Genomic DNA, 116,918 nt, shown 5'->3' with positions numbered 1-116,918 from the left:
ACTGGGAGCCATTTCCAGTCCTTCCCCCCTTCCCCCAAACTGGGGGTGTTCCCAGTACTGGGGTTGACCCCCCCAAACTGCTGGGACCCCATTTATTGCCCCCCCCAGCACTGGGGACCCCCCCTTTGGGCTGGGACCCCATTTATTGCCCCCCCCAGCACTGGGGACCCCCTCCCCACATTCCCAACCGCAGCCCCCGTCCCCAAGGCGGGGGGTCCAGCACTGGGGGGGGGGGCTGAAGGGGCATTTTTGGGGTGTTTTGGCCCCCCACGCGTGGTGGGAGGGGGGATTTTTGTGGATTTTTTTTTTGGGGGGGGGCTCCGGGGCATTGCGCCCCCCCTCCCCTCCATGGCAGGTAGTGCCAAACCCCCCCCCCCCCCACCCCCCCCAATTTGGGGCATCCGGGGGGGTTCCCTGAGCTGTGAGTGTGACCCCCAGTTCTCCCAGTGCCCCCCAAATCCCGGCTGTGCTGGGGGAGGGGAAGGAGGGGGGGGGGCCAGGCCGTGCCCCCCCCATGGCACAGCCCCCCCCCAGTGCAGAGCAGCCCCCCCAGCCCCACCCCCCAGTCTGTGTGCTCAGCCAGCACTGTGACCCCCCCGGCCCCCCCCGAGCACCAGACCGGGGCCCCCCACCCCAGGGACCACTTTCATATGAAGGAATTTTTTTTTTTTTTTTCTGGTGTGGTTTGGAATTTTTTTTTTTTTTTGGTGTTTGGTTTTATTTTTTCGTTGTTTTTTTTTTTTTGCCTGATTTTTTTTCCTCTTTTATAACAGAAAGGACCTCAAAGCTCCCCCACCCCTTACCCCCCTCAAGAGCCCCCAAAATGCCGCTGCACACCCGGACCCCCCTCCCCTGTACAGCCCCCCTCGTGTCCCCCCCAAAAAGTGGGGTGACCCCCCCATAGGCGTAGTTCTGTTCTGTGTAGGGACCCCCCCCTCATTTCTAAACCTCTAGATCCCCCCCCCCCCACCATTGCTTATCAAAACAAAATGGGGGAACACCCCCCCTCCCCCCGGAAAAAAGAACAAAAAAAAAAAAAAAAAAAAAATACAAAAAAAAAAAAAAAAAGAAAAAAAAAAAAGCCCTAAAATGACAAAAAAAAAAAAAAAATCCACGACCCCCCCAACACCCCCCCTTCCCCCCCGCATCAATAAATGTAATTTGATTTTTTTTCAGAAGGCGGCGATGTTTGGGTCTCACTGCGGGTGGGGGGGACCCCGAAACCACGCGAAGAGGAACGAGGTGAGGGGGGACCCCAAGAACCAAATAAAGGGACCCCAAAACCGGGTGAAGGAACTCCCAAAACCAAATGAGGGACCCCAAAACCGGCTGAGGTTCCGGGGACCCCAAATACCAGATGAGACCCCAAAAACCAAGTGAGAGACCCGAAAACCCAAGAGAAGAAACTCCAAAACCAAGTGAAAGACCCCAGAACCAAATGAGGGACCCCAAAACCAGGTGAGGGACCCCAAAACCATGTGAGATTCCAAGGAACCACCAGGGGGACCCCAAATACCAGATGAGACCCCAAAAAACAAGTGAAGGAGGCCAAAACCAGGTGAGGTTCCAGGGAGGACCCCACAGACCAGATGAGAGCCCAAAACCCAAATGAGGGACCCCAAAACCCAAGTGAAGAGACCCCAAAACCAGGTGAGGGACCCCAAAACCGGCTGAGGTTCCAAGGAGGACCCCAAAGACCAGATGAGACCCCAAAACCCAAGTGAAGAGACCCCAAAAACAGTCGGGGGTGTCACGCTGTGCTCGGGGTTTATTGGTGGGTACAAATTTCACAGTTTGGAGTCTCCCTCACCAATTGGGGTGGGGGTAAGAACCGCCCCCCCAAACCCACCCCCGTGCCCCCCACCCCCCTACAAAGTTTGGGGTCAGTCGGCGCCGTCGATGTGCAGGGGGACGCGGGGTGCCCGGGGGGCGCACGGGGGGTGCCCGTTGAGCTGGGTGGGCACCGGGGGGCTCTTCTTGGGCACCAGGGGACACGCGGCCCCCCCGGGACAGGAGCGCTTGGGGGGGCTCGGCCGCTGCATCTTGTGCTCCAGCAGCATGTGGTTCTGGGGGGGCAGCCCCAGGCAGGCCCTGCGGGCACACAGCGGCTCAGGGGGGCACCCCCGGCGGTCAGGGGGGCATCCCCGGGCATGGGGGGGTGGCACGGGGCACAGGAGGGGTGGGGGACACAGGGAGGGGATGGGGGCGTTGGGAACATGGAGAGTTAGGTGTGGGGGGCTTGGGGGTGTTCAGGGCATTGGGGGGAATGGGATTTCCAGGGGCTGTGGGGTTTGGGGTGGGTGTTCAGGCACTGGGGGGAACAGGGGTGTTTCAGGCACTGGGTGACACCAGAGAGCTTTGGTGACACCAGTGTGGCACCTCCAGGGGTTGGGCACTGGGAGCAGCTGGAATGGGAGCAGGAACCCCAGCGGTGCTCGGATCCGTGAGATTTGGCACCCAGTGGAGTTGGGAACCCCAAGGTTTGGGCACCACTGGCACTGGGAACCCCAAGGTTTGGTTACTGGGAGCCACTGCTGCTGGGTACTGGGATCCACTGGTTTTGGGCACCCCTCGGGCATCAGGGAGCCGCTGGGTGCTGGGACACCCCGGGCACTGGCACCTTGCTCCCCTTGGGCACCCCGTGAATGGGAAATGGGGACCCCCCCGAGCTGGGACCTTGGTGCTGGGCATCTCCAGGACCTCTGGGCACTGGGCCTGTCACCAGCACACACCGGGACCCACTGGTGCCACCGGGACCCACTGGTGCCACTGGGCACCCCAGACACTGAGCTCCAGCACCCCCTGGATCTGGACACCCCCCGGTGGGCACGGGGACCCCCTGGCACCCTGGGACCCCCTGCAAGCCTGTGGGTGCCCCTGCGGGCACGGGGCTGGCGGCACTCGGTGCCCCCGGGTACCTCAGGATGTTCTCGATGCAGCTGCGCTGGCGGAACAGAGCGTTGACCACGGGGGAGCCCTCGGGCACCAGCGGGGCCTTGCAGAGGAAGGCGAGGATGGACAGGACGCTGTGGAAGCCCTGGAACTCGGGGTCAGCCTCGGTGCAGAAGGAGATGCGCTGGCACAGCTCCGTCAGGATGGCCAGGTCCAGGATGATGGGGCTGGCCAGCAGCGAGTCCTGCGGGCAGCCAGGGCTCAGCAGCCACCGTGGCACTGAGGGGACACCCTGGGGACACCCCGGGGACACCCTGGGGACACCCGGCACGCACCTCGCAGGTGTTGTGGATGACGATGGTGTTGGTGCCGCCCATCATGATCTCGGACGTGTACTCATCCAGCGCCCGCTTGCTGTCCCCCACGTAGGGCACGTACTTGATCACCACCTGCCAAAGCCACGTCCCCGTCACCCCCACTGCCACCCCCGCGCGTGTGCGACCCCCCCAGGCCCCCCACTCACGCAGTGGTCAGGCTTGTCCTGGGGGCCGTAGAGGACGGGGTTGGCCTGGACCGTGTCGTCCACCACGTTGCTCTTGGAGATCTCCTTGGAGCGGAACTGCTGCGGCGCCGACAGGTTCTTCCCGTCGTTGTTGCCCAGGTGGTTGTAGCTCACAATGGACTTGGTCTGGGCAGAGGGCACGGGCAGGTCAGCCCCTGTCCCCTGCAGGTGGGGACAGACCCCCTTTGAGCCCCCACGTACCTTGAGGCCGGCGCCCACCAGGAAATCCACCAGCACCGACTTCAGCTTGGTCTGCCCCGACTTGAAGTCGTCGCCGCCGATGAAGACGCGGCGCTGGGCGGCCAATTCCACGGCGCCGGGCACGAAGGTGTTCTGGGGGGAGCCGTTGATGTAGGCACAGCCCTCCAGGATGCTGGCCACGGCGAACAGCGTGGACGGCGACACCTCCAGGCCTCGCTGCGGGGACACGGGGCGGGCTCAGCGGCGCCGTCACCCTCCCGAGGCTGTCACCTTCCCGAGGGTGTCACCCTCCCGAGAATGTCACCCTCCCGAGGCTGTCATCTTCCCGAGGGTGTCACCCTCCCGAGAATGTCACCCTCCTGAGGCTGTCACCCTCCCCCTGACCTCGATGGCCCTCAGCAGGTTGTCGGCGGTGTCGTTGAGCCCCGGCACGATGTCGCAGAACCTCTCCGTGTTGGCCGTCCACAGGACGATGACTTTGTCCACGCCGCTGCTCTCCTTGAAGTCTCGGATGTCCCTGCGGATCTGCTCCACCTGGGGCACGGCCGAGGCGGGGGTCAGCTCGGTGTCACCTCCCCCGTGTCCCCTGTCCCCTCCCTGCCCCGCCCGGCCCGACCTGCTGGGCCATGGGGCCGCGCAGGACGTTGTCCGCGCGCTCCTCCTGGTTGGCGGCGATGAACTCGGGGATGTAGATGGAGGGACGGGGCTTCATCTTCTCCATGTGCGGCCAGAGCTGCTCCTGCAGCGGCCACTCCAGCACCTCCGCCCGCCGCATGGCCTCGGCCAGGTTCAGCGAGGAGATGTCCCAGCCTGGGGGACACGGGGTGACCCAGGCGCTCGGGGCGCCCCGCGCCGCCGGGGGGGCCCCCCCGTGCCCCACCTACCGTCGAAGACGATGTCGTTGGGGTGCACCATGGGCAGCAGGTCCCGGAAGGGCACGTACACATCACCCGAGGGGCCGGTGCCCAGGCACACGGTGGAGGCTTGCAGCAGGGAGCCGTAGTAGTTGGCTGTCTGGGAGGGGACAGGCGGGGGTGAGGGGCTGGGGGCGTCAGAGGGGTCCCTGCACCCCCAGAGTGGGGACTGGGGCTGCAGAGCCCCTCTGCAGGGGCAGGGAGGGGATTGGGGTGCAGGACACCAGAGCAGCTGAGCTCGGTGCCCCCAGCCCTGTGGGATGACCCCAGAACCTCGCTGGGGTCCTTCTGGGGACACCCCAGGGACGTGGCCCTTGCAGGGGTCACACTGAGGACACCCATGCCACCGAGGTCACTCTGGGGACACCCCCTTAACTGGGGTCACACTGGGGACACACGTCTTGCAGGGACACTGCTGGGGACACCCACCTCGCTGGGATCAGGCTGGGGACACCCCCCTTGCTGGGGTAACTCTGGGGACACTCTGGTCACACTGGGGACACTCTTGAAGGTCACACTGGGGAACCCCACGGGTCATCTGGCAACGCTGCTGGAGTGACACTGAGGGAACCCCCTCACTGAGGTCACACTGGGGACACCCCCCTTGCTGGGGACACCCACCTTGCGGCCCGTCTTGGTCATCCAGGAGAGCCCCAGCCTGTTGGCCAGCACGGCCGCTGTCACCGTGGTGCCGTTGTTGCCCCCCCAGCCCACCAGCATCACCCCCAGGCGCGGCACCTGCCGGCCCGTGCGGAAGGTGAAGCGGGTGGAGCACGGCCGCACCTGGGGACAGAGAGAGGGCACAGCTGGGGACAGCAGGGACGAGTGGAGCCCCCCGGAGCCCCCCGGAGCCCCTGCCCACCTTGGTGACGCCGTTCTCCTTGCAGACGTGCACGGTGCTGTAGGTGTACTTGGCCTCGATGAAGTCCTTGCTGTAGGTGACGTCGGGGCTCTCCACGAGGAATGGCTCTGCCATTGTTCCTGGAGCTGCAATGGCAGGAAATGGGTGTCAGCACGCCGGGCCACCCCCCCGGCCCTCCCCGGGCCCTCCGCCCTGCTGGGACGTGGCTGTGCCGCCCGTGGGGACCTTGGCTCCCCGCCCGGCGGGGTGGTGGTGGCGCTGGGGCGGCCGCTGCGGCCCCTTCCCACCCGTGTCGGGGACAGGGGGGGTTTGGGGGGCACAGCCTCAGCCCAGGAGCTCACAGAGGGCACAGAGGGGGGCACGGTCCTGCTGGGGGCAGGCAGGGACTGTCCTGGTGTCCCCTCGCTGGGGGTGGCACAGCAGGACCAGGGATGCTCCCAGGGGACAGGGGTGTCCCCGCACGGCGGGGGGCACCGTGGGAATTGTGTCTTCCCTCGATCCCTGGGGGTCACAGAGGTCGCGTCCAGGTGACGTGGGGACAACTCCGCAGCCTGGGGTGGCGCACAGGGGACACGAGGGGTGTCCCTGCTCCCGAGGGTGTCAGAGCGTGCAGGGGACGTGGGGACAGAGGCTGTCCCAGCTCCCAGGCATGCAGAGAATTTGGTGACAGGGGCGGTCCCTACGCCCTGGGGTGACAGATGGGGCAGGGGACGTGGGGACCAGCGCTGTTCCCACTGCCTGAGCTGTCCCAGGGGACATCGCGACCGCCCAGGGGTGGCAAAGGGGACGCGGGGACAGAGGCTGTCCCAGCCGCCCGGGGTGGCACAGGGGACGTGGGAACCAGGGCTGTCCCCCTCCAGGGGAAAGGGCACTTGGGGACAGCGGTGTCCCAGCACCCGGGGGTGGCACAGGGGGACACCGCGCCGAGGGCACGGGGGGACACGGACCCGCAAACCCGAACCGCTCCGGGGCCAGTCCCGCCCCGCCGCGGGCACTCACCGGACCGGGCCGCGCCGGGCGCGCAGGAGCCGGAGCCGGTGTCTGAGTCTGTATCGGTGCCGGTGCCCGGTGCCCGGTGCCAGTGGTTGTGCCCGGTGCCCGTTGTCCGGTGGCGGTACCCTGTGCCCGGTGTTCGGTGCCCAGTGCCGACAGCCGGTGTCCGGTGTTCAGTGCCCGATGTTCGGTGCCCGGTGTCGGTGCCCGGTGTCCCGTGCCCGGTGTCCGGTGCTGCCCCGCGGGGACGATGCGATCGCGCTGCGGCCGCCCCGGCTCCCGCCGCTTAATCGGCTCCGCGGCCCCGCCCCGGCCCCGCCCCCGCCCGGCCCCGCCCCCCGCACGTGCCCACGGGCACCGGCAGCCCGGACCCCCGGACCCCCCGACCCCGGTCCCGGGGCACGTGCGGGGCTCCCCGGACCCCGCCGGCCGCTCGTACCGGGGCGCGGCGGGAGGTGCCGGCCGGGAGGGGGAAGCGGCCGCTGACCCGGGAAGGGGAAGTGTCGCCGGGGCCGGTCCCGGGCCGGGACCGGGGGTCCCGCCGCCGCCTTCCGGCCATTGACAGCCCCGGGCCGGCGGCTTCCTGCGCCCGGGACCCGCGGGCGCCTTCCCACGGCGCCGCTCCCACGGGGCTGCCAGCCCGGCACCGGCACCGGCACCAGCACCGGCACCGGCACCGGCACCGGCACCGCGCTGCCCGGGCAGGGGCACCCCGGCACCCCGCAGCCGCTGCTGCCCCCGGCGTGGGCACCCCAAAATCCACGGCTCCCTGGAGCCCCCGGCGTGGGCACCCCGGAGGTCACGGCACCCCAGAGCCCCTGTCACGGCACCCAAAAGTCCCGGCAGGCCGGAGCCCCGAGAGCCCGCGGGGCGGACTCGCCGCGGAGCCCCGTCCGCCGCCGGCGCCCACCCCGGCTCCCCGCGGGCGCTGCCGGGGGGCACGGAGCCCGTGTGGGGCCGCACCCCCGCGTGGGCCCGGGGAGCGCGGGGAGCGCCCGGGGCCGGGCAGAGAAAGGGGTCGTGGCCGCCCCCCCCGCTGGCGGCCCCCGGGGTCCCGCTGCCTTTCAATGGCCCGCCCCGCTTCAAAGGGGCCCCCGGAGCCGCAGCAACGCCCCGGCCCCTTCCCCACCCTCGCTCCCCGCAGACACGGCGAGGACAGCTCTGCCCTCCTCCGCCACCCACCCCGCTCCTCGGGGCTCGCTGCCATCGCCACCCAGCCTCCGGCACGCAGCGGGACGGGACCCACCGGGACCGACCCCGGAGGGCACCTGCGGCCGGGCGGCCGCGGGGAGAGGCGGCGGTGGAGGGCACGGCGGTGCCGGGGGGCCGCGTGCGGCCCCTTGGCCATGGAGGAACAATGATCCCTTGGTGCCGGGCTGGAGGACAAAACGAGCCCCGCGCTGGAATGCCAGTGCCTCAGCAAATTATTGAAACAAAAATAACATTTCTTTGTACAATAATCCTGGGGCGGGGAGGGTCCGGGCAGCGCTGCCAGGGGCCCAGAACTGGTATTTTTCCACTGCTTTCCTCTTTTTTTTTTTTTTCCCCTTATTTTTTTTTTTTTTTTCGCCCCCCTCCCATAACTCCCACCATTGTTCCTTCCCCCACTCCCTTCCCACTCCTCCCACGCTCGGCACCGCATGAGCGGGGCTCCCTTGTTCCCGCTCGCCCAACGCGTCCATGGGCCGGGAGCCCGGGCCGGCCGCCCAGCGCCTTCGCTCCCCAGCTGCCGGGGGCTGGCCGGGGGCCAGCGGAGCCGCAGCGGAGCCATAGCGACCGGCCCCGCTCCCGCAGCAATGGAGCCCACCCCCCGCTCCCTGCGGACCCCCCGCCCCAGCCCCGGGATGCGTTTCCAGGCCACGCAGCCCCCCCGGGGGCTCCCAAACTTCATTCTAAGCAGGTTCAGGGGCTGCTCCTGCGGCGGCCGGAGATGCTGCGAGTGCTGGACGGGCTCGGCTGGGGGGTCCTGCCTCTGTCCGCCCCCCATAACAGGTCGAGGCCGACCCCACCAACCCAGGGTTTGTGCCTCGCAGCAGCCTCAGAATTCCCTTGCCACGTTTTCCTTCCTCCACTGTTGGGTTTTTTCCCCTCGTGTAACACAATCCCAAGCCCTGGCCCTTCATTATATCCCTGCTGGCAGCTCCTCATCCTCCTCCCTCTCGCTGTGCCATCGCCCTCCCGGCGCTGCGTGCCCAAGGTCGGACCCACGCCTGCAAGGGGGGGGAGCAGGAGGTGATTTTGGGGGTCGTGCCCGGCGCTGGAGGTGCAGCAGCTGCTCTGGGAGAGGGACCAGCGCCATCGGACCGTGGCGAGGACAAATTATTCTAATGAGCTTCCTCCTGTAAACGAGCCACGAGCACTGAAAGGTGCCCAGGGAAAAAAACCACGGAGGAAAAATCCACAGGGGAAAAAAACCATGGGGAAAAAAAAACCAAACACGGGGAACAATCTCACAGTGCTGTCACCGGTTTCCAGCGCCCCTAAAACCTGGCCAGGGCCTTCCCACGCCTGCGTGACCCCAGATTAGGGGCAGTTTGTGCACGACTCGATGCAAAGTGACTTTTCCCAAGCGTGACCTGAGTTATCGGTGAATTATCAGAGCCCAGGGCTCCTCCCGAGCCTGCGGCCGGCCGGGTTTTGCCAGCCGGGAGGGCGCGGAGCGCGGGGATGCTCCCGGTGCGGCGCTCCCGGCTCCCGGCGGGGCCGATAAGGAGGCGGCGGCGGCGGCAGGAGCCCGGCTGGCTCTGGCACGGCGAACGCAGCCAGTAAATTTCCACTGGGGCAGCTCCGAGTTAATGAGCTCAATGCGTGACCCCGGGCAGCGCCGGAGCTGCCAGCGGTTGGGAGGAATTCCCCAGGAAAGCTGGGAGGGGACGGGGACCCTTCCTGTGCGAGCGTCCCCGCGGGGCAGAGCCGGCCTTGGAGCCGCTCAGCGCCCCCGGGGAGGCTCACAGAGGGTAAAAAGGGGGCCTGGGGCGCCGAGCTTGGCTCAGAAGCCACATCTGAAACTAAAACTGGAGGATTTGGGCATTTGCAAGAGCCTGGGCTCAGCTCTTGCTCCGTGGCCGAGTCCCGCCGGTGCCTCCTCGTGTCAGCTGCAAGGACAAGGACACCTTTTAACAAATAAACCAAGACTCTGTAAAACGTTCTTTGACCCCTGGATGATTGTCACCTTCTCCACAGCGTGCTGTTGCGGAGGGACAATCCCCAATCCAGCACTTAACCCAAGGGAACTCGTTATGGGCACAGGAATGCAGGGCCAGCAGCACCTGTGGCCTCCAGCCCCGAGTCTGCGCTGCTCGCTGTGCTCCAGGAGAGAGGCAGCACCAGCACAGCAGCAATTCCAAAGCCACTGCACTCCCGAGTAGTTTTATCCTTGGTTTCATTGTGCCTGCTCCATCCAGCCCCAGGGATGCTGCCGAGGGCAGGGCCAGAGCAACGCACGGGGACAGCAAGGCAAGGGACGCTCCTGACGCGGCCCAGGCGCCCTTTGCGTGCCGAGCTTTTTTGGGATGATTCAGCCAGGTGGGAGGAGGTGGGAGCTCCAGCAGGGTCCGTGCCAGGCTCTTCCCACCTCCTGCTCCAGCAGCACCGCGGGATGAGCCTCACTCGCGCCTCGCTGGATTCTGAGCATCCCTGAGCTCCAGGGCCCCTCCAGGCTGCCCCAGCAGCATCCAGAGCCTCCTCCAAAGCAGCTTTTCCTCCAAAAAGCCCCGAGGGTGCTGCAGTGGGAAGGCCGCAGCTGGTGCCAGGGCTGGAGGCTGAGCCCAGCACTGCGTTCCAAGGAGCTGCCCCGCTCCAGGCTCCTCTTCCCTCTCCTCTTTCTTACCTACTCCCTGCTCTGACACTTGAGCTCACTCAAGTGACCCGGTTCCTTCCCGTTTCCTGCTTCCAAGCTCCACGCCAGCCATTTATCACCTTTCCCTTTTGAGTTTCCTTGCAGGGAGAAGCACTGAAAAGAAATCCACAACCTTATTGTCTGCTTGTTTTCCAATACAGTGAATTTATTATATGTTGCAAAATCAGCATTCAGCTTTTTTAGTGTACAAAAAAAGGACACTAGCTCTTAAGAAAAAAGATTAGGAAAGCTGAAGACTATGCTGCCTTGAAATTGTAACATTTTGGCAAAGTGAAAAGCTCTTTTGTAAACTCCAACTCCATGGCTCAATATAGTTTTTATCCACAGTACAATATTACAAAGTAAAACACAGTATCAATAAGTTAAGATCATACTTAAATCACCTAGAACTGGTTTCTATTAACCCAAAAAGCACAAAATTTTGCCTAAGCTTCGTCTCTAAAAAGAAAAAAAAAAAAAAAAAAAAAAAGGCAGATTCGACTACAATTCTTTAACACAGTCCAAAAGAAAAGTGAAGCAGGAAGTTGGTGGATGCTAATTGGGTCTCACAGTTTGGATAATTAATTAAATATTTTCAGGGTTTTTTTTTTAATATTCAAATTTTTTAGAAGTTCCAGAATATACATGTAAATGTACACAATACATCTTTGTATACAACTCTGTTTGCAAAAATATCTTATAGCAGATGTATAAAGATTGAGATCCATCTCTATCCCCCCCTCCCCAAGCAACAACAACAACAACAACAAAAAAAAAAACCCCTCCTTTCAAAACACGAAGGATCGGGAGAAGTGTTTCCATGGAAGAATTTACTCATCCTGGGTTTGTAGCTGCTGCCTCTTCTGCCATCCCGAGTTCCGCCTCCTCTGCAGTCGGAACGAAGCCCCCCCCAAACCCCAGCACTGGGGAAATTCCCATTTTCCACCCCAAAATCCCGGTGCGGGGCAGGGCCGGCGGCGCTGGGCTGCGCAGTGACAATCCCAGAGCGGGCTTTGGGGCTTTGCTGAGGATTTGGGACGCGCCAGGGGCTCCTCATCCCCTCCCAGACCCCCAGGGCTGCCCCGGCCGGAATTCCCAGCTGGGATCCCCGGAGCTCCAAGGTTCCCAGACAAAGCTCCCGCCCTCAGAACTGCCAGCGTTTTCCAGGAGCACCCGAGGCAGGCGGTGCTGCCCTCCAGCTCGGATGTGGGGAGGGAGGGATGGGAGCATAGCATTCCTGACCCCCAGGCTCCCAGCAGGAACGGCCTGGGGGGCTCTGGGGTGCTCCCCCTGTGCTCCGTGGGCAGAGCAGCTCTTCCCACTCCCCTTCTCCAGGACCAGTGGAATTCTGGTGGCATTCCACGTCCCTCTGGCTGTCACCTCTCCCTTGGAGAAGGGGACGGCAAAGCCCTGCTGAGCGCTGGATGCACAGGGAGAGACCTCAGAATAAAGTGACAAAGCAAAAGCAGTGGCCCTGGCTGTGTGACAACAATGAAATTATAATATAATAATAACAATAATAATAATAATTAGCCCTGGCTGTGTGAAATTATAATATAATAATTAGTAATTTTATCTCCTATTTTTAATACAGCAGATGGACCCACGTTTCGTTTGGGGCAAGGAAAAAAAACAACGAAAAAACCAAACTCAAAATAACTCCTTGTTGTAAGAAGTGTTTCCCTCCTTAACTCTGCCATTCCTCTCCTTCAAAGGGTGAAAGGCTCTTCAGTGCCACCTCCAAGGGAAGGAGACTCCACAGGGAAGGAATCCTTTACTCTGAGATAAACGGAGGAAGCGGGGAGAAGTCAAATCCCACAGGCTGGCAGGATTAGAAAGGGGAGAGGGGAGAGAAAGAAAGGAACAGCAGAGTTAAAGGACACCTTTGTGCTTTTTGGAGTGTTTCTCACACCCTGGCCATACTCTGAAGCGTTCCCTTCAATCCAAAGTAAAGAATTAAATAAAAAAATCAGGAAGCAGGACTGCAGGGAGAAGCTGGCTGAGCTGAAGCACACCAGTGGAAGGGATCCGCGTGGGAAACCAGCACCTTGCTGCTCTCACAAGGATTTGCTGCTGCCTTGCAAAGACGCACACACACAGAGACACAAAAAAAAAAAAAATATCCCAGGAGAAAGCAGAGCACCCCCCACCCCCTCCTGTCATGGATCAAGGAATAAAGTCATTGCTCTGGGTGACTCCTGGGTCACTTTGAGTAATACTGCAAGGAAAAGGTCCCAAGCACTTGGCCTAAAAGGAAAAGGGAGGCACAGTTTTAGAAAAAAGATGCTTTTTTTCCTTTGATACAAAAATAGACCATAGTCTCATTAGCAATTAATAAAATTGGCTGCCTTGGTAGAAAATTAGAAAAGTCAAAGCCAGACAGGTCTCCATCTTCCCAGCACTGGTGGCTGGAGGTGAACTGGGCAGACTGGGCAGGAGGTTTGCAACCAAACGCACAAAGCGGAGAAAAAAAAGGGGGTTTGGGGGTTTGGTTTTTTTCCTTTTTTTGGGATCCACCTCTGCCCTGGCCAAGGTGCTGAGCCCCAGGGGACCCCCTGTGCTGCCACCACCCCTCCCCACGCCGAGGATGCCAATGACAAAGCAGGGCCAGACAAGCAGAGCTCAGGGAACGTGGTGTATTTCCGCGGAGCCGGGAGCACACAGCTCTCATTCCAAACAGTCCTAGCAGCAATTCCAGTTCCTCACCATTTGTAGGACAATTTGTAACCCACGTGGAGCTGGGCAATTACAACTTCATGCCAAACTTTTAATCCATGAAAACTACAGATTCTTAACCTTTGGGAGCTTCGGTCACTTTAGGCAAGTTTTCCCTTAAGTGTCAAACGCTGGCTTCAAATAAGCAGAATTTTTTTTGTCTGTTTTTCTTTTTTTTTTTTTTGTTTCTTTGTTTGTTTTTTGTTATCCATTTGTTACATTCCAACATTCAGAGAGGCTTAAAAACTCGGGAGGAGCGTGCTGGACGTGGACATGACAGATCTGGCATCTTAAAGTCATCCCCAAGTTCTTCAACCACGAGGAATTAATGCTCGTCTCTGAAAGGGATTTTGGGTGTACAAAAGGGAACGTAACGTCCAGGGTGACTGGATTTTGGTTTGCCCTACCCAGTCCAGGGGTGAGTGGCAGCTAAAACTGCTGCTGGTCATACTCTGCTATCAGTTTTTTGATGTGGGCCAGTTTGTTGTGGAGGTATTCGCAGCGGTTCTTCTCTTGGCTGTAGTTGGGGTTTGTCTGCAAGACAAAACAAAACAAAACAAAAAAAAAGGAAGTGCAGAGGTGGGGAAAGGTTCTGGACAAATCAAAGCTGAGCCTTGACAGCACAAAGCACAGATCATGGGATGGTTTGGGTTGGAGGGAATGCAAAGATCATCTCATCCCACCCAAACCCATCCAACACTCGCAGGGATCCAGGGGCAGCCACAGCTTCTCTGGGAATTCCATCCCATTCCCTCCCACTGAAGAATTTCCTCCTGATATCCCACCTAAACCTCCCCCCTTTCACCTTAAAACCATGGAAAGAAGCTTTTTTAGATCCCTCTTTAAAATAGTCCTGTTCTGACCAAACTCAGCCGAGAATAAATTCCCTTTTCAGCATTATCCAGCTCCAGGAGCCTCCTCACAGGGAAGGAGCACACCTGAGTTAGGCTCAGCCTCACTGGGCTTCCAACAATCCCCACCTGCCCTCTGCCCCCACCTCAGAGGCTCTGGGACAAAGATGAACTTCCAACATGCAGGGAATCTCTCCAAAGAGCTCCTAAATCCCTCAGGACAACAGCGCTCAGGACAATTATTCATTTATTTAAAAGAGAAAACCCCCAAATCCCCGCTGGTGTGTGGATGCTTCGCATAAAAATACTGAAATTTTATGTGCCCCAAACTCCAAAAATTCAAAGAGCCTGATCCCAGCTGGGACCCTGTGCCACGTGAAACACAAACTGTTCCTTCCCTGCAGAGATAAAGGCCCTGGGTGAACACACCCAGTGTGCCAGGGCCACGGCTCAGCGATCCCAGCATCCAGGGGCACTCCCAGCTCCCCCCAAACCCTTTCTGAGCTGCTTTTAGGGATGGGCTGGAGCTGAACAAAGATCTGCTGGAATTGCCTCAGAGCCTGGGTTTGCTCTTGGCAAGGGCCCATCTCTTTCAGTCACACCAGGGGCACCACCCACAAGCTTTCTGTGGCCAAGGACATTCCCTTACCTTTTTAATTTTCCGATATTCCTGTAAAATTTGATCGTGGATGGTCTAAAAAAAAAAAAAAAAAAGAGAGGAAAAAAAATAAATAGGGCATTATTTTCAGTTCTGCAGTAGGTATTTACTGATGGCTCGATGTACACAATTCCTCCAAATTCCAACCAAAATCTGCTCCCTCCATGGCTTCCCTGGGCAGATCCAAACCAGCTCTGATTCCATGGATATCCTGGAGCTGACACAGAAGGATGAAGCCCAACTCCTCACCTGTGACAAGCACCTGGATTCCAGGATAATTCACATTTCCAAAGCCCCAGCTGATCTTTTTTCCCCCCCCATACCAAGATCTAAAAACAATCCAGTGAGGGATTTTGCAAGGAGAAGGGCAGGAGGTTTGAGGGAGGAAGCTGTGCTTAGCACAATAGGTGCTCTGTAAAAATCTGTTTATTATCCTCGACGAGACTCACTTCTTCAAGCTAATGAATAGCTAAAACTCTTTAAAAATCACTCTGACAAGCCCAATAATGCTGCACTATTAAGATCAAAGATTGCAGAGGAACAGATGACCCCGTGCTAACTCCCCTTCCAGCCCTGATACGCTCCCATATGTGCAAATATGAGTTTTTCTGGCTGGGATACACTAATAGCTTCCAGCAGCTTTTGGCTAAGGACACCAATTGTCTCACTGAGGCCTTTCCTTGTCAACAAGTCCCATGATGTGGCTCCAGCCTGAAAAAGGAGCAGCACAGAGCTGGGTGAGGAGCGTTCCCCAAAGCTGTCAGCTGTGTGCACGTTCCCCAGCAGCTCCGGGGCTGCAATTCAGACACCGACCCAGCCCAAAGAGAGCAGGATCAGAGCCCTGCAGCTCTGCCACGTGCTCAGGGAGCTCTCTCGGCTCTCTCTTTACCTTGTACTCCTCAGAGCCCTGCAGAAGCTGCTTCAGCTTGGCGTCCAGCTGGGTGAACCGTCGGGTTATCCGCTCTATCCGGGCGTGCAAGTCCCGGTACTCGTTGTACTCCGCGTTGAAGTCGTTTTTGTAGCTCTGACGCTGCTCCGAGGAGGAAATGGCTGCGTATTTTCTGCAGGGGGAAAGGCTCTGGTCAATGGGTTTGGAAGGGGGGGACTGATTTGTGGGGGGATTGGTTTTGGAGGGGGGATTGGTTTTAGGGGATTCTCTCTGGGTTGTGGCAGTGCTGAGCACAGGGGGATGAGCCTGGAAACAAAATCGTGGATAACTGAGGATCACAGGATCACCTAAACGGGGTTTTGGGAAGGAAAGGGTTTTGAGGTCAATGGGTTTTGAGGAAGGGATTGGTTTTAGGGGGGAATTGGTTTAGGGGGGGTGTTGGTTTTAGGAGGGATTGGTTTTAGGGGATTCTCTCTGGGTTGTCGCAGCATCGAGCGCAGGGGGATGAGCCTGGAAACAAAATCGTGGATAACTGAGGATCACAACACCATCTAAACGGGGTTTTGTGAAGGAATGGGTTTTGAGGTCAATGGGTTTTGAGGAGGGGATTGGTTTTAGGGGGGGGAGATTGGTTTTAGGGGGGGAATTGGTTTTAGGGGATTCTCTCTGGGTTGTGGCAGTGCCGAGCATGGGGGGATGCATGAGCCAGGAAACAAAACCGTGGATAACTGAAGATCACAACACCAGCTAAATGGGGTTTTGGGAAGGAACTCTTCACTGTGAAGGGTCTGGGATGGAATTCCCAGAGAAGCTGTGGTTGTCTCATCCCTGAGCACCCTGGGATAGCAGAAGGTGTCTGTGCCTGCGCCAGGGTGGGACTGGATGGGCTTCAGCTCATTCCGGCCCAAACCATTCTGGGATTAAAGCTGGAAAAGCCCTCCAAGATCAAACCCCAGCACTGCCAAGGCCACCACTAAACCACGTCCCCAAATCCCTGCAGGGATGGTGATTCCCTGTCCCAGTGAAGAAATCCTCCCCAGTATCCCACCCCAACCTCCCCTGGTGCAGCTTGAGGCCGTTTCCTCTCATCCTGACTTGCACTGAAGTAGCAAATCATGGAGGCAACCACCGGGGATTGTTGCCTTGACCTCCTGTAAAAACAAACAATGTTTGCTCCCAAAACTTCCTATCTCTGCCAGATAGGGTGGAATGGGCACAGCCCAGCCTGGAGCAGCTGGGGGTGGAGGAGGACACTCAGATAGAGCTGCTACAGCTTCTCTGACTCCTGCTGGCCCGCAGAACACGGAGTTCTGCATCTGTGCCAGGCACTGGAACAGCAGGAATATGATGCTTCCAGTGTTAAGAGTCTTTAAAGGAACACAAAAAGCATTGAGCCCTGGTTGCAAAACGCTGGCAGGGCGATTATGTGGCAAGAGCATGACAAGAAACCACGGTGAGCAGCTTTATTCAGTATTTTTTTTTTCCACCAGCAACTCTATTTCCAGCACCTTCTAGAGACACCTGACGTGTCCTGAGCTGAGGTTGAACTGATGTGCCTTTGGGGGCCTTTTGGAAGTTATTTTGCCCAACAAAAAGCCATTAAAGCTGATTTTTACAGCCCTCTCTGAAGGTAAAACTCATCTTTTGGTAGGTGATGGCTCCAATTTGCCTCCCTGCTCTGGTTGCAGCAGGGCCAGCGTGGTGCCTGAACATGGAAAAGCTGATTTAGGCCTCAAATTAAGGGGAAACTTTCAGTGCTTCAACTTTTTATGTGCTCCAAACTTCTAGAACGGACTCCTTGCCAGGGGCTGGGATAAAGAACCATCCACACAGGATAAAGAAGCACCAAACAGCAGTGACAGGTCTTAGAATCTGAGAGGCTGGGCACAAACCAGTCAGATCACCCTGGGTGAGACCACAGAGCTCCCAGAGCTCAGAAACCTCTCCCAGTTTCTTTGGGGAAGAGCCCAAGGAGCTGCAAGATCCCATTCTGGGAGGGATCAGCACGTGGCTGAGAGAAAAAAACCCAGAATTTTTCCCCCAGCCACACAAATTCTTTGGAATAACCCTAAAAATGTCACCTTGAGGGGGTTGTTTGTATGGCTGATCCAGCACAACCACAGCAGAAAGCTTTATCTGCCCTAGAGCTTCCTCCTCCTCCTCCTCCTCCATCCCTTCCCTCCCAGCACAGCCAAACCAGCTCTGATGGAAACAACCCCCGAGGCTGGGACATGCACAGAGAATTTTTCCCACCCCCCCAGCTACAAGTTTTTTCCCCACCCCAAAGCTTTGTTTAGAACAGGTTTGAGTTTATGCAGATCCTGGGCTTCCTTCACAGGGATTTTTGGGCTTTGGTTGTTTAATTAACCTCGGGGGGATCTGATTAAAGAGTCAAGAAACAACTCAGATCCTAACCCAGGGGTTAGAGCCTCCCAGGAAAGAATATTTCAGTGCTTTATGGAGATGATCTTGGCTCTGAAGAGGGCAAGAATTAACAAACCAACCCAAATCCTTCCTTGCCCTGCCTTCCCCAGCAGATTTTTCCCTCTCCATGTTCCCAGCTGGGACGTGGAGATGTTTAATCCTCACAAACCCCTCTAAGGTATGAAATGTTTCTTGAAGTGCTTAAACAATTTATAGGAGATAACCTTGAACTCCTCAAGGAGGTAAAAACCAGCCTTGATATCAAGTTTAGTCTCAACTATTAATCTGCAGAGCTGGGTTTACTCTTTTCCTTACAAAGTTCTATCAAATAACACAAAAAGTCCAACAAAAATCCCCAGCACGTTGTGATTTCTTAGCTTGAAACATGACCCCAAAGTGATGAAGCAACTGATAAACATACTTACAATAAATAATCTGGCATGTCTGAAGTTGATGTTGGTACACTAGAATTAGTGCATGTTCCATTTAAACCTGAAAAAATAAAGATTTGTTTATAGGCGTTCTTAAACTTCAAAGCTCTCTGCAATTCAGCTTCAAACTCGTAAAACTTGCCTGAAACATACAGTTTATGGAATTCTAAAGGATTTCTGTTTTGCTTGGAACTGACAGAGGCAGAGGAGCCACAACAAGGTGGCTGAAAGTTCAAGGCTCCTCCAGTATTTGTCTGTCAGCAAAACAACACCAACATCAGCCTGTGCACCGAGCAGGGGAAAAAATCTGAATTTAACTGGTGGATAAACAGTGCCTGGAGTGGGGTAACACTGAGAGCAGCACTGGGAAGGAGGAAAACACAGCCCTGAGCCCAGAGAGCTGAGCTGGACAAGGTGAACCTTCTGTTCTGCTGCTTCTACACTTGAGAGATTCCTCTGGGCATCTCCAGGGTGAGATTCCTGAATTAATATCCCAGGGTCCTGCAGGGCACCACAGAGAGGATTTTAGGGCAAAACCCAGGCATTAAAGAATGTTCAGAAACTGAAGGAAGAACAGAATAAACCTAAAGCAGACTCATCCTGCACATCCACCAAACAGTGCAGGATAAATGGGAGGGGGGAAAGCAGCTGGACCCACCTTTGGAAAGGGACATTTTCCACAAATTGTGTGCTACGTTCCAAACCCTCAGCACACCCAGCTGCGCAACCTGAGTCAGCAGAACCCTGAATTTCCTCTGGATTTCCAGGGAGAAGCTTTCCTGAGCAGGATGGGAGAACGGCACAAAGCCAGGGTTTCTGAACCCATCCCAATCCCAAATTCCTGCTTTTCCCCCTCTCCTGACCACAGCCTGGACCATGCAGAGCAGGGCTTGAGGATGGTGCAAGGGAAGGGACACAGGAGGTTTATTTTGCCTGTGAGTGCCACCTACTGACTGAAAGGACCCCAGAAGTCCCTCCAGAGCCTCTGGAACAAAATCTGTGGGAGAAACTCCCACTTGTGGCAGGAGGTGTCCCTGCCCACGGCAGGTGGTGGAAGCAGAAGAGCTTTAAGGTCCTTCCAACCCAAACTTTTTGTGATTCTCTGCTTCCCTACAGCTCCAGGGGGAATGTGGGCAAGGAGCAGGATGAGGCTGGTGCTACCCACACAAGGAAAACATCCCAGCTCTGGCTGTCCAGGATCCAAGCAGGGCTGACCACATCCTGTTTATGATTGTTCCCAGCCCAGCTCGCGTTTGTCACCTCAAAACAGCAGCAGGAAAGAACCCCAGCTCCCAATAATTAACAAAAATCCAGGAATTAAACAGTAAAGAGAAGCAGAAAAGGTGGTGGAGGAGGCTCAGCTCACTCCTAGGAATTTGGGTACTTATAAGACAAAAAAGAGAGAATGTGTGAGTGTCTCTCCAGAGGCTCATGGGGAAGAGAAACAACACGGAAGAAACACAAAATTCACAGAAAAAACCCTGGGATTGGCACAAAAGTGGAAGAATTCTCAGTTCTGCAGTGCCACACACCCATCAGCCCCATGGACTGTCCCTAGCTGAGCCACCAAAGTGAATTTTGTCACTGCTGCAAAGCCTGTGGGGAAGGGGAGGGCTGGGACCAGCTCAATCCCAACACCCTGAGAAGCTCCCCCTTTCCAGGAATCCAGCAAACGAGTCTCCATTTCAAAACATTGTCCTTCTGGAGCCAAAACTGGAGGATTTTCATGCACCAAGGAGGAAGGGGAATGTAGAAAATAGTAACAGGGTGAAGGAAAATGCACAAAGGAATTTAACAGATATTCCCAGAGGCTGCAGGGAAAGTCCCAGTGCTCTGGGGAGCTGCAACAAACAGCAGAAAACATGGAAACGGCAGGAGAAGGAATGGATGGGATCAGCCAAGAAATATTCTCTGCTCTGACTTCTAAGAGTGCACGGACCTGACTTTGGAACAGCGGCCTGATGGAAAATGTTTTCACCCCACCTCAGTGGAGATTCACTGCTGTGTCAGTCCTTGGATAAATAAATCCCCAGCCCCAGTGGGATGTGAGGAAGCTTTTCCAGCCTGGAAGAGCTGGTTCTCCACTGCTTTAACAGCATTTATCACCAGGTTTATCTATCATTTCTTTTGTAGCCAATTTTAAAAGCTTTTGTGAGTAACTTTTCATTAAAAACCCAAACAACCGTCATCACAAGAGCCAACACAAGCGCTGCACTGCTCTTCCCACTGCTCCCAGCCTTTCATCCCCACAGATTATCCCAGCTTTTAATTTAACCAGGAGAAACATGACACGCTCTGAGGCAGCTCCAAACAGCACGGAAGGTTAAACAGGAAAAACCTGATAGCCTGTGTGTGGAGAGGAAGCACCTCTGGTGATTTGGAGGGAGGACAGCGCTGGCATTTGGGTCCCCAGAGCAGCTGGGGTGGCCCAGGATGTGCCCATTCCTGCAGGGAATCCTGGCACCACACCCAGCCACCAGCAAAGCACCTCTGGGCCCCCACTCACCTGGGACCTGCTCCTGGGCAACACTAACTAAATCAGCATTTTTTATTACTTCACAGTTCTGCTTCTCCTCTTTGCACTTCTCCTCGCTCTTCTTCTCCTTCCTCTCCTTCTCCTTGTCTTTGTGCTTTTTGGATTTTTTCTTGGATTTGACGTAGGAGCCGCAGTTGTGTTTGCTGCTCTGGGCACAGTCTGTGGGCAGGGGGTGACTCAGTCTCTCGGGAGGCTCCGTGCTGCTCTCACAGTCTCTGCCGTTGTGAGTCAGGTCGTTGCTGACATCCGAGAGGGGATCGTGGGGCCTGGGCAGCTCCAGGGCCGGCAGGGAGGAGCTGGAGCTCACGGGCTCCGGGGGCAGGGCAGGGGCAGGGAGGGCCAGGCTGTCCTTCCCGTTGGAGGAATTCAGCTTCCCGTTGAGAGTGGGTTGGGTTCTGTGAGCCAAATGGGAGATCCTGGGCTTTTTGTTGGCCAGGGGGTCGATGAACTCCACAGGTAAGGGTCGTTTCTGTCAGGGAGGGAGGGGGGAAGAAAAAGGAGAATTAAATCGCGTCCGAGGTGCAGGAGCGGAGCTGGGTGTTGCCGCTAGGTGGTGGTGCAATACAGGGGAGAAGGGAACATCCCCGGGAAAAGCAGCTGATCCACCCCAAGCTGCTTCCCAGAGCCCACGGTTCGGTGGGACAGCTTAAAGAATCCCAGCAGCAATTCCTGACCTCCCCTCTTATCCACACACAGCCCCAGCCCACTCTCACTGCAGCTTCTTTCAAAGCCAGCCCTCTGGAACCCAAACCCTGCCCCTGTCCCAGCCAATGAGAGTGGAAATATCCCTGGAAGTGTCCAAGGCCAGGCTGGACAGGGCTTGGAGCACCCTGGGACACTGGAAGGTGTCCCCTGCCCATGGCAGGGGTGGCACTGGATGATCCTTAAGCTCCCTTCCAACCCAAACAATTCTGGGATAAAAACATCTGTCCTGAGCACCCCAAAGTTCCAAAGCGAAGGAAAAACGTGCTCAGCCCTCTGGAGCAGGGAGGGATTCAGCAGTTCTGCATTTTACTGCCAGCTCTGTGGCCAAGAGCTTCACCCCCTCCTCTTGTCAAGAGCGAGGCATTGCCCGGAAGAGGGGAGGAAGTGCCAAGCGCTCAGTTCTCAGAATTTCAGGCAAAAGGGGACATCTAGAAAGCCACGTCACAGGGGCCAACGTGACCTGAGCAACCCTCTTCTGAGCAAGGCCAGAGAGGGAAGTGGTTCCCAGCTGTGCCCATAGCTTGGAGGCAGCTGCCTCCAGCCTGGCAAAGCCGCTCCGTGGAAGGAGCCACAGCAGCCCAGCCAGCCCTCACTGTGTGCCCACCTGGCAGCTCTGGGGCTGCACCAGCTCTGAGCCAGAGATTATTCCGTGCCCAGAGGAAAACAAGCGATAGCTCTGGGTATTTCTCTTGGATAATCCATTATTTTCTTTCTGTCTCAGGCAGGATGGCAACGCGTTTGCGAATGGAAATGTTGTTCCATGGCTGAGGTGCAGCTGCATGGCGGCTGGAGCAGCCCCCAGTTCCCTGTTTTTCACCTGGATTTTCCTCTCTCTTTGCTAACTCAGGGGTCTTGAGGACACTGCTCAGTGCCAGGAATTCTTTCCACCTGTCAGGGTAATTAAGGAAGAGCTGCTGGTTCTGCTGCTGAGCTCAAGGGGCAAGGACAGCACGTCCGACCGGCTTGGCAACATCACCTCCCCCAGGAGGGGACATCTCCATCTGCAGGGCTCTCAACAGGTGACACAGCTCAAAAATCTGCCAGATTGTACAGCCTTTTCTCTAAAAACAACTAATATCAGCTTCTCCAAAGTCATCCCTCCGGTTAGGAGGGTTCTATACATCCATTTTCTAGAATTACCAGACCAATCTTCTTCACCTTCATTCCACAGCTGAACCTTCCCAAAATATTCTGCATTCCAGCCCACCAAATCCCAATCCTCTGCTGGCACTGCACCCATTACAAACCATTTCTCTAAATAGAAACTACAGCCAGAGAGTATTAAAAAAGTGACAGCTCACAGTGCTGTGGTTTGCTGTCTGACACGGCAGAATCATGCTGGAAACATTTATATTCCACGCTGGATTGTCCCTGTTTCACCAGCCTTTCCTAAATCCAACCCAACCAACCACCCAGAGTTTCAGCTGGGTCATTCTGAGAGATCAAAACCTCACCCTAAAGACCTTTGAGTCTTTAAAATACAGACAGCCAGAGAAACAAAGATGATTTTTCAACCTTAAAAAGCGACACAAAACCAGGATCTTTCCGAGCTAACTTGAAGGTGATCGCTCTCCATTCACCAGGAACATGCCCACAGCAGAGCAGGAGAGGATCTGGAATCAGCTACCTGGCAAACAAGTTACACAGTCCTTGTTCTCAACCAGAGAGCTGCCTCTCTCTCAGCGCCAGAGAGCGCATAATTCCTTTACCTGTTAATATTCTTTGCCACTAATCCTCGGTGCGTCTGTCCAGACAAGCAGGCATTACACATTCCATTGGCAGGAGAAGAATAAATGCTCAACTTGTCTGGGCTGACCCACACTGGAAGAAGGGAAGGCAGAGCATTGGGAAGGCAGAACATTTCACAATGCCTGTGCTGGGAGATCCTGGGAGAAGTGGGGACAAGGCTCTGCCTGACACGCGTCAAACGTGGCTCCTGTGTGGTTTATGGTCATGGAAAAAGCAGGCAAAATGTTCTTTTCACAGCTCCCTGCTCTGGCATCTCTGAGGCAGGAGCAGCCCAACCTGCCCCTGGATCTGTCACAGCAATTAGGCTGCAAAAGGTCAAGGGTTTTAATAACTCAGCCACGTTTGGGAGCTGCTTATTACAGCTTCGTTCCACTCAATTATTAGTAATGAGGAAAACACAAGCTCCTTCTCCCAGGAACTCCAGCAGGGATGGAGGCACTGCAAAAGGAATTCAGCCCTTAAAACTAAACCTGAGCCTCATTGTCAGAGATCCTCCCCACAGGCCCTGGCTGAGCCACGTCCAGAGGAGAAACAGATGCTGAGCAAAGCCAGAATGAGACTCCGAGTTAATAAAAGAGAAATAAAACCCCAAGGACCTCCTGACCCGGCAGCAGGTGATTACAGGGTGCAGACAGGCACAGCTCAGCCTGCACCCAGAGCCAGCAGCCAAACCCATCAGGAGCGCCCAGGGGCTGCGAGGGGATCACCCACCTGGGGGGGAGAGCTGGAGCTGAGGGTGTCCTTTGGAGGGCTCAGGGAAGGAGCTTCTCCCTGGAAAGCGCCGCTGTTCTGGGGCTGGCACAGCTTCCTGCAAAACACAACCAGGGCTGCTCACACCCCTGCCACGGGGACACACGGCTCACCTTGGGCTCTGCTGGGGCTCCAGCTCGGCTTGGAGGGGCCAGAAAGGGAACCCTTCAGGCTCTGGTCTCTGACAAAACCCGGGGAGGAGAAATTACTATGGGAAAGTATCAATGACAAATTCTCCTTCTTGCTTTCCCATGGTTTTTGTGGCTCTTTGGCAATGGAAGGGACACCTTGGACATCTTAGACACATGTAAGGATTCCCTGTTGAATTTGGAATTCCTTTTTTAACAATTCCACCTTTTTTCTCTTGAACTGGTGACGTAAGAATTCAAACAAATTAATCCCAGCCTCGGAAACATAATTCACATGGAGACCAGTGAGAGTGGCACTGAATTTGAAGGTGCAAAGGATATCAGATATTATTCCTGCTGATTGAAATACAGCTCAGGGAGACATTAATTAAACAAACTTCTGCTGAGTGTTTGCTTTCTGAGACAACTCAGAAAGCAAAGCTCACTGAAGAGGGGCTGAAACTGAAGCTCAGACGTTGAGGAATAAACTCTCCCACTCATTAGCATCATTAAAACAACATTTTATGGCAACAGGAGCCCTTTCAGCAGCGAGCTCCCCTGGGTCCAGGAAAGGCAGCACTATAACAGGAACTGCTGAGGTATTATTGGTCCACCAGGATTTACATTTTGGGCTTCCCAATAATACTTTTAAGTTGCATCATGCAAAACAGAGCTACTCTGGGCTGGTATTTGTGGTATTGGACAAATAATAAAAAAAACCCTTTTGTAGCAGCAAAAAGTACAATTAGAATCACTTGAATTCACCTCCAGGCTGGGTCTCTGCTCCTCTGCAGATCTCAGAGTATTTTCCCAGCCCACCAGCTTTGACCAACAATTTTGACACCAGACTGCCCCTCAATCAATCATTCAAAAAAAAAAAAAACCCAAAAAGCAAACCACTCTTGCATCAAGTTGCAGCTGACAAACTGGAAAAAAAACCCCCCAGAATTCAGGGTTAAAGGTTTTAATAAAGCAGCTCTGCAGTCAGTTTGTCAGGAGCTGTGGAGCCTGAATAACCCCACTTCTAAATTCTCCCAAGAAACTGGAATCAGCATTAAAGCTCACTCATATCCTTCAAACATTGGGAAGATTTATCCCACAGATAACACCCAGCACTTGACAAGATCTGCCTTTTAACCTGAGCTTGAACCTTGGGCTGTGCTGCAGCAATATTTAGACATCTGCAGTGTCACCACCGTCCTGGCTTTGTTTAATTTTATTTTAAACAACCTCAGCAGCCACAGATCAACCCAAGGAAAGGACCTGGGGATTGTGAGCACGGGGACACTGATACTGCCCAAATAACCCAGCCAAAGTGGTTTTTGGGGGCTGCTTGAGCAAGCCTGTCACAGCTTCTAATTGTTTAATTGTGGATTTAAGGAGTCAGGAAAGCACTGAGGTCAGCAGAGGAAAGATTAAAGATTTCAGGGAATCCTGGAATGGTTTGGGATGGAAGGAGCTGAGAGCTCACCCAGCCCCAGGCTGGGACACCTCCCAGAGCCCAGGTCCCCAGGGGTGCCAGAGGGATGGAAAACACACAAAAATAGGGAAAAACGAGCTGGTTTAACCCAAGCCTAGCTAGACCCAGCTTTAGTGTCTGCAGATGTGTTAATTACTGCAGATGTGCTAATTACTGCAGCTGCTGAGGCCACTGGCCCTGAAACCCAGGAGGACTTGAACAATTGGCTGGTGATGCAAACCCTGCTGCCTCCTGTGCCCTTTTTCTGTTTTTCTCCTCTCTTCAACCCAACATGTTTTTTTTTCCCATTTTGGAGCCTCATTACCTGCACTGCCTGAGCAGGGCTTTGTTTGTACAGTTGAATACATCCTTTCCAAGCTCTATTTTTAGACCCCAGCCCAAGTAAATGCCACAATTCTAGAAAGAGCAGTAAACATGGCTTTTCTACAGGGAGAAATTCAACTTGGGTATTTTTTTTTTTTTTGAAAGCCATAAAGATTGCATGGCAGTTGTATTTTTCCTTTTAATTATAATTTTACATCAAGGCCATTTAAATGAGTTTTGATTTTCCTTGAGCACACCAAAGCACTTGGAGTGCAAGTTTTCTGTTGGTTTAAAAAGTCTCATCTCCAAGTCAATTGTGCTTTTTACATCATGGGAAGTGCCCAAACAGAGCATGCTGTGCTTCAGCTTAACCAAAAGTGCAATAAAACAAAGCACAAGTAAAAGCTCTGCCTGCATGACAAAATCTGAACCAAGGCACTGAAAAAATATCAACACTGAGAGCAGAATTCTGTGTAAAACTGGGAGATTTCTCTCCCTGCCAGCCAGAAGCTTCCAAGCTTGGAGGCTTCACCTAAGGAAAATATCTCCAGAGGGAAAAAAATGTCAGCAATAAGGATGAAGTGAGTCAGTTAAGGGCTGTTCCAGGAGGGAACAGAGATCACACTCCAAACAAGAGGATTTTAAAGGGATTTATCCCTACAGAACCACCTCTTGCTTTTCCACACATCCACGATTTCAACCCAAACTCAGATTTAGGGATGAAACACTTCACCCTGCACAGGAAGATGTGGAAAAAAGGAAGGAGAGTTTCAGAGGAGAGCTGAGCTGGAGACATTTAATCACCTCATCTCCATTTTAGACCAGCAGTATGAACTGCACCAGCTCTGCTCCCTGGCAGGTTTCCCCCAAGCTTTGCCTCTAACGATTTAAAGAGAGCCCAGGATGATGAGAAGAGTGGATCCACTTGGATATTCAACTTTAGCCACTCCTACAGGTCCCTGCGTGATGGACAGTTCAAAATTTTGTCAAAATAAGTCACACACTCAACTTACAGACCTTGGTCACCCTGACTTACAGGACCCTCCCTGGATGGTATCACAGAGAAGAAAATGGGTAATTACCTAACGAGGATCCTCTTCAACAATTGCTGATCTCCTTCTGAGTAGCCAGGCCAGTCCTTCTGCACTTCTTTGTATACACAATCTTTCAGTGTGAAAGTGCTGTCCTTGGCACTCAGATTTGCCACCTGGAACAGAAGGAATTTGGAAAACCATCACTAGGGTTTCATTTTCTCACTTCCTCGACCAAACAAGAGCTAAGATGAAGGCAAAATCTGAGCAGACTTAGCAGCTGTTAGTAGTGTCAGAGAACAAGGAGAGACTTTAATATTTCATTTCCTTATTATTAAGATTATTTAATCAAAGTGTGCCTTTCCTTTCGCCTTGTCACTGCAATAGTTCATAATGAGTTTCTAAAGCACATCCAGTTGAGTGGGAAATAAGTCATATCTAAAAGAGATTATTCAGCTTGGGGAGCCTGGAGCAGCACAACACCACTTGATGGAAACACCTGGAAATAAAGCCTTAATGGGAACAGGCAGTTCACTTATCACACCTGTCCCACAGCCAAAATGGGGCAGTTTCTGGCCAAAGAGGAACTCTGGGGGCCATAACTTGGTTAACTATTGCCAGGAGATAATTTCTCACTAATGAGCCAACAGAACAGGCCACAGAGAGCTGCTTTCTCAGGGAGCTGTGAGGAGAATGCCCTGGGACCACGTGGATTTTATGGAGAACTTCTCCAGGGCAAGAACAGAGCCTGGGATTTCCAGCTTGAAGCCAGCAGAGCACTGCAGGGAGCTCAGCACACTCGTGACATTTCATCCAAGCCTACCCCGTGGAGTTTCCCCACAAACCCTGCGTGGTGCCTGCACAGAGAGGAGAAGCTGCTGGAATGGGCAGAGCTGGGTTAGAATGGAAACAACTTGGGGAAGAGTTATCCCACTTGGATCAGTCTTTCCACAGCCTGACTGAAAATTTAACTTGTTGCTGAAAAATCCGGAGCTGGAACAAAGCAAAGAGCCCCAGTGAGAGTGAAAAACTCTCTGGGTGATCCATGGAATGGTCTGGTTCCATCAGATTCCAAGGGCAGGGACACCTCCCATTATCCCAGATTGCTCCAACCTGCCCTTGGACACTCCCAGGGATGGGGCAGCTTCTCTGGGCAACCTCAGCTTGCAGAGCACGGCGAGTTTGAAATGAAAATAAAGCCTTCAATGTGTTTGTGAAGAGGGATAAGGAGGCCCAGGTGCCAAATGCTGTGCCCACAGCCAGGCAAAGCAGCAGCTGCAGCCCAAATTCCCTGCTGGAGCCCCTCAGCTCAGGGACTGCTACCCTTGAAAGTGGAAAATGCTTTTATTCAGTGCACGGGGATCTTGTGCATCTGTTTAGGGATTACTGCTCTCCATTCACGACGTGGCTGTGCTCAGGGATTTCTATTATCCACACAGCAGGAAAATGCCTCAAAAACAAGCAAAGGAGTGGGAAGTCTTGAATGAACTGAAGATGCTGCTGATTCCCCTGCTTTTGCTTTAGGGAGGCTACAACCCAATGTAAAAATATTAAAAATCTAGGCATTTCAGAGCAAAAGGCTGCACAACCACCATGGCAAACCCTCCTGATAAGCAAAAAATAGAAAGCCCAGTTATCAGTTTACATGACAAACACTTTGTTTTTCCTTTCAGTTCTGTCAGCTTTCCAAAATCCTGAGCCAAAATACAACAAGAATTTGAGCTGTGTTTTACATCGAGGTATCCCTGTAAACACACCCAGGAGACAAAAGCCAATCCAGGTTCTCCTTCACCAAAAAAAAAAAAAAACCAACCAAAAAACAACAACTCTCCCAGAATTTCTCTGTTTCCTGCCTGTTCCTGGAGCCTGGGAAGAACAACTTGGATTTTTCTGTGCACAGAGGCTGAGAGCTGCTACCTCCTTGTTTTGCTCGTGTGGGACTCTGCAAGCTCCACCCCAACCCTCTCAAAAATAGAAACCTTGCAAAATGAGGCAAAAAGGCCGCCAGGAACACGGAGTCCTGCGAGAGAGAGAGAGATGCAAGAGCACAATGAAACCCACACCTAGACAGATTTAGCTGTGTAGCTTTAACGCAGCCTGTAATTTTTAGCTTATCTGTGTCTGCCTGTGGATGGGAGCCCTGGGAGGGCTGAGAGGGATTAACTTTACGAGCTGCACGTTCACAGCCAAAGCAGCCTGAGTGAGGTGGCCCCGCACGCGCCGCTCGCCTGCCGGGGCCGGGGCGCAGCATCCATCAAAAGCCATCAGCAAAAACAGAGTTTTCTACTCTGAAACTCGGGCAGAGAACTGAAAAAGCGCTGCAAAAAAGCAGCTGGGAAATTAAGGGCTCTGGGATTAAAGTCTAAGGAAGGAACGAGTTGTGCCAGCTGTGACTCTGTTTTTAATACGACCTGCCCTGTGCCCTTGGGCAAAGTGAACTCCTGTCTCACTCTCTATGGAAAGGAGTGAAAAAGAAAAAAAAAAACAAGGAGGTTTTTTTCCAGAATTGATTGCAATCCAGAAGAAGGCAGCTGCAGCATTTAAATAAATAGCCATGATGTGTTTAATAAAGCAATGAAGGTGTTTACTGTGAGGCCTAAAATGGCACCTTCAATGTGACTCAAAGTGCTAGGAACTGATTCAGCTTGGAGACAGCTTTCACACTTGACACACAAATAATCTGCTTGGCAAGGAGCTGCATGATCTTCACACCTGACCACTGGCACTTCCAAGCAGGAAGGGCTCTGAGGAGTACAAAAAAAAAAAACTGGGGACATCTTTTCCTTCATATACAAAACTTGTACCAATACAGAGCGTTGCTCCTTTACGTCCATGAGAACAAAATAGATTTAGAGCTTATAATCAAATAATTTGTAGATCCTCTGTTAAGAGAATCCTCCCCATGACCAAGCAGAAGGGTCCCTCTGAAAGGGACTGATCTGGTGAGCCAAAACCATCCAGCTTGGTTGCACCCCCCTAAGCCGAGGCGTAGCCACGGGAGGCTCCTGCTATCTCTGCAGCAGCACTGGGAGCTGAGAACTGTGTCCCCCACAGCCTTTAGAGTCACATTCAGCTGCAGCCTGGAGATAACAGCTCCCACTGCCACGGGAGGGAGGGGGAGACTGAGAAGACTTTTGTTTTTTTTTCCCTTTACCTAAATCGTTGCCTTCATCAGAGTACAAACCTGTTGCAGAAGGTTATCCAGCAAATCCTTGTCCTGCTGAGAAAGTCCATCCTTCTGCAATCTGAGAATAAGTTCAGGTTTCTTATAAGGCTTTAGTGCCAGTAAGTGCACAACCCTATCTTTGAAGGGTCTCTGGGAAATGGCACTATTGCCTCTCTTTATTGCACTGGCAAGGTTGACTGGCGTTGGGCGCTTCCTGGAGGGAACAGCATCGGAAGCTCCTGGTGCAGGTTTACGCACCTGAACCTTTTTGCCTAAAATGAGATGAGAATAGTGAAGTGCAGCAGTCACCTCGCAAAGGCCAGTGGGCTGTCACCACCGATCCGGAGTCCAGCACAGCCCTGGGAAGTGGCACGAGGTGACAGGGAAGGACAAACACCACCAGCACACCCCCTGGGTCCCGACGCGCCGCCGGAACGAGCATCCCGTGAGCTTTATGGGTCGTGACAAGCTTGGAACGAGTAAACAGCAACACCAGGCTCTGGAAACCTGAGCATTATTGGCCACCAGCTCACATAAAGCTCCCTTTGTTTGCCAGCTTTTCATTTATCCCAAGTGCACGTATCCCCCACGGTTAATCGAACTATTTTTGCCCTCCCTACGAGAGGAAAATTCTGCATTATTGTGTAGAAGAGTGGGAAATACGGAGTGGAAAGACCAGAACTGGTCAACGAGCGGCTCCCCGCTGCTGAGCTCAGCAAAAACGCTCCTCCAGCAGATGTTTCTGCTTTTAGAACAATAGGAACTTTATGGGGCTGGGTCACCTCCCTTCCCCCTCCAAACACGGCCCCATGAATGGGGCTGACACTGGGCCATCAGCCTATTCATGAGGGTGCTGCCTGCGCTGATGGAATAACCCCTTCTCCACTGCAGACAAGTGACAACACAAAGCTCCATCCCCACTGTGGTTCTTGGCTGCTGGCAGCACGACCCAACAATTCATTTTTCCCATTCCTACTGGGAAACAGAACCCTCACACCACCTCTTAGCAGAGCCCAAATCAAAGGATGGGGACTGTTTCAAACACAGGAGCAGGCTCCTGCTACCAAAGGCAAACCGAGCAAAGCTGAAAACAAAACGTGTGGGTTCCAAGGTCTAGAAACCTGGAGATCCAATCAATAATCACTTGGGCTGGAGAAAGTGACCTTCACTAGGACAAACAACATCCAGCATTTACTGCAAGTGTTTGGGAGGTTTATTCCAGCAGGGCACTGCTCCATTGCTAGGAAGCAACGTTTGCAACTGAGTCATCTGAAGATACTGGGGATTGTCTGCACTGTTTGTTTTACTGAGCTGCACATTGCGTAACCCAGGCCCCATTTCCTGGCTTTTTATTCTGCACCACAGTGCTGGGAGAGGAAGCACGACCCATCCTCAGCAGGGCTGAGGGGAGGTGAGAGGGGGAGCAACACCAATTCGCACGTTAAACATCCCACAATCCAGAGGTCAACTGGATTTTGTTTCCAGAAATGGGACAAGAGAAGATTCGTCAGCTTTCTAGAGCTGCCTTAACTCTTGCCAGGTCATGAACAGTAAAAACATCACGTTGGGAGGTTTCCATTTAAAGGCTGGAGCCAAAATGAGCAGTGATAGGAAAAGAAAAAACCAAGCTAAGCCAGGACACAAAGGATTTTCAAATATTTGTACACGTGCGTGTCTATGGCTGCATGCACACATATTTAGTGTGGCTGCAAGCACACATCCCCTGCAGCTTTACCTGCAGCTCTCTATTTACATATCTATTCATTCAAGCGTCAGCTCGCATCTGTAAGTCCTGCTGCTCTCCAATTTCAACATTTCCTATAAATTTTTCCACATCTGAGCTGCCTGGAACGACTCCACTGGCACTCGAGTGCTGAGCTCCGTGTTCTCCTGGAAATGTGAGAGGCAGCCCTGTCCCTCCAGCCCGGCCTGCAGGAATCAGCTGATGCTGCTGCTGGCACTCCAGGACCTGCAGATCCCACACCAGCACTGTCCTTCCAAGCCCTTCCTTCTTGGAGCAGAGCTCTCCTCCTCAAACACTGACATCTTATCTAGGAGCTCTGCCCCTGCTGCTTTCACACGGCTCTGTCTCCATTTCAGGCCACTGAAAGGTTTTAGCCAGGAGTATTTTTAATTTTAAAAAGTTTTGCTCCATCTTTCCAGGAAGCAAATTGCTTTTGAGAATCTTCTCCCTCAGAAGCTTTAACTTCAGGCACTTACTGTAATGTTCTCAAAGAGGAGCTAAACAAAATAATCTTCTGGCCTACGGGAAATCAATGCATTTCCTTCCTGATTACTATCTCCTTTCTCAGCTTTGAGCACTTGGCCGCTGTGACAATGAGTCTGGGTCAGTTCTACATTTTGCAACTCAATCCTTCTCGTCACAGATCCCTCTGAGAAGAGACTGGCTGCAGATCACATGGGCTGCAGGAAAAGCAGCTGCCTCAGGAAAAAAAAAATAACATAGTGAAACTGCATTCTGGCTACTGTTTGTGCCCAAAGTTTGTGAGCTGAGCTTAAGCAGGGCCCTGGGTCTCTGCAGGCTCCCTCCTGTATTATTTGCCATGGTTTTATTTCCTCCGCTAAGGCTTTCCTGCTGCTGTCACAGTGAGGAGGGCTGTGCCAGGCTGCTTTAGTGCCTGTGTTTATTACACAGGGCACTGCTGCCTGTGTCCTGCCTGCCAGGGTCCCGTGGGGCACAGCTGTGACACGAGGGTGGCACTTTTAGCTGAGCTGGCCAGGAGCAGGGACACAGGGAGCGCCCATGTGACAGACGTGACCCATGGCACTGCACATGGACAGCCCTCAGTGCTGCTGGCTGGGTGCCACCTTAAAATCACCCTGTGCCACCCCCTGCCAGGGCAGGGACACCTCTGGGCTGCTCCAACCTCATCTTGGACACCTCCAGGGCAGCCACAGTTCCCTTGGGGTGACGATGGAAGTGAAGACAACACAACACAAGGAGAGCAGCCCCCTGAATCGCCCACAAAGAACTACCAGGAACTTTTCAGACTGCCACAACCGAGCCAACAACATCAGGACGTGCCTCCAGAGCCTGCTGAGCCCCAGCTGGAGTGCAGAGCCCCAGAAGGAGTGGCTGCTTACCTACATATCTCCCCCCAGGTTTAATGACTATGGCGCTCCGGCTGCGAGTCTCCTCCTCTGCCTGTGCCATGCTCTGCCTCGCCTTCTGGTAGGAATCATCAGTAGCACACACGGTGATTTTATCCTGTATGCTTCCCAGGCAATCCAAATGGATATTGCCATTGCTGCAAGAGAAATGCAATGGAAAAGGTACTCCTGACACTGCAAAGGGACACCAGGCTGGCACTGGGGGGCAGCTGGGGGGTGTTAGCTGAATAACAGCGGGGGCACACAGAGGAGCTGAGAGGGAACCAGATGCTTCCCAAAAAAACCACATGAAAACAGATCAGAAAGGCTCTAAAAAGGAAGAACGTGCATTAAGCTTTGTTAGGGAAAAGATGCTCCAGAAGAGAAGGTTTAAAAAAAAAAAAAAAATCAAAATCCAAAAAAAAGGCCGGGTTTTCCTTGGATGCCCACTCACCTGGACACATACTGCTGGATGCAGTCAAAGCTCCCCTGGGGGCTGTCCTTGCCAATATTGGAGAGATAAAAGGTGAAGGTCCTCACTTCCGCCGGTCGATCGGGCCTCGGGATGGCGATGTGCTGCTCGGGAGAGGAGGAGGAGGAGGGAGAGCATTGGTCACTCGGGTCACCCCAGGCTCAGGAGAGCTCATTCTCCTGCAGCCAGGCTGCTCTGAGGCATTTTGCAACAAGCAAAACACCTGGGTTACTGTGCACAGGGGCTGCCAGAAGAATCCCAGCTATCTGCGCTGTGCGCAGGGGGAAGGAAAAGGTGACTGAGGGAAAGAGCAGCTGAAGATGGATGTGGCTGTGAGAGAGCAGAGCTGCCTCAAACAGAGCCCACAACCACCCTGCTCTAGGAATCTGACCCAATTCTATTGATTCAGCCTCAAAACAGGCTCGCTCCCACTGTTTATGTGCAATGTAAAACACTCGAGGCTCGTTTCTTTAGAATTACTGATCCAGCACTAAACATAGCACAAGCCAGGTCACTAGGTAGCATGCTTATTCTTTTTTAAGAAATTATAATTCCATAACAAGATTTCATGGCTCACAGTAGACTGTGACGCTGCTGCTAAATTAAATATTTAATCAAGCATTAAGTGTGCTCCACAGACAACTCCACAGCCATCCTGCATTGTTTTTTTCACCCCCCTCCACCACAGCCATTCATTTTTCAAAAGGGAAAACTGTCTCCCCTCTGCATTCAGGATCCATCATAAATTTCAGCATCTGAGCTCTACTATCACATCAATATTTGATAATTAAGATGGCTCCCAGAAGCTGAGATAGAAAGAACACCAGCCCCAGCCTATTTTAGGCCAGGCTTTACCACACGGGTTTATATTTACCCAGATTGCCACATCTACGCAGAAAATACACACTCCCAGCAAGGCAGCCCGTGGCATCCACACATGACTGTGCTGGGCCAGGAGGGGTTTTGGGTGGTTTCCTTCAGCCCTCAGACGTCTCCAGCAGCCTGGAAAACCCAGGGATCTGTGTCCCTCTGCTAAACCACAGCATGTTCTCGAGCCGAGCCCGTGCACGGCGTTTCCCTGCCCTCAAACAGAGCTCCCTTCTTCCAAAAACCAGCCCAGAAACCCAGACTCGTGCCTTGCTTTATACAGCAGGACAAGTTATCCCCAGGATCCAGGGCTGAAAATACTGGGAGCAGATTTTTTGGGTGCCGCTGGACCCTCCCCACTTATCTCCCCTGCCAAACGTGCGCCGCAGCCCTTGAGCCCTTTTAATCTTTCCTGGCATCCTCTGCCCCCACCCATGCAGGGGCAAGAAAATTCCCTTCTGCTTTACCAGAAGAGCCAGAAAGGCAGAGTTATGTAAGCAGCAGACTTGGGGGGGAGGATTTTACAGCTGGAAATTTGGTGGGAATGGCAAGGGAAGAAGAGGAAAACCCAACAGGGGGATCGAGCTGTGCTGCACCTGAGCCTGGAAAATAAAACCTGCAGGATGTCACCAAATCACATCCCCACACACCAAAGAGCTTTCTCCTCGCTCCTGCTTCACCCGCTGGAAAAAACAGCTGCTCCAAAAGCGCCAGGTTTGGGTTTTTGTAGGGTTTTTGCAGCGTTTCCAGAGGCTGTAAAATGAGGCAGAGTCACTTTAGTACTGAAAAGTGTCTCATGTGCGAGCCGGCCGTTATCTAGGAATTATTTTTAGCTGAAAACAGAAGGTTTCTCAAGCCACCAAATCAGCATGGTGACTGCTTTGAGGGAGCCCTAATTTTGGTGCTGGGTACTGCACCAGTAACCAGAGACACTTAAAAATAGCCCGGTACAGATGTAACTTCTGTTTTCTTCTTTCAAGTAACATTCATCTGTGGACAGCCCGCTCTGAACTGAGATTTCACCTCCCTCTGTTAATACCAAAACTTCATCCCAAGAAGCAGGGGAAATGCTGTATTTTCCAATCACAGAGCAAAGGTGTTTTGCTCCCAACAGTCATTCTAAAAATGCTGCACACACACGTGGCTTTGGCACCTGAAGGGTATTTTTTCCCCCCTCAGTTTATTCTGCCCGTGCTCTCACCACCCCACAAGCACCTGCAAATTTCAGCCAGCCTAATGATTCTGCATGTCTTTTCACCAAAATAGAAGCATTTTCAGTAATTCTAGCACACAATTTGTAATGCTGTGGTACTCCAGTTCTTAAATTCTAATTTACATGCACACTGAAACGAGCAAAATGCTCAAAACTCCATCAAAACTTCTGAAACTATCCAACAAAAACCATGAGGAAAAAGTGACAGCCAGGTGCTGCTCCTGAGGAATATCCATGGTCCCGCTTTAGAGGAACACTCTGGTAAAGACAACCTGGTTATTACAACTGAAATTCTGATTATTACACAGAATGAAAGCCATTAACAAGAGCAGCACCACCACAGAGAAACATCTCAAGGCAAAATCCCAAAAGTTCTTATCAGCTCCTGTGAGATTGGATCCAGAGCAGGGTCCAGGCAGGAGAGGTTTTGTCCCTTGTCACTGGAACAGCTGTTTTATTTTTATATTTTATTTTTACAGCCACTGACTTCCTCCTTTCTGCTGCCACCTTGCTGACCCTGGGTTTTATTCCAACAATTCCCTTCCCTGGTTAATTAGTGCCTCAAACGTGGAAGTTTCTTTTCCTGTGTATTAGAAACTGAAAGTATCTTTGACAGCTTTTAGAGTAACACTGGAATAGGTGAAAACACATGGACACAGTAATTGAAAGGCTTCTAGAGAATTAAATTCAAGAAACAGCAGTTTGTTTAAATTCTTATTTTAGGTCCTGCATCCCTAAATCATCAAGTGAAGCTTTTCCCTCTTGAGAGAGGGATGCTTGCACAGAAAATTCCCACTATTAAAACCTCACTGCTTTAAATCACACTGACAACCTTCCCACCCAAAAAAGGTTTTGGGATTCTGCACAGCTGCATTTTTTTTTTTTTTTGGGAAGCAAAACAGGAAGGCAGCAAATTGGGGAACTAAGGAAGAGTGGAAGAAATAATTTAAAAAAGTAAAATATGCTTTAATGTTTAAAAGTAAAATATGTTTTAATGGCATCCTCTGGATGTGAGAGCCTGGGGAATTCCTGGAATTATCTTTCCAGCCCAACTGATGGAGCATCCCTCGAAAGCATTTCAAGCCTCAGCTCCTTGAAAAGCAGGAGAATCCTGACAGGCACAGTCCTATCCTTAAAAGCAGATGGTTCCCCAGCTGCCAGCTCCTTGTCATACCCAGGAAAAATAATAATAAAGGGACAAAGAGCTCTTTCTGTGCTCCCATGGAGCTGCAGCTCTCTTCAAAGCTCTACCTTTGGCCTTTCCTCGTCAGTGCCATTAATTAAGCACTGAGGAGGAGCAGGCAGAGGTCAGCTCTGGCTGCCACATCCTCCTGCAGCCCAGCCCAGCCCTCCTGGCTCCTCTCCTTCTCCAAGCAGTGACACTGCAGGTGCCAGGCAGCTCTTCCACCAACGACTCATCCCTGGGAGATCAGGGCTCAAACAGAATTAACTCTTCTATTTTTGTGTTTGTAAAGAATTATATTTTTGTATTTTTAATTTCTACAAGCAACTGTAGCATTTGAAAACGTTTTTAATTCGCCCCAGAAATTAATATTTGTCCATATCAGATCCACGTGGAACCCACCACCAGCAAAGGCTCAGGGCAGAGGAGCAGTTTAAGCTGCTTTGATCCCTTCTACTGCATTTCCTTCAAGGAAAAACATTCAGAGGAGGCATTTCCAAAACTTAAAACAGCTTTACAGGAAAATTCAGGTGCAGATCCTGCTTCCAAAGGGAAAGGAAAGCATCCCCAGTGCTTTTAGCTTCTTCATTCCATGAGCAAAGCTCATCAAACAAAGACACATCACCCACCCTTCATTCTCCTCTCTCCTGACCGTGCCCAAGCTCAGTGGCAGATTTTGATCTCCACTTTCATGCTGAGCTTTCAGGGAAGTTTAAGTCTAAACAAAGTAAAAAAACCTGGAAATTGCCCCTTTCTTTATTCCCCAGGACAAGTAGGTTTGTATTTTTCCTCTAAACTTACAATAACAATCGTGTCTTTCCTGCCACATTTTCTACGGACTCTTAGTGAGAATAATATCACAAAATAGGATGTGGGCAAGGACAATGTGCTGGGTTTAATGTCCACTCAGCCCAAGCCTTTTTGAAAGCTTTAATGTGCCAGTGCATAAAAAATAACCACAAGTTACAGCTGAATTCAGATTCTTGAAAAAAAAAAAAAAGTTAAAAAATAAAATTCAATTCCCCTTCTTTATGCAGAGACTGAAGTTAAACACAGGCTTTTTTAGCAATAAAAGGTATCTAAATGACATTTTTCAAGTTCACTGAAGGGCTGCATTGCTTTACCAGAAACACCACCACGTAAATCTCAACGTTGTCAGCAACTGGCATGACAGACTGGTTCAAGGGGCTAAAAATATCCCAGAGTTCTGTCACTGGAACACAAGTTGGGGAAGTAAAACTCCTAAATCTAAAATAACTTCTGGTACTCACAGCACTGCAGTTACATTAAATAAACCTCCAGGGCTCTCAGAGCAGCCTCCAAGCTCTGCTGCTGGGAGGAACTGGGACCCCAAAATTCTTGCAGTGAGTTTAGCACGGGGTTTTCTTGGGGTGCAGGTGAGGATTCCATGGATTTTCTGCTTCCTTTCCTTTTCCCTGTCCCACCCAATTCATAAATGTGAATTTCCCATGGATTTAGCAAGGTTAGGAAACAAAGAGGAGGGAAAAGGTTTTTTTATAGAGAGACTCCATGAGCAAACCCCTTCCTGGAGCACACCTGGAGCTCCATCTCAGCAACCACAGCATCATTCCTTGAGCTGGAACAGCCCAAATTCCTCAATCCCATGACATGGAAAAGAACTTTCCAGGGATAAACTTACCCCTTGGCTTCCTTGAAACTGGATGACTGGTTTTGACGTCACAGCATCCTACAAAAACAAGTGGAGAAACAAAAATTACCACAGAGAAACTCCAAACTCCGCCAAGTTTAGAATTCACCAAGCCACAATCAAGCTTGATTTTTCACCTGGATTTTTTTACTTTCCTTATTTTTTTGTTTTTTGTTTTTTCAAGGGGAAAGATCAGGGAAGTGTGTATTTCAAATAAGAAAGCACAGTGATTTGTAGCAGGAAAAGGATAAGCCAAGGTCACCCTGAGCTCAGGAGAGGAGCAGCTCAGAGGTGACACCTGGCTCCTCCTGACCCCTCCACCACATTTTGGGCACAGAACAGCTCAGTTTTGGTGCTTATGTAAGTTTGGAGTTAAAAAATGGACACTTGAGGGGAAAATTTATTCCAGCGCTCGGCCTGAGAGGACGCAAAGCGAATTTTTTCCAGGAGAAAGCTGGCAATCCTTTGGAAAAGCAAACTGCAGCTCCGTTGCAAAATCCTGTTGTTCCTTTGCCTGTTTCAACAATCGGCCTCTTCCTCCTCCAGGCTCAGCTGCTTACATTTAAAAAATTATATTCCTGTGACTCTAAAATGCTCAATTTCAGCCTCTTTGCCTCGCTGTCATTTTAGAGATCCCAAAACCACCTCAGTTCCAAGTCTCACCTGAGGTTTTAACTGAAGAAAAAAGTACCAGAGCCAACCCAATGCAGGCTGAGTTTGGATTTCCAAAATTCCAGCAGAATTGGGGCTGTGGATGGGATTTAGGATTTTCTTTCCTAAATCACACAAAGCATCCAAGACAGGAATTGTGCTCCATGGGGCTCGTGGGACCCCACTGTGAAGCTTTCCAAAGGGACAGAGGAATTTATAAAGAAGTTCAAAGCATCATTTATGAGTGAAAATGTTGTCATGTGCATAGGAGACACATTTCCATGGGAAAGCACCAGGAATTTGGGAAAACAAGCCCAAAACACGAGCTGGATTGTGTCACCCAAACTCCAATGGATCAATTTCCGATGGGTTAGAGAAACAGATATCTAAATTTTAGCAGCAAGAGAGTTAAACAGCTTGAAATTCATGAAGTTAACCATCCCTCATAAAACTTTTCCAGCCCAGCAGTGAAGAATCTCAGGCAACAAACGACACCAACAAAAAAATGGATAAATTCACCAGCAAAATAAAAATGCTTTTAGCCCAGATAGACCTAACAAAACTCAGATGGATAAACCCAGCCCAAGACAGAGTCTGAGCCTTTGAAGAGCCCATCCAATGGGATTCCCCAGCTCTGCATCACACCCAGGATCATTACAGGACATTTATGATGCTGAGGAAGCAGCAACACGCTCAGAGCTGACAGCACTCCCTGAGTGCTGGATAAAGAAATTTTATAGACCCAGAACAACCTTTAGAAAAGCACCAATAAACAACATCTTGCTCTTGGTACAGAGATCACTGAATTCCTCGAGTGCCACGACACTGCATTCCACAGCATGCTGTTCATGGACAGCCTGGCCAGCTTTTTGTTCCCCTTGTCCAGAAATTCAGAGGAACATACTTGAGCAAACAAGCATTTGAAACATGATAAAAATCTGGATTTAAGGAAAAAAAAACTCAAAGAAACCCATGTGGTTCTTGTACAGCTAATTACAGATTTGGGAAGTTCTGTTCTTCGGCCTGGAAAGTTGTTTAAAGGGAATAAAAAGGGGGTAAGGAGGATGGATGTGGAATAAGGAGGTAGGAGCAAAAGTCCTGATGCACAAATCAGACATGGTTTAATTACAGAACTTCTAAATCCCACAATCTACAAATAAACTGCTGCAAAGTTAAGTGGGTAACATCAGCTTTATGCAATTCAATGGCAAAGCTGAGATGTATTTCCCAAAATTCAGCATTTCTGTCTGTGCCTGTGGAGGAAAATCAGTGTTGGAACTCCCAGCCAGGCTCCAGAGGGGATCACAGATGGATTTGGATGGACACTGCAAACCCCAGCTCTCTTCTGAGGCAGGGAAGGACTTTTGGGATCTCAGCAGCACCATCCCTGAAACTCCCTGATGTCCAATTCCTTGGCTCCAGCTCCTTCAGGAGGCTCATGGAAGAGGAGAGCACACTGCACACCCTGAACTAATTAAGGATGTGACTCTAAGTACCTTTATTAGGTGAAATTAAATCCCTGCACGGACACCTTCATTCAGAATAAAAAGAACAGGTGAATGACGTGAAACCAAATTAAAACCACATTTCCATTTTTATCTCCATTTGGACGAACAGCCCCGATCATCCAGCGTTCCTGCTGCCCTTTCCAAAACCCCTCTGTCATTTTCTGAGGAGTCACCTCAGAGTCACTCGATTCCTCTTCCTTGGCGATGCCGTGACTGCACTCCCTGTGCCACAGCTCCTAGAAATGCCATTCCATCCCTCCTGAGGGGGAACTTTGCCTTTCCAATTAAACCAAGGCACCTCCTCAGCCCTGGATGCAGCAAATCCTTGGCAAACCAAGGATGCTGATGAAACCTCAGCTTTGTGTTCAAACAAGAGGAAAACAAGGCAGATTTGTCCAAGCACAGGGGCACAACCTCATCCCCTTCCAATGAATTCCAGCTTTATCCCCTCCAGGACACCCTCTGGGTTTAAACAGCAGCGGGTTAAAGACAAAAATCTAAGGAAGAAAAGCAGAGTTCAGGTATTTTGCAGCAGGTTTTGTGCTGCTGCCAGGTACCAAATACTCGTCACGGCAGCTCATCCATGAGGGTGGATGGAAGGAATGCAATTCCTGGGATCTTCCTGGGATCTGTGGGATCAGGGAACACACAGGAAAGGAGCACAATTCCTGGGATCTGTGGGATCAGGGAACACAATTCCTGGGATCTGTGGGATCAGGGAACAAGCATGAAGGAGCACAATTCCTGGGATCTGTGGGATCAGGGAACACAATTCCTGGGATCTGTGGGATCAGGGAACAAGCATGAAGGAGCACAATTCCTGGGATCTGTGGGATCAGGGAACACACAGGAAAGGAGCACGATTGCTGGGATGTGTGGGATCAGGGAACAAGCATGAAGGAGCACAATTCCTGGGATCTGTGGGGCCAGAGAACACAATTCCTGGGATCTATGGGATCAGGGAACAAGCATGAAGGAGCAAAATTCCTGGGATCTATGGGATCAGGGAGCAAAATTCCTGGGATCTATGGAGCCAGGGACACAATTCCTGGGATCTGTGGGGAACCCCACACAAGAACCTGCCACAGTTCCCAGAGGCAGCAAAGCCCCTTTAAACACTCCTCAGATGCAGGAATTCCATTCCTGCCCTGCCACTGTTCCAGCTGGAAGGTTGGCAGAGCATTCCCAGAGCTCCAGAGGCTGCCAGGTGCCACAAGGAGCTGTGTCAAACTCCCTCTGGAAAGGCAAAGGAGCTGCCGGGCCAGAGCAGGGCCCCTGCTGCAGCCCCAAAGCTCTGCAGGAATAACTCCCAAAGGAACATCCGAACCACAGCTGCACCTCTGAGATCTACCCAAACTGGAATTACCAGCTCCAGCCTCTGCACCTGACTGCAAACAGACCCTCAGAAAGAGCCTGGGTACACCCCGGCACCTACTCCATAAAATTTCATTTCTTTGCCATCTGGAAAGAGAACTTCCTCACATCCATGCCCAGTTCCCTGCTTTCCCTGCTGCATTCCCTGGGAATGATGGAGAAATAAAGCCCTTAAAGCTCTGCTCTGGGATGCCAACATGAACAAAACCCCACAGACCCAAGTGGTTTTTGTCAGTCCTCCACATACTGTAAGATTATTTCAAAAGTCATGAGATTTAAACCAGAAAAACCCCAAAACTCATCCCCCAAAGTTCCCACAGGATATTTGGCTTTTATTATCACAATATTCTGCTCATCCTTTAGTTTCCCCAGGCTAGAGGAGAGCAAGAAACCCTAAAGAGAGGCTCTGAAAGCTCACAGAGGTGGGGGCAACACACCATCAGCTCCTCACACTTAAATATTCCAGGTCTGGCATGTGGAAACTGAGGAAAGAATAAGAAAGCATCAATAAAATATGGCAGAATTGAATGTAAAATGAATGATTTTATCAGGGCTGACTGAAGCTGGCAAAAGGTTTTCAACACCTTTAGAGGAAAAGCTGGATGGGATGTTCCTGCCCAGCATCAGAAGGGACACTGGAAATACTCAGGCCAAGGAGCCAGCTGGAAGCCTCTCTGTTTCTTCAGGGAAACACAGATAATTAAAGAAGACATCATTTTGGGAAGTTCTGTCATGTATTTACTGGAATTTATACTGCAGGCTGTGTTCTATGGAAAATGTTTGCCTAAACTTAGTATTGATGTGTTTGTGTGCTTTGTTGGATCTTCAGAGCCACCAATGCCCAGAGTGCAACTGAAAATTTACCCTTATTTGTGTTGGAACACGGGGATTATTTTCAGAATTTAAAGCTTCTTACAAACAGTTAAAATTAGGGTGAACAGTTAAAATTAATAGCAAGAATTCCAATAAATATACAGAGAAACTATAAAATCCTGCTAACCAAGGGCTGGCATTAATGGGATGTTTCCAACCATCACATGCAATTCCAGGTAAAACCAGTGCCCAGGTAAAGCTGCTGCACCTCAGGAAACACTTACAAAAATGGGAACAACAAGAAATTGCTTCAAAAGCACCAATTTCAGACTCTGTAATGCCCCAGACTCCAGGTTCCTCTTTAATTCTTTGGTTATGACTGGTTTATGTTTCTTTAGCCCACACAGCAAGGCAGGGCTCCGTCCACTGTCTCCTCCTGCTTCCCAGCACAACTGGGCCAAGGGTGGGACAAAAAGCTCCCAAATCCAGGAGGATCCTCAGTTTCAGCACACCTGCAAACAGCCCCTGCAGAGCCACGCAGATTTCACTTTCCATTTGTATTTTTGTTTTAAACACCCCCCCCAAGAGCAAAGCAAACCAGAGAGTCCAAAGGCAGAGCAGATCCACCCCGTCCCAGGAGACACCTGTGAGTCCCTGAGCTCATTAGCAGCAAGAAATCCAAATCCCAGGGGAAAGGAAGCCCCCGGAACAGAGCCACAGCTCCCAGTGAGGCTGGGGGAGGTTTGCTGGCAGCCAATTAGCCCAGGCTGGCCCAGGAGAGAGCCACTGAGGCTGCTCCCAGGACATTCCACTATCCCAAGGCTTCTATTTACCTCCTCCCAGAAACTCAGCAGCCAAAAAAGCCTCCTGAATATTCATTTTTTTTTTTTCGTGCCCCATCTATTACTTGTGGAATTAAAACACAAGCCTCCCTGCAACACAATTCCCATCTGCAATTTGGGGCCTCTCAAGGATCCCGTTTGAAGTTGAGCGCGGATGGGATGGAGTCGGCTGTGACTCGAAAATTACAGTTTTGCTATTCAAATCCAACGTTCTCATGGAAAGAGCCCTGGAAATTCCATGTAAATCCAGCACTGTTTGAGGCTTTCCACTCAGGAGAGGAGCCAGCTGCCCAGGTGAGCCATGGGGATGCTGCTGGAGGATTTGGGATTCACCCACGTCCTTCCAGGGATGCTGATGGGATCCTGCACACCCCAGGGAGCGACAGGAGCTCCTCAGGCTGCAACCCCCAAATTACCCCATGGACACCTCTGCTCACTCCTCCTCTCCAAGATAATCCCATTTATCACCTCGATGATCCAGTGCTCCCACAGACACCCCCCTCATTTTCCTCTCCCCAACACTTAAAAGAATTTATTTTGGGCAGAAGTGAACACTCAAGCTTTTAACACAAATAATTATTAAAAAGGTGCTTTTGATGAAGGTTTAAGGGCTGGACTCTCACCAATTACTCTAAACTGTAGTTTGTATTTATTATTTATCATTTGCCTAATAGGCATTAATGGGCACATTATCACCATAATATTAAAGCACCTACAAATCCTGCCCAGAAGTACAAGCAGCAATAAAATGCTCAAAAGCTTTTATGTCAGCCAAAATGCTAGGCTGTATGTTTGAAAGTTTTTAATTGCTAAACTGCAAAAGGCACACTGGCTTCTTTGGTTATAATTGCATCATTTAAAGTGGGCTGTTACAGCACAAATGTTGCTTCCTCAGTACTTTCATTTTCCAGGGTTAAAAATCGAGTGTGTTTCTACAAGATCAAAAATAAAGGAGTTTAAAGTGTCAGCTCAAAAAAAAACCCTCAACTCCATCTGCTGAAATTTATGGTTATGTTAAAGGATTTTACCATTCCCAGCTCCTTAAACTTACAGAATTTCACCATTCCCAGCTCCAAAGTTACAGAATTTCACCATTCCCAGCTCCAAAGTTACAGAATTTCACCATTCCCAGCTCCTCAGAGATACAGAATTTCACCATTCTAACAAAATTACCAATTTCACCAGGAAGCATCACGAGCAGGCTTTGACATCACCACACACTGAGCATCTCAGCTATCGTCCCACACGAAATACAGGAAAACTCCACCTTTGTGCAAAGTTTAGAGAGTAAGACACATGATTAAGTTAAAAACCAAACTGTAGCCTAATGGAAACGCTTTGTCCTGCCCTGTACAGCAGAAAGCCAGGCCCTAAATGGACAATAGGCTGTATCAGCAAAGCGGAGAGCAATTAAACTCCACTGTCATCAAGATGTCACCCCACAGGCACGAGAGCTGAGCCAGCCGTGCAGCCTGTTCTCTCTCGCATGCCTGGAGCTTCTGATCTCAGCTAATCCAGGTTAAAAAGCTCCTCCTGAATAAAATGCAGTGTGTTTGTTGGGTTCCTGCTGCAGGATTCAGCTGGGGACTCCAACTGAACAGAGCTGCGCAGGGGTGAGGCACGGGCAGAGCCAGAGCTCCTTCAGGCAGGAATTAATCAGGGGAAGGAGATGGAATTAAGGGAAGGAAATGGAATTAGGGGAAGGAGATGGAATTGGGACGCACAAACCTCATGGCTCCCCAAATACCCATCCCAAAATCTCAGGGATAGGCTGCAGCACATGGTGATTTTTGCCATATTCCCACTGTTTTTTTTCATGGAATAACAGAATGGTTTGGGTTGGCAGGGACCTTAAACCCCATCCAGATCCACCCCCAGCCATGGGCAGGGACACTGTCACTATCCTAAATTGCTCAAGCCCAGCAAAACTTTTTTGTTTCAATTTGTTTCAACTCCAAGTAAAACTTTCCAGCGCTTCAAATCAATTTTCTGCTTCCCAGCACATCATTAAGCGATGATTTTTCTGTATTCGTAAAAATTAAAAAGCTTTAAACTCCCGAAGAACAGACAGCTCTGACACAGTCTGATCCTCTGGTCATCCTCAGCAACCTTGGGAAAGGTGGGTTTGGGAAAGGTGGGTTTGGGAAAGGTGGGTTTGGGAAAGGTGGGTTTGGGAAAGGAGCTCCAGCTCCCCCACACCCCAAAAAATCCTGGGACAAACCCCACTGCTCCTGACCACCAAGGCAGGATGTTTGGCCAGCACAAGGTGCAGTAGTTTTCCACCAGGAAGGAAAAGCTGGGCACAGAGGCAATTTAGGCAATGCCTTTCAGGAAGAAAATGAAAAGGAGGCTCAAATCCTTGGAGAAATAATTAAAGTATTGTGAATTGGTATCGAGTTTGCTCAGGCCACTGCAGAGCAGGAGACTTTGTTTGGCTGGAGCAGAGCCTGGCTCTGGCAAACAGAGCAGCCCCATCCACTGGGCCGAGCCTTTCCCCAGAGCAGGAACCACCAAATGCCTTCCTGCAACCCCAAATTTCTATGGCACTGCAGATACAAGAACTGAGGAGCTCTTCCATGAGCTCAGACACGGAGAGGGATTTGCTCCGCAATAAATCAAAACACAGAGAGAGAAATGGCTGCAAGGAAGAAATGCTCTGTCTCCAAAGGAAAGTCCAGCTTGTTTATGCAGAGGACACTGAAGAGTTAAATACACCTGTCTGCAGCCTGCCAGGGCGTGGGGAGACACACTGCAAGAGGACAAGAAAACACAGGTTCATTACAAGAGCTACAGCATTTTTATTCCAGACACAGCTCCCTTTGGAATGGCCAGGCAGTCACTGGATTCACTGCTGCTTCCTGGACACCCAACTGCACTGCTGGATGGGATCTGGGGGCTCTGTCTGGCTGAAGATGGAAAACAGGAAAACCACCCCAAAACCAGAGGGGATTCCGAATACAGCCCCAAAAACAAGAGGGCTTCAAACCCACCCCAAAACCAGAGGGGATTCCAAATGCAGCCCCAAAAACGAGAGGGCTCCAAACCCACCCCAAAACCAGAGGGGATTCCAAATGCAGCCCCAAAAACGAGAGGGCTTCAAACCCACCCAAAAGCAGGGCGGTCTGAGGTCAGGGGGAAGGTGGATGGCAAGAAAAAGGAAAATATCAAAGAGGGTTTGTGGCTCCCAATTAACTCAGCCAGGGCTCCAGATCTCAGGGGCAGAGGCAGGACTTGGCCTCCTGTGGGAATCCAGCTTGGGAGACTCCGGGCACGTTTCCCAACGGGACAGTTCTCCTTTTTTTAACTTCGTGTTTTCCCTCTTTGCTTCTGCACTGAGCTAAGGCAGACCTGCTCATTAAGGAGAGCAATAATCATAAAGTCTCATCAGCAGGCTGCCACAAGGGCTGTAATGATGATTATCTGCAGTTTAATCATGACAAACTCCCACCAATCCCACTGTTAACAAGATGGGGCTGCTCAGGGAGGCTTTGTCAGAGGACCAGGAGCCAACTCCCACGACTTCCCAAGGCTTAGGGAGGAAAGGCTTTTGGAAGGAAAAAAGCTCCTTTGCACCCCTGTGCAGCTTCCAGTGTTCAGAACTGGTCAAAGCAGGCAAAATCAATTAAAAATGGCTATAACGAAAGAATTACTAAGTCACAGAACACGGTGCCCATTTTTTCGTGTAATAACCCAGGAGTTTCCTTCCTGCAAGTAAAAAAACCTCCCAGCTTTGATACAATTACTGCATCTCCCTGCAAAGGAAGTTTCATTTTGTGAGAGTGGATTTTCTGCATCCGTTACTCCCTCCAGAAGGGTGTTCCAGACCCTCCCTGACACTGAGAGCCAGCTGCCCTCAAAGCTATTTTAATTTCATTGCTCAGTGCTGCATTCTTGAGTCACAACTGTCCATTCAAACACCTTTACCTTTATTTCAGTCTTGTCCTGTTCTCCTCGAGACAGAGGTTCAAGGATCCCTTTCCCTTTTCCACAAGCACACCAGAAATCAGCAGAATTCTGCACTAACTCTTCTTTTTATCACCCCTTTTCCTGAAGGGATTTTTCTCCTCTAACTCCAACTAAAAGCAATAAAAGGTAAAAGTGGGAAAGCATAAAACAAGTTGCAACATTTCCCAAAGCCCTCCTCCAAAGATAATGCTGTGCTGGCAAATTCATTGCTAAAAAAAAAGAAACAAATCGAGTCCAAACCTATAAATAAGTCCTATTGTTTTATGACTTGCAACTAATTTGAGGAAGAGTTAAATGAACAAATCCCAACACCCATCCCTTATTAAAAGTAGCAAATCTAGAGTAGGTGCTTATACAGGAAAGAAGTGGCTGAAGTAAAATTAATTTTGCATATAAGTCTGCTCACATGGCCTGAGTCTGCAGAGCTGCACTGCCTGGCTTTTACAGTTACAGTAAATTAAAGGCAGGGTAGGAAAAAGGAAGGTAAATATTGGTATTTCTAAAGTGCAGGCAAAGGAAAGCAAACCCTTAGATTTGTTTTTCAAACACATGGATTTGCTTTGAAGCACTGTTTTCAACAAAAAACATTATTGCAGAATGAAGCTTCCTGTTCTGCCTCCCTATACTGGAAGCACTAATAATGTTAAATGTGATATTAAATGTGATATTAAATGTGATATTAAATGTGATATTAAATGTGATATTAAATGTGATATTAAATATTCTTCTAAGAGAAGTCCAGCAGTATCTGCAGCATCTGCACACATCTGCACTGCAAGACAATTCAGAGACCTCAATTTGGCAAGAATCCCATTAAGACATCCGTGCCCAAAATTCCCTGGGTAATCATGTCTTGCATGCAACACTGCTTGTTTTTGCAGCAGCGTTTTATTGGAGTTATCAGATGATCCTGTTAAATTGGGAAAGGACAGAGGGGAAAAAAACAACACCACAACAACAAAAACTGGCAGAAGGAAACTGAATCATCCAAAATTCCCAACTCTGCTAAAGGTGACAGCAGTGCTGGTTTTCCCTGGAGGATTCACTCGTTATGAGCCAAGAATTCAGGGGGGTTAGACATTCTCAGATTAATATTTTAAGAGTCATTCCTGTTGAACAAGACACCTTGAATGAAGCCCTCTGTGCTGTCTCTGGCAGAAAGGGGAAGTTTGCTGATTTCGGGGTGCTGGAGATGCGGCCACCTCTGCAACAGCCCCAAAAACCCTTGTGGAAATTACAAGAAAACCAAATTTCCATCACACAAATCACTTGGCTCGCTGCTGTCCCTCTTGGAGATGGCACTTTTCCCTGATTTTAGCCTTTCTGAAGCAATGCAGCAATACAGTTTTGGGGCTCAGAGGGTAAAACAATTAAAAGCTTTTCCAGGACCAGCTGTATCCCATGAATATACTACAAGTATTTTGCTTTCTGCACTGTACAAAACGCCCCAAGTGCCAGAAGAAAATGATTCCCAAATTAAGACAGAAAAGTGTGTCACGATAGCACATCTCAGCTCCCCCTCATCCCCATCATGGATAAATAAAGCTCCCAGAACTGATGGAGACACCCAAGCTCCTCCATGCCAGGCTGAGGGCCACGCAAGTGATGGGAAGTGACTGCAGAGCCACATTTAGGGCTGGGATTTGTTCCTTGAATAAAACATTTCAGCCCTGCTTCAAACTCCCCCCACCTGTCAAACACAGGTAATGTTTCCCAGATGGAAAGAGCTGGATCAAACTGGTACCTGCAAACCAGGGATCCTCAAATCCTAGGAAAATCACAGAATCACTGAGCTGGAAGGGATTCCTCACAAGGAATATCAAAGCTGCTGGCCCTGCACAGACACCCCAACAAATCCCACCCTGTGCCGGGATGGGGATCCCTGAAAACAAGCACAGAGCAGCAGGAGACACATGAAGGAAGAAAATTAAAGTGTGTTAAGAACAGCTTCATAAACAACTTGGAAAAAAAAAACTTTTCAGAGACAACAGCTCGGGCACAATTCTAAAACCACAACCTTTAAGTTAGACTGAAAAGTAAGGATTCATTTAAATCCCACTGATGCTGGAATGCCCAAGGATTCCAACACCGGCTGGCTCCAAGTCTGCCTAAGAGAAAGGAAGAGGGATACTCTTGAATTACACCAGGTGGATTTCACTGAACACTGAGGCACCTCAGCTCAAGCACCATTCCAAGAATAGTTTTGTAAAAAAGCTGAATGGGTCCAGTCAGCTACAACTCAGTTAAAAATAAATCTCTTAAATGCCTTCCAATATACCTGCATTGCTGCGTTCTTGGGCAACCTGTGGGTTTCCAATTATTATGATTGTTTTTAGGCTCTTTTCCTTTCACCCATCAGGTTAAAAAGCCACACAGGCACAAAGAGAAGCTGGCTAAGTACATCTCCAAAATTGCCAGCAAATGTACGCTTAAGACAGAGGTGGTGGAAAAATCTGTCAGTTTGGCATCTCCAGCATTATGTGTCACCAAAAAAAGCAATTCACCTTTTCAGCCCCAATCAAGGTAACACGGCTGTTCCAGCCAAGATGTTATTGGGAGCACTTTTACTGTGTCAGGCTGCTCACGCAGAGCGAGCTGAGACACTTAATACGTGGAAATTAAAGCAAGAGATTAAACACAGCAACACTGGGTTACAACTTATAAAACAGGAATAGTGAAATATCAGAAGCTGCTGGTTGTTTCTGACCTAGTTTTCACTGGAGACCAGTCAAAGAGCTGAAAAGACTGAGGCGAGGCTGAAGGTGCTGAAATTCCAGTAGTGCTAGGGAACAGGATTAGAGGAAAAGCCTTCAGACATTCAAAGGACTGAGGGAGCGTCACAGGGAGGTGCAAGAGCTTGGCTTCAGTGACATCCTGGGGAGCAGGAGGGACACGAGGGCTCCAGCCAGCTGGGGATGAAGGCAGAGGTGTCCCAGGACCTCCTCAAAGGGGCAGCAGGAGGCCAAGACGAGGAGGAGAGAAAACCTCAAACACAGGAAAGAATCATTTTGAAAACATCTGTGCCTGGATTTCGGGAGGTATTTTCGTTGCTTTTCTTCTGAGAACACAAATGTGCTGTCAAACACCTGGGCTCATCTGAATAACAAGAGGAAAAATTAAAGCCCTTTATGCAAGAGAACTGCGAGTACCCAGGAGAGATCCGGGGAGGGGGGGCTGGTGAGAGGAAAGCCAGGTGATCCCATCCCTGTAAGCTGTTCACATGTCTCCCTCTCTTCTGCAGCTCCAAATTTATTTCCACCAGGCAGCTCCACGCTGGTTTTAAGCCTCATTAAGGAGCAGTATGTTGCTGGGCTGACATGTCAGATTTTTAAATGACCTTTGTACCGACAACAGCGTTACCAAGCTGCTAAGAACAGGGGGACAAAAAAAAACCAAAAAACCAAACAAGTGGTTTTCCACGATTAGGAGAGGGTACGTCGTGGCTGTTTGCATTTATCCGAGCTCCAAAAAAACTCCCACCTGTCAGGAAAGCGAGCCATAAAAAAAAAAAAAAAGAGCAATTCTCTCTGAAGGGCAACTGTGACGGCATCAGCACTGCTGGCCATTCTTAACGTGGGACTTATCACACAAGGTAAACAGGAGTGACTATCAGTTAATGAACAACACAACCCCGAGGCTGAATTTTAAAGAGCGTTTTCTCCACTGCAATCTTTTAATGAAAATACAGCAGTTCAAACCCACCGAATTTGCTTACGAAAGTCTAATTTATTTTAGGACATATTAAGACACCAGGGCTGATTCACTTGCCTATGTGCTCATAAGGTGGCTTAAACGAGCTGCTGAAACATCAGAACGATTCTTATCTTCCACAGGGCTTTACTCCTTTTCTTGCAAGAGAAAAATATAGAAAGACAATTGAGAGATCAGATTGACGAACCCGTTCAACCATCCCGGAACAGATCTCGCCTCACACTGCTGAGCCCAGGAAAACAAGCCTGGACCAGTTCTGTTTTTCCTTGTGCCCAGCTATATCCTATTGACACTCGGAGGGAAGAGTAATTACTAGTCTGAGAAAGTTCTGCTGAAGATGATCTCCAGATGTTCCTCACAGCGCTGCTGGTAGAGGCTGCGATAAAGCAAAGCCAGAGGCTGGATCCTGAAGGAATCCTAGAGAAATCCCACCAGCAACACCCCACGAGCCAGAGCAACCTCAAAAAGCTAAAGCAAGATGCTCAGACACAGATTCTCTTGGCCTCCAGGCAAACAGAGGTGCTCCAATGCCAGCCAGGACAGAGGGAACACAACCTGACAGACACTCGGGATTCAGCAGGGGTGTCACCCAAATTCCTGCCATCTCCACAGGCGGCAAAGCAATAAAGCACTCAAATATTCCAGGTTTTTTTCCTATCACTGAGGGAAGCTGCCCCAGAAAAATCCAGCTGAACACACTGAGCAAGAGAACCTCTCTAGATTTCCTACCATGATAGAACCTTGCGTTACATACCCTCTGCTAACAGCCTCCTCCAGCTTCCAGGGATGCTTTCTCCAGGAGAAAAGCGAAGGCAGCTGCCTGAAGAAGTTAAATTAGGTGCTGCCTTTACTTCAGTAAGAAGCACAGAACCTGCACTGTTTCAGCTACCTCTGTATTTGCACTGCCAGGCTGGTCAGAAACAAACCTGCTCCAAAAATAAAGCGACAAACAGTAAAAGAAAGAACACACTCTTCTCAACTGGCAAAAATCTACCTAAAAAATAAGTCAGATGTTTCTTTGCTCTCCACAAGGACACCTGAGAAAGTTCAGGTTACAACGAATTCCAAAAATAAACATGAAAAATTTTCAGATAAGAAGAGGAAAAACATACCAGGGCTGCTGACCAAACAGGGAGCGACCACAGTGACACGAAAAGACTCCCCAGGTCTGAGCCCAACAACCCTCAGAGAATTCAGACATTCAGACAGAGAATCTCTCTTGCCTGACAGAGGCAGCTCAGCCAATTCACACATGCAAAAGAAGTGGTGTGGCCACTGAGCCGGCACTTAATTGTCTGACCAGAATTTTTGGTCTAAATTTAACAATCCAGGCAAGTCATAGTTAGCTGGAACGTTTTGCTCTCTTAGCCCATCTGAGTTAGGGTAAATGTGTTTCTTCCTGCTGTCAGCGATAGTAAATTTAGTCTTAATGACAAGTAAAAGGTCTTTAGATGCAGTTAAATGGCTTTAATTGTATGAGAGAGCTCAAACTTGCAGCCCAATGCAGGCAGCACCCACATTAGGTACAGCTCCAAATGCTTGCAGGAAGGTTGTGGAAACATGCCTGGAACTATAACATCAAACCTTCCAGGTAATAAATCTATTTCTTCTCCCCCTTCACGTTAAGAAACCCCAAAGTGCTCTAGATTTTAATGCATTAAGAACAAAGTCCGTAATTCATGAGCAGAAAAATGTTTGCTGTTGGTTTTAATCACCACCACGTTCCATGTCAACCCCAGTGCCCGTTCCAAACACATCCAAGATATCCCATTTACGTCCCTAAAGGTTAAATATGTTTTACTTCATCCATTACTGCCTCCCTTTTCCCATTTCCACATTTGCAAAGATGAAACACGAAGCCGCTTCCTGAGCAGAGCTGGGTGTTTTGGGACTCTCCACCAGCTCCAGGACTCCAGGCTGGGAGAACTGGTTTGTGGCAATGCTCCTCTGGAAAACCAGCCTTTATTCCTGGAATAAAAACAAGGACTGGCAGCTGTGACATGCGTCAGGAACACGGGAGCTTTCAGATGCTTAGCCACCTCAGTGGCATTAGGGAATGAAGACCTGAACGAGGCAGGGAGCATTTGGGATTTGCAGCAGGACAAGCAGCAGCAGCTCCCCACAAAACACTCAGATAACCAAAGGTTCTTTTTAGTCTTGATTAAATGAGAGAAGGAAGCAGAGCTCGTGGCCAGGACCACCGGGCTGCCATCAAAACACAGCTGCCCTGCAAGGACACGGGGTGGGAACAGCGAGCAAGGTCACAGCCACGGGTGTCACTGAAAGCACTTTTCAAAAGAAATTGGTCGCAGAGCTCCTACGCACTTCTTAAGGGACTATTTATGGGAGCAGAAGTTGTTCTTAATTCTGCAAGAAGCAGAAGCAGAGGTCACCATTGGGGCTCCGGCAGCTCTGAGGGTTGAACATCCCTGGCTGGGGGAACAGGTGCTGCCAGGCTTTTCAAAAATCTATTTTAATGCCACAGGAACTCTGGTTTCAGAGCAAAGTCCTGCTCAGCACTGTCTGCAGTCAGCAGGATCTGCCTGAGACGCCGCTGAAGGAAATGAAGACACCCTGTGACAGAGGCTCCGACCTTCCCAGCTCCGTCATTTTACAGCAGTTTCGCTCTGAATCACGAATTTCCGCCTCCGTTTGGGGCCGGCTGCCGGAGCCCCACAAAAGTCAGCGAGTTAATGAGCTGCTGTCACCTAATCAGGGCGGCCACACCGTCCCTCTGGCAAGTGGCAGACGCACAGGGAGCACTTCAAAGGCTCTGAAACTCTCCCTGGGAGCGAGGGCTGCTCCCTTCCCCAGCATCCTGGTGGCAAGGTGAGCCCAGCCAGAGCCGGCTCGCTGGCCTTATAAGGCTTCCAAGGCACAATTTCCGCTTGCCCAAGCTCAGGCAGGGTGGAAAAATTTGCTTCCTTGCTACTCCGCCCATGCCGGGCTCCAAAAAGCATCCACTGAATGCTGGATGGGGAAGGAATGGAAGAATTTACACTGCTCAGCTCCCTGGAAGAGGTGAAGCCACGGCTCTGGCAGCACCCTGGGGCACCTCAAACACCGGGGGAGCAGAGAGAACTTGGAACCACTGCTTTTATTCTCTGCATTCCCTGCGAAAAATTCTCATTTTCCTTGCTATTCAGCTGCACTTAAGCCTTTCACTTTGATGGCAGCAAGCTTTACAGGTTAACAAGGAGTTGGGAACATTATTTCCTTTCACTAATTTAGCCATAATACACTTTATTATATACCAGGAGGAGAAAACAGCCCTGGCTGAGGGCTCCACACTGTTTTCTGCACAAGTCAGTATTACTGTGAACAATTCTGAAGCCACTTCTACCTCCTGGTCACAGTGAGGTCCATGTTATCCAGGTCTGGTGCCATTATCAACTTCTCTGAGCATCACAAACAGACCAACCCTCCTATTCACTAAACGAACACAGCCACATCCATCATCCTCAATATCCACCAGTGCTGGCAAAAAACGAAGCCCAGTTCACGCAGGCAATTAAAAATCTGCTTAATTTTCAATAAATGCTCTCCTTCTGTGGATTATAAAGTTGTTTTTTACTAAAAACTTCTGCACCAGTCACTTTTTTTCCCCAGCCTTGCTGGTCTGTATCAAGCTCATCCCTTTTTTCACAGCAGATTTCTCTCGGTGCAAGAAGCAGAGATTTATCTGCAGCCATCAGTGGTTTGTCCTTGCTCTCACCTGCTGGTCACCAAATGGCAGAACCCAGCTCATCCACACACAGATTTTCTCAAAAGACAGAAAAATGGTGACAAAGGAGCTTATAAAACCAAGTTTTACCCATTCCCTTGTTGCCTTCTTTTCTGGGGACTGGGAAAGGCAGAAACACAGCCCGTTTGATTTTCTCATAGAAACCAGGAGCCAAAACCAACTGAAATCAGCGCCGGAGCTGGAAAGGTACAACAAAACTCACACAAACATCAAGTCTAGACACTGAAATGTGGAAATATGATTCAAATAACCACAACTGGCACATAACACACTGATTGCAGCCCATCGCAGAATGGGCCTCAGTGGGGAGGAATATAGAAGGAAGATTAAATTAGTTCTTCCACCTCAGTCGTAGAAAATATGGATCCTGTGGGCACAGTGATATGGATTGAGCCGGAGTTTCTTCCGTCCTGCTGGGATTTTTGTTAGGATTTTAAGTAACACACATCTGCTCTTGCTAAGTAACAACAATCAGCTTAAAATGTCATATAGAATCACAGAATGGTTTGGGTTAGAAAAAAAAATAAAAATCACTAAATCCAGTTTATTCCACCCCATGCCAGGAGCAGGGACACCTTCTACTATCCCAGCTTGCTCCAAGCTGGCCTGGGACACTTCCAGGGCTGGGGCAGCCCCAGTTCCTCCAGACCTGCTCCTGTCTCCCCATCACTGATCCCACCATGAACCTGCCCCAGCTGCCACATGGCTGCTCTTATCAAAGCATGGCTGAACTCATATATGCTCAAAATACAGAGCCAAGTAGCCAAGAGGATGTTTGTGCTGATGAAATCTAAATACTGCAGAGATTTAGGCAATTGGTTGCTCTCAGGAAGTTTTGTGGTACCTGCTGAACTGCATCACGTGTGGACACGAACCTCGAGGACAAAGTCTGAGTCTACCATTAAACCCAACAGCACAGAATGGAGCCCAAAAGGAGAAATAACTCAGCTTTCCACAAAAATCTGCACTGAAGTGATCTCTCCTGCATAAAAGCCTGCACAGAGGGAGAGCAGAGGGTTAACCCTGGACCAGAGCAGGGAAGACTCCAGGTGGGTGGAGGTGGGCAGCTCAGTCAAGCCCTGCTCACCAGTGCTGACCTCTTTTTGAGTTTAACAAATGCTGGTTTCTTTAAATTAGAAAAAGGCACTAGTCCAATGTAAAGAAAGGAGAGACCAAGTGCACGGAGCTGTGTTTTTTCTAGACTGTAATGCAAAAAGGATTGGATTTTGGGAAGTCTGCTCTCCCACTGCAGCAGGGATATACAGAGCACTCAGCAAACCGACTGCTGAGGGGTTTAGCATGCTCTTTAATATATAAATGCTTGGAAAAAACCCCAAACCCACCAAAATCCCCAGTCAGAAGGCAATACCAGATTACCAGGGTGTGCAGAAGTTGCCATATGTACATGGGATGTTTCTAAGCAAAACATGAGCTACTCCAGAAAACTCTTATCAGCAAATCCAACCTCCTTTCCTGGATAATTCATCTAGGTCAGGCTAAGGCACGCTGAACACCAAAGCCCAGTTTTGGTGATGCCTCCTCTGTATCCAGCCTGGATGAAATATTAGCATAGTTCACGTTATCAGCATGTCTTTTCACGAGCATTGAGTTCACTGCAGATAATGGTTCCTCCAGAAACAGCATTAACCTTAATTATTCAGAGGTAACTCTATCCCAGCCTTCCTGATGTTGTGATGCTGAGGGAGCTTTCCCCTCCCTCCCAACTCCTCCTTCCCAAAAACCCAAACAAATCCAGGATGTGACACCAAGTGAGGGTACCCAGCACAGGATCCCAGACACAGGCTATCCCTTCAAAGTCTACCTAAACCCGTGCAGCCACTCCATCCATTCAAACGCATTCTCCTGTGCATTAGCAGCAAAACCACTAAGTCAGCCAAAACGTATTCTTCTCCCATGGATTAGCTGGCACAAATTAGTACGGGAGTGACGCATGCAGTCTGTCCCTTCCCATTTTTCAACATGCACAAACACCAGGGATTTGGAGACGCTTCACAAGTTTCTGCTTACAAGTTACAGGCAGAGTTGAAATGGTCTGAAACGTGCAAATCGTACGGGAGATAACACGGCCATTTACCAAGGAAACCTCAAATGCTCCCTCCGACAAAAGCTGCCCTCCCTCCCTCCCTGGGCGGCGATAAAGGCGCTGCTGCTGCCCCGGCAGAGCCAGCACCACGCAAGGGAACTGCTTCAACAGCCACCACCAGCCCTGTGCCAAGCTGCACCAGGACAAAAACCAACTGAACAGGACACAGCACTCCACACGGGCTCAGAAAAGCCCTGGTGTTGGAGGATCACTCTGAGCTGACCAGCAGCAGCCACTCCACGGTCCTTGGGAGACACATTGTTCTGAAGAGACTTCTGTGCTTCAGACAGAAGTTAAAAAGGTATTATAATAGCTTTTCTTTCTGCTGGTTAAGTGGAGAGAGAAATCAGAATATGCTGAAAAAGAGAAAGGGTTTAATTTTGCTGGGTAAGGAACAGAATCACCACATCCAGCTGCCATTGATACAACAGATGAAATATCCCACTTGAATTTAAAAAAGAGCAACCTAGCCCCATATAAATAACATAAAGGGTTAATCTTCTAGCTTGTTTCCCCCTGTATTGCCAGAGAGCAAAAATTATTAATTCAAATTCAACCTCTCCAATTAATGGTAGGGTATGTTTTGCTGATAAAAAGCAGATCATGTTTGATAAAATAAAAAAAAAAGCAAGCCCCATCAGTCACAAGGATTCTGTCACAAACTTTCTGTTTTCCTTTGGCACATCACCAATTAGACCTAGTTCTTTAGTCTGCTACCACCAGTATAAAAAAAAAGCATAATGGGTTTATAATTTGCCACCAAATCCCATAGCAACTGTACGTCACTTTAGATGTAAATTACAGACAATTCCTTCCAATGCCGTTGGAAAACTATAGAGATGAATCTATAATTTGAGCAGATCCAAATGCTATATGGTTGAGAGAAAAAGCTTCCCTAAATAATTGAAAGGAAACTGCCACGGGCCAAAACATTCCTCGTGCACAATGTTCAGTGTCTCTTTGTCCCCTTGCTTGCAATGGGAGGTGCCACATTCAGGTCAACGTGAAGAACACTGAGCAGGAGTTGAGCAGTTCAGGGTGTTCTGCAGATCCTGTCCCATTTTTGCTGATGAGCCGTACGTGTGCCATGAGCTTCCTCTCCAGCCTCCTGTGATTCACTCAGCCATGTCACCGACTCACGCTCCCGATGTCGTAAGAGCCTCAATTTTGACGGACTACGGCATCAGTGAATTAATAGGACAGGAAAAAACAGGTTACAGGGAAGGAGGAATGATGCAAAAAGCTCTGAGATAATTCAATGAATTTTGATTGGAAAGGCGGATTGTTCTTCTCCTCCTGACACCTGCAAGCAGCTTTCAATTCTCAAGTCAGCATGAATACGCATTACCCTAAAGACCCTGTAATGACAGCACAGCCTTCATTTTGTGTTTCGTGCTTTGAACACAGCAAGATGAAGGAATCTCCACAACCTGCTCCAAAAGCCAAGGCTGGAAAGTTATTTCAATAAATAGCAACTCCAAGGGGTCGGGTTAACCCTCATTTCTGAGGGATTGTTTCTCTCACTGTTGGTTTTAGGGCAGCACGGGGAAGATGATTTGGGGAGCCACATCTATCGGACCACAGTCCCAAAATTCAGCTGGGTGAGCACAGAGACAACGTGCTTTGGTTATCTCAGCTTAGTCCCCAATAAATATTTGTGCATCTGCCAAAGTTCACCAGTGAATCAACCGGTGGCTGCAGTTCAAAACGCTCTGGGGTAGCAGGAGCAGAGAGGGAGCAGGACGTGCTGCTCAGCTCCATCACCAAGGGATGCTACAACCTTCTCTAAACCCTCCTACAACCACCAGGAAGGCAGGAGCAGAGTTCAGCCATTGTTAGCACAACACAAAGTGACAGGGAAAGGTGTGCAACTGCATCACGTTGCCTGTAATCAAAGAGCCACCCCTCAACCACAGAGAGGTTTACAGAAATACGTGGAAGTTGGGAAATTCCCAGGTAAGGGTTCCAGGAACAGCCCTAGCACTGTTTGTGCGCCATCAGCACCTTCACTGCAAGGGAGACTGAGCCACTGCCAAGGGACACTCAGGTCTGCCATGTGGCATCTGAATCAGGCAGGAAGATGGGACTTACCCAGGATGCTGCTAAAAAAACAATGTGAAAAATAACAGGATGAATGATAACTAAGGGAATTAGGTGAGGATGGTAAAATATCTCCCCACCGAGGACAGGAATGAAAGAGGAAAGCAAGGCACGGGCGTGAGGAGCTCCCTTCTACCTTGACAGGGGCAGGAACAGAGTTGGGGCCACACAAGAAGTGATGGGAAAAGTCACAGAATCATCCCATCCCAGATGGTTTGGGTCAGAAAGGCCTCGAAGACCACCCAGCTCCACCCCCTTGCCATGGGCAGGAACGCCTTCCACCAGACCAGGTTGCTCCAAGCCCCATCCAAGCTGGCCTCGGCCATGCCCTGCCTTTTTGGGGGGAGTGGCAATGCCTAACCACGTACACACCCCCAAAAGGAAGGCAGCAAACTGCAGGCTGCTCTAGAATTACACTCCCTGGAGAACCCAGAGTTGTTTTAGGTGAGCACACCAGACTGGCTCCATTTCACCAGTGGACAAACCAACTTGGGACACGCTTCCCACTGCTCAGCCCTCTGAGCTCAGTAGCCAGAGCTCTCAGTTTCACAACTGTGGGGAAACAGTTTCAGGGGCAGCAAGTTTCACAAGGAGCAGTTGGGTGACATCTCACTGTGTCCCTTGTGAAGCCAGCGCTAATTCTCTTTTTAAGGCTCTTATTTCTTTCAGGTGAGCTACCCAAAAACCCTTCCCAGGATGAGAAGCCAGCGGCCCTGTGAGCTGGAGCTCCTCATCCTCTGTACCTGACACAGGAACACAAGAGTTGGTGATCAGTACCTCAGAATCACAGAATGCTTTGGGCTGGGAGGGACCTTAAAGCTCAACCTGTTTTAAACCCTTTTCCATGAGCAGGAACACCTTCCACTAGACCAGGCTGCTCCAAACCCTCTCCAGAATTTGGATCCCTGACCGTTTTCTTCCCTAGGACGCAGACAATTCAGCAGAAGCGCAAGAGCACAGCTCAGCAGAGGCCCAACAAGACAAATATCTGTTTCTCCACAGCCCTGCTGCCTGATCCACACATGGTGCAGCTCCACACCAAGCCTGCAACTGCTCTGGCACCAGGGACACTCCAAACAAATGGCAGCTCGCCCGGCTGGGTGATCATTTTTGGATTATGTAATCCCAATACATTATTATTAGCCCAAGAACAAACTCAAGCAAGGAACTGAAGACATTTCCCTGCCCGTGCTGGCAGAGGGACAGAGCCTTGTCGCAGGAATGGCACGGACGTGCTCCCCCGGTGTCCCAAACAGGTCAGACTGCACACGTTGGGCTCCAGGTAACACAAAGAGCAGGATTGGATTCCAGGCCATTATCCATATTACACAACGCTGCCGTCAGTTCCACCACGTTTCAAACCAAACCCAGCAGAAGGAGCCTGAGCAAATTTTTTCCATTGAGCTGCTGCAGCCCAAAATTAAAGCGGAGCTGGAGTGGACAAACAGAAGCTGCAAAGGTGTGTTGGGGGTGGCTCCTGGCAGGGCTGGGCCCGGAGCTTCCGAGGAAGCCCAGACCTTCACCAAGCTGGGGAAACTGTTTATAGAACCCATGCAGAATGAGCATATGTGTTTAATAGCCCACTAATTGTTGCGTTATTCACTACACAAACAAGCAGCTCTTCTGCCCTTATCCCTTCCTGCCCAGTTAATCACCAGGAGCCTCTGACTATTTCTCTTTTGGGTGGCGGTGAAGGAAGCAAAGTTCATTAGTGGCCGTTGGCCACCAAACAATCCTGAGCCCAGACTTCATTTAGAAAATAAACACCACTATTCATGTGTGACATGGACTGGGAATAGCTTCCCAAAATATTTAACGCAGCTGCCTGTAGTCTTCCTACTCTCCCTGCCCCAAAATAAAAGGCTTTCCCAATATACAGGAAAGAATTATTTGGATTATTTGTTTCATTTTTCAGAGAGAAAAAAGCTAACAATTCAGTCTACCCAAGTCACTCTTATTCCTCCTGACTTCTCATAATGCTGATAAACACTCATTAAAATATAAGTTGATAAACCCTGGTACAGTCATTACCTTCGTCCTCATACAGATTGCCCAATTCAGTGATGTGATGTAACCAACACCCTAAATTAAAAATAGTGTTGTGACAACATATGGTTTATCCTACAGAAGCTGGCAGGCAGGACGCTCCTAATGACAAACGGGTTTAGGCTCCCAGCTTCCCCCAGCAAGGTGAGGAGACAGAAATGCTCATCGCAGGATCAGAGGCGGAAAGAAAAAATACAATAAAAATAAAATTACACTAAAAAAATGACAGTTTTGAACCCCTCTCCGGTCCATCCCAACACCAGCTGCCGAGCTTTGCCATTATTCTCTATTTACATGACTAAGAAGCTCTCTGGATGCATTTCAAGGAAACGGCACGGAAAAGACAATCTGGAAATTTCAAAATACGGTCTGAACGTGCCTCCCCGCCCCGCTCCCGGGAGGGGAGCACCGAGCCGGCGGGGGATGAACAACCGGGAGTACCGGGGAGGGGACAGCGATGGAGGGACCCCCCAGTCCGGGATGGCAGCACCGGGGATGGACCCGCCGCCCCCCCCCGGCTTTGCAAACCCACGTCACGTTCACCGGGGAAACGGGGGGGGCACCGACGTCCCTTGGCCCCCCTCCCCAGACACTCACGGGGACTGACGGCAGCTTCTCGTCACCTCCTGGGGGGGGGCACCGAGCGCCCACCCCCGCACCGGGACCGCGGGGCCCCTGTCACCCAGCCGGGGGTGGGGAGCACACCGGGGGTCCCCGCTCGCCCACCGGGGCGGTGGCACACGGGGGTGCCCCCAGCAATCACCGGGGCGGGCAAGGGGAGGCACCGACACCTCCCGGTGGCCCCGCGGGCACTCGGCGGAGGATCGCGACCCCTCCCCGGTCACTCACCGGGGGGCCCAGAGGGACCCCGCAAACACTGCCGGGGATGAGGAACACACCGGGGTGCTCCGGGGCGTTACCGGGAGGGGCACCGCGGCTCCCCTCCGGTGTCCCGCAGGCACCTGGCACCAGGATCGCCCCCCCATTCCCGGTTCTCCGGTCACTCACGGACGGGGGGGGGGGCGGGAGCCTCCGCACCCCCTCAGCCCCCCACCAGGGAGTCCCCCCGCCCCGGGCCACACACCCACGCCACGAGGAGCTCCCCCCTCTCACCTCCCCTCACATCCCCGCCGGTGCCGCCCGCAGGGCTCCGTCCGGGGGCCTCGTGGCGGCCGCCCGCTCGCCCTCGGCGGGGCCGTGCCCGCCACCCCACGCCCGCCAGCCCCGTACCTTACAGGCCTGGTAGCTCTCGAAGGCGCGTAGGGCGCTCTCCGTGAGCTTGACGTGGAAGACGGAGACGCGGGTGCCGCGGCCGAGGCGGCCGCAGGACAGCCCGTACCCGCGCTCCGCCTGCAGCGCCGCCATCTTGGGACCGTCTCCCCCTCCGCGCCTGGGCCGCCGGGGCCGCCCGCCGCCGACACGCCCCTCCTTATGAATTATTCATGTGCGCCTCTCTGCCGGCCACGCCCACGCGGGGCGCCTGTTGCTGGGGCGAGGAGGTGGGCAGCGGGCGCGCCGATTGGCTGGATGATGCCAGGCGCCGCGCCGGATTGGCCCGTAGGGAGGGGAGGCGGGGATATGTAAATAAGGGCGCGGGGCATGCTGGGGAGGGTGGTCTGGTGCAGCCGGGGAGCGCTGCGGGAGCGTGGGGAGGGGGCGGCGGGTGGGGAACCCCCGGTAATGAACCGCCGGTAATGAACGGCCTGACCCACCCCGGGCATTTAACCCTCCGGGTGGGAACTCCCTGCAACCCCTTGCCATCGATTCCCCGGGCATGAGCCCCCCAGGTGTGAGCCCCCCAGACATGAACCGTCTGGATCCCCGGGTGTGAGCCCCCCGGCCATGAACCCTCTGGATCTCAGGTGTGAGCCCCCCAGACATGAACCGTCTGGATCTCAGGTGTGAGCCCCCCAGGCGTGAACCCTCTGGATCCCCACGTGTGAGCCCCCCAGGCATGAACCGTCTGGATCCCCGGGTGTGAGCCCCCCAGGCATGAACCCTCTGGATCCCCGGGTGTGAGCCCCCCAGGCATGAACCCTCTGGATCTCAGGTGTGAGCCCCCCAGGCGTGAACCCTCTGGATCCCCAGGTGTGAGCCCCCCGGCCATGACTCTCCGTGGTGGGCACCCCCTGTACTCCCCCAGGCATGAATCCCCCAGCCCCGCAGACCTCCCCAGCCATGAGCCCCCCGGCACGGACCCCCTGACGCCCAGGTAGGTTCCAGGCTGCCTCCAGGGCTGATTTCGGTGTGCCAGGCTCCCCCCTGAGCATTGCCCCCCCCACAGACTCCATGTGTCCCCATGTGTGGCAATAAACAGGCCGGAAAGTGAAGGAATTGTCCTTTATTTGGGAAGTTCACAGTCAGTTTGGGGTGCAAGGACAGTGCTACAACCCCCCATCATGAGCAGAGCTGAGGCTGGGCAGGCGCTGGGGGGGCTGCAGGGCAGGGAGGGACCCCCGACGGGCTTGGTCCCCGGGGAAGACAGCCTGGACAGGGGGTCTGCAGCGCTCCCCTCCTCCATCCCTCCCACCGCGGGTTTCTTTGGCTTCCTTTGGACATTGCACGCTCCAGGGATGTGCAGAGGAGGGCAGCGGGCACCTCCAGGAGGGCTGAGTCCCTGGGAGCCCCCAGGAATCGGGGAATGTCGCTGCATTTCCCCCTGGGCACATCCGCATCGCTTCCCACAGCTTCCTTCCCCGTGCCACCCGCTGCCCACCCTGTCCTGGCAGCAGGGATGGGCACGGCCAGGACGTACCGCTGACAGGCAGCTCCCGCTGCCCCCGACACCCTCAGGGCTGGGGGCTGAGCCCCTATTTGCCAGCAGGCTGCCCGGGGGTCCCTGCGCTGCCAGCAGCCCCCTGCCCGCCCCGAGGGTGGCACCCGCCCGTGCCAGGAGGGATGTGGGGAACGTCGGGACAGAGATCCGGCACCTCCGGCACAGAAAGCATCCGTGGAGCTGCGAGCCCGCGGGAAGGGGTGGCAGAGCCTCGGGGCAGCCCCTCGGCAGAGAGAGAGACACAGCCAGGAGCTGGCAGTGCTCCTGTGCCCAGGGGCCGCCCCGGTGCCACCCTCAGTTCCTGGCAGCGATGACCACGGACAAGGCCACGCCGCCGAGCGCGATGGCTGTCGCGCCAAAGAGCCACTTCCAGGGGATGGACTGCGGGGCAGAGCACGGGGGGGGGGACGTCAGGGGCAGTGCCCGTGGCAGGGGACACGTGCCACCCCGCCTGCCCTGCCTGCTGGACAGGGCATCCCAAAAAGGCAGCGCCGTGTGGGACAGCGTGTGCCGCCAGCTGACAGCGCTTCCCAACGGGAGCCGGGAGCAAAGTGCAGAGCGTGCAGCTGGCATGGCTGGGATCCACAGGCACACACTGCCAGGGCACAGGCTGTTATCTGCGATGTGTGTTCTGGGCACGGCTCCCGGAGCACGGCCCCTGCTCCCAGCGGGATCCTGACACTGCCCGAGCACATCCTGCTTGGGACTGGGGCTGCGTCCCTCCTGGGGGACACTGACACATCCCCTGTGGATCCCCACCCCTCCAGAGGCCTTACCCAGGGCAGTTTGTCTTTGCACTTCCTGGCGGTGCTGGCGGTGCTGGGATTCCCGAGCATCTTCCTGTACATCTCCGTCTCCACGTTCCTCTGGTCCGCGTGCTTCTTCACCAGCTTGGAGAGCTCGGCGTGGATGGTCTGCGGAGGACAGCGTGCTCTTATCAGCCCTGCGCCACCCCTGCCTGCCGGGGAGGGGACCTGCCACCCACAGCACGCTCCACCACCCCTGGGATGTGCAGCAACGGCTGAGGGGCTGATGAGGCCTCATCCTGCCCCACGTCCCGGCGCCATGGGGCTGCACCAGGGGACACTCTGTGGGGCCAATGCCCCTCTGTCCTTCTCGGGTGCTCAAGCCACTCCCTGCCTGGCAGCAGAGCAGGGAGCAGAGCCCAGGGCTGATGCCAGACATCAGGAAAGGGATTTTATCCTTTAATCGAGACAGGAAAGTGTCTGCTTTGAGGACAGACGTGCACCAGTCTCTCCCACTTTCTGTCGGGAAGCAGGCTGGGAAAGCGGGCTCAAAACTCAGCCTGGTGTCAGTGGGATTGCAGCAAGACCCACAGCGTGTCCACACCTGCCCTGCCAGGGCAGCAAAAGGCTCTGAGCCCCGCGTGGGGCCCACAGGCTCCCCAAAAGCAGCAGGAAGCACCAGGGAGCCGAGCAGGGCAGGGTGGCAGAAGGACGTTGTGGTGGCCCCGGTGGCACAGCCACGCTGTGCCCTCTGCTGGGGGACACATCCCGAGAACACCAGCTGGGGAAATCTGCCTCCAACACGAAAATCTGGATGTCTGGAGGACAGAACGCTCCTGCTCCGAGCTCACCAGGGCTGTCACATCAGTGTCACACAACCCTCAGCATCCCAGAGGGCTCAGAGAAGGGATGTGTGTGACAGCCTGGCGGCAGGCAGGTGGAGCCCAGCATTTCTGGAGTGTTTTCAGCACCGGTAGCCGTGGCCCCTGAGTCACCCACGCCGCCACTGGAGCCCGGGCAGCAGCTGGGGAGGGCAGTAATTTGCTGTTCTTGTGGTTCCACCGGACACGTCACTGCCGGGCATTCGGATTTTCCAGCCCTCTCCAATTAAAAGCTCCATCGGAACTGCTGGGGAGCAGCCGCCCTGCCCAGGGACGTGCCAGGGGAATGGTTCCCTGTGCTGCTCCCTCCCCACCCTGACCTCGATGGGAAAGGAAGGGTTTGGGGTCCTGCTCACCCTCCCAAGGGAGCTCACACCACCAGTGAAGGTGCTGTGGGGCCACCAAGCACCTGCTCGTGCCACATCCCCCCCGTGACCTTCAGGGAGTGGATCATGGCACAGATCCTGGTGGGCTGGTGAAATCCCCGTGAAAGAAAGGGATACACCAGATCCAGACAAGGATTAAAGCCCATCTGGAGCGCCAAGACCCCCAGGACGACCCTGTGCAGGCAACACCTCCCCGCCTCCTCCCAGTCTCGCTCCTGCTGGGGTCATTTCCTGGCACTGGTTTTTGATTTCTCCCCAGGCTCCAGTCGTGCAGCTGATCATTAACCGACAGGAAATTCCTGACCCAGAGCTCGCCCTGCCCGGGCGCTGGACCGAGCTCTGGCTGCTCCCAGCACCCGGTGATTCACTCTGGGGCTGCCCAGCGAGTTTGTGGGGACTCAGCTCTGCCCCACTTCCCCCAACCACAGCACCAACTGCCCGAGCCACCTGGGGAACCTGGGGCAGCCCGCACCCTCCCCACGGCATGGAGAGGGGCTGGCAGGGAGTCCTGTCACCCTCAGGAGCGAAGGTCACCAGGGAACCTCGCAGCGTGGAGATAAGGCTGGAGAGCAGCCCAGCCACACTCCACGTGGGGCATCGCTCCGCAGGCTCTGGGGGCTATTCCCATCGCTCCCCAGGCTCTGGGGGCTATTGCCATCGCTCCCCAGGCTCTGGGGGCTATTGCCATCGCTCCCCAGGCTCTGGGGGCTATTCTCATCGCTCCCCAGGCTCTGGGGGCTATTCCCATCATTCCCCAGGCTCTGGGGGCTATTCCCATCGCTCCCCAGGCTCTGGGGGCTATTCCCATCGCTCCCCAGGCTCTGGGGGCTATTCTCATCGCTCCCCAGGCTCTGGGGGCTATTCTCATCATTCCCCAGGCTCTGGGGGCTATTCTCATCACTCCCCAGGCTCTGGGGGCTATTCCTATCGCTCCCCAGGCTCTGGGGGCTATTCTCATCGCTCCCCAGGCTCTGGGGGCTATTCTCATCATTCCCCAGGCTCTGGGGGCTATTGCCATCACTCCCCAGGCTCTGGGGGCTATTCCCATCACTCCCCAGGCTCTGGGGGCTATTCCCATCGCTCCCCAGGCTCTGGGGGCTATTCTCATAATTCCCCAGGCTCTGGGGGCTATTCCTATCATTCCCCAGGCTCTGGGGGCTATTGCCATCGCTCCCCAGGCTCTGGGGGCTATTCCCATCACTCCCCAGGCTCTGGGGGCTATTCTCATCATTCCCCAGGCTCTGGGGGCTATTCCTATCATTCCCCAGGCTCTGGGGGTTATTGCCATCACTCCCCAGGCTCTGGGGGCTATTCTCATCGCTCCCCAGGCTCTGGGGGCTATTCTCATCGCTCCCCAGGCTCTGGGGGCTATTCCCATCGCTCCCCAGGCTCTGGGGGCTATTCTCATCATTCCCCAGGCTCTGGGGGCTATTCCCATCACTCCCCAGGCTCTGGGGGCTATTCCCATCATTCCCCAGGCTCTGGGGGCTATTCTCATCATTCCCCAGGCTCTGGGGGCTATTCTCATCATTCCCCAGGCTCTGGGGACTATTCCCAGCCTCCCTTCATGGAGCTGGGGACAGCTCCAGGGAGTTTCAGCCTTCCAGGGGCAACACTGAGGTTTGTAGGGACAGGGACAAGAGAGAAGGAGCGCCCAGGAGACCCCCAGCTCAGCGGGATCGTGGGCAGCACACACACCTCCAGCCTACCTTGTTTGAAGGCTCCAGCTTCAAGGCTGCCTTCAGGATGGGAATGGCCTCTCTGTACTCTCCCTGCTGAGCCAGCACCTGCAGGGTGACACGGGGACGGAGCAGGGCTGAGGTCTGTCCCTCACGCCCTGCCACACCACAGAGAGGGGACCCCTCCTCACCTTCCCCTTTCGGAAGAGAGCCTTGATGTTCCCTGGCTGGTGCTCCAGCACCAGGTTACAGGACTTGAGAGCTGCCTTGAAATGGTCCAGCTTCAGCTGCGAGGCCGCCAGGTTGTTGAGACACTTCACCTTCACGTCCAGCAGCTCGGCCTCCTCATCTGGGCTGAAATCCACTGCACACCCCCCGAGGGCAGGTCACAGCAGGGCCAGGAGCCCCGGGGACCCTCCCTGGGTGGGGACAGGTACCTTTGGAGCTGGAGCCCAGGATCCTGAGGGCGATGTCGTAGGAGTTGACGGCCAGCACGTAGTCTGCCTGCTGGTAGAAGAAGTTGCCGCGCTCCCGCTGCGGTTGGCCAGCTGGATCTTCTCCTTGCCGCTGAGCAGCTCCAGGTCTGGCGCGTCCCGAGCCGCCAGCAGTTCCACCTCCAGCGTGAGGGACGCGTTGGGGGGCACGTCAGGGCTCCTGCACAAAGCCATGCCACCATTGTCAGCCCTCTGTGCATTTGGCACCGTGAAATCCAAGCTCAGAAATCCCCGATGATGCGGATCTTCCCACCCGAGGTAGGACACACTGCTCATAGCAAGCGAGGAAGTGTCAGGAGCCAGCACATCCCTCTGGCTGTCCTGAGCAGCCAAAGGGTCTCAGAGGGGTCTCTGAAACCCCCCTGCCAGGGGTTTCCACTGTCACCCCTCAGGTGCTGCTCTGTGCATTTGGCACCGTGAAATCCAAGCTCAGAAATCCCCGATGATGCGGATCTTCCCACCCGAGGTAGGACACACTGCTCATAGCAAGCGAGGAAGTGTCAGGAGCCAGCACACCCCTCTGGATTGCCAAGGCCCCTGCCAGGGGTCTCAGAGACCCTGGCACAGAGCCCACAATGCCCCTGTGGGTTTGATTACGACCCGTGCAGCAAGTTACCAACCTTAGATGAAGATCTGCAAGCCATGACAAATTAAGTGGAACGACAGTGAATTTATCACGGGGTGAAAAAGTAGATTTTGGGGTTTTTTAGAATGGGGGTTCAGGGGGCAAGATGGAGGAATCTGGGCATGTCCAGCCTTTCTCCTTCTCCTTCTTGGCCTCCATCTTCTGCTGTGATGTTGGCACTTTTAGATTGGTTTACAGCAGAAGCTCACTGTCTAACACAGGTGATGGGTGTTGAGAAGTAATTGTAAATATTGTACATGTAGTTTTTAGTATAAAAACATAACACTGACCCAGGGCAGGCAGAGTGCCTGGACTGCCTTGCTGAGCAGACCTGGGCAGGACAGGAGAAAGAATTTTATAGATAAGACACAATAAACAACCTTGAGACCGAGAAATGAACAGCCCTGACTCCTTCTTTGAGCGCAGGGCTGGGAAAAGAGACTTTCTAACATTTCTTGGGGTCACTGTGAGCAGCAGAGACCCCGACAAGGAAGCAGAGGTTGGACAGCTGGGGTGCCACCAGGTGAGAAGGGACAGCTGGGGTGTCACCAGGTGAGCAGGGCACAGCTGGGGTGCCACCAGGTGAGCAGGGCACAGCTGGGGTGCCACCAGGTGAGCAGGGCACAGCTGTCCCAGCCCTGTGTGGGACCCCCCTGCCCCAGCCGAGGCGCTGCCAGCTCACCTGCCCTGAGCTCCGTAGCAGTACTTGGCGTCTGACACGATCAGAGCCGTCTCGCCCATCTCCAGGAGCTGCACACACAGGTCCAGAGCCTGCAGGGGACAACGTGGCACCACGGAAGGGACTGTAAGGGTTCTGCAGTCCCAACCTCCTGCCACAGGCAGGAACATCCTCCACAAAACCAGACGGCTCCAAACCCCTCTAACTCCACGAGCAAGGCAGAGGGGCCACTTTGATCCATAAACCACCGACCCCAGCCCTCCCTGTGGCCCCCGAGGTGAGGTCCTGCTGCCAGGTGAGCCCCCAGCCCGTGCTCACCTGCAGGACATCGCAGTCCCCCAGCGTGAAGGTGAGGGCAGGGTCCTGCTCCACCACGGCGCCATCCTCCAGCATGGCCTTCAGGCGGATTGTCACGTCCTGGCCCTTTTGGGGACGGCTCTCCACGCCCTGGCCCGCCACCAGCGTCTTCTTCCTGAGCAAACCGTTCCCTGGGCACAGAGAAAGCGGGGGCGCATCGGGACGGCTGCGGAGGGAAAAGCCCGACTGCCCCCACCCGTGCGCGGCTCCTGCAGCCCCGGGGAAGCCCGAGAGGCCTCGGGACCGAGCCCCGCCACGGAGCAGCCTCAGCTCTCACCCAGAACATCGAGCCACTCCTCGGCGTCCCCGGCCGCGTCCCCCGCGCCCGGCGCCGGGGGCTGCGCGTCCTCCCGCGGCGGGGCCGGCGGCCGGCCCACGTCCTCCAGCGGGGGCAGCTCGCTCAGGTCATCCTCATCTTCCTCCCCTTCCTCTTCCAACACCTCGAAATCCTCCGCCGTGTCCAGCTGAGCCGCGTCCGCCGCCGCCGCCTCGCTGCCGCCGGTGCCCGCCCGGCCCGGGGAGCCGTTGCTCGGTTCCTCCCCGCTGGACGCCATGGCGGCGGAGCAACCTGGAGCGGGGAGAGAGGGCGGGGATCGGGGCTGCTCTTACCGGCACAGAGCCGGAGACCGGCGGGACCCTCCGGGAGCGGAGGATGCGCAACGGGACAGCGGAGACCGGGGAGCGCCGGGGAGGGCTGGGGCCTGGCGGGGCGGGGGTCGGTGGGATGGGGGTGGGGGGGTCTGTCCGGTGGGATCGGGGTCGGGGTCGCGGCCCCGGCCCGGTACCGTGGGGGGCGGCCCCGCGCCCCCCGCCCGCCCCACGTGACCGCCGCGCGCCCCCCGCCGCTCCCACCTGGCCCGCGAACGCGCGGGCGCAGGCCCCGCCCCCACGCTCCTATTGGTCCGGCCCCGCCCACCGCGCGACGCCATTGGGCGGGGAGCACGCTCGTCAGCCGCGCGCCCGCGGCGCCCCCGACGCCTTAAAGGGGCCGCCACCAGCGCGGCCGCCCCGGCGCGGCGGGCGGCGGCGGGGCCGGGGGCTCCGCACCGGTACCGGAGAGGCTCCGTGATGCCCGCAGGGGTCGTGACCCTCTCGCCCAGCCGCTCTCCGGGACTTCCGGCTCCGCGCGGTGACGCGGCGGGGTCGCGCCCCACGTGACTGCACACCCGGAAGCGGCGCGGAGCCGCCGCCGGTGCCGCCCCCGGTACCGCTGCCGCTCCCGTCATGTGAAGCGGCGGGACGGGCTCCCGCAGGTGCGCGGGCAGTGCTGGTGGGAGGCTCCGGGGACACCACTGCAGGCCCAGGCCGCCGTGTCCCCGAGGGAACCCGGGGCTGGCGGCGGAACCGGGGGCGGCCAGGGGATGCCCCGTTACCGGCGTGTGGGGCGGCCCTGGGAGGGGGCACGGCGGCGGGGCACCCGGTACTGGGTGCACGGCAGGGCGGGGGGGTCCCGGTATCACGGAGGGGAAGGGGAGGGTCTCCGTTACCGGCGCGGGGGGCTCCGGTGCCCCCGGCTGAGCCGCCCCGCGGTCCCGCAGGTCACGATGGAGCCCTCGGCCTCGCAGGTGTTCTGCGGGAGGGTGCTGGGCATGGTCAACGCCGAGGACGTCAACGCCATCATCCTGGCCCAGAAAAACATGTGAGTCCCGGGGGGGAGCGGCCGGTGAGAAAGCCGGTACGGGCACCGGGAACCTGCCGGGATCTTCACCGAGCTGCCCGTGCCTCCCCCGCGCAGGTTGGATCGCTTTGAGAAAACCAACGAGATGCTGCTCAACTTCAACAACCTGTCCAGCGTGCGCATGCAGCAGATGAGCGAGCGCTTCGTGCACCACACCAGGACCCTGGTGGAGATGAAGAAGGACCTGGACAGCATCTTCCGGAGGATCCGGTGGGAACTGGGCCGGGAACGGGCCCGGGGGGGCTGGGAGGGGCGAGGGGGGTGTTAGAGCGGGGCACAGGTCCGAGTTTGGGGGGCTGTGAGAAGGAAAATCTGCTGGGGAAGGGAAGAGGTGTGACCGAGTGGAGGTTGGAGCTTCGGGTTTCTGTGATCCTGCTCTGGGTGGGCTCTGCTGCTCGGGGTGGTCCCAAAACACAGAGTGTGGGGTTCAGGAGCACCCCGTGTGCTGGGGAGGGGGTGTTCTGGGGGTTCGGGGTGGGAATCCCTCAGCCTCGGGATTTGTTTGCGTTGCCCAGGGAGCCGGGGGGCAGCCCCTGAGCTCCCCACGGACTGGGATTGTTCTCTCCTCCCCAGGACGCTCAAGGGGAAGTTGGCAAAGCAGTACCCGGAGGCTTTCAGCAGTGAGTGATTCCTGACACGCGGATCTGCAGAGTCATGGAATGGTTTGGGCTGCAGGGACCTTAAATCCCACCCGGTGCCACCCCTGCCATGGCAGGGACACCTCCCGCTGTCCCCATGTCCAGCCTGGCCCTGGGCACTGCCAGGGATGCAGGAGCAGCCCCAGCTGCTCTGGGCACCCTGTGCCAGGGCCTGCCCACCCTCACAGGGAGGAATTCCTGGCCAAAATCCCATCCAGCCCTGCCCTCTGGCAGTGGGAGCCATTCCCTTGTCCTGGCACCCCACGTTCAGTTTTCCTCCTGTGGGAAGAGCCTCTTGTTCCTAAGGCATCCCTCAGGAATCACAAGTCCACGTGCTGGCCCATGGCTGCTTCCCTAAAAACCCAGAAAACTCCTTAAATCCACTTGCAAGAGTGGGCTTGGGACCCGGGGAGCGGGGGCTGGATCCTGAGTGGGGGCCTGGAACTTGCAAGAAATTCCAAACAACCCCAAATTTACACCCTGTAGGGGTTTTTTAACCCCTGCTACAACCACACCCAGGGAATCCCTCTCACCACAACCCTAACCCCTGCCTCCTCCCTCTCAGACATCCACGAGTCCCCCATCCTGGGGAACTTGCAAGAATTCCAACCAACCCCCAATTTACCCCCTGTAGGGTTTTTTAACCCCTACAAGCTGCAGTCCCACCCAGGGAATCCCTCTCACCTCTGTCACGGTGATGGTGGTCACAAGGGTGTTTGGGTGAAGGAAGAGATGGGATCTTTGACTCTATGTTTCAGAAGGCTTGATTTATTGTTTTATGATATATACATCTATTTAAACTATACTAAAAAGAAAGGAGAGTTTCTAGAAGCTGCTAGCTACCTAAGAAAAGTAAAGAATGATAAGAAACTAGCTCTCGGACTGTGTCCGAGAGATCTCAGTTCTGGATTGGCCATTAATTATAAACATCCAATCTGGGCCAAGCCAGACAGACCTGTTGCATTCCACAGCAGCAGATAACCTGTTGTTTATGCCTTGTTGCTGAACTTCTCAGCTCCAGCAGGAAAAATCCTGAAAGAGGATTTTTCATGAAAGAAATGTCTGTGACAACCACAACCCTAACCCCTGCCTCCTCCCTCTCAGACATCCACGAGTCCCCCATCCTGGGGAACTTGCAGGAATTGCAACCAACCCCCAATTTACACCCTGTAGGGGTTTTTTTAACCCCTGCTACAACCACACCCAGGGAATCCCTCTCACCACAACCCTAACCGCTGCCTCCTCCCCCTCAGACATCCACGAGTCCCCCATCCTGGAGGACGACGACGACTTCGACCCCGTCCCCAAGAGCACCACGACCACCATCGCTACCTCAGAGCAGAGCACGGAGTCCTGTGACAGCAGCCCCGGCCTCATCTCCCCCACCACCAGCCAGGAGTTTGAGGATTTATCCCAGGGCCACTACGAGGGCCCGGCCCTGAACGGACAGAGTCTCACAGACGAGGACACGGCCAACCTGGACTAGACTAGGAGCCCCGTGCTGCCCCCGCAGAACTTTCTAGCCTGTGTTTATAGCTCTGTGTCGCTCCTTTGGGGTTTTTTTTGGGGTTTTTTTTTCTCCCTCTCTTGGGAAGAGGGAAGGCAAGGCTGGGAGAAGCTGAGGGAGGAGGAAGGTGCTGCCCTTCTGCCTGGAAAGTGCCACTGAGGTGTAAAGCCGCCTTCAGGCTGGCTTCAGGGGGAATCAGTAAATCCTGGGTTGGAAATGCCTCTTGTCCTCCCTCCTTCCTGCGCTCAGGACAGCGGCTACACTTCGCCCTCCGTGTAGATGTTTTGGTGCAGAAAAGCCGTTTTTGGGGCACAGATGTTTGTGTTTTGTAAGAAACGTTGTCTCTGAGGCTCCGTGTGCCTGCCAGCTCTGCCAGGGTCTGTCCCTGCTGCTGATGGACTTGTGCTGGATGAGTTCTCCTCTGCTGGGATGAGCCAGAGCCGTGTTTCCCTTTGGTTCTCACACTCAGCCCCTCACACGGGGCTGCTGGTGGCTCCACAGGGAACAGGAGCTGTCCAGATCTCTCTTTTCCACCAGCATTGTGGTGTGGTGGAGGAACTGCTTGGCTTTGGGGTCCTGAAGGCCTGGGAGGGGATGAGAGGAGAGTGGGGCACTGGAGGACTGGCTGCTGGGGCTGATCCTGGAGCTGTGGGGCCCAGCATGGGGCTCTGGGGCTGCTCTGGGGTCCGTGGGGTCAGCGTGGCCCTGCTCCTGGCACTCTGGGGCCGCTCTGGGGTCCGTGGGGTCAGCGTGGCCCTGCTCCTGGCACTCTGGGGCCGCTCTGGGGTCCAGTCCTGTGGCCGTGGGGTCAGTGTGGGGCCGGTCCTGGGGGTTGTGGGGTCAGTGTTGGGTCTGGGGGTCTGGGGTGTCTTTGGGGCGTGGGTCTGGGGGCCGGTCCTGGGGTCAGTGTCAGTTTGGGGGTCGGTCCCAGGGGCAGTGTCGGGTTTGGGGGTCGGTCCTGGGCTGTATGATCGGGGTCGGTCCGGTCCCATGTCCGTGCGGACGCTCCCGTGCCCTGTCCCGCGGTGCCGGTGTCACCCCGGCAGTGACAAAACAGCGACGGGACGGTCCCGGGGCGGTACCGGAGCTGTCCCGGGGCGGTACCGGGACGGTCCCGGGGCGGTACCGGTGTCCCCGCCGGAAATGACGCACTGCCGCGGGCGGTACCGGTGTCCCCGCCGGCAGTGACGCAGCCGCGGTTCCGGCCCCGCCTCCCTTTCCCTCAGCAGCGAGGCCGCGGGTGCGCGCGGTGCGGGACCGGAGCGGGCCCGGGGTGCGGGCCCTGGGTCCCGGGAGGGGGGCTCGGGACCCGGGGAGCGGCGGCTGGATCGCGGAGTGGGAGCTGGAAACCCGGGAGGGGCCCTGGGTCCCTGGGGACGGGACTGGATCCCGGGGAAGGGCCCCGAGACCCGGGGTGGGGCTGGGTCCCGGGAGAGCGGGGCTGGATCCCGGGATGGGGGCCGGATCCCGGGAGAGCGGGGCTGGATCCCGGGAGGGTGCTCGGGAACGGGGCTTTGAGAGGGTTTGAGGGGCCGGGGAGCGGCGGGGCCCTGTCGGGGGCGGCACACGGCGATAACGGGACCGGCCCGGGGTGACGCGGCCGCCGCTGCCGCAGGTGAGAAGGTGCCAAGATGCAGATCTTCGTGAAAACCCTCACGGGCAAAACCATCACCCTCGAGGTGGAGCCCAATGACACCATCGAGAACGTGAAAGCCAAGATCCAGGACAAGGAAGGTACCGGCGGGGCCGGGAGCGGCGGGCAGGCCCCGCGGGGCTCCCCCGGTGTCCGCACCGCGGTGATGGTGCGATTGTGTGTCCCGCAGGGATCCCTCCCGACCAGCAGCGCCTGATCTTCGCGGGGAAGCAGCTGGAGGATGGCCGCACGCTCGCAGACTACAACATCCAGAAAGGTGCTCCCCGGACCCCGGGGGTCTTTGGGGGGCGTTTTTGGGGTGCCAGCTCCTCCCTTTCCCCCGGTGTGACACCGATCTCTCCTCGCAGAGTCCACCCTGCACCTGGTGCTGCGCCTGCGAGGGGGAATCATCGAGCCCTCCCTTCGCCAGCTGGCCCAGAAGTACAACTGTGACAAGATGATCTGCCGCAAGTACGTCCCCGTGCCCCCTCCCCGTGTCCCCTCAGCCCCTTCCTGCAGCCCCCAGAGCCCCTCCCCAGGCTCTGCTGACCTGTCCCCCCCAGGTGCTACGCCCGCCTGCACCCCCGCGCCGTCAACTGCCGCAAGAAGAAGTGCGGGCACACCAACAACCTGCGCCCCAAGAAGAAGGTCAAGTAGAGCATCCAGCCCTGCCTGCGCTGGCCAATAAAGTATTGCAACGCTCAGCCCTGTTTCCTGCTGGTTTTTTAGCCAAATTGTGGTTTTCAGTAAATAGGGGTGATGTATAGGAATGTGGGGGGACAGGGAGGGATGGAGGTGGTGGTGCTGGTGGGCAGTGCCCGCAGCGATGTGTGCACACACTGGGACCCCCTGCCCACCCACAGGATCCCCAGCCATGTGCACACAGCAGCAGATGGACACTGGGACCCCGCCAGGGACTGGACTGGCACCAGAACCACACACAAACCCTTCCCTGTTCATGCACTGGGACCCCCAGCCATGGCGGGTCACTGGCACCAGGACCCCCTACTCGCCCCTGCTCATGCACTGGGAATCCTCTGGTCACTTCTGCAGGGTCTGGATGGACGCTGGGCCCCCCTGCCCACCTGCTGGGACCCCCAGCATGGGACCCGCTCCATGCTGGGCCCTCCCTGTTCGGCGGCAAACGGGACCCCCTGCTCACGGAGCCCCCACTGCGTCCCCGTGCCCACGCACCGGGACCCCGGGCCGTGCGCTCACAGCACAGACGCGGCACGGACCGCACCGGGGACCGGGGCTGGCGGCGCTGCCGCTCGGTGCCTGCAGGTGGCGGCGGAACCGCGCTCCGCCCCGCGGGCCCCGGGCCTGCGCCGTGCGGCCGGGCCGGGCCATGGTGAGCGGCACCGGGAGCGGGACGGGAACGGAAGCGGCCCCCGGGGGGGCGGGAGGGGCGTCCCGGCACCGCGCGTGGGCACGGCGGGGTGGTGGATGGGGGTCCCGGTGCCCGTCTGTGAACCGGGGGTGGTGGATGGGGATCCCGGCGCCGGTCCGCGGACACGTGGCCGGGGGGTCCCGGTGCTTTTGCAGCGGGGTGGGGGCGTCCCGGGGCCGGGGCTCCCGGTGCCCGTCTGGGTTGTGTGAGCAGGGCCGGGGGTCCCGGTGCCCGTCTGGGTTGTGTGAGCACGGCCGGGGGTCCCGGTGCCGCTCCGGGCATACACAGAGAGGGGTCCCGACGCGCACACGGACGGGATGGGGGTCCCGGTGCCCTTCGGTATCGCGGGCACGTGTCCGGGGGTCCCGGTGTCAGTCCGGTTCGTGCACGGGTGGCCTGGGGGCGCGGTGGTGGGCAGGGGGATGAGAGCTGCCGGTGCCCGTCTGTGTTGTGGGCACAAGGCCGGGGGGCTCCCGGTGCCGGTGCCGGGCTCAGCTCAAGCCCCGCGGCCGGAGCCCACCTGGGACCCCCAGAACCGGTGCTGGGCGAGGACGCGTTGCCCCAGCACTGGGGCGGTGCCGCCTCTGCCCGGAGCCGTTACCGGCTCACCGGTGCCACCGCGTCCCCCTCTGTCCCGCAGACGGGCGAGGCCGTGCGGGAGCTGCTGCAGCGGCTGCGGGAGCTGCAGAGCGAGCGGGTCGAGACGTACCGGCTCTTCGAGGAGTAAGTACCGGCACCGGCACCGGCAGCGCCGCGGGGACGGGCCCGGGGGGGCGGCACCCACCGGGGCGGGCGGGGCCACGCGGGGCACCCCCGGCAGGGAAGCGGATCCCCCGTGCCGATTATTTTGCATCCTGTTGGGACGGGGCCATGGGGATGGCTGATGAGCTCCAGCTGGCAGCGGGACTCTGCGCTGGACACCTGAATCCTATTTCAGCATCCAGCAGATGATGGACTTGCTGGGATGCAGGGCTGAGAGCGTAAAGGATGAAAAAACCCAAACCCCCAACTTTCCCCCCTCCAAAAAGCAGTTTCCAACCCTGTCCCGTGTGAGGGGTGAGGCTGCCTGCTCACGCTGCCACATCCAGGCAGGAACGGGCAGGAAAACCCCGCTGGTTCTGCCCATGGTGGGCGGCAAAGGGGGCTCATCTCCAGGACGGGCACCCCAGGGGTGGTGACAGCGGCTTCTCCCCCCGGACCTGTCCGCAGGGGCCACCGGGCGTACTTGAGCAGTGCCCCCCACTATGACTTCCCGCGGTACCGGCAGCTGGTGCACGAGGTCACCGTGGCCTTCAGCGGCATCTCCCGGGAGGTGCTGGCCATCGCCGGGCGCCTGCGGGACCAGCTCGGCCGCCCCGAGCTGGCCCAGCACCTGGCCCGGCTCCAGGAGAGGGAGCAGGAGAAGCTGCAGCTGGTGGGTGCTGGGCTGGGGGGGGGGTGTCCCTGGGGCTGCTTTGGGGGGTCTCAGCTCCCATGGTGTCCCCCCGCAGACGGCGCAGCTGCAGCTGGCCCGGCAGCAGGCACAGGACCAGCCCGAGGTGGACGCCCATCAGCAGGAGGTGCAGGAGCTCAAGCACAAGTAGGTGGTGGCCCCGCTGCTGTCCCCCCTCATTTTGGGAAGGCAGCATCACCCCCCCAGCCCAGAACCCCCACTGCCATCCCCTTCTGCCCCTGTTTTGGGATGGCAGCCCCTCCCCAGCCCGCGGGGTCCTGGAGTGCCCTGAGCTGGAAGGGATCATGGAGCCCAGGCCAGGAGCCCCTTGCCTGCCTTCCCCTGCCCTCCCTGCGGCCCAGGGGGGCCCAGATGGTGCCTTCGGGGTCTGGCGGCGCTGCGTGGCCGCGTTCCCTCGGCCTCCCCAGGCTGAGTGTTTCATAAACAGCGCGGGGAAGGCGAGGCGGCCCACATAATACGCTCCATATGGGCTTTATTTATAGTTTCCATCCGCTCTCGTAGGCTAATTAAAACCATTGAGGCAATCAGCGAAATTCTCCAGGACCTTAAGTACGATTCGGAAGAAGTTGAGTGATGGGTGTCCCCGTGGGAACGGCTGGAGGGGCCGGCCTGGTGGAACGGGGGCCCCGCTCATCCCCCACCCGCTCCCGGCGCACCTTGGCAAGGTGGGCATTGTCCTCTGGGCCCCTTCTCTGCAGCACAGGCTGGAAGGGGTGGAGAAGCTCCCTCTGGGACAAGAGGGGGTCCCCCTAAATCCCCCTAAATCCTGAGTGCCCCTCAGCAGAGGGGTCCGGCGTGGGGCTGGTTCCCCTCCCTGGCTGTGCCAAAGGCAAAGCACAGCCTGCAGTGCCAAGGGGCTGCCGTGCCAGGCCTCCATGGAGCTGGGCACTGTCCCTGCTGCCAGCTGGAGCCCCACGGGCAGCAGCCCCGCCCAAACCACATCTTGGAGACCGGCTGTGCCCTCAGCCCCACCGCAGCTCCGGTGCTCCACACGCGCTTTTTCTATGGTCACCCCAAATAAACCTGTCCCCACGGAGCTGGCCTGAGTGGTGTGATCTCAAGGGTTCGTGTGGCCCCTGCTGCCCCAGTGCCACCCCCTCCACCTTGGCTCGGTCCCCTGGGAGCCCCGGGATGGGGTGACAAAGGCCACGGGCCCCACTTGGCTGCCCGCTGCATCCCCGTCCCCGCGCAGCGCTGCCGCTCCGCTGACGCAGACCCCGGTGGGGTTTCAGAGGTTTATTGGCATTAAGCTTAAATCTGTTCCTAATTGACTGAAATGGAACCAAAATAAGGCTGGTTTGAATCAAAACTGGAGCAGGCACTGGGCAAACCCCAGCAGCCTCCAATCAGCCCGCGTGGCTCCCTGGGGACGGACCCCCTCCGTGCACTCGCACGTGGGACCCTGGCGAGAAAAAGGCCAAAATCGCTTCCCGGGGGGAACTGCGGCGAGGGTGGGGTCACCCGGGAAGCCCCCGCCGGCCCGTTCATCCCAGGGGCTGCTCCGGCTGGCGGAGCCAAGCCTCGGTGGTGCCTCCCCCGGCCGGGCAGGGCTGGGGGGTCCCCTCGCTGCCGCAGGGCCGCGGTCCCACAGAGCCCCCGGGGCTGGGCCAGCCCGGCCCCCCAACCTCACCCCACCCCATTCCCCAGGGCTGCGGGGCGCGCTGCGCCCGGCCGCCCCGGCGCCCCGCGGCGGGGCCGGGGCGGGCGCTGGCGGTCCCGGGTGGGCGCCGGGCACCCCGTCCCATCCTGCCGGCGCTCGGTCCCCCGCGGGCTACAGCTTATCGCCGGGAAGAACCTGCGGAGAGGAGCAGAGCCCCGCGTCGCCCCGGGGTCGGCGTCACCCCCCAGCATCGCTGGGGTGGGGGGTCACCCCGCGTCCCCACCCAGCCGGGGAGAAGAAGTGCGAAAGGCTCCTTACCTACCTGGTTGCGTGTTTTGTGCGATTTCTGCAGCCACACGCGCCACTGGTCGTAGAGTTTGATGCCGAGGTTGGAGCAGCCGTAGGCGTGTTTCTTCACCCACCCGAAAAACTGCTTCAGCTCCCGCCGCAGCGTCGTGTTCTGCTCCCCCCCTTTGGGGTCGCAGCCCCCCGCCACTCGCTCTGCGGGGACAAGGGGGGCGGTGGCACACGGGGGGACGCGCCTCGACCCCCCCATCGCCGCCGTGCCGTGAATGAGGAGAGGAACACGAGCAGGTTTGGGCTCCCAGCTGGGAAAGCCGAGCTCCAGTTCGGCTCCTTTGCAGGAGATCCAGGTGCCGGGCATGGAGCGGGGCAGGGCCCCCGCACATCCCGCGGTGCGCTGGGAGGGGAGCGCGGCACCGGCGGCACCACCGAGCGCTGCCGGCCGCACTCACCGCTGCGTGGGGTGGAGGCGGCCGTGGGGTTGCTCCAGTCGCTCCAGATCCCGGCTTTCTTGGAGCCGTAGATGCTGAAGGGGTTACAGCGCACCTGGACGAAGTAGACGGTGCCGGGGCGCAGGCCGGCCAGGCGGCAGGAGGTCTGGTTGCCCACATCATCCACCACCTGCACAGGGAGGAGATGGCAGCGCCCGCACCCGCGGCCACCCCGCGCTGTCCCCCGGCCGTGCCCACCCACCTTCCACTCGGAGCTGTCCTCCACCCGGTATTGGATCTGGTACTTGGCTTGGAAGAGGAAATCCTTGAGGGCCGGCGGGGAGCTCCAGCGCACGCTCAGCTGGTCCTCCAGGTCGCCCACCCTGCTGACGTGCACGTCGGACGGCGGGTCCGTGGTGACTGCGGGGACAGGGCAGGGCTGGCCCAGGGGACAGCGGGGCAGCGCCGCGGGGCCGCGAGGGTTAAGGAGCCGCGGATGTCGGAGCGACTCGGAGCAAACAGCCTAATTCGATTAGGAGCAATTCTGCTCACATATCGCCCATTTCCTGCTGCCCCCGCCCCAGCCCGGCGCGGCCGCTCCCCTCGCAAGGTCACCGGCACCGCACGGCGGTGACACCCGTGGCTCACCCACGTCCAGGATGTCCAGCATGACCACGTCGGACACGGCCACCCCCAGGCGGTTGGACGCCTCCACCCAGATCTCGTAGGGCGTGAAGAGGGCCAGGTCCTTGGGGATGTGGCAGGAGTACGTTCCGGCCGTGTGGTATTCCTGGCAGGTGTTGTCCTGGCCGTACCACCTGCGGGCAGGTGATGGATGAGGTGCTGGCACCGCTCCCCCATGCTCCTGTGGGTCACTTTTTGTTTTTTCCACACTGCCAGAATTGGGGGACCGGCCCCGTGGTTCACTCGGGGATTCCCAACTCAAGCAGGCCCACAGCAGCTTCTCCTCACCCTCCCCAGCTCCATGAAGAAACTCATCCCAGCAAAGCAGGGGCCCACCAGGAGGCATCGAGCTGCCCCTTCCCCGTTTCCCATTAAATCCCGCTCCAAAGCTTTTAACAACAACGGGGTGAAGGTGAGCGCCCACCTGCGCTTGTACTTGAGGGTGTAGTTGGTGTGCAGGAAGGTCTCCCCTTCTGTCCCCGGCGCCCACTTGCAGGTCAGGTCCTTCATGTTCTTGGACCAGCAAGTGATGTTGACTGGTTTTTCTGGGGGTACTGGCAGAGACAAAAACCAAAGAACAAGAGGTTCCAGAGCTGGTTTTTTCCAGCCACGGAGACACAAACCCCAAATCCAAGCTGCATTCCCAGCTGAGCCTCTGTATTCCTGGGAATGCGTAGCGACCCAAAAAACAAACCCGAGCTGCATTCCCCGTTCCGATTCCATATTCCTGGGACAGAGCATCGGCCTTAAAATAGCCCGAGATAAAATCTTACGATTATTGGTTCGGACAAGCGCGTTTTAACCGAGGCTTTGCCGAAACAGCCTCTGAGCTGCGTGCAGGTCAGGGCTCTGCCACAGCAGCTCCTGGCGCGCTTTGGTGAGAACCAGCACGCTGATTCCTCCCTGGGGATCCCCAGCTTCTCTCCCGTGGGGGAGGCACATCCCAGTGCTGGCCAGACCCCGGTACGGAGCAGCTGGACCCTGACACAGCGCTGCACCTTGGCACAGAGTGGCTGGACCCCAGCACAGTGACCAGACCCTGACACAGAGTGACCACACCCCAGCACAGTGACCAGACCCTGGTACAGAGAGGCCAGACCCCAGCACAGTGACCAGACCCTGGTACAGAGAGGCCAGACCCCAGCACAGAATGACCACACCCCCGTACAGAATGACCAGACCCTGACACAGAGTGACCAGACTCTGGCACAGAGTGACTGGACCCCAGCACAGTGACCAGACCGTGGCACACAGTGACCAGACCCTGGAACAGAGTGGCCAGACCCCAGCACAGTGACCACATCCCAGTACAGAGTGATCAGACCCTGACACAGAGTGACCAGACCCCAACACAGTGAGCAGATCCCAGCACAGAGTGACCACACCCCAGTACAGTGGCCAAACCCTCACACAGAGTGACCAGACACCAGTACAGAGTGACCACATCCCTACACAGAGTGACCAGACCCCAGTATGGAGTGACCAGACCCCATCACAGAGTGACCAAACCCCAGTACAGAGTGACCAAACCCTGACACAGAGCAGCCAGACCCCAGCACACAGTGACCAGACCCCAGCACACAGTGACCAGGCCCTGGCACAGAGTGACCAGACCCCAGCACACAGTGACCAGACCCCAGTATGGAGTGACCAGACCCTGACACAGAGCAGCCAGACCCCAGCACGAGTGACCAGACCCCAGTACGAGTGACCAGACCCCAGCACACAGTGACCAGACCCCAGTACAAGTGACCAGACCCCGGCATGGCGCGGCAGCACCGACGTACATCCAACATAAAGGCAGGAGCCGGCCAGGATGCCACCGTCTCTGCTGTGACACACCAGGTTGTCCCCCGACTGCTGCCTGGAGCCGTTGAGGCGGGCGAGGGCCACGCTGAGCGTGGAGGGGCCCAGGGCGGCGTAGGAGGCGGCCGGGAGGCGCCGCCCGTTCAGCGTCCAGTACAGGTCCTCGGCTTTCAGCGGAAAGTCCGGGCTGACCGTGCACGTGGCCACCAGCGAGGAGCCGATCAGCAGCGTGGGGTCCTGCGGGGAAATCACCGCGGGGTCTGCAGCCGGAGAGACAGAGAGCGGGGGGAAATCAGTTGTGAGGGTTTGGTGTTGAGCTGACGAGGTCAGAGCTGTGTAAGCGTGTCTTGGGTCTTTTTATCTGGTTTACATTGATTTAAACGCCTTGATGTCTCTTCTGTGTTCATTTAAATACGTTTTATATCTGTTTAAGTACATTGTTTTGCTATTTTGCATCGGTTTAAATCATCGCGTCTATATCAATTTAAATCATCATATGTGTTTTATGTTAATTTAAATACATTGTTTAGCTATTTTCCATCGATGTAAATCATCACAAGCCTATACTAATTTAAATCACATATCTATTTTATAGAGATTTAAATCATCACATCTCTATTTTGTATCAATTTAACACACTAGTTTCCATTTTACATCCATTTAAAGACACTGGTTTCTATTTTACATTGGTTTAAATGTGTTTCATATCTATTCTTTACTTCTGCATTTCATATCTATTTTATACCTAAAGACATTTTATATCTTTTATATCTCTTTAAATACGTTTTGTATCTATTCTGTATCTCAATACACACCTATTTTTTATCTTTTTAAATACGCTTTACACCTACTTTTGTATCTACATATATTTTATATCTAAACACATTTATTATCTATTTTTATATCTGCATCTATTTTAGAACTTTAAAAATACTTTTCATATCTACTTTTTATCTTTTTTTTCCCCCAGGGCTGGGGCGGGGCTGGGTTGCAGCTTCGGAAGTTTTTCCGCGACAAAAGGATTTCAAAAAAAAGAAAATTTGAGGGGGATTTCCCCCTCTCCCCCTTTCCCAACACTGCCACGGTCCGGCATTTCCCCCTGGAATGCCTCGCCCAGGGCTGGGAAGCGCTTCCCAAGAGCTCCCGCCTCATCCTCACCATGTGCTCTCAAATCCCACCGCTCTCCCCTCGACATCCCGGGCGGGGAAATTCCCATCCCGGTTCATCCCGGGCCCCCTCGGCTGCCCCGGCCCCGCCGCGGGCCGCTCCGTGTCCCCGGGCCCTTATCGGCTCCATCCGCACGCGCCGGGCTAATATTCCCAAATTACCTCCCGGAAAGTGCCGCGACCTCCCCGCCCCGGCGACCTCCCGGCCCCGATCGGCTTTCAGCGCCCGCCCGGCGCTCCCGAAACCCCCGCACGCCGGAGAGATCCTAACGAGGGTCCGCCCCCCCAACCCCGCAATTAACGCTCCCAAATCCTCCTTGCGCCGGGCACGCTTAATTAGGAATTGCCGCCGTGCTTGGGGGATGCTGGTGAGGGGGGAGGAAGAAAATCCAGCGGGGAGAAGCAGCCTGGGGCACCCCAAATATCCAGGGATTGGTGCCAGGCACCCCCAGCACCCCTGCATTGGTAGCGGGTACCCCAAAGAGCCGCGGGATGGTGCTGGGTACTCCGGGGTGCCCCGAGCATCCATGGATGGTGACGGATCCATCCCACCCCCCGGAACAAACCCTTCCCAAGGCCAGCCAGGCCTCTGGAAATCTCATCCCCCGTCTCTGCCAAGGAGCCCACCCCGCTCCGACCCCGCCACGAGCCGAGCCCGGGGCTGCTGCGGCTCTGCCGATAACAGACCCAGCACTCCGAGCCCTGATTCTCCTCAATCTTAATCTAAACAGCCCCAGAAACTCACACGAGCACCGTAAAACAGACACGTTTCCCATCCTCCGAGCAGGACCCTCTGGAGGGGCCAATTTTCTCTCTCTCTGTATTTTTTTTTCCCCTGGATTTTGGTTTTTTTCCCTCCTCCATGCAGGAGCCTCTGGAGGGGGCAATTATATACATATATATATTATATTTTTTTCCCCCTGGAATTGTTTTCCCCCCTCAGCACGGCCGCAGCGCCGAACATGTGTTTTAAAAGGGAAAAGTGTGAAGTTTTCCGATCGGAGAGGAAAGGGCCGGAGAGACGCAGGCAGGCTGTGGAATGTGCAAGTTGCAACGAAAATACCTGCTCGGGGGTTTTATGGCTTCTCTATTGCAAAAAAAAAAAATGCTGATCAGGTGCTAAGTAATGCTATAAAGTAAAACCACATTTCCAAGGTGTCGGGAACGTTTATGCTTTTCTTCCGAAGGGCCGGATTTCATTTTAGTTTTATATCGGAGTTTTAAGGGGTTGGCAAAGAAAAGGGGGGAGGGAAAAAAGAAAAAAAGCTCCGATAAGTGTCAGAGATCACGCAGTTAAAAAAGATTTATTGAGCTGCGCAGGGGGTTAAAGGAAAATAGAAATAATTGCCCTGAAGAACAAAAGGGAATTTGGGAAGCTCTGAATTCCACAGGAAAAATAAAATTAAGTATATATGTGTAGTTTGAGCTCTTCTAAAACTCGAGCAGCGAGGTTTGCGGGCAGACACGGTACCCAGAAATGCTTTGCCCCTCTTTTCTACCCTGCTCTCCAGCCTTTTTTTCCCCTTTCTCATCCCCGACTGGCATTTCTCGTGCCCATCCCTGGGCTCGAGGAGGGATTTATAAAAAGCCCAGGCATTCCAGCGCGGCCGAGCTGCACCGAGGGGAAACTTTCGCTCTCTAAAAGGAGATTTGGCTTCGCCTTCGCCAGCGCCGCACGTCGAGGGGCCAGCGCTGCCCCGGACCCCCGTGGGGAGGGGAGAAATGGGGGTTCGGGGGTGGAACCCGGCGGGTCGGGAGGAGAAAGGCGCGGGCTCAGCCCCGCCGAGGGTCCGGCCGTGGCCTCGCTCGGTTCCCAGCGGGATCAGCCCCTCCAGGCACCGGGGCGGGCACCGGGTGGGCACCGAGAGCCGCCGGGACTGGCCGCTCTCGCTCACGGCCCCCGAAGGGATTTTTGGAGCGTTCCTCCTCCCCAGCCCATTGCTCCAGCAGCTCCTGCCCCAATTAACGCCCTTAGGGCTCCCCGTTAAGGACGGGGCTGGGTCAGGGCTCCGTGCCGGTGGCCGGGCAGGGGACGCGGGAGCTGCCGGGCGAGCGGTGCCGTTTCTGGCGGGTCCCGTTCGCGCGTCGGAGCGGAGAACATCCATGGCCCTGAGAAATTCCCATCATAGGGAGGAAGCCGAACTTCCTGCTGCGGGGAGCGGGGAGCGGGGAGCGGGGAGCGGGGAGCGGGGAGCGGGACCTCGCCCTCCCCCGGCTCGGGCCGCAGCGGGGGCAGCGGGGCGGCGGCCGGGACCGGGGCTCCGTCGGGTTTGGGGCTCTGTGGGGAATTGGGGATCCCTCCCCCGCGTGTCCCCCACGGCCGGGGGGACCCCGATCCCCGATCCCCGCGGGGCTGAGGCCGCTCCGCAGCTCAGCCCACAGGTGGCACCTCCCGGACCTGCCAACCCAAATTGGGCATCACTGAGGGGCCCCCAGGGGGATTTTTTTTGGGGGGGGTCGTTGTTTTCCATGGGGCGGGGAGGGAGATCCTCGTTGTTCTGGGTGGGAAAAGGGGATTCATTGTTCTCTGGGATGGGGGGGCGGCTCTCCGGGGGGAAGGGGGGACCCCGTTGTTCTCGGCAGGGGGAGGGGGGGTCTCAGAGGCTTTGGGGGGGCAGAGGGGGGCGATGGCTCCCGGGGGTGCGAGGGGGTCGCGTGGGGAAGGGGTTCGCTATTGTTCTCCGGGCGGAGGCCGGGGGTTTCCATTGTCCTGGGTGGGGAATGGAGCCGCATTGTTCTGCGGGAGGGGGGGCTGGACGGCGGGGAGGGGGGACAAGGGGGGACCGGCCCTCCTCGGGGTCCCTGTTCTCAGTGGGGAGAGGGAGCACTCGCTGCTCTGGGGGAGGGGGCTCTCCTCGCTGCTCTCGGGGATGGGGGGCAGCACAGAAAAGGTTCCTCCATTGTTCTCTGCGGGGAAGGGGCGGGGGGGTCCCGGCTGGGCTGCGGGGATGGGGGATCCCGACTGCCTGTCGGGAGGGGAGGGGGTCCCGGCTGCCCTCCGCGGGGGGGTCCCCGCCCTCCTCCTCCGCAGCCCCGAGGTGCGCCCGGCGGTGCCCCCGCCGCGCCCGGGACCGCTCCGCATCCCGGGGCCGGGGGGGACGCGGCGCACGGAGAGGAGCGGACAGCCCCGGGGGGCTCCGCATCCCGGCACCGCTGGGGGGGAACGGGACACGCGGAAAGGAGCGGGGGAACCTCGGGGGGCTCCGCACGCCGGGCCCGGAGCCGGACGAGAGAGCCCCGGGGGGCTCCGCGCAGCGCCCGCGTGGCCCCGACGGGACCCCCGCCCGCCCCGCGCCCACCTTGCGGGAGCCGCCCGGTGCTGCCGGTACTCACAGGAGAGCGGGTCCGCGCGGGGCAGGCGCGGCAGGAGCAGGAGCAGCAGCAGCGGCAGCATCGGGAGCAGCGGCGGCGGCGGCATGGCCTGCTCCGGTGCCCGTCGGTGCCCGGGGCGGCGGAGCGCACCGGCACGTCCGGGGAAGTCCCGAGCAAGTCTGAGCAACCCCCGGTTACCAAAGCCCCAACTGCCGCCCTGGCCCCGCCCCGGGACCGCCCCCGGGGGGGCAGAAAGCCACCGGCCCCGCCACCCCCCCACACATCGTCCCGCTCCGGTACCGGCCACGGGACAGAGCCCGGGACCGGCCCCGGGACCGGCCCCCGCCCGGTGCCCGCTGCCGCCGCGGGATGCTGGACCACCCCAGCCCTCCCGGGGCCGGTGTCCCGCTTCCCCCGACCCCCCCGGTAGGTGAGTAAGAGCCGCTCCGGGGCCGCCGGCCCACGGGTGACTCACGCGCGGACCCTCCCGCGCCCCCGGGGCCGCGCTCGCCGCCGAACGGGCCCCCCCCGCCGCGGCTTCCCCACGCTCCGAGCGCCTCTGAGATCCAAACCCCTGGTTGTACTTATTTCTGGGTCGAAAACAAGAATATCATCCCATAAATCCCGATGTTTTCTATCGAATCCATCATCTCTGGGCTTTCCTCCTCAAAACCCCAAAGAAGTGGAAAAAACCACCTCAAGTCCCCCCAGGCTGGGGCTGCGTTTGTCCCCAGGGGTGGTGGCACGTCCGGTAGTGCCACCAGCACCGGGACAAAGCCACCCACTTGGGCATCCCCCCGTGTCCCCACCCGGGTCTCGGTGGCACCGAGAGCTTTGCAGACCCCCAGGCAGGTCAGAGACCCCCGGGACAGCAGGTCCTGGTCATGGCAAGGCCACTGTCCCCAGGGTGGCGTGTCCCCAGCTGTGAGGAGAGGGGACGCCACTTCCTGCCAGGAATGGAGCACGGAGGGTGGCAGGGGACACCTGGGTGGCCCGGGGTGCCCCGTGGGCTCGGGGTGGGGGGCGACACTGCGTGGGGCTCCGAGGTGTCGTGCACCAGCAGGGATTGCAGGGATTAAAAAACACAATAAAAACCGAGAGGGGGAGGGAGCCCAAACAATGCCTTTTCCCATCGTCCTGTTTTTTGGAAGCTTCTGAACTGTTTTTGTTGAAATTTCCCAAAAATGTCAGGCTCCGGGAGCCACCCAGCCTGAGAAACTTCAGCCCCAGCGGCCGCAGTCTGGCCGAGTGAATCACGGCTGCCCCGGGGCTGGCGGCCGCCCGCGATCCCGACCCACCGCCCGCGTCCCCCCGGGGAAACCACCCAGGGACCGCGGCCAGCGCTGGGTGCTGGGGAAAAGGAGAAATTCCCGCCCTGGAGCCGGAGCCGGGAGCAGCGGCCACCCCGGCTGCCCACCTGCGCTGCCCGGAGCCTTCCCCCCCCCGTTTGCTGCCGCGCTGCTCAGCGAGCAGCCGGAATTTGGGGGTTTGGGGGAGCCAGGGCGTGGGTGGGATCCTGGGGAGGGGGTGGCTCCACCCTGGGGACGTGGGTGGCTCTGGGTGGCAGAGGCATCACCAGGAGGTGGCTTGGGGCTGGGCTTGGGGTGCAGGGGGAAGATGGAGGGACGGTGGCAGTGGGAGGGCAGTGTCGGTCCCCACTGGTGTCGCCTGGGTCGTGGCGGGGCGTCACCCCAGGTGGCACAGGGACCTTCCAGCTCACAGCAGCGCCTGTGGCATGGGGACAGGGTGAGGGGACAGCGCTCCCCAGCCGCGGGCAGTGCCAGGGCGGCGTCAGGAGCCGTCCGGGAGCAGCCGGAGGTGACCGAGCCGCTCTCCCGCGCTCTGAGTCAGCGGCGGCCGCTCAGCTGTGCTCAGCGCTGCCCTTTGCCAGTGACCTTTAAAGCTGCTCCCTCCGGCCCACGGGCCGCACTCACAGGCACCGGCCGGAGGCAGATCCAGCCCGGACCCCCCCCGACCCCCGGCCCGGGCTCTCGGCGTCAGCACCGGGCTCCCCCGAGGCCGGCGCGGTCCCGCTGCCCCCCCGGCGTGGCTCCGTTCCCAGGGCCTCAGTGCCCCGCTGGCGTGCAGGATCTGCCCATGGGGCCCAGGCCCTGCCACGAACTCTCTGCTCTGCCCGGGCGGGATGTGGCTCCCCCCGGAGGGACGCGGGTGGCCCCGGGGACATCCCCAGACCCGCCCTGAGCATCCTCGGTCCAGCTTCCCACCAGCCGCCACCTTCCCGCCTCCCTCCATCATGTGTCACCAGGGCCCCGAATTAATCTAATTACTTGATTTCCCAGCCAGAGCTCACTCCATAAAATCCTTGGACGCAGACAGCATCTGGCTCAAGGGCCAGGGTGTAAAAAACAAACAAGAAAAAAAACCCCAAACCCCGGGAAAAGCGGGAGGAGAGGCGCAGCGGAGCTGCCTCGACTGCCTGCATCCTTTTAAAGTGACCTGGGGGAAAAATAAAGAGGCAAGAAATGCAAAGAATCCAGCAGGCAGAGTTTGCTTTCTATTCCTCTCAGTCACATTTCCACATCCATGGGTAATTTATAACCCGCTTAACCCTTTCCCTGCCGCCGCCCCCCATCCTTTCCCTCCGGAGCATCCTCGGGGTGGCCGCACCTTCCCGCCTCTGTTTGCTTTGGGAAGCACAAACAGTCCCGTGACGGAGCCTGAGCAGCTCTAGAGGAGGGGAAAAAATGTCAAGAGGGTGCTTGAGCACGAGGGATGGGCTCTGCAAGGCTGGGACGTGGAGTGAAGGGACCGTGGGGACACCCCAGACGATGTGGGGAGAGCCTGAGGCTTCCCGAAAGGCTCCGGGAGAGAAATGTAGGTCAGTAGTGATAAATGCGAAAGGCATCGAGTGTTTCTGGAGAGGGGAGGAGGGAGGGCAGCAAGGGTTTGCCAGCTTGGAGGTTTTTGCCTGGGAACGGTTTCTTTTTCCCGTGCAAAGGTGAGCGGACGGAGCGCGGGCAGGTGCGGCGGGAGCGGTGCCCACCGGCCGCAGGCTCCCGGTGCCCCCGGGGCTCCGGGCGGCGGCTCTGCCGCTGCCGCGGGTGGAAGCCCCCCCTGCGGGGCCGTGATTTACGGCGACAGCCCCCAATCTGCCCCATTTTCTCGGCCATTCGTCAGCGGTGCCGGACCCGGGGCCGGGGCTGGCGGGGCTCCAGGAGGGGGAAGGGGAGCGCAGCGCCCTGGCAGCCCCGCCGGCCCGGCCGCAGCTCAGTTTCTGCCGGCCCTGCTTTGATTAATAAGATGAATAAACTGGCGGGGCGAGGAGAGGCCCCGCTCCCTGCTCCGGGGGGGGCACGGGCTGCGCCCCCCAGCGCCCCCAGCCCCTCTGTCCCTGCCCCAGGGCACCGAGCACCCCTCGGTGCTGAGCTGGGACAGGGAGACCCCCCCTTCCCCGCGCCGGGGTCCTGCCATGTGTTCCCCATTAGGGCCGGAGGTGAGCGGAGCCCCCAGCCCTCCTCCTCCTCCTCCTCCTCCTCCCCCCGGGCCCACTTTGGGGTGCTGCCATAAATAAGGGGAGTGGGCCGGGCAGGGGTGAGGAGGGGGTGTGAGAGGTGCCTTTGATGTCCTTTAAAGCCTGGAAATCACAGCTGTAAATCCGGGGTGTCAGGGAGAGCCCAGCACCGGCCGGGGGGCCCTGGGGAGTGAGGATGAGGATGGGAGGCATGAAGGTGACTTGGGGAGTCCTGGAGGGACACAGAGGGTGCCACGGCGGGCTGTGACACTGGCTGGGGACCCTCCTGAGGGGCCGGTCCATGTGGGGGGCGGTGAGGCAGCCCTGTCCCTCTGTGTGACACCAGTGCCAGTGTGACACGGTTCCTGGTCATCCCCTCAGCCCCTCTGTTCCCTTCAGTCCCTCTGCATCAGGGTGGCCCCAAGTCCGGTTGTGTCCCTGCACCCTGATCCCCCCTGCATCCCCCAGTGCCTCCTCTAGCCCACGGTCCCCCTACACCCTCTGCTCCCCATAAATCTCCCGGTTCCCATTCCCCTTTGTCCCCCTGCATCCCCTGGTGTCCGTGCATCCCCCATCCCCGTACGTCCCTGGTCCTTGGACCCCCCCGCCCCCTTCTCCTGCATCCCGGGGTTCCCCTCACCCCCCCGCTGCCCGGGCATTCCCCATCCTCCCGCGCCCTTCTCTCGTTATCCCCGCCCGGTGCCGGTGCCGGTGCCGGTGCCGGTGCCGGTGCATCTGCGGCAGGCTGCGGCGGCTCCCCCCGCCCCCGGCTCCCCCCGCCCGGCGCACAGCGCGTCACGGCGGGGCCGGCGGCGGCGGTGGCGGCGGTGGGTGCGCTCGGCTCCGCTCCGTTCCTCTCCGCTCCGCGCCCGCCATGGCGGCCCCGGCCCGCCGGCCCCGGGCCCTGCTCGCCCTCGGCCTGGCCCTTCTCACCGCCGCTGCCGCCGCCGCCACCGACCCTTTCTCGCCGCAGCTGGGAGACACCGGCGGGTGCCGCGGGCAGTGCGGCCGCAGCCTGCAGCGCCGGGCCGCCGCCGTGAGTCCGGGACACCGGGGCACCGGGGGGGCAACGGCGGCGTGGGGAGCATCAATGGCACTGGGGGTACCAGGAGCATCGGGGGCACTGGGAGTACTGGGAGGCACCAGGGGCATGGGGAGCATCAGTGGCACTGGGGGTAACAGGGGCATCGCGGGTCCTGGGGGCACTGGGGATATTTGGGGACCATCAGTAGCACTGGGGGTACCAGGAGCATTGGGGGCACGGGGGGCACTGGGGGGCACCAGGGGCATGGGAACATCAGGGGCATGGGGGTCAGTGGGGTACTGGGAGCACGGGGAGCACCAGCAATGCCTGGCACACTGGGAGTACCAGGAGCAGCGGGGGCACCAGCGGGGGCACCAGGGGCACTGGGGGCACTGGAGGGGACTGGGGGCATCAGGGCCACCAGGAGCAGTGGGGACACCCCCGACAGGCATCTCTGCCAACGCAGCCCCACACCGGGCCACCCCCCCAGGGGAGCAACATGGGGGGCACCGGGGCACCCCCAGTGGTCTCCTCCAGCAGCTTTGGGGTGCCCCCAGTGAGGGCATCCCCACGGCTTTGGGGTGCCCACAGTGTCACGCCTTTCCCCTGAGCCTGCCCAATCCCGGTGAGCCCCGTGTAGGCTCTGTGCGCCCCCCACACCCCTCAGCGGCACCCCAAATCTGCACCCCTCCCTCAGCGCAGTGCGCCCCCACCTCTGCCAGCCCATGCCAGGGCCTGGCTGGTGTCATCACAGCCGGGGGGACCCTCCACGCCCTCCACGAGGACTTGGCCCAGTGCAGAGCCACCCTGGGGGGCACCCGGGGGGTTTTGGGGAGCTCTCCCTGCTCTGGGAACCCCGGCTTTGGGGTGCCAGCCCTCAGCACGGCCCTGGGCGGGGGCGGCGCTGCCCGGTGCCCCCCAGCTGGGCGCGGGGCCCGCGGGGGGGTGTCCGGCTCAGCCGCCGGGCTGAGCCCGGTGCCAGCTCCGCGCTCTCCTCCTCCTCGCCGCAGGATGCTGTTCTCAACGCCTGTTACCGGGGCTGCCGGCTGTTCTCCATCTGTCACTTCGTGGATGCGAGCGCCGAGCTCAACACGACCAGAGCCGAGTGCGAAGCAGGTGAGAGGAGCCGGTGGCCGAGCGGCCCCCGCGCCCCAAATCGCGGGGGGATCCCCGCATCCCACGGGGAGCAGCGCGATCCCGACACCCGACACCTCCGGAGCTCCCGCCCCACTCAGCCCCGCGGCCAGCGGGGACGGGCTGAGGTGCCCTGGGTGGCACTGGGGAGGGGCACGGGGGTCCCCGGATTGGGCACCCCCAGCCCTGACCCCTCCTCTCCCCCAGCCTGTGCTGAAGCCTACGGCAACGCAGAGGAGCAGTTTGGGTGCGTGACCGGGTGCCGCAAGCAGCTGCCCGAGGTGGAGGAGAGCAGGAAGGAGAAGGTGAAGGGAGATGGGGAAATCCTTCCTTGAACGGGAGCTCAGCACAGCCCCTCCCCTCCCTCGGGATGGGGGACGCCCCACGTGCGCAGCCCATCTGTCCATCCATCCATCCATGGATCCATCCATGAATCCATCAATGGATCCATCCACCATCCATCCATCCATCCATCCATCCATCCATCCATCCATCCATCCATCCATCCATCCATCCATCCATCCATCCATCTATCCATCCATCCATCCATCCATCCATCCATCATCCATCTGTCCATCCATCCATCCATCCATCCATCCATCCATCCATCCATCCATCATCCATCCATCATCCATCCATCCATCCATCCATCCATCCATCCATCCATCCATCCATCCATCCATCATCCATCTGTCCATCCATCCATCCATCCATCCATCCATCCATCCATCCATGGATCCATCCATGAATCCATCAATGGATCCATCAATGGATCCATCCATCCATCCATCCATCCATCCATCCATCTGGATGGGAGCTCCAGATGTGCCAGGCTGATCCAAGCCACCACTGGTTGCTTTGTCACAAGACTAAAAAGAAAATTAACTGGGCTGGGCTTGGCTTGGGCCCGGCAGGGAGGCCACAGGGAATCCCCAGGGTGAGAAGATCTGACTGGGCATCGTGGCAGATTCCCCCAGTTTTGATTTGTTATCCTTCCCAGCAATCAGCAACGCTTTCACCTCCTCCTACATTTAATTAATTCAGCTATTGCCCAATTAATTAAATTAGACTTTGGCCCAAGGAAGAGGCTTTTGGCTCCGTGCACGTGCAGGCAAAGATGAATCAGCGCCGTAAAAAGGGTGAAAAGCTCCTTTGAACTCCCCTCCTTTGCAGCCCCGTTTTAAGACCTTCCCGGTGCCTGATCCCATTTCCCAGCCCCTCTCCAAGGCCAGGGATGAGCATCTGGGGGTGACTGGGGGTGACAGGCAGGGGCCTCACCCCCTCCACCCACCCAAAGCTTTTTCCCTCAGGTTCCCAGACGAGCAGGCAAAGCAGATTTAGCATAATAATTAGATACAGAATCTGACCTATTTATTTCCTGTTTGCTGGTTTGACCGTGCAAGGGGCTGTCGGAAAATGTTCGGAGCCAGTGGCAGGGAGCAGCCAAGCGGATTCCAGCAGGGATGCTTTAAAAATAACAAACTGCCGCGACGGCCAAGAATCCAGGGCACCGAGAGGCTGCCAGGAGAGCAACGCCCTCGGCACCGCGGCTGCTCTGCTCCCATTGTCTCCGGCACAGGAGGGTGATCCCACCCCAAAGGGACGGTCCTGGGGCCGGGGGATGGCCCCAAAGCTGGGTGGTCACTCCAGGGACCCTTGGTGACCCTTCTGGGGCTGGAGCAGAGCCCTGGCACATCCCTTTGTGTGCCTGGGAGAAGCAGAGCCCAGAGCTGAGCACCCCGCTCAGCCCAGCCACAGCCTCGGGGTGGGATGTGCCCTGTTGGGGTGGGTGACAAGGGGACAGCTGTGAGGTGATGTCCCCGCTCCTTTGCAGAGCCTGGAGCTGAAACTGCCATCGTTTTCCATGTTGGATTTGGTCTCCACCTTCTGCAACGACATCGTCAGCTCTGCCCAGAGCTTCATCTCCTCCACCTGGACCTTCTACCTGCAGGCGGACGATGGCAAAGTCGTGGTGTTTCAGGTGGGGGTGTCCCCAGGACCCTCTCTGTGGGTGCCCAGAGGGGTGGGGACCCCTTTCCTCACTGCCTTCTCCCTCTCTCCCTGCCGACCCAGTCCCAGCCTGAGATGGAGTTCCCAGCAGCCGAGGCCCTGGAGATCCAGCCAGCCCAGCCGGGATCGGGATCGGGGTCCAGCCCTGGTGTCCCCCAGCCCCACACAGGTGCGGGGGGGGATGCTGGGGGGGGCTGGGAGCCTCCGAGCCCTCCTGGCTCCTTTCTGAGTTCTCCAGAGCTGAACAAATTTCCCTTTTCTCGGGTCTGAGCAGCTTCCCACACCCCCACCCATGCTGGGGGGTCTGGATGGGGCCCTGCTGGGACCCTCTGTGCCCCCTTAGCGGGCAGAGGGTCCTGGGGAGGGAGGGGGACCCCCACCATGCTGGCAGTGGGATGGCAGAGGGGAGGGTGTGTCCACATGTGTGTGCCCCATGTTCAGCATCGCCTGTCCCCTGCCAGGCCCCCGGGCAAAGGGGGACAATCCCCCCGTGAAGGAGCCCCGGGGCAAGGCCAAGGCGCGCCCCCCGGAGCCCCCGCAGCAGGAGCACGACTTCCTCGGCTGCATGTCCAAGTAGGTGCTCTGGGACCTGCTGGGTGTGGCACAGCAGATCCCCCCCAAGCCCCATTCCCAGCCCCTGCCCTGCCATAAACTCGTCCCTCCTCTTTGGTGGGGGGTGGTGGGGTGCTACAGGCGCTCGGGCCTTCCTCGCTGGATCCTGGCCGCCTGCCTCTTCCTCTCCATCATGGTGATGCTGTGGCTCAGCTGTGCCAGCCTGGTGACCGCCCCCGAGCAGCACGTCAAGACCCAGGTATGGGGTGAGCACAGCCCCAGGGTGCCAGGGACTCCTGGCATGGCTGGGTGGGCATTGCTGTGCCCTCTTTGTGCTCCCCGTGCCTGGCGTGGCCGGGTCGGCATTGCTGTGCCCTCTTTGTGCTCCCCGTGCCTGGCGTGGCTGGGTGGGCGTTGCTGTGCCCTCTTTGTGCTCCCCGTGCCTGGCGTGGCCGGGTGGGCGTTGCTGTGCCCTCTTTGTGCTCCCCGTGCCTGGCATGGCTGGGTGGGCATTGCTGTGCCCTCTTTGTGCTCCCCACGCCTGGCGTGGCCGGGTGGGCATTGCTGTGCCCTCTTTGTGCTCCCCGTGCCTGGCGTGGCCGGGTGGGCGTTGCTGTGCCCTCTTTGTGCTCCCCGTGCCTGGCGTGGCCGGGTGGGCGTTGCTGTGCCCTCTTTGTGCTCCCCACGCCTGGCATGGCCGGGTGGGCATTGCTGTGCCCTCTTTGTGCTCCCCAGTCACTGCGTGGGCTGTGAGGTGCATCCACAGCCGGCGCCGTGGTGCCCCCGAGCTGGGGGTGAGCTCTGGGGCTGCACTGTTGTCTCTGCTTCTCCTCCAGCCTCTGAGCATCAACGGGGACAAGGAGTACCTGGAGGACCTGGATGGCCCCGGCGCCTTCCCGCTGCCTCCCGTCATCACCGTCACCCTGTGCCCCGCGCCCGGCGGGGAGGACGCGGGGCCGCTGCCCCTCAAAGTCGACCTGGACAAGACCATCCTGTAGGGCTCCCGTCCCTCCCCACGGCCTCCTCCTCCCTCTCACCATCCCCACAGCATCGCCCCCCGGCTCCCCGCGTCCCCAGCTCCGGCAGGGGCATCTCCTCCTCCGGCCGGGTCCCGCTGCCCTCCCCGGGCACGGCCGCTCTGGGGGAGGCTCCGGGAGCCGGGCAGCGGCTCTGCCTGCCCCAGGGATGTGCTGCGAGCTGGGATCCGGGGCTGCAGAGCCCAGAAGGGAGCTGCCAGAGCGGGGAGGCCGGAGGGAGCCCGGCCCCGAGCGGGACTCTGTCTCCTCCCGCCCGGAGCCGCCGGGGCCCCGCAGCCCTCCGGGCATGGCTCCAGCGCTGGGCAGGAGGGAGCCGGCTGCGGTGGGGGATGGAGAGTGTCTGCAGCCTTCTGAGCTTTGGCTCGGCACATCCCCGGCCTCCCACCTTGGGCTGAGCCTCCGAGGCGCCGGCCCCGGCCCTGGGAACTCCCTTCCGCCGGCCGGAGCCGATTGCCTCGGGGAGCCGAAACGTGGCGAATGGATTTGGCGTTGGCAGCCGGAGACGGGAGCGGATCCCGCCGCCTCCGTGCCCACGCGAGCACCCGGCCAGCCCCTTCCCGGAGCTGTGGAGGGGCCCTGGGATGGCTCCTTCCCCTCCCTGCTCCGTGATGCCCTTGGGGAGCTGGCCCTGGTGCCAACAAGTTGCTGGTGGGACCAAGCAGGGGATGAGGCGGCGTTTCCCTGACTTCAAGCTCGGTGAGGAGGCCGGAGCTGCTGGGACGGCTCCATCCTGGGCTCGGCATCCTGTGGGGATGGCTCCATCCTGGGCTCAGCATCCCAGCCCCACGCTGGGAGCAGCCTGCGGGGCTGCAGCTGACGGCAGGACGCGCTCTCTGTGTCCCTGGGCTCACAGTGCTGCCCTCAAAGCGAGCAGTGGGGCCAAGCACGGCTCCCCTCGGCTCAGTCCCTGGGCATGGAGGTGTCTCCCCGCTCCCCACCTCCCCCCCATTCTCCACCACTCGATTCCATGCATCGTTCCGTGGTTTGATTTGCACCGGCACGCGGCTCCTCGGCCCCAGGGTTCACCCCGGTGTCGGTCCCGCCGCCCCCGTGTCACCTAACACGTCTGTACAGATTAACTTATTACCCCCGACCCCATCCCCTGGGTTTTTGGGCTCTCTCCGTGTGCCGGCGGCTCCCGGGGGCCGTGGTGTGGTGGGACCGGGGCCTCTCATCCCCGTCCCCATCGGTTTCGTGCTGCTCCGTGTCACTCCCACGCATCCAACATATCTGGGTTTGGGGAACCGGGTTGGGGGGAGGCGTGGGGGGGTCTCGTGTCCGTTTTGGGGTCCACTTTTCGTTGTTGCTTTCCGGCCGCGTGTGAAGCTCGGTGCAGTCTGTGATGTTCCGGCCGCGGCGGCTCCCCCGATCCCGGGGCAGGAGCTCCGGGGGCAGCGCGGCCGCGGAGCCCTCCCGGCCCCGGAGCCCTCCCGGCCTCGCCTCGAAGGGCAAACCCAGCCCCGAGCTGGGAGGGGGAATAGAATAAAAGGTTTGTACCAGAGCTGGGCGAGTCGGCGGCTTGGTGGGGTGCTGGTCCCAGGGTGGGAGCGGGTTTGATCCCCCACATGGGGCCGGCAGGAGGGCACGGGGCTGGTCCCGTTCTGGAAACTGAGCCGGGATGAAAGCTCTGGCAAACCAGAGAGAAATCCCTGCTGGGCTGTTTGGCATGGGCCCGGAACAAAGCTCCTCTCTGCTGCTGGGTTGACAGATTCAGCATCAAGAGCGGGAGGAGATGCTGTGGGGCAAGGCCCCCAAACCACCCCCCTGCGAGCTGCGAGGAGGGGAAAGCCGGGATGCAGCACCAGGGAGGGCTCCGTGCACGTGGAAGGGCTGGCAAACGAGGGCTTTTCCCCCGGAAAACCATTTGGAGGAGGGAAATAATCGGGCCACGCCGGTGTCACACACGGGTGTCACACCCCAGCACACACGCAGCACCCGGGGGGCTGGCACGTCCCCACCTTCCCTTTCCCTCGGCGTGTGTTTGTCCTGGCGCCGTGCCCACGGCCCAGCCGGGCTCTCCCGGTGCCAGGCACGGCGGGGCAGCTCACGCGAGGGGCTGGAGCCTCCGCAGCCTCGTCTGCAGCGCTTCAGTAGCCCAGCGGGGTCCCGAGCTCGGAGCCAGCGGCTCCCCCGAGGAGCCCCCGTTTGCCGCGGGATGCGGAGCCAGGGATGCGGAGGTGCCGGGGATGGATGCCGGCGCGCTTGGCAGGAGTCACGGCCAAAGAAGGATCTCCAAAGGCCTGCTCTGCTCCCTGCCAGCAGCCTGCGCTGCCGGAGCACGTCCCTGCCTGTCCCTCCGTGGGGGGTGCCGTGTCACCCCCTCCCCGGCGCTCAGCGCTCGCACGATGGGGACGGGAGGGGTTTGCCCTACATGGAGTGCAGAGGGATGGCGTTCCCAGCTGTGTGGGAGGATGCTCCGGGCGGCCTCGGCCCTGTGGGGCTGGCATGGGAGGCACAGTGGGTGCCATGGCCACCTTTCCCAGCCCACAATGGGATTTGGGGGCTTCTCCTCAGCAGTGCCTCGGGGTGGGCAGAGGGGTGGGAGGGCAGCAAAAGAGGGGAGGGCTGGGAGATGCAGCCCAGCACGGAGCAGCTTTTGAGGTGGGCGCAATCTGATGGCTCAGGGGTGAAAACCCCCCTGGCCAGGCCCAGGCCACCGAGTGCCCCTCAGAGGGCAGGGACAGCCCCCAGGGGGGGTCTTTGTGCCGAATTTTCACAGGAAAATTCAGCAGGAAGGCCCCAGATCGGGGCAGACAGCTGGCAAATCCAGCCCAGGGCAGGCAGCGCCCCCGAGTGTGTCCCCTCCTGGGATGGGAGCCGGGCTGCAGACCGTGGACAAGCTCCTCGTCTTTAAACTGGAGTCAGATTCCTCCCTGCTGGCTCGGGGTGCAGGAAACCGTGCCCAGGAGCAGGTGAGGAGGGACCCCACTCTAACAAGAAGGAGACGCATGAAATCCGCTGGTTCCACTCCCCCCAGCAGGCAGCCGGGGGCTTTTCCACCCGACGCCTTTTCCTTCTCGCTCCCTCTTTCATTTGTTCACAAGGGAAGGGAAATTCCTGGTGTGTGGCCCCTGTGGCCGTGGGCAGGCTGGGCTGTGAGGAATCACCCTCCAGCCCGCGGTGGTGCTGAGGGCATGGGGTGGGTCACGTCCTTGGGGTGAGCGTGTGTGTGCCCACGTTCCCATCCATGTGTCCATCACCGTGTCCTTGTGTCCATCACTGTGTCCTCGTGTCCATCCTCACGTCCTTGTGTCCATCACCATGTCCTCGTGTCCATCCTCACGTCCTTGGGGTGAGCGTGTGTGTGCCCATGTTCCCATCCATGTGTCCATCACCGTGTCCTCGTGTCCATCACCGTGTCCTCGTGTCCATCCTCACGTCCTTGGGGTGAGCGTGTGTGTGCCCATGTTCCCATCCATGTGTCCATCACCGTGTCCTCGTGTCCATCACCGTGTCCTCGTGTCCATCCTCATGTCCTTGTGCCCATCCTCATGTCCTCATGTCCATCCTCATGTCCATCCTCCCACCCTCATGCTCATCCTGATGTCCTTGTATCCACACTCACCTTTATGTCCACATGTCCACACTCACCTCCGTGTGTCCACATGTCCAACCACAGCTCCACAACTAATCCCAGATGTGTCTGTGGCAAGAACCTTCAAAAAGTGGGGGAAATCCAGCAAGTTTCCCCCTACACTTCCACCCAGACCCCTGTGGCATCTCCCCCTTGGCTGTGGCTTGGTCTCTGTGCCAGCAGTGGGTGCTGAAGGTTGGGGGGTCCCACCAGCTGTAATCAGGGTCAACACCCCCCTGGCTGCTCTTGGTGGCTGCATTGGGCTGCTGTGGTCCCCTCCAGAAAATCTCAGCTGCTGGGAGCTGGCCTGGCTCCACCAGGCTCACACAATGCCCGAGGAGCTGGGCCAGGCAGGGATTTCCCTCCCCTCCTGCCATCTGCTCCCAAACGTGCCTTTGTCCCTGTTTCTCACCCCGTTCCCCTCAGGAGCACTTCAGCTCCTTGTCCCGGAGCCCTGGGCCTGCTGCTCCAGGGTGTCCCTGCCTGGGGACAGCACTGGGCTCCTTGGGATGCCGCAGAGGGCAGAAACCCCAGGACTGGGTCAGCAGGGAGGAGAAGTCCATGTGCCAACCCCGCTTTTGATGGTTTGGGACCAGTGATCCCCTTCCCACTCGCATCCCAGGGAGATTCTGCAGGACGCCAGGAGGTCAGGGCAGGTTTCTCATTCCTTGCAGGAGGAAGGAGGTGATGATTCTCATTCTTCCTTGAGAGTGCCCAGGCTGGGTGAAGCAGCAGGTTTGGAGCTGCAGGGCTCCTGGAGGTGATGGAAGCAGAGCCTGGGCTCCTCTCTGAGATGGGAAAGGGAATTTTCCAGCAGCTCCAGCTGCCTCTCCCTGCTCCTGGCCCAGCTCCTGCCAGCACAAAGCTGCAATCCCGAATTCCTGACCAACACTCAGAGCTGTAAACTCACTTTTAACCCCAATGGAGATAAATCCCCACCCAGGGATGGAGAGAGGGTGAGGAGGTGAGGTGGGGAGCTGGACAAGGGCTCAAAGCATCTTCCTCACCCCACATGTGGAGCTGAGCCCTTTCCCTCACAAATTCTCCTTTGAATCATGCCTGGAGCCACCACAAAGCCCTCCAGGCCTTCAAAGATGGAAACCCCATGGAACTGCTGGAACTGGGCAGGGCAGCACCGTGCCAGGGATGGGAAAACGCATCCATGGGTCTCCTCTGCTCGGTAAAACACATCCATGGGTCTCCTGCCCGGAAAAAAAAACCGGGCCCCCCCCCCGCGGAAAAAAATGGGTCTCCTCTGCGCTGTAAAACACATCCATGGGTCTCCTCTGCCCCGTCCTCCTTCCTACGAGCCGCAGCCACGGGTGATTCAACAACAACAAAACCAAAGGAAAAACAATCTGCTGGTGCTAATGGGATTGGTTCTGTCCCTACCACGCACATTCCAGCCTGGCTCGAGGGACCCTTGGGGGGCGGCGGGGGGGGGGATAATGAAGCCAAATTATTCCTCGTGTTCAAATGTCAGAGCTGAGCGTGGTGCCGAGCCTGGCGCAGCTGCTGGGCCCTGGCGCTGCCGTGGGGAAGGGGAGAACCCCCGGAGCACAGCCAGGACAGGCATTTTCCAACAGCCAGGACAGGCATTTTCCATCCCCTGGCCTTCACTGTCGCTGCTCGGAACCACGAGGGGCTTTGCTCCGCGCTCGTTCCTGTGTTGTCCTGCCAGGTGAGGAGCACAGCCAAGCTGGCTTTGGCAGGGTGGGAACCAGGCTCCCCGATGGGCTGGGCTGGTGCTGCAGCCCCTGCAGCCATCCCTGCTTTGGGGGTGACACGTGTGGGACACGGAGGGGACCTGCGGGATCGTGGCCTGGCCGCGGTGCCAAACGGAGCTGGGAATGGCCAAGGCTGCCAGCTGAGAGGGAGCCAGCTCCTGAGGGGGTCAGCTGTCCATGTGGGGCTGGAAGGAGCCCAAGATTCCTGCTAGAAGGTGTTGATCCTTCCCCCGGGCCAGACCCTGCATGGCTCTGTGTCCTGCTCCTCACAGGGCACAGCATCCCCACACTCCTGCTCCATCCCTGCTGGGGAAGGGGGCACTGCTGCTCCCCAGCGTGGGGGACACTGCCAGGGGTGGGCATCCAGCCAGAGAGCCGGGCTGGCTCCATCCTGGCACGGAAGGGATGCTGCTGTCCCCGGGTTTCGTGCTGGTTCTGTTGGATTGTCTCTGAAATTGGGGAATTTGGGACCTGCGGGGCTCGGCTGCACCCCAGGATGGTGGGAGCCCACAGAGCTCATCCTGAGGGACTTGGGGATCCCACATCCCTGAGGGGTCTCACATCCATTGGTATCCCACATCTCTGGGGGTCCAACATCCTTGGGGGTCCCACATCTCTGAGGGTCCCACATCCTTAGGGGTCCCACATTCCTGAGGGTCCCACATCCCTGAGGGTCTCACATTCCTGAGGGATCTCACATCCCTGAGGGTCTCACATCCCTGAGGGGTCCCACATCCCTGAGGGTCTCACATCCCTGAGGGTCCCACATCCTTAGGGGTCCCACATCCTGAGGGTCCCACATCCCTGAGGGGTCCCACATCCCTGAGGGGTCCCACATCCCTGAGGGTGTCACATCCCTGAGGGTCCCACATCCCTGAGGGGTCCCACATCCCTGAGGGGTCCCACATCCCTGAGGGTGTCACATCCCTGAGGGTCCCACATCCCTGAGGGTCCCACATCCCTGAGGGTCCCACATCCCTGAGGGTCTCACATCCCTGAGGGTCTCACATCCCTGAGGGTCCCACATCCCTGAGGGTCCCACATCCTTGAGGGTCCCACATCCTTGAGGGTCTCACATCCCTGCCCTCGGTGCCCGCTCCCCACCATGGAATTCTCTTTCTGCCGTGGGCCCTGGCAGAGTTGGAGCTGCAGGGGAAGGAGGGGATGGAGGATCCGCCTCCACCAGCCCATGCAGATCAAACATCTCCAACATCTCCACGGGGAAATGCATCCAAAGGGGCAGGACAAAAGGGAGGGAGGGAGGGAGGGAGAAGGGCTGCTCCATCCTGCTGGCGCAGCAGCCACACCCCAGCCTGTGCTCCTGACCTTCCCCAGGCTCACGCTCTGCCAGGATTACCCAGGGATTAGCAGGGAGCAGCGGAGCAGAAATCCAGAGGGAATAAACGCAGGGAGAAGCACAGGCACTGAGAAACCCCACCACACCCTCAGGGCAGGCAGGAGACAGAGCTGGCGTGTCACCCAGGAGGAGTGAGGGAGGTCATCGCAGCCTCCTCCACAACGAGGGAAAATAAAGCAGCCAGAAACGTAACAAGAATTAGGGGAAAAAAATCCCGTGCTGGGAAAAATCTAACAAAAATTGGAAAAAAAAAAGAATAAAACCCCTGGATGCTGGTGCTGGGAGCTGTGAGGAATTCTTGCTCCCGAGCAGGATGAAATCAGGAGGTCTAAGGGAAAGGCAGAGCTGCCAGCTCATGATTTTGTCATTACTCTCCCAGTGCTGGCTGTGGATTTTAAAGTCCAGCTGTGGGAGCCGTGGGATACGCAAGAGCTTGGCTTGCAGCAAAAGGTACACGGAGAGACCTCATGTTTTGCAAGGGGAAAAACAAACAAAAAAAAAAAAAAAGGTGAAAATATGACTCAAATAGATCCTGAAGGCTTGACATCAAGATCAGAAAGAAGAAGAATGTAAAGAGAATAATGTAGAATAGTTCTGAGTTTATTCCTTTTTTTTTTTTTTAAACGCAGTCTAGTTAGAGTTGGGATTTTCCAGGCAGACCACTGCTCTCCACAGTAGGAATTCCAGGCCTGCCTGGATGTACTGAGTGCACAGGATAAATATATTACAGTTGTGTGAGTTGCTCAGATTGCTGTGCTAACACTGGTCATAAAATTCACCTTAGATATAAGGCAGGCTGCTTGGGGAAGGGGGCTAAGTGCACTCAACAAATAATGAAGAGAAATAAAAATAAATATCAAATGGCCCATAAAATCAAACAATAATGGTAACTAAAAAGTTCCTGGATTTGCTGCCAGAGGTAAAATCCCATCAGCAATATGAAATAACAAGAAATCCCCCCCTTGGCTCCTTCTCCACATGACACAAGTCAGCACGCCTGGTCACCAGAGTCGTTGTGGAATACATCTTCCTTCCAGGGTCTTATAAATGCATTTTTCCTGCTTTGAGAGACCTTCTGGGGTTCCATTTAACTGGGATCTGGGGAACACGTGAAAGGCATTTACAGCATCCAGCCCGGCCCTGCTTTTCCTGCAGGGGAAGCGGAGGTGAAACATTCACGGCTCTGCCACCACACCTGGGACGGAGAGGGCACAGCCCTGTGGGGACAGAAATAGCTGCACTTCAAATAGCAGGGGAGACCTAAAAATATCAGGTGGGACCTAAAAATAACAGAGGGGCAGCGTTTGTTTGAAGTCTTTCACAGAGCAGGGTGCGCTGAACAGGTGAGGGGCAGCTGGGAAGGGGCTCAGAAGGAGAAAAGGAGGCTCAGGGGGGACTTTTGGGCTCTCCTGACAGGACAGGACAGCTTGGGGGGGTCAGACTCAGCTCCCAGGGGACACCAGGACCAGAGGGAACGGCCTCAGGCTGGGTTTTGGGGAAATTTCCTCATGGGAAGGATGGTGAGGCTCTGGAAGGGGCTGCCCAGGGCGGTTTGGAGCGCCCACGCCTGCAGGTGTCCAAGGAGCTCGTGGAGGTGGCACTCAGAGCTCTGGGCTGGGGACAAGCTGGGGATCAGTCACAGCTTGGACTCAGTGGTCTTGGAGGTCTTTTCCAACCTAAATAACTCTGAGATTCCATAAAGCGACCCCCAGAGGAAGGGGAAGGTGTCAGATGAAGCCGAGCTGGAAGTGGGACAACCACGAGGTGTTGGGAAGGAGGGGCAGGAGCTCCCCCCAAACACCAGAACAACAAAAAGAGCACAGCTGGGGGAGAGCTCCTGCAGCTCCAAATTCCAGAAGGGACGGGGGCTGGAACACCAGGAGGGTCCATCCACAGCCTCTTCCCCTGCTGACAGCTCCTCCTCTGTGCAGGTCGTGTCTGAAATAACAAGGCCCCGAGGTCCTGGCCGGGGTCTCCGTGCGCTGCAGCAACACAAATAGCAAATTAATAAGCACTGCTTCCCTTTCTCCCCAAGGTTTTGCGAGGCTTAATTAATGAGTGTCTGCAAAACGCATTCGGAGCTGGGAATGAAATGTGCTGTGGAAATGCCAAATATTTTTAATGCTCCAGCAGATTTAGGACGTTTAAATAAGAAAAATACACAGCTTTTCCTCTTCGAAACAGATTGCTCCCCTCGAAGCAAAGAGCTCCAGAACATGAAGTTTTCATCAGGCTGACTTGAAAGGGAGTTTTCACGGCTTTCCAAGCGCGTTTATTCTCATGTACGAATTCCCCCCTTTCCCTTCTACAGATGTGGACACCGAGCATGGGAAATCAAAGAAATCTACCCCGGGCCGTTGGCAGGGCCAGCGCTACGAATAATTTCCTGATTCCCACTGATGCCTGGAATGCCCCCTCGAGCAGATGCGAGGCGGCTTTAGGAATTACACGGACCCCGCGTGGCCTCGGTGGCTTTGGGGAGAGCTGGGAGGGCTCTGATGCCGACCATGTGTGGGGACGGAGGCGGATTTGGCACCGGGAGGCGCGACGAGCTCCGGCGACAGGACTGCACCCTCTGGAGGGTACTGCTGCTCCTGCACGCGCGGCCGCTGGCCAAAAACGCTGCTCCGAGTGGCCTGGCAGGAGGTTTTGTCCCCTGCCAGGGCTGTCCCCGCAGTCCTGGCTGGCTGCACGTGTCCCGCAGGTGACACGGAGCGGTCCGCAGGTGGAATCCCGAGGGAAGTGCTGGGATTTCCAGGCTGCGGCAAAGAAGGACATCGGCTGGATAATGCTCGGAGGGAAGGAGCTGGTGGCCTGTGAGGTGGTGACAGACCCCTGCGACCCCGCAGCTGCAGGGCGGGGACATCTCCTGGGACATCCGTGCGGACAGAGCCCCGATCCTCTCAGCCAGGAGGCGGTGACAGAGCCTCAAATCCTCACTGGGGGTGACAGAGTCCCGGTCCCCACAGTCTGGGGGGGTCACAGAGCCCCGATCACCTCGGCCACGGGGAGGTGACAGCCCCCGGTTCCCCATTCCTGTGGGGAGGTGACAACCCCCGGTCCCCCAAACCTGCAGGGAGGTGACAGCCCCTGGTTCCCCATCCCCGGGGAGACGTGCCAGCCCCGGTCCCCCGTCCCCGTGCAGAGGTGCCAGCCCCGCTCTCCCGCGGGGCGGTGACACGGCGGTGGCGGTGGCGGCGGGGCGGCGCCAGGCCCGGCGGGCTCGGAGCGGAGCCCGCGGCTCCCGGTCCCCGCCGCTGCTGCGCCTTTAACGCGGCGGCCCCGCCGCCTTCCCCGCGGCACCGGCGGCTGTGGCGGCGGCGCTCGGCGATGGCGGAGTCCGGCGGGGCCGAGTTCGGCGCGGAGCGGCCGAGCAGGTGAGCGGGGCCGGCGCGGCCTAGGCCGGGCAGCGGGGCCGGGCCCCATCGGCCCGCGGGGCTCCGGGCCCGGGCTCGCCGAGCGCCGGCCGGGCCGCACCGAGAGCCGCTGCCCGGGGGCGCTGGCGGGCGGCAGCACGGCCCGGTGCTCGGTGTACCCAGTGCTCGGTGCCCGGTGTACCCGGTGCTCGGTGCTCGGTGCTCAGTGTACCCGGTGCTCGTACCCGGTGCCCGGTGTACCCGGTGCTCGGTGTGCCCAGTGCTCGGTACCCGGTGCCCGGTGTGCCCGGTGCTCGGTGTACCCGGTGCCCGGTGCTCGGTGTACCCAGTGCTCGGTGCCCGGTGTACCCGGTGCTCGGTGTGCCCAGTGCTCGGTACCCGGTGCTCGGTGTGCCCAGTGCTCGGTGTACCCGGTGCTCGGTGTGCCCAGTGCTCGGTACCCGGTGCCCGGTGTACCCGGTGCTCGGTGCTCGGTGCTCAGTGTACCCGGTGCTCAGTGTACCCGGTGCTCGGTGCCCGGTGCTCGGTGTACCCGGTGCTCAGTGTACCCGGTGCTCGGTGCCCCGTTCCCGGTGTACCCGGTGCTCGGTGTACCCGGTGCTCGGTACCCGGTGCTCGGTGTACCCGGTGCCCGGTGCTCGGTGTACCCGGGCCGGAGCGGGAAGGGAACGATCGTGATGAGCAGAGACGCTGTTGCTCGTGGGGTGTGTAAGGAGGGAGGCTGAGGTTTGGGGGAGACTCTAAAGCAGAAAATAGTGTGAATCCTATAGTGAATCCTGTAGTGAATCCCACAGTGAATCCACACAGTGAATCCTACAGTGAATCCACACAGTGAATCCACACAGTGAATCCACACAGTGAAACCCCCCCAGTGAGTCCCACCCTGGGTCAGGTCTGTGGAGCCACCAGCTCTGTAGGTTTATAGAGGCATCGGGTGTAGCACTTCCAGAGGCACCCAGTTTTTGGTGGTTCAGGCCCATTCTGCTGCCCCTCACCCCTTCTGCTGTGCCTGCAGACCCCCAGTCCCTGATTTTGGGGGGGTCACTCAGGCTTTGAAGGGAGCACAGGGCAGGTGGTACCTGTTGGGGTGATGTGATACCTGTTGGGATGATGTGGTATCTTTTGGGGTGATGCAGGAGCTGTCAGAGTGATGTGGTTCCTGTCGGGGTGATGTGGTTCCTGTCGGGGTGATGTGGTACCTGTCAGGGTTACGTGGTACCTGTTGGGGTGATGCTCTGGGTGTTGCAGGTGGTACCTGCTCACGGAGGAGTTTCTGTTCCCAGGGTTTGTTTCCCTGTCTCACCATGGCTCGGGCAGTTGTGGTGTCTGTCTCGGGGATGTTTTGCTGTCTGTCCCGGGGATGTTTCCCTGGTGCTGTCTGGCTGTCACTTCCCTTCAAAGCCCCGTTTATCCTCAGCTTCCAGCGCTGCCTCCTGAAGTCACCACCCGTGTGTGTCACGCCGCAGAGGGGAAGCTCTCCCAGGCATTGCTCAGTCTGGAGAAGCCTCTCTGAATCCTCACCTATAGATATATTCTATTTTTCCCCCCTAATAACCATCTGTGCTCTGGGAAGCTCCATGCTGTGTCACCTGCAGCATCTCATTTTATCCCTCTGCGCCTCCCTTTCCTTTCTCAGACAGGAATCCCAGCACTTCGCACTCCAGGTGTTGGTAGCACTTCTCCCCTGGCACTTGGGAGCTCCCTGGGTGTGCAGCAGTGAGAAATGGAAGTCATTTGTTTCAGGGCTGTGATAAATCACCCGGGCTGGAGCTGCAGCAGTTTTATTCCCCCGAGCTGCAGCTCCGTCATGTTCCCTATCGCTGAGTGTTTATTTTCTTTGTTAATTTTAAAGCAAAGCCCGTTCAAGTTTGGATCCTGCTTCTTGTTGGTCGGCAGTTTAAAGCTTTTTTTGCTTGTTTGAAGGTGGATTTATTGGGGAATACGAGGAGAAACCTGATGGAGGACTTTGGGTGTGCTGTGGAGCGTGAGGAGGATTCCAAGGGCATTCCCTGTCAGCAATGATTCCTTGTTAGGTGCTTCCACTGGTGACTTTTTGCACTTCTTTGCTCTCTGAGGCAGGAGGACAGAGACTCGGGGCTGTCTCACACATGCCATTTGGATGGTGCACTGCAGCTCCAGCACCACGGGCAGAATTTCCATCTTTGGAATTGCTACCGCTGGCCCGGGAGCTGCCCCGGAGCAGGAAAATCCACTGCTCTGCCGGGATCCTGCCCTTTCATTCAACACACCGCAGGCTGTGCGACACCATGGGGACAAACGGACACGCTGATGGCGCGAGATAAAGCCACTCGTGGGCATTGAAAAGCAAATTGCCCCAATCTTCTATTTTGAAATAAACTTGGGGTTTGGGTGGGGTTTTTTTTTCTCCTCTCTTCCTCCTCGGGTAGAATTTAATGATTTACAATTAGGTTTCATATTTTATTCCCAGCCCTCTTTATCACGTAAAGGGAGAGTTTCATGGTGCAGAATTCACTCTTTGGGGCTGGGGAGAGGAAATTTGGAACCTTTTGGGACCCTCAGCAGGAGAAGCTTCTGTGCTTGAGCCATCGTTGCTGCAGCCTTGGTGAGGTGGGGTTGTGCGAAGCAGGGTCACAAAAATCTGGGAAGAACATCATCCCAGATGCTGGAGAGAATGTCCCTTTGCAGGCCTTTCCATGGCAATGAATTGAGGTGTCCACACGAGCTGCTGAGGAATTAACTGGGAGTAATCCCTTGAAGGACACACCGGAGCGTTTGCTGTGAAAACCAGGATGAGCAGGCAAGGTCTTGTCACAAATGTCTGGGTTCCCATCGAGGGAGTGCTGACCTGAGCTTCCCAAACTTTATTCCTTCTGAGAAAGTGGTGGGAAGGAGAGAAATGTCCAGGGAGATGGAGTAAAACCCCAAAGGGGGGAAGATAAGGGCTGTGAGCCTGCCTTGCTTTGCTGTTCCTGTCATCTCCTACAGCTTCACCCTTCAATCAGCCTGGGTATTTTTTTCCCTTTTGGAGCTGAAGTGGAGTTTTTGTGGGGTTTCTATGATCTATCCTCTGCCACATGGCAAGTTTCAGACAGATTTAGTTGTTAGATCTGGTAGACGTGGTGTAAATGTTTATGCTCGAACTGAATCACTGTAAAAATAACTGCAGCCTGCTCCTGCAGTGTTGGGAGAGTCCTGAGCTGGGGGTTTTATTTACACCAAAAGCAAACTTGGGGGATGCTTTACAGGTTCCTGTCCTACCTCTGGGTGCTGTGTGGCTTTGTAAGGAGGAGCCTTGCGCAGCAGGACGTGGTTAAAGCGTCTCTCCCACTTTCTCATTTATTAAGAAATGCTGGAGTTGCACAGAAATTTGGGATCTTGAAGAGAAGCTGTTCTGGTGGCCTTGGGTGGCTCTGTTCAGGGCAGGGTGGCACAAAGCCTGTGCAGGACAGAGCTGCCCATGGAGCTGGGAGAGAAAGCAATGTTGTGATGGGGACACACCTGAGTGCAGAGGGTTCAGCTCAGGGGAGGAATGGGCTGCAAGTGGATTTGATGCTGAGTGCTGGAAAACACCAATTCCTTCATTTCCATGGGAGGAACGGGGCTCTCTGTTTGCTGCTGCTCTCTGCTGTTCCATCCCTTTGTGCTGATTTTGCCTGAGCTCCCTGGCTGCTGCCGGGCTCTAATCTGGAGGGTGGAGGTGCAGGGAGGGGAGAGGAGCACCTGCCCTGCACGTACCTGCTGCTCTTCTATTGCCACACTGCCCGGGCTGTGCAATCCTGCTGCACAAACAGCCTGGCACAAACTCTGCTCTGGGGACAGCCTGGCACAAACTCTGCTCCAGGGACCTCTGGAAAAGCTGGAATTTTCCTGACTTCTCCCCAGGTGTGGAGTGGGGTGGGGATGTGGGACAAAGTGGGGAGTGGGCTCCTTGCACTGGGGACCCTGGCAGAGCTGCTGGCACAGCTGGCACGGGCTGTGCCCACAGGGAAGGTGACCGGGCAGGTCCTGGCAGATTTTGGGATGGACACCAGGCCATGGATCAGCTCTGCTGGGCTCCCAGAGGTGGCAGGTCCTGGCAGATTTTGGGCTCCCAGGGGTGGCAGGTCCTGGCAGATTTTGGGATGGACACCAGGCCATGGATCAGCTCTGCTGGGCTCCCAAGGGTGGCAGGTCCTGGCAGATTTTGGGCTCCCAGAGGTGGCAGGTCCTGGCAGATTTTGGGCTCCCAGGGGTGGCAGGTCCTGGCAGTTTTGGGCTCCCAGAGGTGGCAGGTTCTGGCAGTTTTTGGGATGGACACCAGGCCATGGATCAGCTCTGCTGGGCTCCCAGGAGTGGCAGGTCCTGGCAGTTTTTGGGCTCCAGAGGTGGCAGGTCCTGGCAGATTTTGAGCTCCCAGAGGTGGCAGGTCCTGGCAGATTTTGGGCTCCAGAGGTGGCAGGTCCTGGCAGATTTTGGGCTCCAGAGGTGGCAGGTCCTGGCAGATTTTGGGCTCCCAGATGTGGCAGGTCCTGGCAGATTTTGGGCTCCCAGGGGTGGCAGGTCCTGGCAGATTTTGGGCTCCAGAGGTGGCAGGTCCTGGCAGATTTTGGGCTCCCAGGGGTGGCAGGTCCTGGCAGATTTTGGGCTCCCAGGAGTGGCAGGTCCTGGCAGGTTTTGGGCTCCAGAGGTGGCAGGTCCTGGCAGATTTTGGGCTCCCAAGGGTGGCAGGTCCTGGCAGATTTTGGAGCTCCCAGAGGTGGCAGGGTGGCACTGGAGCGGGCGCAGGGCAGGAGGGCAGTGCCCGGCTGTGCCTGTGTGGCCCAGGTGACACTTTTGGGGTGGCCTTGGTGGCTCTGCTGTGCTTCCCGACACCACTAGGTGCCTCCCGGCCTTTGCACTGCTGGGAGAGGCTCAGGAGCACCCGCTGCTCCCTCGGGCTTTCCAGCAGGCGGGCACAGCTCGGATTTTTGGCTTATTTCGGACCTGGCACCGCTCTAATTTCCCTTTTCGCGCTTCAGGGTTTGACCCTAAGCTGGGGAAACGTGCAGTGTTTAAGGCAGAGCTGCCAGGGAGTGTTGAGTGTGTAACAAGCCCGAGCTTGGGGGTGTACATGGATTTTATGGGATGTAAACTGCGCGCTCCGAGGGTCCCTGCGTGCCTGGCTCTGTCACTGCTGTCACACTGCCTGTGCCTGCCGCTGGCACGGACGTGCCCCCGGTGATTTTTGTGTTTGCTCTGTTTGTTCCTGCCTCAGAGGGATCAGGTTTGGGGCTGGCAAAAAATAATCATCTCAGTTTGTGGGCTGAGGGAGCATCTTGTTTTCAGTCGAGGTGGTGGCCGGGCAGGGATGGGTGGTGATGAGTGTCACCTCTCCAGCTGTCACCAGCTTTGGGCAGGACTGAGGAAAAGCCCAGTACAGGACAAAACCCTCTGTGGTAGCTCTAAATATGAAAAAAGAGAAATGGCAAATCCTTGTCATTAACCTCACCGTGACATTTTTGCCCCTCCAAGCCCTGCTGTCCAAACCTGGGCTCCTGGACCTCTCACCTGAGAATCCACTGCTCCTTCTGGCTGCTGAAGAACCAGCACCAAACTGCACCAGCACAAAGATGCCTCTGGCTCTGTGACAGAAACATTAAAAAATCTCATTCTGGGGTTTTTTTTGTTGCTGTTTTTCTTCCCCCCCCCCCCAATTTTTCCTGGGTACAGCGTGTCCTGCCCAGAGCCTCACGTTGGAACCCCGGGCGGTGGCAGAGTTGAACATGTTCACATCTTTCACCCTCCGCTTTTTTGCTGCTCTGTTTTACCAGGCCAGCCAGCTTTTTGACAGCCATCCAGTTTTATTAGTGCAGAAACCAAAATCCCACCTCCTTTGGCTTGCAAACAACCTCCTGATTGATGCCTGGGAGCAGAATGAAATTCGTGTGTGTGTCTGCTGGGCCCCGAGCGAGCCCGGCTCAGAAGAAAAGAAAAACAGAGATTTTGGAAATGTCTCAGACTTCTAAGGACATTTAAAAAAATATTTAACAAATAAATAAATTGAAAAGCTTCTTGCTGCTTTACCTTTGGGCTCCAGGGTGTCCTTGGTTCCAGCCTGGGGGAAATGGGATGCAGATAAAGAAATCAGGGGATCAGCAGGACCTGAGACTGGAAAATGAGCCAGGTGCCTCCTGGCTTCAGTAAAATCCAGCTTTAATTGCCGTTTTCACAGAGCTGCAGGGCTGGGTCAGGCCTGGGCTGGCCAGCAGTGGTCAGTGTGGGAGCACAGCAGTGCCCAGCCCCATGCCAGGGCTGACCAGTCCTGCTGCTGGGAGAGGGACCGGCCTTTAGATCCCTGAAACAGAACTAAACAAAACCTTTGTTTGCTGCGCTTTGCCCTTTTTCTTTCTTAAAGAGTGAATGTTTCTTTGCTCTCCCTTTGCCAAACAATAAATTCCCTGAAATTTTGAGGCTGGAGACTTTTCAAACTTTCCCGTTGCGCTTGAGGCGTTTTCCAGAGGTCCATTATTTTCACACAAAGTATCACTCCTGAAACTCAGCCCCATTTATAATCTCTTTATTTGAGCCCTGCAAATTGCCAGTCGCTTTTAAAAAGCGATATTAGTCTCAGGCTCTCTCTCCTTTTATTTATTACTTTGATGAAAGAGATGGTGTCAGGAGTGGAAAAAATGAGTGGAGGCAGTGGAGGGAAATTGGAGAAATTAAGGGAAGGAGTTTGAAAAGGGAACAAAGAAATCGATTAAACACTGGGGTTTTTTTTGCACCCATATCTTTCTTGAGGATGATTTTGTTTCGCTGGAAAACGTCCCCTTCAATCAGAGTGTTAATATTTAATTAGTTGCTGATCATTAAGTGCTTGCTGTGATTTTCTAATTTGGCCAGGAAGTGCTGTAAGTGCTGTTGGGAGCAGAAGTGGGTTAACAGGGCAGGTATTTCTGTGCCTCATCTTCCTTGCCCCCAAACTTCCAAGGAAACTCCTTAGAGGGATGCAAAGGCCGCGGGAACATTCTCCCAAAATCCCAAACGAGACTCTGGGAAGCAGCAGATCCGCAGTGAAGGGCTCAGCCTTTCTGCCCTAACGTAGCATTTGTGAGTGTGAAGTGCTGAAAACTCATTTTCATCGTTTGGGCATGTGATATAAAGCCTCAGGATCTGAAATATTACAGTCACCATGGCTACCAGTGACTTATCTGAGGGAGTTTGACTTTTGTTTTGATTTTAAGTGTCTTAATTGTAGTTTAAAAATCAGAATCTAAATGTGTTTTTTTTTTACTTAGGCATGAAACTAAAGGCATTAAATGATTTGCATTATTAAAATATCTATAATGCTGCCTGTCAAAGGTTCCTAAAGAAGGTCCTTAATATTCATACCTTATGTTCTAAATAAAGTTACTCTCCAGCTTTATGGGAGTTCTGCTTCTCTCACCACAAAAAATCCCTTGCAGGTGCCTCGCTGGCTATTTTGCAATCCCAGCCCTTTTTGTTCAGCCTTGGAAAAGCTGTGCCACTCCATACCTGGTGCTTTTCCACACGATCTGCTGCTTTTCCCCCTTCCCCTGCTGTCCCCCAGCCCTTCCCTGCAGGGTCCCACCTCTGGAGCTGGAGTATCTGGAAGAGTTTGGCTCTTGGAAGTTCGCCCTGCTCAGGAATCCTGCCAAACCCCCTCCAGTTTCTCCTGGATGAAAAATTACCCAGCACCACCTGCCCAAAAAGTGGGAAAATGTGGGGATGCTGAGCTGGGATGGAGAGCACCAAAGTGCCCCTCCTTCCATGTTGTAAAAGAAGAGGAGGAACACGACAGGCAGATTTTTCTCCCTTAATTCAATCACTAAAATGTTACAATCTGTCCTGCTCTAATTCTCTCCACTTGTGCAGTGGTTGCAAACATGCTGAAATATGAACTCATGCTTGGTAAGCCTTTAATTCCGGCTTTGATGTTTTTAATCATCAGTACAGATTTGGTAAAAATGATTCATTAGCTCGAAAGGCATCTTGGCTTCCACGTGACGCCGTGGGGAACGGAGGAGGCAGCGCCAGGGGCCGCTTGTTCTTGGGATGTTCTTTGTGCCTGAGCTGGTCCTTGAAGTGTGGCCCTCAGCATCTCAGCCTCTGGGGTGTCCAGGTGCCTCCTCTCTGCAGCTGGTTTTGGTCAAAGCCCCAGCGCTCCTTGCTGGGAAATGCGTGAGCAGAGCCCGAGCTGGGGCTGAGGGCTCCTCTGGCTGCAGCAGCAGCAGGATCAGCAGCATTTCTGGCCCTGGTTGCCCTCCCTGCCTGGAACCGCTCCCTCAGCCCTCTCTGGGACACCTCCACGCCCTCCCCACACCAGGGTTCAGCCTGGCTTGGTTCCCCACGCTGGGCTGTGCCCCGCAGTGACCGCAGAGCATCGGGGGCAATCTGGCTTCAGAGACAAATCCTCAATCCCATTATCGCTGCCTGGCTGCAACTGGGGTACCAGGGATGTCCCAGGGATGTCCCAGAGATGTCCCAAGGATGTCCCAGGGATGTCCCAGGGATGTCCCAGGGATGTCCCAGGGATGTCCCAAGGATGTCCCAGGGATGTCCCAGGGATGTCCCAAGGATGTCCCAGGGATGTCCAAGGGATGTCCCAGGGATGTCCCAAGGATGTCCCAGGGATGTCCCAGGGATGTCCCAGGGATGTCCCAAGGATGTCCCAGGGATGTCCCAGGGATGTCCCAGGGATGTCCCAAGGATGTCCCAAGGATGTCCCAGGGATGTCCCAGGGATGTCCCAAGGATGTCCCAGGGATGTCCCAGGGATGTCCCAGAGATGTCCCAAGGATGTCCCAGGGATGTTCAAGGGATGTTCCCAGGGATGTCCCAGGGATGTTCCAGGGATGTTCAAGGGATGTTCCCAGGGCTGTCCCAGGGATGTCCCAGGGATGTCCCAGGGATGTTCCAGGGATGTCCCAGGGATGTTCAAGGGATGTTCCCAGGGCTGTCCCAGGGATGTTCCAGGGATGTTCCCAGAGCCCTGAGGCTGCTGCCCAGAAGGCTTCACCCCCCTGGCTCTCTGCTGTGGGATTCCAGCTGCCATGCGTGCCATGGGTATAAAGATCCCTTTGCCAGCTGTTTCCATATGGAACGTGGGAATCCTGTTGTGCAAAGCCACCTTTGTGCCCACAGGGCCACGTGAGCGGCCTGCTGGTGGCAGGGTGTTGGGATGCCCGCCGTGGGATGTTGGTGTGGGTGTGATTTTTGTGTCCCGCCTTTTTCCAGCGGAGAAATTCGGCTGCAGCCCCACGCCTGACCCTGCTCCAAGCTGAGCTCTTGAGGGATTCTCTGACCACGGAAACCCCCGTGAAACCCCAGCTTTTTGAGCATCCCCAGGAAAATTCCAGAAGCTCCCCAGGCCTGCCTCCCGAGGAGAGGGAAGCAGTGGAATAACCACTTTCTCCCTGTTGTGCTGAAAGGCTTTTATCTCCCGGGGCACGTTCTGAGCTGCGAGGAGGAGGAGACAAAACTCTTCCCAAGTTTTGTCTTCCAGGCTGTTCCTGCTGTAACAAATTGTTAAGCAACAAGTACACGGCATTTGGAGATCTGGGATGAGATAGCGACAGCCTCACAAAGGCGCTCTCACATGTTCAAGGCTTCCTTTTGTGCTCCGGGCTTTTATATATTTATTTTTCACTCTCTGGCATCCAACTGCTGCTCCTCTTCTTCCTCCATTCCCCGTGCTGGGGAGGGAGCCAAGGCCGTGGATTCAGGCGTGCTCCCGTGCCCAGCCAAGCCTGCTCTTATCACAAATCCCTTTTTTCTCCCCGCAGAGCAAACACCGCTTGGTGCTGTTCTCTCACCTCTCCTCCTCCCCCTTTGTTTTCCATAAATCCCTTGCTTGATTTCTCATGCTTTGTGTGGACTTTTTTTTGTTTCCAGTTTTTTTTTTCTCCTTAAAATCCTTTTGTTGTTTTTTTTTTCATCCTTAAAATCCTTTTGGTTTTTTTTTTTTTTTCCTCCTTAAAATCCTTTTGGGTTTTTTTTTCCTCCTTAAAATCCTTT

At 56.1% G+C, this 116,918-nt stretch overlaps 9 protein-coding genes across 14 annotated transcripts in view; 5 read left to right on the top strand and 4 right to left on the bottom strand.

Annotated features, from left to right (window-relative positions):
* Positions 1–1,775: 1,775 nt before the first annotated feature.
* Positions 1,776–6,694, bottom strand: ISYNA1 (inositol-3-phosphate synthase 1). Its single transcript, XM_030966671.1, has 11 exons — positions 6,431–6,694; positions 5,432–5,556; positions 5,191–5,352; positions 4,540–4,669; positions 4,272–4,465; positions 4,040–4,189; positions 3,656–3,871; positions 3,416–3,580; positions 3,228–3,341; positions 2,919–3,136; positions 1,776–2,091 (listed from the first exon to the last, which is right to left on the bottom strand). The coding sequence occupies exons 2-11, from the start codon at positions 5,543–5,545 to the stop codon at positions 1,884–1,886; spliced, it is 1,671 nt and encodes a 556-aa protein (XP_030822531.1). The 5' UTR covers positions 5,546–5,556; positions 6,431–6,694; the 3' UTR covers positions 1,776–1,883.
* Positions 6,695–10,407: 3,713 nt separating this feature from the next.
* On the bottom strand, positions 10,408–62,840 carry ELL (elongation factor for RNA polymerase II). Its single transcript, XM_030966621.1, has 12 exons — positions 62,684–62,840; positions 38,585–38,632; positions 33,644–33,765; positions 33,184–33,347; positions 30,097–30,350; positions 26,964–27,088; positions 23,932–24,028; positions 20,737–21,235; positions 18,225–18,291; positions 15,376–15,547; positions 14,478–14,522; positions 10,408–13,511 (listed from the first exon to the last, which is right to left on the bottom strand). The coding sequence occupies exons 1-12, from the start codon at positions 62,816–62,818 to the stop codon at positions 13,407–13,409; spliced, it is 1,833 nt and encodes a 610-aa protein (XP_030822481.1). The 5' UTR covers positions 62,819–62,840; the 3' UTR covers positions 10,408–13,406.
* A 938-nt stretch (positions 62,841–63,778) lies between these two features.
* FKBP8 (FKBP prolyl isomerase 8) lies at positions 63,779–71,199 on the bottom strand. Its single transcript, XM_030966857.1, is given in 10 exon segments — positions 63,779–64,610; positions 65,006–65,143; positions 67,952–68,029; positions 68,113–68,285; positions 68,359–68,457; positions 68,460–68,575; positions 69,723–69,811; positions 70,038–70,207; positions 70,354–70,644; positions 71,124–71,199. Coding segments are annotated over 9 exon segments (1,227 nt in total). The 5' UTR covers positions 70,631–70,644; positions 71,124–71,199; the 3' UTR covers positions 63,779–64,523.
* Positions 71,077–74,116, top strand: KXD1 (KxDL motif containing 1). Its single transcript, XM_030966858.1, has 5 exons — positions 71,077–71,329; positions 71,615–71,715; positions 71,812–71,964; positions 72,328–72,374; positions 73,646–74,116. The coding sequence occupies exons 2-5, from the start codon at positions 71,621–71,623 to the stop codon at positions 73,876–73,878; spliced, it is 528 nt and encodes a 175-aa protein (XP_030822718.1). The 5' UTR covers positions 71,077–71,329; positions 71,615–71,620; the 3' UTR covers positions 73,879–74,116.
* A 957-nt stretch (positions 74,117–75,073) lies between these two features.
* Positions 75,074–76,236, top strand: UBA52 (ubiquitin A-52 residue ribosomal protein fusion product 1). Its single transcript, XM_030966712.1, has 5 exons — positions 75,074–75,139; positions 75,515–75,633; positions 75,723–75,809; positions 75,901–76,003; positions 76,096–76,236. The coding sequence occupies exons 2-5, from the start codon at positions 75,531–75,533 to the stop codon at positions 76,187–76,189; spliced, it is 387 nt and encodes a 128-aa protein (XP_030822572.1). The 5' UTR covers positions 75,074–75,139; positions 75,515–75,530; the 3' UTR covers positions 76,190–76,236.
* Positions 76,237–76,855: 619 nt separating this feature from the next.
* Positions 76,856–82,486, top strand: REX1BD (required for excision 1-B domain containing). 2 transcript variants are annotated; one of them, XR_004061421.1, is made up of 6 exons: positions 76,856–76,883; positions 77,563–77,645; positions 78,132–78,336; positions 78,413–78,501; positions 78,877–79,040; positions 80,328–82,486. XR_004061421.1 is itself a non-coding variant. In XM_030966854.1 (5 exons), the coding sequence occupies exons 1-5, from the start codon at positions 76,881–76,883 to the stop codon at positions 78,947–78,949; spliced, it is 453 nt and encodes a 150-aa protein (XP_030822714.1). In that variant the 5' UTR covers positions 76,856–76,880; the 3' UTR covers positions 78,950–79,411. The 2 variants fall into 2 exon arrangements, 1 of the variants encoding a protein (XP_030822714.1); XM_030966854.1 differs by lacking the exon at positions 80,328–82,486 and having other exon boundaries at positions 78,877–79,411.
* CRLF1 (cytokine receptor like factor 1) lies at positions 80,052–87,851 on the bottom strand. Of its 2 annotated transcripts, none has more exons than XM_030966852.1 (8): positions 87,699–87,851; positions 83,181–83,459; positions 81,818–81,947; positions 81,358–81,527; positions 80,972–81,129; positions 80,731–80,899; positions 80,298–80,476; positions 80,052–80,170 (listed from the first exon to the last, which is right to left on the bottom strand). In XM_030966852.1, exons 1-8 carry the CDS (start codon positions 87,781–87,783, stop codon positions 80,147–80,149), a joined length of 1,194 nt encoding a protein of 397 aa, XP_030822712.1. In that variant the 5' UTR covers positions 87,784–87,851; the 3' UTR covers positions 80,052–80,146. The 2 variants fall into 2 exon arrangements, with proteins under 2 accessions (XP_030822712.1, XP_030822713.1); XM_030966853.1 differs by having other exon boundaries at positions 80,058–80,170; positions 80,294–80,476.
* Positions 87,852–92,020: 4,169 nt separating this feature from the next.
* TMEM59L (transmembrane protein 59 like) lies at positions 92,021–98,400 on the top strand. 2 transcript variants are annotated; one of them, XM_030966715.1, is made up of 8 exons: positions 92,021–92,185; positions 93,184–93,289; positions 93,515–93,612; positions 95,142–95,288; positions 95,381–95,486; positions 95,779–95,890; positions 96,011–96,128; positions 96,706–98,400. In XM_030966715.1, the coding sequence occupies exons 1-8, from the start codon at positions 92,024–92,026 to the stop codon at positions 96,865–96,867; spliced, it is 1,011 nt and encodes a 336-aa protein (XP_030822575.1). In that variant the 5' UTR covers positions 92,021–92,023; the 3' UTR covers positions 96,868–98,400. The 2 variants fall into 2 exon arrangements, with proteins under 2 accessions (XP_030822575.1, XP_030822574.1); XM_030966714.1 differs by having other exon boundaries at positions 95,987–96,128.
* A 7,896-nt stretch (positions 98,401–106,296) lies between these two features.
* Positions 106,297–116,918, top strand: part of KLHL26 (kelch like family member 26) — an 18,627-nt gene continuing 8,005 nt past the window's right edge. The window contains exon 1 of one of the 3 annotated variants that reach the window (XM_030966698.1): positions 106,297–106,385. Coding sequence is in view for 1 of the 3 variants with exons in the window: in XM_030966697.1 (XP_030822557.1) it covers positions 106,895–106,941 (47 nt within the window). In the remaining 2 variants the exon portion in view is untranslated. Of the gene's footprint in view, positions 106,386–106,886; positions 106,942–116,918 lie in introns of those variants that run through there. The other 2 variants (XM_030966697.1, XM_030966700.1) reach the window with 2 other exon arrangements.

This window comes from Camarhynchus parvulus, chromosome 28 (assembly GCF_901933205.1).
Source record: "Camarhynchus parvulus chromosome 28, STF_HiC, whole genome shotgun sequence".
Classification (NCBI taxonomy): domain Eukaryota; kingdom Metazoa; phylum Chordata; class Aves; order Passeriformes; family Thraupidae; genus Camarhynchus; species Camarhynchus parvulus.
This window is presented reverse-complemented; position numbering and strand designations above follow the sequence as displayed.

Bases quoted from the DNA above. Each gene is read 5' to 3' on its own strand.
- ISYNA1 (XM_030966671.1), bottom strand. From the start codon at position 5,545: ATGGCAGAGCCATTCCTCGTGGAGAGCCCCGACGTCACCTACAGCAAG. The intron at 4,466-4,539 runs GTAGGTGGGGCA...CGTGTCCCCCAG, and splicing joins CAACGACATCGTCTTCGACG to GCTGGGACATCTCCTCGCTG. The intron at 4,190-4,271 runs GTCGGGCCGGGC...GCCGTGCCCCAG, and splicing joins GCGGCCCCATGGCCCAGCAG to GTGGAGCAGATCCGCAGGGA.
- ELL (XM_030966621.1), bottom strand. From the start codon at position 62,818: ATGGCGGCGCTGCAGGCGGAGCGCGGGTACGGGCTGTCCTGCGGCCGC. The intron at 24,029-26,963 runs GTAATTACCCAT...TGTGTTTTGCAG, and splicing joins TTGAAGAGGATCCTCGTTAG to GAAGCTGTGCCAGCCCCAGA. The intron at 21,236-23,931 runs GTGGGTGATCCC...CCTCCCTGACAG, and splicing joins GCTCCAGCTCTCCCCCCCAG to AAACGACCCTTACCTGTGGA.
- KXD1 (XM_030966858.1), top strand. From the start codon at position 71,621: ATGGAGCCCTCGGCCTCGCAGGTGTTCTGCGGGAGGGTGCTGGGCATG. The intron at 71,716-71,811 runs GTGAGTCCCGGG...TCCCCCGCGCAG, and splicing joins ATCCTGGCCCAGAAAAACAT to GTTGGATCGCTTTGAGAAAA. The intron at 71,965-72,327 runs GTGGGAACTGGG...TCTCCTCCCCAG, and splicing joins AGCATCTTCCGGAGGATCCG to GACGCTCAAGGGGAAGTTGG.
- UBA52 (XM_030966712.1), top strand. From the start codon at position 75,531: ATGCAGATCTTCGTGAAAACCCTCACGGGCAAAACCATCACCCTCGAG. The intron at 75,810-75,900 runs GTGCTCCCCGGA...CTCTCCTCGCAG, and splicing joins AGACTACAACATCCAGAAAG to AGTCCACCCTGCACCTGGTG. The intron at 76,004-76,095 runs GTACGTCCCCGT...TGTCCCCCCCAG, and splicing joins GACAAGATGATCTGCCGCAA to GTGCTACGCCCGCCTGCACC.
- REX1BD (XM_030966854.1), top strand. The intron at 77,646-78,131 runs GTAAGTACCGGC...ACCTGTCCGCAG, and splicing joins ACGTACCGGCTCTTCGAGGA to GGGCCACCGGGCGTACTTGA. The intron at 78,502-78,876 runs GTAGGTGGTGGC...CCGCTCTCGTAG, and splicing joins GTGCAGGAGCTCAAGCACAA to GCTAATTAAAACCATTGAGG.
- CRLF1 (XM_030966852.1), bottom strand. From the start codon at position 87,783: ATGCCGCCGCCGCCGCTGCTCCCGATGCTGCCGCTGCTGCTGCTCCTG. The intron at 81,948-83,180 runs GTACGTCGGTGC...TGTCTCTGCCAG, and splicing joins CTCCTGCCTTTATGTTGGAT to TACCCCCAGAAAAACCAGTC. The intron at 80,900-80,971 runs GTGGGTGGGCAC...CTCCCTGTGCAG, and splicing joins AGGACAGCTCCGAGTGGAAG to GTGGTGGATGATGTGGGCAA.
- TMEM59L (XM_030966714.1), top strand. From the start codon at position 92,024: ATGGCGGCCCCGGCCCGCCGGCCCCGGGCCCTGCTCGCCCTCGGCCTG. The intron at 93,290-93,514 runs GTGAGAGGAGCC...CCTCTCCCCCAG, and splicing joins CAGAGCCGAGTGCGAAGCAG to CCTGTGCTGAAGCCTACGGC. The intron at 95,487-95,778 runs GTGCGGGGGGGG...GTCCCCTGCCAG, and splicing joins TGTCCCCCAGCCCCACACAG to GCCCCCGGGCAAAGGGGGAC.